Source organism: Carettochelys insculpta, chromosome 7 (assembly GCF_033958435.1).
Source record: "Carettochelys insculpta isolate YL-2023 chromosome 7, ASM3395843v1, whole genome shotgun sequence".
Lineage (NCBI taxonomy): Eukaryota > Metazoa > Chordata > Testudines > Carettochelyidae > Carettochelys > Carettochelys insculpta.
Window position 1 is genome coordinate 20,528,733 of NC_134143.1, and position 120,672 is coordinate 20,649,404.

General features: G+C 42.1%; 1 protein-coding gene across 1 annotated transcript; it reads left to right on the top strand.

Moving 5' to 3' along the window:
- The first annotated feature begins 51,163 nt into the window (after nt 1–51,163).
- On the top strand, nt 51,164–110,616 carry CDHR1 (cadherin related family member 1). The gene is made up of 17 exons (XM_074999742.1): nt 51,164–51,287; nt 52,024–52,119; nt 60,111–60,256; nt 62,454–62,504; nt 64,963–65,052; nt 65,698–65,784; nt 71,788–71,904; nt 74,745–74,888; nt 76,648–76,726; nt 79,109–79,209; nt 81,398–81,601; nt 84,787–84,939; nt 87,897–88,061; nt 91,693–91,760; nt 96,035–96,263; nt 97,429–97,683; nt 110,065–110,616. Exons 1-17 carry the CDS (start codon nt 51,227–51,229, stop codon nt 110,614–110,616), a joined length of 2,598 nt encoding a protein of 865 aa, XP_074855843.1. The 5' UTR covers nt 51,164–51,226.
- The last annotated feature ends 10,056 nt before the right edge of the window (nt 110,617–120,672 follow it).

The following is a 120,672-nucleotide window of genomic DNA, read 5'->3' on the forward strand; positions in this document are numbered from 1 at the left end:
CACCCACACCCTCAAGGCCTGCGCCTACAAGCATGGCTAATCCATGGCTCAGCTCCCTAGAAAGCACATGTACGGAGGGAGTACAAGAAGTCCTGGAGAGTAGCCGAAGGACCTCCACCAGGAAGACCTACAAGCAGAAATGGACTCGATTCACGGCATGGTGTTCTGCCAAGCAGCTAGCTCCCCTTGACGTTCCTATACCTGTAATACTAGAATACTTATTGGACCTCAAGAGGGACAGGCTTTCCCTATCCTCGCTAAAGGTCCACCTCGCCGCTATATCTGCTTTTTGGCATGAAGAGGAGGGGCCCATGGTATTTGCCCATCCTATTGTTACCGGGTTCCTGAAGGGGCTGGTAAACCTGTACCCCCCTCAGAAACCGCTTCCACCATCGTGGAACTTGGACCTGGTGCTCAGCGTGCTAATGGGCCCACCATTTGAACCCTTAGCCATGGTTCCCCTACGTCTCCTTACGATAAAAACAACCTTCCTCCTTGCAATTACATCAGCTCGCAGGGTGAGTGAGCTCGCAGCAGTTATAGCAACGCCGCCCTGCACAGTATTCTCAAAGGAGGCGGTAACTTTACAGCTGCACCCAGCCTTTGTTCCGAAAGTTTCTTCAGAGTTCCACCTTAACGAACCCATAGTTTTACCCTCATTTTACCCGAAGCCTCACAGCTCCAGCAAGGAGGCACGCCTACATCTCCTGGATGTGAGGAGGGCGTTGGCCTTCTACATAGACAGAACTAAGTCCTTCCAGAAAACGGACAGACTTCTAGTCTCTCTCGCTCCCAGGTCAAAAGGAGAGGGTCTCTCTTGACAGAGAATCTCGAAGCACATTGTGTCCTGTATAAAAATGTGCTACGAACTTCGAAAGACTCCTTTGCTGGCCCCGCCTAGGGCTCACTCCACCAGGGCAGTGGCGGCATCAACAGCCTTTTTCAAGGGCATCGCGTTAAAAGACATCTGTAGAGCGGCGACCTGGTCATCCTATGACACCTTCGCCAAGCATTATGCCCTACATCGGGTATTCCAAGAGGATACCCGCCTCTTGACAGTGGTCCTTTCGGGGGCAAGCTGCACATAAACCGTTTACCCACCTCCTTACTTGGGTTACTGCTGGGTAGTCACCTATTGTGGAGCACCCATGGGGACACTCGATGAAGAAAGAGAAGTTACTCACCGTAGTAACGATGGTTCTTCGAGATGTGTCCCCATGGGTGCTCCACCACCCGCCCATCCTCCCCGCTTCGGATCTCTGTTTAGTGTTTTTCAGGAGCATCCGAGGCGGTTGGTCAAGGAACTGGCGGGGACCGGATCGCACACGTGGCCGGGGACACGCAAGGGAGCGGTGTGTGCCGGCGCATGCGTGATCCAGGAGAAACTGCTGGAAAGTTTCCGATCTGCGGTGCCGGGCAAGCCCGACACCTATTGTGGGGCACCCACGGGGACACATCTCGAAGAACCGTCGTTACTACGGTGAGTAACTTCTCTTTCTGCAACCAGGGAAGCAGCAGGAGCACCTGGAGTTCCTCTTGAAAGGTATGTCCTGGAGTTGAGGGGGCAGTTGGAGAGGGTTAAGTCGGGCGGTGGGTTGGGGCTGTGGGAAGGGGTTAGGGTGGTAAGCCTGGAGGTGGGTTGGGGCTTTGGGAGGGGGTTTAGCCTGGGGTGGGTTAGGGCTGAAGTAGGGTTGAGAGGTGGAGTTGAGCTGGAGCTGCATGCAAGGGGCAGTTGAGCTGGCACGGGGGTAGGGGGGGCAGGTTAAACTAGAGCCATGTGCGAAGGGGGTTGGAACCAGGGTGGGGGAGGTTGAACCGAAGCTGTGAGCGGGGGTGGTGAACCAGGCCATGGGCAGTTTGGACCCAGGCTGCGGGTGGTGAGCTGGAGCTGTGCAGGGCAGGGGAGTTGAATCAGGGCTGGAGGGAGCAGGATTTTGAGTTGCGCTTAACTCACATTAATGCAAGTTAAGCACAACTCGAAATCGTGCATTTCGAGGGTTTACTGTTCCTGGCTTCTAAAGGATAGCAGTGAACATACTTGTGCTTATATCACACAATCCCAGTCCAAAAATGTTTTTGGAAGGTACAGTAGAAAAAAAAGTTCAATAAAAAAGCTAATTTCATGCTTAATGCCATATCAGAATGCTGAAAAACATTTAAAGGAAGCACAAGCAAAACTTGATGGTTTCGTCAGCTGGCACCCAATGCTTAAAGGAAAACCTATTACTCTTCTTAGTCAAAAGAAGTAAATAGTTCTTGGGATCCAATTTGCATGGGACTCTCATCAAAAATAAATACAAAACCTGAGTCTTCTGTGAAAGACAGGATAAGTGTCTTGGTAACCCTCTGGTAGTTTAGGCAGTTACAAGCTTGTTCTTCCGATGCTTAGGCCTTATGTTAAGTGAAGAAAATGCATGCAGCCTAAATGTGAAAACATTGCCTGTCCTCTTTTATTAACCATGGTTACATAGACACCAGTCGTCCTTTACTCTCCATCACAGTCTGAGAAATCTAGTATTGTTTGCCTTTTTCTTCAATAAATTGGTAAGAGACTGCAGAAGCTTCTTGGAATTAATTTAAGATGTCTAAGGGACGGGTCTACACTAGACCTTCAAGTCGAGCCTAGATACACAATTCCAGCAACAGCACTTGTGTAGCTGGAATTGACATATCTATGACTTATCTGATATGTTAATTCCAGCTACACAAGTGCTGTTGCTGGAATTGTGTATCTAGGCTTGACTTGAAGGTCTAGTGTAGACCTGTCCCTTAGACATCTTAAATTAATTCCAAGAAGATTCTGCAGTCTCTTACCAATTTATTGAGGAAAAAGGCAAACAATACTAACTAAGGGAGGTTGATGGGAGAAACTCTCCCATCAACCTCCCTTATTTGCCAGAATGAGGAGTACAGGGGTCAACTGTCGACCTGATAGTTTGATTTTTGCTCATCCCCACTAGGCCATGAAATTGAACCCTGGAAGATCCACCCTGACCGGGCTGATCTCCTGGTAAGTTTAGATGTACCCTTAGAATTACACAGTCAAGCCCTGTGGTCAGAGCCTAAACTCCAGAGCCTGTATTTGATGCAGGGTCAGAGTCAGAGTTTGAATCAAATGACAGCCAAGGGTCTAGACAGAATTGGGGTCAACAGACAAGCCTTAGGTTGTGGCTAGATTGTCAGGAGTGAGGGAGGGCAGGATCAGGACTTATTTAAGATCATGGGGGCAGTCTGGGCATTTGAACAATCAGCAAGGAGTTGCTGCTGCTGAGCTTACAAATTGGCCTGCTGGCCTTGGCCAATCAGGCCAAGTGGTCTGTTAAGCAGCCTAGTTAGCTCATTCAGGTTTCAAGAGTCTTGAACAGACACAGCTGTAGGCCCTTACTTCTGACACGTGGCTTTGTGACACATCCTGCCATAGAATAATTTGGGCCACTGCTTGCTGTTTATCTGAAGTGAAATTACCTATTCCCGGAAATATTATATCTAATAACTAGAGAATGAGACATACTGGCATTCTGCCAGTTTGGCGGGAATTGGATTTTCCCATTTGTCTCACTTCATAAGCTGCTTCTCTCACAGGGCTAGCCCACTGAAGAGAGAGCACCATGCAGGTATCATCCTGCAGCTCTCTGAAGCAGTGTGTAATCATCACATAAATCACTTCTGAAAAAAGTCGGAGGAATTTGGAAAGCGATGGACTGATGACTTGAGGCAAGGTTAGTGTGGGAAACTTCTCACCCACCTACAGCTGGCAGCATCTCTCAGTCCTGACAGTGCATCACAGGTACTGATCCTATGTAGGACCCTGAAATGGCCACTGATCCCATGTTGCCTGGCAGTTTGGGTAACATGCTGTAGTGCATTAATTTTTGCAAATATCCAGAATTTGAACCTAACCCCGAAGAGATAGGAGTCTAATGCTGTCACAGCTCCTATTTTTTATTTAAAATTTCAGATTTTCTTTCTGCATAAAGAGAGTTAATAGTCAGACTGCTCTTGTCCTTTGCTATTGTTGTTTTGTTATTTGTTTTCAGGTAATAGCACTTAGGAGCCCTGGGCATGAGCCAGGACCCCACTTTGCTAGCCACTGTACTAACTCAGAACAGATGACCATTGCCCTAAGAGAGAGTGCATTAGGGAAGGAGCAAAGCGTTGGATGAGTCAGATATAGAGTTTAAAACTGGAAAGAACCATCAGCTCACCTAATCTATATCATAGGTTACCAGCACTACGGGGCAGCAGCACAACAAAATTAGACCAAAGCAATACAGCTTATAGCCAACTAACCTATTCTGTGCCATAAAGAAAGAATAGGGACCAAGCTGCACCAATGCCCCGAGGCTCCTGTGAGGGCAGGAAATTGATTTAGTTACAGAGATCTAGGTAATCCTTGTGAGTGACTAATGGCCTAAACTGCACCGTTATGCTAAAAAACAATCTGGATCTGCTAGTTTGACCTTCCTTCCAGACCCCACTTGAGATACTCACTTAGACCCCCACAGCCCACCACCTGAGAGAGAATTCTGATTACTACCTCAGAATGTTGACACTCCCCCACCCCAGTGTTGTATCACTGAGATTTCTGGGAAAGGAGGCAAAACCCACAAGTTTTGCAGGTCAGTTATTCATTGGCTTTGTTCATAAGAAAGATATTTTAATATAGGTGGAAATTTCTGAAAGATATTCATTTAGGGAAATTCCACTATGGCATCTATTGGGGGCACAGGTGAGGATCATAGCCTTGCATAAATCTGTCCTCCCAAACAGAATAATACGGGGATTTTTCTTCCCTATTTCGAGGCCATGGTGTAATTCCCTTTGTTATTCCTCTGTTGCTGAAATTTTACTTATCCGTACATCTGTTTCATTAAATTCTCACTTGCTCTTACAAGTTCTTCAAATATTATAGTTGAGCAATACCACTTTAACAAGCACCTTGTTGTTCATTATTTGAAACCTTCCCAGAATATAGCTTTTGTATTTTACAAAGAGCAGGGAGCTGGACCATTCAGTGGAACTGATAATGAAATACAGACCCTTCTTGGTCAGTCAGTAGTGATCAAAAGTTGAGTTCATTTGATGGGCCATTTCAATTGTCTTTTGGGACAAGAATGGTGATCTCAATCTAATTCTCAGAGTTGTTCCCCCTAATTTTTCTTTTTCCATTCAAAAGTAGAATGCGTGCACCACCAATACAAACACATGCTGCCCACTCTGAGTGGCTGTGGACACTCTGCTAATGAATTGAATCTCTCCTGGATGGGTGCCCAAGCACTCAGCTTACAGGGAACACTGGTTCTCAGTGAACAGGTAACCAGATCGCACAATCTATCACCTTAACCACAATGAATTGGCACTCTGGTTAGCAGCCTCAGCAGAGGGGACAATATATCAATGCTCTGTGGATTGTGAACTGGAATTTCTCCTGGTTTCACAGCCAGGACTGTGTTGGCAAGACAACCTGAGAGGTACCTGCTTCTATTGTATATGATTTTGTGGGAGACCAGAAGACTTCAGGTTTCAGGACAGTCTGTCACCCTTCATCAGTTCTATATTCACACGCAAGGGAGATTTCAGTTTCTAAGTCCATTATGTAGCGTTTCTCTATATGATAGTTACATATGCTGTTCACAAGCTCAAGTTTTTTTCTAGCAGTAGATTCCTTTTAGACATCAAATCCCCAATGGCTACTATGATCATGGTTAGCAAAATTCATAACTTTCAAGAAGCAAGCACTGTCACATCGCTTCTTTGAAACATGCTCAAGCATTTAAAATAACGTGAATTACTTTTACCTGGTGTCTTGATCATTGAAAAGGAACGGCCTCATAAAGCACATTGCTAAATTGCTCAGTCACAGAAAAATGGCTTTTCAGTTTGAGTTTAGCTCTTCTGTTCATTCTAACAAAGGAAAAATACTGGGGCAAAAGAATTGTTCAGTACATTAATGCAGCTGCTTGTGACAATGAGATTTGTTTGTTAACAAAGGTATAGTGATTCATATTATAACTGGAACTAAAAACATCAGACAAGGTAGCAGCTCCAGTCCCGGAAACCTTAATGATCACCCTTCCACATCCATGCTCTCAGAATACCTATAGTGAGAGGTTCTGGGCTTTTTTTGTTTTATTTTTTTAATTAAAGAATATGTTCAGACCTCTGTTTACGTCACTTTTTTTTTCAGCTCCAAAAGATGGGTGTGTAGATGTAATCAGCTAGCAGCATTCACTGCTCTTAGAGTAAATGGTTACTTACTTTCCCATCATAAGTACTCATGGAAGGTGTATTGTGTCACACCACAAGAAGACAGCAGTGACAATTAACATTTGTGCAGAAGACCTTAGTGTTACAATAAACTGCCTGAAATCTTTTGTGTAACAAAATGGCTACGTCTACACGTGCAGCCAACATCGAAATAGCTTATTTCGATGTTGCGACATCGAAATAGTCTATTTCGATGAATAACGTCTACACGTCCTCCAGGGCCGGCAACGTCGATGTTCAACTTCGACGTTGCTCAGCCCAACATCGAAATAGGCGCAGCGAGGGAACGTCTACACGTCAAAGTAGCACACATCGAAATAGGGATGCCAGGCACAGCTGCAGACAGGGTCACAGGGCGGACTCAACAGCAAGCCGCTCCCTTAAAGGGCCCCTCCCAGACACAGTTGCACTAAACAACACAAGATACATAGAGCTGACAACTGGTTGCAGACCCTGTGCCTGCAGCATAGATCCCCAGCTGCCGCAGAAGCAGCCAGAAGCCCTGGGCTAAGGGCTGCTGCCCACGGTGACCATAGAGCCCCGCAGGGGCTGGAGAGAGAGCATCTCTCAACCCCCCAGCTGATGGTCGCCATGGAGGACCCAGCAATTTCGACGTTGCGGGACGCGGATCGTCTACACGGTCCCTACTTCGACGTTGAACGTCGAAGTAGGGCGCTATTCCTATCTCCTCATGAGGTTAGCGACTTCGACGTCTCGCCGCCTAACGTCGAAGTTGGTGCCGCTACTTCGAAGTAGCGTGCACGTGTAGACGCAGCTAATATATCATTGACTAGAGAAGAGTGTTATGCCATTGGGACTGGATGTTGGAGGATCATCAGTGCAAATCCAAGTCTATGTTAGTAATGAAAGTTGTGACCATGTAATAGCTCTCTTGTGAGTTGTAGGACATGAACTTGTCATCTCAGTCCTATGCCAGACTTGTTTCCACAACAATGAAATACAACTGCTGCTAATGAGCACCCACTTTTATAATTTCTGCAGAAATAAGGTTAAGGTCTTGTTGCATAGCAAAACAATATTTGTCTTTTCGGTGTAAAAGGTCTTCCTTCCTTCATGAGTAAACTGCACTGTAGAGAAGTTAGTTACCTGTACCATTCAGGTTCCATAGATAAAGATGTCATTCCTCTAGTTGACTCTTAGGTGAGTTCTACTCTGACATTTTCAATGCCTTGAGGATAGTGTGCTGTTCTCTGTTGAAAAGGTCTCGAATAAGGAACTGATTTAATTACAGCGTAAATGTATGCCAAGACTCTAATGAGCCTTGGCACATATACTGTAATGTGACATTCCCTTAGTTGGAAAGGTAGGGCATTTTTAACACATTCGTGATTATATGTAATTAAAAATCACATCTATAGCACTATACTCCTATATGAAGTTTACACTGGATGTGCTTCCTGTCCTGAAGGTATAAGATAAGGCAAGGCATGCCCAATCTTATCAGAAAGAGAGGAGATGGGAAATTGCAGGAGGTGAGTAGAAGCATTCTTGGAACAAGGGAGTTGAAAGAAGGGAGTAAACTGGAATGGGGAGGAACACTTGGCAGATGAGAATAAGGAGAAATAGTAAAGAGACAGAGAGCTGATACCTGTGGAAAGAGACGAGGGAAGCAGCAAAGTAAGCTGATTAGGGAAAAGAGATGGAAATTGGAGCAAAAAGTGACTTACTTGACTCCCGTGTACTTAGAGTGGAATATAAGTCAGCTACAAGTCTCCTCCACTTCACTCTGTCTTGTGACAAAAGTTATAGCTGACTGCAGGAGTACCCCAGTTGTTTTCCTTCAGTACAGGTATTAAAAATGCATAAAGCCTTGTAAGTGTGGATGAAGAGCTTTAATTCGATGCACACATAGTCAAGATGGCTAAATGGGATTTCACAACCTGGACAGATATTGGAAAGATATTTTACACAGTGCTCTTTGGAATAGATAGGAGTGGTAGAAATGAAACTGGAGATTTATACTAGTCTCAGCATGTACTCAAGGCCTAAGTAAGGGTTTAGCAGTGGAACAATGAGAAAATGTCAAAAAGAGTGGTATAAAATGGCAAAAAGGTAACACAGCACACTGAGAGATGGGGCATGGAGAGAGGAGAACAGAGTGGCTACATTTATACTAGAGAGTTTTATCAACAAAACCCATGACCCATCTACACATAAAATGTGTTTTGTCAACAAACTCAGCATTTCTGCCAAAAGCATTCTGCCTCTCTGCGATAAGAACAATGCCTTTGTTGACAGTTTCTGTGGACAATAAAGCCACACAGGTGCTCCGGGGGCCCTCTAGACAGGGCGTCCAGTTCACCAGGCAGCCCTGTTTGCTGAGTTTCCAGTTGGCTGTTCTGTCCAGAGCGGCCAGGTAGTCTGGCTGTTCTCTGTCAACAGAGCAGATTGCACTTTCAATCTGGTTTTGTGTGTGGATGTGATCTGTCAACAAAAGCTTTGCTGAAGATCTCTTCTGACAGTAACTTCTGTCAGCAGCTCACTGTAGTGCAGACATAGCCAGTGTGTACCCACCTGATGGGAAGAATGCTGAAATTGTCAGATAAGGAAAGAATCTCTCTCTCTCTCAAGCTAAACTAAACTCGATTCCAGGACCAGAGCTGACTGGAGAAGTGTCCCCATTCCCTATGACAAATTTTCATTTTCAATGAAAAATTGAAAAAGGAAACTGAACAGTTTCAATTTAAAACTAAAAATATCCATTTAAATACCACCATGCTGCTTCAATAGGTTGTAGTTTAGGTGCATCATGCCCCATTCTCGTCTTTGGGCCAAACTTTCTAGTTAAACTATACTTTCCAATATCCTTTCTGGTCTCCTCTTTTTCTGAACCTTCTAAACAGTGCATCATGGGAGACATAGTCTGGCTGGGGAATCTGGACCATAGAGGAGAATGAGGAAATAGGGTACTCAAACTATAATTCCAAAAAGGCAATGCAGCACCATTTCAGAATTTACATTTTTTTAGTCAAAATCTGAAAAAATATATAAGCTTTTCAATTTTGGGGTGTTTGATTTCTTTTCAATGAAAAGTCAGCATTTCTTCTGAAAGCAAATGTTTTCATGATAAATTTCATTTAGCTGAAAGCCCAATTTTCAGTGGATAAACACTTTCAACAGAAATGTTTCATCCATCCTGAGATAGGATGTGGTCGAGAGAAAGAGGACCACCACAAAGGCTGGCTGTAGAGTAATGGATACAAGAAAACCTTCTATAGGAGTGTCAGAGAAAACTGTGGAAGCACATGGGGGTGCAAAGAGTAAAAGAATATAAAGAGTGGAGGAAAGGACCACAAATTGAATTCTGAAGAACACACACAGGTAGGGAACGACTAAGGCTTAGGAGAGGGTACAGGAGTAGCCAGTTATGAAAAGCAAAAGCAAGAGAGCGAAGTAGCCACAGAAACCAATACAAAGATGTAGGGTGCGAGAAGAGTTTGTAACGGTCTCATGAGAGCAGATCGACCCCTCTGTGAATCCTCAGGAGAATCTAAACAGACCAGTCTGTGCAAGGTGAAAGCTGCAAACTGCCATGGGAACAGCTGCAGAACAAGCCGCGCTTGCCAGGATTTCAAGGCTACGCTGGCAGTAGGCCACCAGAGATAGTGATAAGAAATGCATAGGCAATTTTAGGCAATCTTATGTTAAAGAGCTCAGCTTTATCAGCTAGTGTTAGGAGGCCTGTTACTGAGCCTCTCCCCGAGCGAAGCTCCGACGTGTCAGGTTTTTCCCCACTGGTGACTGCGGCGTCTCCGGGGCTCCCGTCGTGGGTGTCACGCGCTTTCATTAAACCAAATATAGCACTCGCCTTCTGGGTGCAGCCTCGTCTCTGGGGAACCCGAGCCTGGTTGGCTACAAAAGATGAGGAGAGTAATCAACTATATCAAAGGCTACAGACAGGTCATGAAAAATTAAGGTCTTTGGTGTCCTTGTAAGAACTTTTTCATTGGACTGCTGAGGGCAGAACCCAGATTGCCAATTTTGAACAAATTGGAGAAGCTGAAGTAAAGTAACTGATATTAATAACATGCACTAGCATTGTGGGTGGGGGAGATGCAATGGTTGTTAGGCAAGTGAGATCAAGGTTTACTTTGGTTTCTATCCACCCCAAGATGAGGTGTACAGGAAGCCTGAGGAAAAACAGTCAGAAGGGAGAAAACAGTAAAAAGTCCCCAGTCAAGTTGGAAAGCAACCAACATATGGGAGTTGTCATTTCCCAACTCTCTCAGGGCATGAGGAGGTGGAGGATGAGCAGGAGGATTCTTGACTACTGCCTTTCCTCTGTTGCACCAGACAACAGGGCTGAGTTGGTGCAAAGCAGGAAAGATCAGAAGCACAATAATTCCCTGGAGCAAAGGAGCAAATGACTCCAAGTAACAGCTTGCTTCTTGCCTTGTTCAACACTGATTGTGAAATTACAGTCTAATTCTTCTGTGTTTAAGCAAACTTACTCATTTTAATGTGTCACTCAACCTCACCTGTCATCTTACCATGCTGTGATAGATCTTCTCTTTAAAACAGGCGTGTCCAACCTACGGCCCGTGGGCCGCATGCGGCCCTGGACAGCTAGTAATGTGGCCTCACAAGATTGTAAACTTTTAACATTATTAAGTGATTTACATACATTAACTATATTATATATTTTGTACACGGCCCAAGACTATCTTCACTCAATGCGGCCCAGGCAAGCCAAAAGGTTGGACACCCATGCTTTAAAACATCTTACAAAAAAGGTGTTTCTTCCTTTTAGGAATAAAAGTTGGGAGCTGCCAGCAGTCTGTTAAAAGGAACCACAGTTCTAGAATAGTTTAATGTAATCATTTAATTAAACTCAGATGTCTGAGAGTGCCCATTGGTTTGCTTTTGGAACTAATTTGTTGGTAATTATCAAGCACTTAAATGGCTTTATTTCTTTTATTTGAATCTGTCATTTAAATGCCAGTCTTGTTTAACCGTTTTTGCTCTATATGTAGAAAGAGTCTAGAAGATCGCATTAAAGCCTCAAAAGAACATGGGCAGGTTATATGGTGTATATGCATTATGAGTTTTTCTCTGTACTGCACCTTTACATTTTGAAGGTGTCTGGGCAAAAGTAGCAGATGTCACGCATCAGCACCTCACTTTTTGTGGCTTGAACTCTGGTGGTCATATGATTTTTGTTCCTCCTTGTTTTATGGTTTTTCCTAAGTAATTCAGACTGGAAATATGGTCACTGTGTGTAAGGAAAAATCTAAAAGGACTAAAGCTTAGTCTCTCTTTTGCTGGTGTAAATCAGAAGTTTCAGTCAATGCAATGACAACACATTTATTTGGTTTTCAAAAAGACTTAATTTGAATTCCTCCCTGCACCATGGGCCTTTTTCATTCTCAAATTTCTAATTCCTACAAACCAAACAAGGTGAATTTTCTTTTGTCTACCTATCTAGAGAAACAAATCGTGCCAGTTATGTAATCTGAAAATAACATGAGTAGTTCTGTTATGCCAAGCACAGTCAAATTATAAATATAATTTCAGCAAAAAAAGGTGCGCAGGGAGGAGAGGAGTCAGCTTTCCATTTCAAGACACCTAATCTTGTCAGTAAGCACTTCAATGCAGTGGGCCATTCTGTTAAAGACCTGAGAATATGTGTCCTACAACAAAGAGACTTTAACAGCAGATTACAAAGAGAGACATGTGAAATGGAGTCCATGCTCAAATTCAATACATTAACACTTGGTCTCAGTGAGATAGCAGTCATCTCGCTCTCTTAGACAAAGAGTTAATGGTCACAAAGCAGACACAAAAACACCCAGATCTGGAAAATCCAAATCTGAAGAAGTGGGTCTGTCCCACAAAAGCTCATTACCTGATAAATTATATTGTTATTCTTTAAAGTGCTACAGGACTGCTTTTTTGCTTTGTGAAGATACAGACTAATATGGCTACCTCTCTGTGACTATGGCTACCCCTCTGAGACTCTGTGACTGCCTGAGTTGGGGGGAAAGGCGGGAAGGAGAATAATGCCTCAAAGATGTACTTTTCACTCCAAAGGCAGAGGAGGCATCGCTCATCAACACCTGAATTTGGGAGGAGGAACATACTCTAAATAAGAATAAGCTTTACCATTATTCTCTCTTTCACTGCCCCTAAGCTCTCTCCAAGCCAGTTCCCTCATACCACCTTTTCTTTCTCCTTTTTGAGACCTTGTGGCTTTAACATTCAGTCAGTCTTGAACTTTTCGTTAACGCCCTGTTAGCCGATGGTCAGGTAAGATACCACCTATGCCCTTATTTTCATAGAATCATAGAACACTAGGACTGGAAGGGACCTCGAGAGGCCATCAAGTCCAGCCCCCTGCCCCAATGGCAGGACCAAGTACTATCTAAACCATCCCTGATAGACATCTATCTAACCTGTTCTTAAATATCTCCAGCGATGGAGATTCCACAACCTCCCTTAGCAATTTATTCCACCGTTTGACCGCCCTGACATTTAGGAACTTTTTCCTAATGTCCAACCTAAACCTCCCTTGCTGCAGTTTAAGCCCATTGCCTCTTGTTCTATCCTCAGAGGCCAAGAAGAACAAGTTTTCTCCTTCCTCCTTATGACTCCCTTTTAGATACCTGAAAACCGCTATCATGTCTCCCCTCAATCTTCTCTTTTCCAAACTAAACAAGCCCGATTCTTTCAACATTTTTTCATAGGTCACATTCTCTAGACCTTTAATCATTCTTTTTGCTCTTTTCTGGACCCTCTGTAATTTCTCCACATCTTTTTTGAACTGGACATTATACTCCAGCTGAGGCCTAACCAGTGCAGAGTAGAGCGGAAGAATGACTTCTCATGTCCTGTTCACAACACACCTGTTAATGCATCCCAGAATCATGTTTGCTTTTTTTGCAACAGCATCACACTGTTGGCTCATATTTAGCTTGTGGTCCACTATAATCCCTAGATCCCTTTCTGCTGTAGTCGTTCCTAGACACTCTCTCCCCATTCTGTATGTGTGAAACTGATTGTTCCTTCCCAAGTGGAGCACTTTGCATTTGTCCTTATTAAACTTCAGCCTGTTTACCTCAGACCATTTCTCCAATTTATCCAGATCATTTTGAATTATGACCCTATCCTCCAAAGCAGTTGCAACCCCTCCCAACTTGCTATCATCTGCAAACTTAATAAGCGTACTTTCTATGCCAATATCTCAATCATTGATGAAGACATTGAACAGAACCGGTCCCAACACAGACCCCTGCGGAACCCCACTTGTTATACTTTTCCAGCAGGATTGAGAACCATTAAGAACTACTCTCTGGGTATGGTTATCCAGCCAGTTGTGCACCCAGCTTATAGTAGCCTCATCTAAATTGTATTTGCCTAGTATTTTGATAAGAATATCATGAGAGACCATATCAAATGCTTTACTAAAGTTTAGGTGTACCACATCTACCACTTCTCCCCGATCCACAAGGCTCATTATCCTATCAAAGAAAGCTATCAGTTTAGTTTTACAAGATTTATTCTTTACAAACCCATGCTGGCTGTTTCCTATTACCTTACCACCTTCCAAGTGCTTGCAGATGACTTATTTAATTACCTGCTCCATTATCTTTCCTGGCACTGAAGTTAAGCTGACTGGCCTGTAGTTTCCTGGGTTATTCTTATTCCCCTTTTTATAGATGGGCACTATATTTGCCCTTTTCCAGTCTTCTGGAATCTCTCCTGTCTCCCATGATTTTCCAAAGATGATAGATAAAGGCTCAGATACCTCTTCTATCAGCTCCTTGAGTATTCTAGGGTGCATTTCATCAGGCCCTGGTAACTTGCAGACATCTAATTTTCCTAAGTGATTTTTAACTTGTTCTTTTTTTATTTCAACTTCCAACCCTACCCCTTTCCCACTAGCATTCACTATGTTGGGCATTCCTTCATCAGACTTCTCAGTGAAGACCGAAACAAAGAAGTCATTAAGCATCTCTGCCATTTCCAAGTTCCCTGTTACTGTTTGTCCCTCCTCACTGAGCAATGGCCCTAACCTGTCCCTGGTCTTCCTCTTGTTTCTAATATATTTATAAAAAACCTTCTTGTTTCCCTTTATGCCTGTAGCTAGTTTGAGCTCATTTTGTGCCTTAGCCTTTCTAATCTTTCTCCTGCATTCTTGTGTTGTTTGCCTATATTCATCCTTTGTAATTTTTCCTTGTTTCCATTTTCAATACAATTCCTTTTTTATTTTGAGATCATGCAAGATCTCCTGGTTAAGCCAAGGCGGTCTTTTTCCATATTTTCTATCTTTCCTACACAGCGGGTTAGCTTGTTTTTGGGCCCTTAACAATGTCCCTTTGAAAAACTGCCAACTCTCCTCAGCTGTTTTTCCCCTCAGTTTTGCTTCCCATGGAACCTTACCTACCAGCTCTCTGACTTTACCAAAATCTGCCCTCCTGAAATCCATTATCTCTCTTTTGCTGTTTTCTGTTCTACCCTTCCTTAGGATTGTGAACTCTATGATTTCATGATCACTTTCACCCAAGCTGCCTTCCACCTTCAAGTTCTCTTCCAATTCCTCCCTATTTGTTAAAATCAAATCTAAAACAGCTTCCCCCCGGTAGCTTTTTCAACCTTTTGGAATAAAAAATTGTCTCCAATACAATCCAAGAACTTAATGGATAGTCTGTGTCCCACTGTATTAGTTTCCCACCATATATCTGGATAGTTGAAGCCCCCATCACTACCAAATCTGGGGCCCTGCTTGACTTTGTTAGTTGCTTAAAAAAAGCCTCATCCACCTCTTCCACCTGGCTAGGTGGCCTGTAGTAGACGCCTAGCAGGACAGCACCCTTGTTTTTTACCCCTCTTAGTCTAACCCAGAGACTCTCAACAAGTCCATCTCCTACATCCATCTCCACCTCAGTCCAAGTGTGTACATTTTTAGTATATAAGACAACACCTCCTCCCTTCTTTCCTTGTCTGTCTTTCCTAAGCAGGCTGTACCCTTCAATACCAACATTCCAATCATGTGTATTATCCCACCAAGTTTCTGCGATGCCAACGATGTCATAGTTATATTTATTTATAAGTACTTCCAGTTCTTCCTGCTTATTACCCATACTTCTTGCATATGTATATAGGCATATAAGATATTGATTTGATCTTGCCTCCCTGTTTTGCCCTGACCCTCTTTTTACTCTGACATTGTTGCCCATGCTGCCTCCCATTTCTGACCCATCACCCAGGTTTCCATGTTCTCCACTTACCTGTGGGCTTTGCTCCCCTGCCCCCCGCTGAACCTAGTTTAAAGCCCTCCTCACTAGGTTAGCCAGTCTGTGTCCAAATACGGTCTTTCCCCTCCTCAAAAGGTGAACACCATCTCTGCCCAGCAGTCCTTCCTGGAATAGCATCCCGTGGTCAAGGAAGCCAAAGCCTTCCTGGCGACACCATCTTCGAAGCCAAGCATTCACCTCTAGCATGCACCTGTCTCTGCCTGGGCCCCTACCACTGACAGGCAGGATTGAAGAGAATACCACCTGCACCCCAAACTCCTTCACCCGTGTCCCCAGAGCCCTGAAGTCACTCTTGACCTGTTCAGCATCATACCTTCATCCGAGTCTTTAACTGCTAGGACAGACAGCCCCTTCGCAGCGGGCAGCCCGGGCAGGCTGACGGATGCCCCAAGGTCCTAACACCTGAGTCTTTAACTGCCAGGACAAGAAAGTCCCTTCACAGCAGGCAGCCAGGGGTGGCTGATGGGTGCCCCAGAGAGTCTGTCCTATGGAGGTGGAAAGACTCAGCGCAAAGCTCTCAGTGCTCTCTTACCAATGACCAGGCTAATTGCAGCTGAAAAGCAGCTGGGTTCTTTGTTTTGTGTTCGGCTTGCACAGTAACAGGGAGAGTCAGGTTACAGCTTAACCAGTTATTGATTGACTGAGGAGACTTAACTCTTATGGTTACAAGATTAGAAGATATATATACTTTGTTGCAAACTTACAAGATTTATACTTTGTTACAAAGATTACAAGGTTTACACTTTGTTCTTTAGTTGTCAATAGCTAGCATGTAACAATTCATAGATCTATTATTGAATGTGCACAAAGAAAATAAAAGAAAAGCAATACACTTCACACATCTTATTCTCACCCCTGCCTTACCAACTTGGCATGGCCAGCATTTCACTCAATCCCTTGGGAAGAAGCAATAAATAATGAGGACCTCGGGAGGCAACAACCCTCCTGACCAGCAGGTAGAGGTAATTGGAGCTCAATTAGAGGGGCTGCCGGACACTTACTTTATACCCATTGGGTCACGTACGCTTCTTCCTTATCTAAAAGGGTGCCAATTGAATTAACTCGTCTCAAGACACTGGTTCTCACAGGGCTGGTTCACACCTGTGGGGTGGAGATAATTTTAGGGCATTCTTTCTTTATGGGCCGGAGATTTTTCCTCTGTCTGGGACATTTGTGTAGGCGAATCAACTGATGGTACTTAACCAAGGGCAGTCCGAGGCCTGACTGTTTATTAGCCCATTGTCTTTTGCTCCACAGCTTCAAGACTGTGGCTGAAATAAGCACATCTGCGCTCTCAGGCATTCCAGGGTTGAACTGTTTCTTTTAACCCTTTGGTGCTCTGCAGCACCCAGGAGAGACAAGATGGAATAGAGAAAGGGGGGTGGGTTTGTCTGGCTACAAGCCCATCAATACAGGAGCTAAATTCTCTCTAAATTGAATTGTTTCTAGCTAATTTTCTTGCCAGCCTTTTCCTTGTGGTCTTTAGGATACACAATGATATTTAAATGTTGCTCCTCTTCTGAGACCTCCTTGCCATGAGCATATTTTCTATTTCCCTGTCTATCAAAGGCATCCTGAAAGTATCCATTACTGCTAATATTACTCCAGCTTCCGAGACTTATTTCCCACAGCCTGGAAATCGCAAATCTACCAGTATTTTGCAAAATCCACATTTATACAAAATCTTGGCCTGTAATTTTCACAAGAGATAGTGAAAAGGGGAGAGAAGAGGTTCAATTAGATAAATACCACATATTTCTTGCTTCATTAAATATCTGCTTAAGGACATCATCTCAACTTGATTTGATAGACTGCAACAGAGAAATACATCTCTCCGCCGTGTACTTAATTTTGTCACCATTTAAATAAATACCTAAACTTTGGCTAATCTCAGAAGAAATAGAATCAAACACGCAGTGAATTCCCCAGTCTTAATGACCTTTATATTGTTGACATTTTTTTCCAGGAGAAAAATGCTAAGAACAAACTTGGCTATTGTCTTGGTCTCTCTTCAATATTTTGGCTTATTCATTTTTTGAGACATCTTCATATATGCGCTTAGCTTTGGATTTTGACAAATTGCTCCATTGTAACTACAGTAGAGTCACTTGGTTCACACACACACCACCTCTAGAAAAACAACCAGATGTCCTGTGGCACCTTATAAACTAACAGATTTTTGGAGCATGTGGGCAAAGGTCCACTTTGTCAGATGCATGCTCTTCGTCTCATGCATCTGATGAAGTGGGTCTTTGCCCATGAAAGCTTATGCTCCAGTAAATCTGCTAGTCTATAAAGGGTCACAGGACTTGTCGTTGTTTTTGCAGATACAGACAAACGCAGCTACCCCACTGATACTTAGTTTTGTTTTAATTTGACCTGCTGTGAGCTAATGGCAGGAGACGCATACTGAGCTTGATTTTAACATAGTTGGTCTGTCAGCAATCTCCCTGCTCTCTCATCATGATCGTAATGCCTTTGATGAAGATGAACTAGCACAGATCTTGCCTAATCAATATTGCAAATCTCACTTTGAATCCCAGAAGGAATTAAAATATTTTGAAAATTTGTTTTTTGAATCCGATGGGCCTTAATTTTCTTCTTTGTTTTATTTTCCTTCTTGTCCCTTTAATGCTGAGGCTACAGCTACACAACAACAGAAAGAAACATTCTTGGAAGAAGGAAATTAAAAGAAGGGCATAAACTGGAACAGGAGATACGGGTTGACTTAAGCTACACAACTCCAGTTACATGAATAACACAGCTGGAGTCAAGGTACATTAATATGAGTTACTGAGGGAGCAATATCATGGGTGGGTTGACAGGAGAAACTCTTCCATTATCTTCCCAGAGTGATCTGCAGTCAATTGGTGAGTCTTCACCAGTGGTTTTCAACCAGTGTGCTGCAAGAACTGCTCAAGTGTGCTGTGAAATGTCATCGATTTCCCCATGCCTCGGCTCTTTACAGAGCCACTGCAAGAGGAAATGCCCAATCCCACGGGAGCCCATTCACACCAGGAGGCAGCTGAAATGCTGCTTGCCAGCCTGAATGGGCTGGCAGGGAGCCCATTTCCACACCTCCAATGGCAGGGGAGAGGGAGGGAAGACAGGAAGCTGCTTAAGATGTGATACCATTTAAATGCAGTGTCTTGGCTCCAATGGGCTGACAGGAAGGGAGCCTGCTTTCTGGAGCCACCTCCCCACCCCATAAGTAATCAAACATTTCAGTAGTTACTTGATTACTCACCATGCCATTTGATCTTTGTTTAACGTGCATGCTCTACTATGTTGCAAACCTCTCTAAGACCATAACCACAGTAAATATAAGTAAATGTGACCTTTATAAGCAATCAACTCAACTGAAAAAAGTGGGTGTGCCATAGAATTTTTTGTCTCATTGAAGGGTGTCATGTTACTGAAAAAGTTGGGAACCACTGCACTAGATTTGTTTGACTCGACTTCCAATGGATCAATCTCAGGACATTGATCTGGGCTGTAGTATAGATATATCCTGACAGGATATATCAATAAGAAACATTCCCCATAATATTCATGGCAATGTCACTTACCCAATTTTGCTGTCTAGAAAATTCAAATAATTCAGCTCTTTTACTCAGGTTCAGAAAAATATCCCTACTGAGGGAATCAGTTATCGTTAAGCAAATGCTTTCCTGAACTGTGCCCTGAATTACTGTGCTGCAAAAATGTGGACGCTCAACTGAAGTAGTTTGCTGATCAAAAGTGAATCTGAACAAACAAGCATGCACACACAAATCAGTTTGAAACTTAATTTCTTCATTTTTTTCTTGCTGAAATGGAAAAAACAAAATAATTTTGTTCAGGTCAAACAAAGTGTTTTCAATGTCTATACAAATCAAAATTTCGTTTTGAATTGACATTTCATCTAGACAATGTTAATTCAAAACATAATATTGAAATAGTTCATTCTGACATCTTTGAAACAAGTCATGTGAAAAGTTCTGAAATGTTTGTTTTCATTTTTTCCACTGAAACTATTTTCTTAAATTAACTCACTTACTAATACATTGTGTCCCCCTAAAAAAACCATATTTTTAATGAATTTACTATTTGACAAAAAAAATCACAAAACAACTCTAATCATGGCAGTGCTGTCACTCCATTCTGATGCTGATATAAACCTTCATTTTAGGCACATCAGTAAGGTAGAGTGTTTCCTTTTCTTTATAGATTATGTATTCAAAGTGTAGTACCCAGAGGCACTGAGACAGCCCTGGGAACTACAAAAGCATGAAAGAAAATGGCTATTTCTGAGTCACTATAGGGGCTCGTCTGCATACTTGGCTTAATCTAATTCTTGACCTTCCTCCCACCACCCCTCCACTATCTGATTTGCTCACCTTGATCATTTTTTTCTGATTTGTCCTCCTTGATTACTGTTTTTGGTTCTCTGTGCCTTAAATATTGAGTCTGTTTTGGTATGGCTATGGTCTGAAGAAGTGGGTCTGTACCACAAAAGCTCACCTAATAAATTATTTTGCTAGTCTTTAAAGTGCTACTTGACTGCTTTTTTTTTTGACAGTATATAGACTAGCACCGCTCCTTCTCTGTTACTATTTCCAATCCAGAGTAGCTCCTGCAGTACCCCTGTTGTCTTAAACATAATAGCAATTGCTTTTTGTCACTTATAATGCACTTTAAAGAAAACACAAACACAGCTGTTTGACTGATGGGATTAGTAGGTTGGTTTTTGGTTTGGGTTTGTCCTTTGAAAAGGAGTGAGGGCCTAAGAGAAGAATCTCAGAACTGAGAATTGCAAAGTATGAAAGTAAAAGATCTGTGAAGCCACAGCCTTAAGTTTGTTGCACCATGAGCCAGTGACCTAAGTAGTATAGGTGTGAACTTATGATTGTTGAAATCACTAGCTTCCAAAGGGAGTGGAGCAGAATTTATATGTATACCCTTGTGCTATCAGTGGACAGCCTGAGAATGTAACACTGTTAGCTGCATCAAGCCCCCGCTGTCTGGTGCTTCTTTCTCTGCATCATCTGAACTGCAGAAAACCTTACATTGTGAGAGGCTTTAGCAGTAATGTAAACTAAAGAGTCTGAGGCAGGATGAACCAATAGAGATTTGGCTGTCTAATTTCTCCCATTGTTGAAGTGTGCGTATTTGTAAAGCACTTTGTAAATAACATTGCTCTTGCAGCAAGTGCTGCTACCTTTTTTATTTTTGTTGGTGGTAATGGCAGGTCCAGCCAATATCACTGTCAACCAATATAATCCTCAGATTTTCTGGATATCTCAAGGTATGCTAATCAGCTTGCTTGAATATTCATTTAACTTGCAAGCTCTAAAATGCATATTGGGAGGTAGTCAAATTTGAAGCTGAACCCCTTAAATACTGGACATAGGCTAAGTCCAGAATCTGTATTCCAAACCCTTTGAATTTCAATATGTGTGTAGAGACAGGCTGCATGGGTTGGAAATGTCCACTCAAGTTTCAACTGCAAGGAGATCCAAATCTTGAAGGAGTCTGGCTGTGGCACACTAGCCCCACTCCTTTCAGAAGGAGCATGATAATGAGGGATTTTGGCAGATGCTAATGAGCTGTTTCCATGAATATGCAGTGCCTCATTAGTATAATGGTGGCCACATACACTTTGAAAGTGTGGCTTTCAGAATGCATGCCACCCATGTAGCTGGGGGCCTTTCAAAAGGACTCTGTGATTGCAAAAGCCCTTCTTCCCAAAATCAAATGGGAAGAACGGGCTTTTGAACTCAGGGGGTCCCTTTGAAAGGCCCCCAGCTAAACGGGCAGCGTGCATTTTGAAAGTGGCAATTTCGAAGCATGCGCGGCCACCACTATGCTAATGAAGCACTGCATATTCATGGCACCACCTCATTAGCGTCTGCTGAAATCCCTCATTACCATACCCCTTCTGAAATGAGGGTGGTGTGTGGCCACAGCCTCTGTGTTCTCCTTCAAATTTAGTGCAGTTGAAATGCCATGAGAAGATCTGATCTCATGAAATTTCTACCATTTGTAGGACAAAATTTTCAAGGATAATATTTGAGATTTTCCTTCCGTCGGACCCAAACCCACTCCCCTGATCTCACAGCTCATCCCTACTTAAAACTAGAAAAGACATTCTCAGTACATACCTTCTGGACATTGTCGTATATTGAGTTTGATGAACATCTTTATCTCACCCGTACTGTCTTGAGTTAACACTACAGACAATAATTTTGATGGAAATACCAAGATTTTTTTTGGATTTTTTTTAAGATCTTCCAACACCGATCACCTCTGTATACCACTCACCTGTAGCTCACCAGATAATTCTCCAAGCTTATGTAACAGTAAAACTGACATAATACCAATAACACGGGTCAAAAGCTGCAATCTTCTATGAACACTGAGTGCTTTGGTGTCCAAAATCCCAGTGTTATAGAGAGGCCCAATCTCTAATGCAAATCAGTCTTTTTGGCACCCAGGCATTTCTTAACTTGAGAAAAGCTGGTTCTTTCCATTGCCTGAAGGGAAAGACAAAGGCCAAATCTCCACCCATTGTGAACACAGCACTTTTTCCTTTAGCATACCATATAAAAGCAACAGCTTCTACCAGCAAGCAAAGAGAATTGCTTCAGTCTCACGTCAAAGAAACGACCTGACTAGCTGGGAGAATGAAGCTCTTCGCACTCTTCAGTTTGCTGTTTCTCTTGATCCTGTGCCTCAGTGTTTCTTCTACAGAAGGTACAGTAATCTCCTCACCATGCCTGTGACTCCCTTATTTTTTTCCTAGCCTTTCATTTTTGCATTTTAAAGTACATATATGGTTTTTTTAGGCTGATTTTCATGATCTGTAGAACTAGCAACACTTAGTATTTTGAAATGAGCAATTAACTTTGAGAAGTTAGACCTGATGAATGTGAGCTTGTACAGATGCTTTCCATTTGTTTTATACTGTTACCTCTACACTGCAGAGCCACCTGTCCTGCTCTCTGTTACACTGTGTAGTATGATAGTTGAAACCCTTCATCAGGTAGGTAAGCCGTTGTATTTCCCAAAGAACACCTACTTGGCAATACTTTTAATGTGATTGCTATAATAATTATATATTTTCTGATTTGTGCACACCACTATGTGAACTAGAGGGGGCTGGCAGTGGCACTCTCATCCCAATGATTGTTGAGGTCACAGAACGACTCTGGTCCACTATCACTTCATTGCAAGAGCAACTGTTATAACCAGCTCCAGTCCTAGACCAGTGATGGGGGGGATTTCTTAACACATTGGGGTGTAGAAGTGGTTTTTTGCTTCTGGAGCATCATCTATCTCAGACCCTCTTTCTTATCCTCCAGCCCTCAGAGTCACTTCCCATCCTTCACGTTCACCTACTTTTCTTCTTCTGACTGTCAGCAGTGCATTTAAATGAAGCCTACTGTATAAAAACAAATCTTACTGTGTAAGAGCTCAATGGGATCCATTCAGAACTAATGAGCAAGGAAAAGCCAAGGTTTAAATGGCTAGTTCTTCTCAAAGTGATTCTCGTAGTGTTTATGGGCACATGCACAATCATTTTTTCTTTCATCTACTAGCACAGCAGTAAAAACATTGCAAATCTATCATTTCTCTGTCTAAAGCAGATTGGAATTGTGATAGGTCCTGCTGAGAGGGCAGGGGACTGTACTCGATAACCTCTGAAGGGCCCTTCCAATTCTATGAGATAGGTGTATCTCCATATATTCACTCATTTGAACTGATTGACTGCATTGACTGCCAGCATCTGACTTTTCAGAGCAAGAGAAAATCTTGGTGATGTACTTAGCCAATTGTATCAACTAGCAATGATACATAAGCAGCAAGCGCCATTCCTGTTTCCTGCTGATAATCAAGTTCTCTATTGAAATTTAGCTTTGATGATCATTTTTACTATGAGGACTGCTTTGTAGTAAAGCACCAGCTCTCTTTGCACAAAGATTTTCTATAAATGAAATCTCAATATCTGTAGATTACATTCAGATATACACACTTGGATACAGAGCACTGAACGTTTGGTAATGTTGTTTTTCATCCTTAGGTCAGGACAGAAAAAAATGCTGTAATGGAATGCACAGAAAGAGTCCAAGAACACCGGCAGGTAATTATATCTACTTCTGTAGTATTCTACAGAAATTTTGGATCCACCACACTATCACCATGCATAGTTAACCTTCCTTTATTACATTGTATAGTCCTTTATCAAGCTTTGGCTTTTTTTCCCTATTTCCCACCGAACTGGACTCTTGAGCGTGGGCACAGGTTTTAAAAAGTGTTACGTGTCGGGGGAAAAACAATATATAGGTGTGTGTGTGTGAGTGATATGAGAGGTAAATATACCAATTTGCACATCACAAGAGTTAGAAATAATACTACACTAGGCCACGAAGTAAAATAGAGAGGTTTAATTCACTCCTGTTCTAATGTGTAATTACCACCTATTGGTTCATGCAGTGCAAAAGGTTAATTTGAAGGCAGGTGTAATTTCCTTCTGATGTTGAGCTTTCTTATAAATAAGAAAAAGAGATCTCAGAATGGCAAATAGGTCTTTCTGTAGTTTGCATGGTTCTTCTCTTACCCTTTGTGCAGGTCCCACTTAGGTGTCCACTGCATTCTCAGTGCATATTTTATTGTAGATTAAATAAATCACATCTCTGTAAATCAATAACACTTTTATTTGTTTCTGCGCCACCTGCAGCTCCTCCTGCACATCTAGTTCACAAATGTACAACTTGGACTTAGCAGGGAAGTCTAAGAATTGTGTGGGCTGGAGTAGCCTCACATGCAGAGGGAACGGAACCATTTCTAACAAGACACATTTTCTGCTGTGACACACTGAAAAAGAAGGGTCACAGTTTCATCTTTTTTAGATCACATGTTATGGGGAAGTAGGAAAGGAACGTATTTCTGCAGAAGCAAGACATGGACATATTCACAATTTAAGCTGTGTTGATCAATAAGACACACAGACCAAAATTTTCAAAAGTGAAAAATGCTGGCCACTCACCCACTGAGAATCCAGACCCTCTGAGGTGTCTCCAATTGTGCACCCAGAATCACTAGCTATTTTTAAAAACTTGACCATAGTTCTGGGGTGTTTTTGTGGGAATGACTGTTATTGTTAGAGGCTACATCTACGTTTGGAGCTGGGGATGGGATGCTCAGCTTGAGCACAAGTAAACAAGAGCCAGCATGCTAAAAATAATAAAGAGGCCATGGTAGCAGCTGTGGGGTGTTCAAATGGTGGGTAACCCTTGCTGCCACTCACCACTGCCATGCTGCTGTATACTAGGTCAAGGAGAGCTTGCCTAGTTATGACTCATCAAGCAGGGAATCGCACCCCCTATAGACATAGTCACCATCAAGATCCTGATGGGAATACTCACATATACAGTCTGAACCTCTCTTGTCCAGCACCCTCGGGACATGCCCAGTGCCAAATGAGAGAATTTGCCGGACTACAGGAGGTCAATATTGTCTAGCACTTTACCAACATTTCAACTTCTTAGTGGACTCTAAGAAGACATCTGGGGTAAATTATAGCTAAATAACAGCACGGAACACTGAGAGCCAGGACTGGTGGCTGTAAACAAACTTCACGGAACCACAGGAAATTTGGCCACAGCCATCCTAAGTGGTAGTCTGTCTAACTAAAATCATGCCAGATTATAGATGTTGCCAGACAAGAGAGATCCGGATTAGATAGTTTCAACCTGTACAATTAAGAATTTGTTTTATATGCATTCTCTTTTGTTTCAAATTTCCTGATGCATGTCCATTCCTGCCAGTCAGCTCACTTGCTGGGATGTTCCCAAAAGGTGAACACACAAAGCGTGTAGGGATGTGTTTTTCCAATCCAAGTTAACCAAACTTTTGTCAGCTAGTGAAATATTTCCAAAAGAAGAAATACATTTCCGAAGCTGCTTTTCAAAACACCAGTCTCCATTGCACAGTTAATGAATGGTTGATCTTGCTGGTGAGAATGGTGATGGTTGACCTTGCTGGTAAGAATGTTCAGTGCTTACCTTTCTGCATATCAGTGGTCTTGTTTACATGAGTGAAGTGCATGCATAGGTCTTTGTCATCAGTCCTTGCACTTCCTAGAAATTTTGCAGAATAAAGCTTTTAATTTTAAAATGTACCTTTTGACTAATTTTGTTAAATTAACCTGTTGTTAAGGTTAATTTGTTTGTTTAGGATTAACCTTACATTAAAGCTTTTGTTAATGTTTAACTTTGGTTAAATTAACTCTATAGTACCTGGAATACAATAATTTGATTTGTCTTAATTTTTGTTCTGGGCTGATCTTTCAGTTCTGGCATCACCAATTTATTACTTTGGTGGCATCTTATTTTATATTAATTTTTTTCTTCAAATATTTTTACTCTTGTTTGTATTTAAATGTGTTAGCTGAAAGTCTTCCCATGTAGTATTGTTCTGGAGATTTGCTGTAACCTGTGAATGTGACTGATACTTTCTAATGGGAGGCTTATATTACCTAGGGCTTGTCTACACTACCACTTTCCTTTGAAGGAAGGATGGTAATTAAGGTGTTGGGAGTTTAGTAATGCAGTGCTGCCATGTTTAGGTAACACTTCATTAAACAGCTCCCCCGCCCCACCCGCAGCAACTCCAAAGTTTTAAACTTCGAAGTACTGGCATGCATCTAGCCGCAGCTCACCCGGGGCAACTTTGAAGTCCCCTTACTCCTCAAATGGTGAAAGACTTTGCATTCTATTATCCATCCCCTAAAATATCCAGTCCATCTTCTTTTGGCTTCTAGTGTTTACAGAGTAATGGGATATTATCAGATGATTGATGGTCTTAATACTAGGCTGTCAGGGCCTAATCCAAAGCCCATTCAAGTCCACTGTAGACTTTCAACCAATTTCAGGAGACTGTGAAACAGACTCTAGTGTTGAATAAAGCAGATTGATATCCAAAGACTGAATATTTTGGGAAAAACCAAAGGCTCCAGTTCATTTGGTTGCTAAAAGTGTATTCATTCCTGCATGCTTGTAATTAAACATAGCCTTCTTTCTCTCTCTTCTTTCTATCAATGTTTTACAGATGCGGCTGGCCGAATCAAGAGACTACACTGCAGACCATGTAATTCCCCAAGAAAAAGCATCAGGCCTCCTTTTAATACAGGACCATTTTCTCTGAGTTAAAGTGAACAGCCTCAGCAGATCTTCAAAGGCCTGTGGGCCCTAGCCATCTGGCTGACTCCACATTTCATAATGCTTTAGTTTGGTGCCCTCTATGGGGAATCATCCTTTCAGCACACAGATCAGGAGAGCATATGCTTTTCAATCACTAATGTTCATCTATTCATAGCCCTCTCTCCTCTCCTATAATGTTAAAACTCTCCAACCAGGGTCATTCTGTGAAGTTGGCTCTCACTGGACTTTACGTTTCCCACAGTTACACATCAGATTATTAGACTTCTCTGAAAAGGTGGAAGCATGATCAAATTTGGCTAGAAATCCTTCCACACCACCTCTCCTTGTGACATAATTCTGGCACCCAAATATGTGCTAGCTGGGGAGGGCCTTTAGTTTTTCCTTCTAGTCATTCATTTTTGTTATTGTTTTGTAATTTGCTGAATTAATCTGTGTATGGGTAAATATTATATATATATCTTGGACCATAAACTGTTTGGAGTAAGAAGGGTTACTTTCTTTCTAAATAATCACCATGTAAATGTATGGCTCTGAAGAAAAGATTTTTCTGGGATATTGGTTCTGAACTTAATTTAAACCTTTTTTTTCATATCTATGTAACAGCCAGGATTCTCTGGGAAAAATCAGTCCTTTAAAGTAATTTATTTGAATCTGTGTGCCATTTGGAACAGATGAACATCATAGATACTTCCACAATAACTGATCCCAGTTGATAGGAAGAAGGGGAAGAAAAAGAGTTGGAAACTGGGTAACAATGACTCAAATTCTCAAATACATTAATAATAGCAGAAAAAACATTTTTCCCACTGAAGGGCTGACTCCACAAATTCTTACACATTTGAGTTACTTTATTTATATCTGTTGTCAAACTGATGACAGTAGGACTATTTGCATGACTTAAATGACTTGACTAATTAAATTACCTCAGTTCAACATAGCGGTGAACACTTTCAGCATCAGGCTTTAATCCCAAAAGGACAAAATAAGATATATTTACTGACTGGTAGCATGCAATTAGAATCTGCACATGACTTAAATTATAAGTTACAAGCACCTTCCCATCCTTTTCTCTTCAACTATGTATGTTTGGCATTACCTAGACCTAAAATATTTTACTTACTGCATTTAAAATAGGCCAAAACATATTATATAAAACTAGCTTATACGATGAATGAATTGGGTTAGATACATCTAAGGAGAACAACCCCATACCCTATAAGTTTCAATAAATATATTATTGAATCATTCCTCTGTTTGCTTGAGTAAGTGTTGGACTCTCAGCTCCTGTGATGCATGGAGTGAGCCCTGGGATAGTTCAATAACTGAAAACATGCAGGAGGGTAGTAACAGCAGTAAAATTAGAAAGGAAACACCAAGACACAGACAGGCATCTTATCTGAAAAGAAGAAAGAAGGGATCTGACTTCTTTCAAAAGTCGTTATTTCAAAAGAATAAAATGGTATACAATTATGTTTCTCGTCTACCTGAAGGAATGAAACAAGCTATTATGCAACCTCTGGTCCTCATCTTAATTGTACTCTGCTATACTTAGTCCACAGAGGATGAGAATCTGTTACACCAGTTTGGGCCACTAGCTCAAGTTATGGAGACTCATCATGGTAGCTTTGGTGGTGTCTAGTTAAATCCAAGATGCTGGCTAAGATGGTGTCATTTGAAACTATGTATGCTGAATTAACAATATTGTAAATGGACATTTCTTCTCAATTGCTATGTGCACTCGTCAGATTAAAAGAATAAAATCCAGTCCCTTCTCCCTTAGTCCACCAAAGAATAAGCAAGTTATGGTTCATATAAAAGTAGAAGCAATGAGTAGGTTAGTGAAATACATGCCTACTGCTTTTTGGTGTCCATAAAAGGCCCCTTACGTACAGAAGAATCAAGAGGTCAGCTGGGACCTAGGTTATCCCATTCCACATAACACCAACTATACAAGATCAAACTGTGTCCCAATCAATCCATTAATCCTCCAGCCAATCAAAACAAAGTTTAAGACTCCCTGCTCTCTGTGAGGGAAGGCCTCTGGAAGGAGATGCTATTCTGTGGCAAGCCCCTGAATGTTTCCTTTGCAGGGTGTGGGAGAGCAATGAGAAATCACTGGTTGCTTTCAAACTTTGAGTGCAAAGTAACTTTGATTTTAAAAGACCTTGGCAGCCATCCAGAGAGGACTGGTGCCAGGAAATCTAGAGTCCATCTAGGAATAGACAGGTACCAGACACTAAGCCCATCACAGACTTGATCCAGTTCACCAATGTACAGATACAGAACAAGACTGCTGCCCTCCTCACATCGGACTAAGAGCCTGACCCAGAAGCTAGAGACATCCATAGAGCAATTCCCATTAACTTCTCTGGACATTGGCTCCAGCCCTAAGTATTCTCTCTGATTCCCTCTCATGCATCATTCTCACACAGCACATTAGTCATCCCACTGAAAGGCACAGTCTGGGGATTTTGAATGGGTGAACTCTTCAGAAAACTCATCAAATCATAGACTCATAGGATCCAAGACAACGTTTAGTCCAGTCCCCCATGCTCATGGCAGGGCCAAGTACCAGCCAGACCAAATTTGGCAGAGGCAAAGGGGCCCTGTGTACCTCCCAAGTGCTACCAGAGTCAAGGAGCTACCTTGAGCTGCCCTCCAGGCTATGCTGGACAGTGCTGAAGCCACAGCAAAAGCTGCGGTTACAGGGGTGCCCAGGAGAACGTGTTCCTAGCTCCAGGTCTCTGGTCTCCTGTATGAGGTCCAACAGACCAGTCAGGACCACCCATATGAGACTATGACTCTGTCCACTGAGCAGAGAGACAAAAGACTACATAGCCTGAAAGGCTCCACCTCCAAATCCGTGGTCCTGAACACTTCTGCAAAACAATGGAAGCATTTTAGGCCACAACCTCCCCCAGGGTTTTACCAGCACAGCTGACAGGTCAGTTCCTGGAGGAGGAATAGGAATGGCAGGAAAGGACCACACCCATAGTCAGGCCAGAGCTCTGGCCAATCCAAGCCACTTCCAAGCCCAAAAAGGTCTTTTGAAGGTGTGATCGAAGATGGCACATCAGAGCAAGAACTAGATCCATTCCACTTTACCTTTTTGTCTTGCTGTGACATTGTCTGACTGAAATATTAGACATCTGAGGAAAATGTGATGCAAAGACAGAAAGTGTTAACCAGCTCATAGCTGACCTCTAAAGATCTGTCAGGAAAATGTGTAAATGATAGTTCGGCTCTTACATTAGGTTAGAATGGAACTTTGAAAAGCAAACTTGGATTGTTAGAGTATTAGAATGGCATTGTTTGCTCAGGTCTTGTGATGTGAACAAACCATCCTTGTCTGCTACTGTAACTTTGATTCAAGATCAAAAGTGTCAGGATTTTTATCCCTTGGGCATTATCGTCCCCGTGGGCCAGGGGAAACAAGCCTTTGGCCATTAAACATCAATGCAGGTGCAGGTAGAATCTAAAGATACATAGGCTGCCATTTGGCAGCCCCCTGCAACGGTCACTCTGTGTCAGTTGGTTTCCCCGGTAAGGTGAACTCATGAATAATTCATGATCATGGGTTTGAATTCTGGGCTCCTGATTGGGCACAGGCGGGCAGTTTCTGGAAACTTCCCGGCCCGGAGGACCTGTTTGAGAACAGGTGCTCAGAACTTTCATATGATAATTACCTCATGAATCATGCATGAACTCTGTCTATATAAGTCAGGCTGGTCCTGGCATTCAGGGCCCTTGGGTACTGCAGGCAAGGATTCTGCAGACCCTACGCGGGAAAGTGTGGCCAATGGGCGTCCGCTGATCCCGAGGCCAGGCGCAAAGCTGAAGAAGAGCTGAATCACAGCCGCGCTTGCGGCCATCTCCAACTGGAACCCGCGCCGCCCTGCGGCCTGAAGCAGCGTCATCGCGCCAGCGCGCCCCACCGCTCGCTAGCTCACGCTTGCATCTAGGAGCGGCAAGCAGACCCTTCGGCCAGGCCGCCAGGTGGCAAACTAGCCCCCCACTTCGGTGGGGGGTACTGAGTACCCGGCGGCGCAACCAGGGGTCTGCCAACACCACCATCGTTGCTCCAGCCTTAACATCGCCCACGCCTGACACATCACCACTGGATTGGACTCACACACCGGACCGGACCTCAACTTACCTAATTGCTACTACTACCGGACAAGACACGTAAACTTACCTAGCCATACACACACTTCTTAATACATATCCACCTGGGGCATCGGGACCCCCAGTGGGGGAGTAGGGGTCGCACCCCTACTGTGGGCTTCCCCGGCGGGGGAGGTACAGTACCCAAGGGCTTGACCCTCAGGGCTGGGCCTATAAGCCCAGGTTGGGTTCTTACATTTATATAAGCACACATAGAAAGCACATTTAATTAATAATCTTTATTGTTAACATTGTTGTATATTTAAAGAATACTTAGTATTACTAGTAATGGATAATATTGTTAGTAATAGATAAGTAAATGGGAAGGTTCAACCTCCCTTAACCTTGTTCCTTTAATACTCCTTTCCAAATTACTGCAGGTGTAGGCAAAGCCTCCCGTCTCCGCTTACCTGTTGTGACTCAGGAAAGAGCACATTGCCTCCTGAGATCACATATGCAGTTGGGCCACAAATGGAGTAACAGGAGGCCTCCCAAAAAGAGGAACAGCCTTGACTGGCTCCAGGGTCCAACCATTAGGGGCAGGTTAGCACCCTGCCCCCGGTAAGGAGTGAAGCTAGCAACTTCACTCCACCCTTTTAATAGGAAGCGGAAGGGATTTGCATACCCTTACCTATTCCCACTTACCTGCATTAACTGACCTCTCCTACATTGATTTTTACCTTCCAGTTAAATAAAGTTCAGTCCATTTAGCAGAAGACAACAAGGAAACAATGTTTACTGTAAGTTCATAAGTTAGTTGCCTAAGGGTTGATACATTTTAAATTCGTTGATGTTCCTCAAATAAAAATTTCAGTTACTTTGTTCTAACTTTAGCCCTTGTCTTGGTCTCGTTGTCTCTGCCAGCCACTTCTTTCCAGGAGGCCTTAGCGGGGACCAGAGCATACTGGGGTGGTGCTCTCCTGTCTTGGGGTTGCAGTAGGGTTCTGGTTCGGGTCCTGGGATCTGTACATAGGAGGTTCAAGCACCTCCTTGTTCAGGGACTCATTTAAATATCTAAATACCTGTCCGTCAAGAGAGTCCCGTCAAAAAGGAAATAATGTATGAAGAAACTTGACAGAAATAGTATTAATATATACATAAATATATATAATATATATATAACATCTTTGATAAACTATATATTAACTGTCTAATGGATAATTTACTTTATGCTAATTGCCATAAGGTCAGGGAGACAAATGGTTATACCAAAAGCATATTGTTCTCCCTAACAAAGAGGCTGCTGCATTGTGACATTGACTTAGCAATTGGACTGAGCTGAAAGTACAAAGCTTAAGAGCACTGTATAGGTGAACCTAAGGAACTGAACTCATGTCTATGTGTCTACTGATCTTTTAACCAATACACTTTCTTTTTTCTTAATTTTAGTTTAGTTAATAAGAACTGACTATAAGAGTTGGTAAGAGCTAAGAAATATATTGACCTGGGTGCACAGTTGACCCTTTGGGATTAAAAGAATTATTTCTTTTGTATGACAGATAAGTTTTTCAGTAATTGTCATCATATTTGACCTCGGTAGCTGGATGGAGGCCTCTCACTGGGTACTCTCAAGGGCCTGCATTCTTTGGACATCTGAGTAACCAGTGAGGTAGTACAGAAGTTGTTTTATGCAGGCTTGCTGAATATAAATAGTGGAATATTCACTAGCTTTCGGAGTTTATTCACCCCACTCTGTTTGCAGTTCACCCTACCTGAGTGATCTCAGCTATCTCCCACAGGGATCACAGTTATATCAGCCTATCCTCCTTCTACCGTGCATGGTCTGTATCACTTCAGACTTCTGGGTGCTATACACAGTAGAGAGGGGCACACCATCCAATTCTGTGCCCTCCTGTCCTTCCACCCCACTTTCCTGTCCCTCTTCTGGGACTCCTCTCATAAGCAACTCTATATGGGAGGTGCACTTGCTTCTCTTGCTAGGGGAAGTGGAAAAGGTTCCCAAGAAGCAGACGGATAAGAGTGTCTATTCCCTGTATTTCCTAATACAGAAGGTCAAAGAGGGATCAGGTCCTTCCTGCACCTACAGGAGCTCAATGGATTCATAAAGAAACTCAAGTGTCACATGGTCTCCCTGGCCTCCATCATCCCTTCAGTGCATCCAGGAAACTAGTATGCCGCCCTCCACTTGAGAGACGCTTATGTTCTCATAGCAATAATTCCATCCCCTCCTACTCATCTGCCAGAGTAGCAGGCAATGAGGAACTGAGGAGGTAGTGGGTAGCAGGCCTCTGTATTTGAACACAATGGTGATGCAATTCCAGGGGGTGTCCAGACCAATGCGACAGATGCTGTTATGGGAAAAATCTGACTACCACATGTGTGCCTGCACACACTTGATTGGAATGGACAGAAACAACACATCTCAAATAATAACAGTTATGAGAAGGAGAGTAACCTTTTTCTTCTCCAATCTTCCCTCAGAGGTCATGTTTTCTGGACCTTTAATCATTTTTGTTTCTCTCCTCTGGATTTTCATATTTTTATTTTGTATGTGTGCAATTGAGTGTTCCTTCCAAAGAGCAGTACTTTGCATTTGTCCTTAATGAATTTCATCCTATTTACTTCAGACTGTTTCTCCTGTTTGTCCAAGTAATTTTGAATTTTAATCCTATCCTAGAAAGCATGTGCATCCCTTCCCAGCTTGGTATTTTCCGTGCACTCTGTAAGTGTACCCTCTATGCCATTTTCTAAATAATTGATAAATATATTGACCAGAACCAGTCCCTATGGGGCTCCACTCTGGTATGTCTGTGCAGTTTAACGGTGAACAACTGATAATTATTCTTGGAAGGATTTTCTGACCGATTATGAAAGCACCTTATAGTAGTAGTTCCACTTAGGTTGTATTTTCCTTGTTTGAGAGAACGTCATCAGAGATTGCAACAAAAACCTTACTAAAGTCATGCTATACCACACCCTCTACTTCGCCCTCATCCACAAAGTTTGTTACCCTGTCACAGAAAGTTATTAGTTTGATCTGACACAATTTGTTCTGACAAATCTATCCAGTTACTTATCAACTGACTATATTTTAGGGGTTTGCAAACTAAGTGTTTATTTGTTCCATTGTCTTTCCAGATACTGAAATTAAGCTGATGGGTCTGTAATTCCTCAGGTTATCCTTACTTCCTGAGAAATAAACATCTGAGAAGTTTGCCTATCAGGTAGTATTTTTCCCCCCATTTCACACCTCCTAGGGCAAAAAACCTTAACCAATAAGCTCTTTTCCCCACCAAATCAGTTAGCTGTACCGGTCAGTTGTCTCATCACTGCTACTTCATTTGCAGAACTCTGAAATATAAGTTCTTCTCTTTCTAGTGCCTATCGGGAAAAGCAAGGGTTCCCCATGGAACTAACCCACCATGCTTTGACTTCTTCTAACTGGTCTCCCATTATGTGTTTTTTTTCCACTCCAAAGTCACTTGTGCCCTGATTCAAAGCCTTTAATTAATTTTGTAATATTTAATATTGAGCTGATTGTGTCCTGCCTGGCTGATAACCTATACAGTACTGCTTAAACATCAACAAGGGGTCCTGCCTTGTCAAGTGATGAAGGTTGTGATCAAGCAGCTATTGACAATGCATGCAGAAATCCCTTAGGTATAAATTCTGTTCTCTTCAGTGTGTAAAGCAGGAGGGAAAGCATTCTCTCAGTTTCCTGGAAAAGCAGAAAGATGTATTTGGGAATAAGGTGGATGTTTGAGCTCTTGAGTCATACCCCAGCCTTCAGTATTTGTTTTTGTTTCACATGCATTTCCTGTAAATGTCTTCAGATGAAGGCAGTAGATTAATGTTTTGTTTTCTATTTGAATCACCTTATGTAGGGGAATGGTTAAGGAATGAGATTTGCTGTGGGATAATCATCTTACACTCATAACACCATCTGTCCAGCCTGCACAAGTGTAAACCAAGAAATTGGGTCACTGAATGCCACTGGGAGCAGTCAAACTGAGCACACACTTACCTTGTGGTATGCAGTGCTGTTGTTGATCCCAAGATATTAGAGTGACAAGATGGGTGAAGTACAGTAATATCTTTTATTGGATCAACTTCTGATCGCAAGAACGAAAACTTTCCCATCATGACACACAAACTGAAATTCTGGAATTGCAACATATTGGTTCCAATTTATATAGATGAGCCAAAAACACTAGCAAAAGCACTCATGACTGTGCTTAACTTTAAATTTTCATGTACCCCCATTGACCCCTTTTTTAAATCAGCTCTCTTGGACTTCAGTGAGGGCAGAGGAAAGCCAGAGCTGAGCATTTTTGAAACTCCTGTCCTGAACCTTTAAAAAAGGAGATCAGCTAGATTCTTGCATGATACTGATACGCTCTGTTTGGATTTAGCCCCCTCTACCTAACACAACTTCTTTCTCACTGGGCCCTTCCCCAATCTCTTTACCCTGACAAAAATGTTCTAAGAGACGACTTGATCACAGTTTTAAAGGACTAACTTGAACAAAAATTTAGTTATGGACTTTTCAGTCTGGTATACTAAGATGTGACAAGAGGCAATGCAGAAAGTTAAAGCTAGACAAATTCTGAATAAAAATAATGCCCATGATCATGGTTATTAGCCATCAGTATTATAGAGAAGGTCTACTAAAAGAGATGCAGTGGTTAAACAGTAATTATTACAGAGACGTCCTGAGGCATGTGTTGGACAGATCAGACTAGTTGATCACAAAGGTCCTTTTTAGCTATTAAACTATTTCCAGCCTTCTCTCTGTCTCTTTTTTCTTAACACTTTTGGTGCAAGAAATTTTGTCTGTTCAGCTCCTGTCCTCTGGAACAGCCCAGGGCCTCATTGTCTCTGCATCTATTCTCAGATCCCATTTGACCGCTTTCCTATACCTTTATATTTCCTTCCCTGTACTATTTATAATTTAATTTAACTTTATAATTTTATTTATTCTGTAAAGTATTTTTGGATGTAGTTTGTAGGAAAGACACAACAAAAATAATATCATCTTGTAGTTTACCGTCCATTATCTTTGCACAAGGGATATTTTCAGTTCCAGGGCAGAAATACATTTACTTAAATGTGAACTATAGTATTAATAATTAATCTGCAGTCTAGATACACCAAAGTGTCAGAGTTTATGTGTGATACTGAGAGAATATTATTTCTGCCCATTAAACAGGAATTCAATTTACACTGAAATTGCCTTTGGATTTGCTGTGTAATCATCATATGGTCTGAAACCTACAGTTATTCCAAGGAAAGGACATTCTGCAACAAACTATAAATACTGTATAACCTGGTTATTGGAATATTTGCTGTCTGGCTGAATTGATTTACTTTAATAGAAGGCTGTTGGAAAAACAAACAGGAAATGAAATAATCAGTGGAGATCAGACTCTGAGATAAGATAGACCTGTCTAGGGCATTAGATAAAACAGACCTGTTCATAGCCCTTCTGTTGTCTTAAAACCCTTTCCACTCGTGTTGTTTTGTTCCTACTGTTAAGATTAAATAACACTTTGGTTTAAGAAAGTTGCCTGGTCATTCTATATGACACTAGGGCTACGTCTACACGTGCACCCAACTTCGAAATAGCTTATTTCGATGTTGCGACATCGAAATAAGCTATTTCGATGAATAACGTCTACACGTCCTCCAGGGCTGGCAACGTCGATGTTCAACTTCGACGTTGCTCAGCCCAACATCGAAATAGGCACAGCGAGGGAACGTCTACACGGCAAAGTAGCACACATCGAAATAAGGGAGCCAGGCACAGCTGCAGACAGGGTCACGGGGCGGACTCAACAGCAAGTCGCTCCCTTAAAGGGCCCCTCCCAGACACACTTTCATTAAACAGTGCAAGATACACAGAGCCAACAACTAGTTTCAGACCCTGTATATGCAGCACGGACCCCCAGCTGCAGCAGCAGCAGCCAGAAGCCCTGGGCTAAGGGCTGCTGCCCACGGTGACCACAGAGCCCCGCAAGGGCTGGAGAGAGAGTATCTCTCAACCCCCCAGCTGATGGCCGCCATGGAGGACCCCGCTATTTCGATGTTGCGGGACGCGGATCGTCTACACGTCCCTACTTCGATGTTGAACGTCGAAGTAGGGCGCTATTCCCATCCGCTCATGGGGTTAGCGACTTCGACGTCTCGCCGCCTAACGTCGATTTCAACTTCGAAATAGCGCCCAACACGTGTAGACGTGACGGACGCTATTTCGAAGTTACTGCCGCTACTTCGAAGTAGCGTGCACGTGTAGACGCAGCCTAGATGTCTTAAGAAAAGAACTACAGGTGAAAAATCTAACTGCACCTGTTGAGTTAGCACAATCAATACACAGAGCGCTGTAGCCCAAGTCCAGATCTAAGAGTGGAAGGATTGAATGCGTCCTCCCTGAGAAAGGTGAAGGCATAAAGCCTGAGCAATGAACTCAAAGAAAGCAGAGAGGGGTCAGACATACAGCTAGCTTTGTAATCAGGACACCAGGTACCTACCATGGGTAAAATTCAACCAGCCAGCCAGGAGAAAGGCTGTTTTCCATTTAAATCTGACTTAAGATCTGATAAGAGGTGCTTAGGTCTCAGTTCAGTCCTCTGCACAAGAGTTTCTTTCATCCCATGTCCCAGCATTGGCTCACTGCTGCCTCCAACTTGCAATGCATTACTGACTTAGTTCTATGTGGAAATGAGGAAATTATGTTAATGAATGCGTTCTTTCCAGGTGTGCTAACTGGCCATCACTAGAGCAGAGAACTATGTTCTGACCATGGAGCAGAGAAAATTGAGAAAATTGTCCACATTATGATTCAGAAGTCAGTAGAATTATTGATGATAATTCCAGCATTTCATTCTCTCCCTTTGACAGGCCTGTTGATTTTCTAATCCTCATTAGCTGTTGTAACTGCTGTTCACTGAATTAGATGTTGATTTATTGGTTGATTAATTGGATAGCAACATTGCATTTCTTCAGGCCCATAATAATAAACTATATATATATGCAGGCAGAACAATAAAAGAGAGCAATTCTTGCTGGAATTGCCTTGGACCTGCTGTTAGATGGAGTAAATTAAACAAAGCCATAGGACATTCCATTGCACTACATCCATCACTGGCCATGGTGTCTAATGAACATGCCTTAAACAAATACACAAGGGATTCTAGAAGCTATCGATTGTTTTCCAATCCCTGTTATATCAAAATAAAATGGAGCTTCTCTGTCACTGGTATTTGTCTGGAAAAATAACACGGCTACTGAAAATGTAAGTGTGTTTTACAGGAGCCCCTAACATTATCTCTTCTGCAGCAAGGTGTCCTTTATTGAGTTCAAGTGGCAAATATTATCTTTTCCTGTGAGAACAGAAACTACCAGTGAGACACCATAAGCCACCCAGCTAGAACAATGTAATCAAGTAGCACCAGAGATGTAGCCATATTAGTCTGTACTCCAACAAAACAAAACAGCAGAAATGTAGCACTTTAAAGACTAACAAAATGATTTCTTCAGTGATGAGCTTTTGTGGGACAGACCCACATCAAAAGATCAATCTCATTTCCAGTACACACTGACATTTACAAGTACAGAGGACCAAAAAGAAATCGCAATAAAATTTGACAAATCAAATATATAGAGCTGAAGGAGCCAGGGATGAGAGGCAGCAGGATGTTGATTGTCCTGCCTGAGTTAATTACAAGCATCAAGGGAGGGAAGCAGTCCTTGTAATGCATGAGATAATTGATGTCTCTGTTCATAACATGTCCTACTGTGTCGAATTTGAATATGAATTCCAACTCACAAATTTCTCTCTCTAACCTGTTGTTAAACTCTTTTTCTTCCAGGATACAAATTCTCAGGTCTTTAACAGAATGGCTCACTCCATTGAAGTGTTCACTGACTGGCTTATGTGTATAGAGTTTCCTGATGTCTTTTCTGTGTCCATTTATTCTTTGGTGAAGGTTTTGCCCAGTCTGTCCAACGTACATAGTGGCAGGGCATTGTTGGCATATAATGTATATATATAATGTTGCTGGAAGTGCATGAAAATGTGTCTTTGATTTTGTAACTAACATGGTTAGGTCCAGTCATGGTATTCCCAGACTAAATATGTGGACAAAGTTGGCAGTGGGGATAGTTGCAGGGAAAAGTTCCAGGGTTATTATTGTTGTGGTTAGCTTGTGATTGCTGGCGAGACTCTTTCTTGGGTTAGGAGGTTGTCTATAGGAAAGGACAGGCCTGTCACATAGGGCCTTCTGCAGTGTAGCATCATGATCCAGAATAGGTTGTATGTTTTAAATGGTGCATTGTAGGGGTTTGAGTTGGGGACTATATGTGATGACAAGTGGTGTTCTGTTATTGATCTTCTGGGGCCTGTCTCGGAGTAGTTGGTTTCTGGGTATTTGTCTGGCCCTGTCACTTCGGTTTTTCACTTCTCCGGGTGGGTAATTAAGTTTTATGAATGCTTGGTAGAGATCTTTAACAGCAACGAAGGGTCCTGTGGCACCTTATAGACTAACAGAAAAGTTCTGAGCATGAGCTTTCGTGAGCACAGACTGACTTCATCAGATGCTGGTCTTGGAAATCTGCAGGGCCAGGTATAAATAAGCCAGAGCAACGGTGGGGATAACAAGGTTAGCTCAGTCAGCAAGGGTGAGGCTTACTACCAGCAGTTGATCTGGAGGTGTGAACACCAAGGGAGGGGAAGCTGCTTCTGTATTTAGCCAGCCATTCGCAGTCTTTGTTTAAGCCAGAGCTGAGGGCATCGAATTTGCAGATGAATTGTAGCTCAGAAATTTCTCTTGGGAGTCTGGTCCTGAAATTTCTTTGCTGTAGGATAGCTACTTTTAAGTCTGCTACTGTGTGGCCTGGGAGATTGAAGTGCTCTCCTATGGGTCCTCCAATCTCCTTCAATCTCCCAGGCCACATAGTAGCGGACTTAAAAGTAGCTATCCTACAGCAAAGAAATTTCAGGACCAGACTCCTAAGAGAAATTTCTGAGCTACAATTCATCTGCAAATTCGATGCCCTCAGCTCTGGCTTAAACAAAGACTGCGAATGGCTGGCTAAATACAGAAGCAGCTTCCCCTCCCTTGGTATCCACTCCTCCAGATCAACTGCTGGTAGTAAGCCTCACCCTTGCTGACTGAGCTAACCTTGTTATCCCCACCCTTACTCTGGCTTATTTATACCTGGCCCTGCAGATTTCCAAGACCAGCATCTGAAGAAGTGAGTCTGTGCTCACGAAAGCTCATGCTCAAAACTTTTCTTAGTCTATAAGGTGCCACAGGACCCTTCATTGCTGTTACAGATCCAGACTAACATGGCTACCCCTCCGATACTTGGTAGAGATCTTGTAGTTTTCGGTCTCTGTCAGTAGGCTCAGAGCAGATGTGATTGTATGTAAGGGCTTGACTATAAACAGTGGATTGTGTGGTGTGAGCTGGATGGAGGCTGGAGGCATGTAGGTAAGTGTAGCAGTCCGTGGGTTTCTGGTAGAGAGTGCTGTCGACGTGACCATCAGTGATTTGTACTGTGGTATCCAGGAGTGAAGCAAGTCTTTCCTCTCCTCCCCTAACACACACATTGCCCAGAGTGAATGATTATACAGAAACAACATGGTGTAGGCCGGTGCTCTGAGATTTTTATTGCTGCCAGGTTAGCACAATTCATAAGGGTGGAAATTTAACCCCTATGTACCTGACTTGGCATACCTAGAAAATCACCTCACAAGTATTTTGAAAAAGTGCTTTTTGCTCCTTCCATGAAAATCATTTTAGAAATTTGACATCTGTTTTTCTTAAACATTTACCTTTTTTTTTAGTTTCCCTCAATTTTGTTCTCCATTTGAAGCTCATCAATTTCTTTGGAAATAGAAAAGTCCTGCGTCACCTTATACACTAACAGATTTATTGAAGCATAAGCTTTCATGAGCAAAGACCCACTTTGCCAGAAAAAGCTTATGCTCTAATAAATATGTGAGTCTAGAAGGTGCCATGGGATTTCTTGTTTTTTTGAGGATACACATCAACACCGCTGCCCCTCTGATATTTGGAAATAGAGACATCACTGTTCTGATTTCCTCCACAAAATCTATAGATAAGTACTGTATTATCTGTGCAAAATGGTTAGTGAAATACCAGCAAACTTATATGGTCGGAAAACATTTGATTTTCAATCACTCTGCTTTATTTACCAGGTTCTCTACATAGATTTGTTGGTTTCTGACGTAGCACAGTGAGTATTTGCATACAGTGGCTATGTCTAGATTGCCAAAAACCGTCAGCAAAAGATATGCAAATTATATAACATAGTTGCATATCTTTTACCAACAGCTCTGCCTGGAGAGGCTTTTCCAACATCTGGCCCATCCTCACAGTGCCAAATATCAGAAAAACTCCCTCTGTCAAGACATCCCTTCTTCCTCATGAAACAAGGTGTACAGGGATACTGACAGAATGCTCCCAAACAGCAGATCTCTGCCAACAGGTCTGCAGTCTGAACGTGCACACTGTTGACAAAACTACTGTTGACAGAAGTTTTGTCAGCAGAAGCCTGCAGTGAAAACATAACTAGTGTGTCCTGAGATAATGCTATATCAGCAGTCCAGTATAACTGCATGACGAAGGCTCCCAAAGCAGGAAAATATGATGCATTTCTGGATTATGATCCAGTTGAAATATGTCATAAGGTTCGAGGAGTTAGGAGAAGAAACCTCAGCCATTTTACAACCTGAAGTATTGTCTGTAGGTTGTTATGCTGTACTTCAGCCAGATACTGAGTATATTAAGTCATAAAGTAGATATTCACTTCTACAAGCTCTGGCGGTAAGCTTTTAAGATGTATTTAATTTTAAGTGTTTTACTGGCAGCAGTTTTACCAAGGTTAATTGAAGTAAGACCTCTCATGTTATGTGCTTCCTTTCTTTGCCCTTTCATCTTAGTCTAACTGAGTGCAAATAAGCAATTTTACTGCCAGGTGGCAATTAAATTGTCTTCCTTGGTTAAAATCTCTTCTTGCCAGATTTGGTATAGCTACTCTGTGGGGTGGGAGGAGAGCAGCTGTGGTGTTTGTTTATTTGTATTGCCTGCAGTATGTAATTCATAATGAAATAGGTGCAGGGCATCATGCAATAGGTGCCGGAGCTCAAGCATTTTTATTTTATTTTAAACATTCATAACTTATACAGCAAGCCGAAGAACTTCCAAACCTAGAAGAGCTGGACCTCAGCCTGGCAAGACCTGACACAAATTAAGTAGTGATTGACCTTATTCTGGTTAGTCACTGTTAAATAGAGTAAACTCTGTTTTATCTGGTATTTGATCAGCTGGACCACTGACGGACTTTACTCCTGAGTAAAGGGACTTCAAAGTTGCCCAGGCACTTTGAAGTACCGGCAGGTTAGCTGCAGCTGCGCATGAGCCGGCACATCCAAGTTTAACACGTTGGAGTTGCCGTGGGGGGAGAATTAGCTTAATGAAGTGCTGCATATACAGCACAGCAATTCATAATGATCTCCCGACACCTTGCTTACCATGCTCCCTTCGAAGTAAGGAGCTAGTGTAGAAAAGCCCTGTGTGTCTTAGGCTCCCATACCCTTCTATGGGCCAGACAAATCTCCCATAATGCATCAGTTTTGTTTTGAGGGGGAGAGTCATAATAGTTCCTGGCCATGATGCATCATGGGAGATGGAATCAGGCAAGAGAGACTGACCCATATAAGAGAATGGAAGTTTGAGGTTCCCCGCTCACCAAATGTAACTTCTATGAAGCAAAGTGGTATCATTTTCAATGGAAATATTTTAGCTTTCAGCTGAAAACAAAACACTTCTCACTTTTCAGGCTTTTCCTTTTTTCAACAAAATAATGAAATTATACACAGGCAGATACTCTTCACCAAAATCTTTGTTTAGTTTAAAACCCATTTTTTTCCATCAGAAACATTTTTGATGGAAAAGTTTTGATCAGCCCCAAGAGAGAGGGTGGCTATATAAACACGCTTGCTCAAGCAATTCAGTGACTTGGAAGAGGCATTAGTTAATGCTGCCCTTCTGGTTTCCGTCTGCTGTGTCTATATATCCATGCTTGCCCCCAAAGCTCCTGAATAGGGAAGACATAAACTGCGCCTTGTCAAGCAGCAACACAAGAGGAATTGGCCCTGCTGTATTTATCTTAGGCTGAATGAAAACAACCATCAAATTATAAAATCTTTAACTCTGAAGGATTTCTCTTTGTTTATAATGTTGCAAGAATGTCACTCTTGGTGAAATGTGTACAGGTATTGCATAGGATTTTTGCCATGCAAATAAGATACTTTTTTAAAGAGCACCTAAATTGGCTTTGGTCTTGTTTTAGAGCAAAAACCTCAACATTTGGAAGCTCTTTTTGGTCCATGGATGAATTTTTGCATGTTTCTAGAGAGGAACAGGAAATAATCATTTTGCAAAATGTGGAAATGCAAAACTTAGCCGATGCAAAATCATCCACAATTAAATAGTGAAAAATGTTCATCCAAAGCATTCTTAGAAAAAGTTCTGAATTTTGTACCACCCTCATTTTACTCTATTGTCTTGAATCTTGGGACAGGTTGACATTGCTCTGTCTCAGTTACCAAACTCTCACACTAGATACTGGTTGGTTTTTTGAACTAGTATTTTTTAAGCTACACAAAAACCAAGCAGTCTGGTAGCATCTTAAAAATCAGCAATTTTATTTTTTTAGGTCATGAGCTTCTCTGGGCAATACCCACTACATCAGATTTGGCACAGAAATAAGAATCCAGGGTTTATATAAAAGGGGGTGGGAGGAAGGAAGTAGGAGGAGGAGAAGAAAATAAAAAGGGGTGGGGAAGCCACTTGTCAGTAATGGGACCCGTGGAAGAAGTAAATTAAGTTAAGTGAGATGGGTGCTATTCCTGTGAATATCAAAGGCAGGGAAATTGCTCTTGTAATGAGTAAGCTAATTGAGATCTCTATTAAGGCCCAGGTTAAATGTGTCAAACTTGAAGATGAATTCCAACTCAGATGTCCCCCTCTGTAATCTTGTGATAAGATCTTGTTTGTAGGACAATAGTAACTTTAAGATCCATTATTGAATGTCCAGGGAAATTAAAGTGTTCCCGTATCGGTTTATGTGTATTCTAGTTCCTGATGTCTGATTTATGTCCATTCATCCTTTGGCACAGAGACTGTCCAGTTTGTGCTACAGGACTGCTTGTTTTTTGTGAAGTTACAGACTTACTCAGCTACCCCTCTGAGACTACTTTTTATTCTGTTTTCATGGATTGTGCTTTTACTGGGTATCAATCCTACGTATGTGAAATGAGCTCAGCTCAAATTCAGACCAATATCATCTAGCAACATAGCCTGCAGGCACTGAAGTGAAATTTGTCACACTTAAGCTGTGTCTACATGTGCACGCTACTTCGAAGTAGCGGCACTAACTTCGAAATAGCGCCCGTCGCGGCTACACGCGTCGGGCGCTATTTCGAAGTTAACTTCGACGTTAGGCGGCGAGACGTCGAAGTCACTAACCTCATGAGGGGATCGGAATAGTGCCCTACTTCGACGTTCAACATCGAAGTAGGGACTGTGTAGACGATCCGCGTCCCGCAACGTCGAAATTGCTGGGTCCTCCATGGCGACCATCAGCTGGGGGGTTGAGAGATGCTCTCTCTCCAGCCCCTGCGGGGCTCTATGGTCACCGTGGGCAGCAGCCCTTAGCCCAGGGCTTCTGGCTGCTTCTGCGGCAGCTGGGGATCCATGCTGCAGGCACAGGGTCTGCAACCAGTTGTCAGCTCTGTGGATCTTGTGTTGTTTAGTGCAACTGTGTCTGGGAGGGGCCCTTTAAGGGAGCGGCTTGTTGTTGAGTCCGCCCTGTGACCCTGTCTGCAGCTGTGCCTGGCACCCTTATTTCGATGTGTGCTACTTTGGCGTGTAGACGTACCCTCGCAGCGCCTATTTCGATGTGGTGCCGCGCAACGTCGAAGTTGAACATCGACGTTGCCAGCCCTGGAGGACGTGTAGACGCTATTCATCGAAATAGCCTATTTCGATGTTGGCTTCACGTGTAGATGTAGCCTTACTGTGCTGCGCCTTAGCACCTCCCTCTGCAGGTGTGATATGTGGAGAACAGCGTGAACAACTCGCACTGTTCTTTCAGAGATGCAGTACATGTACATTTGCAGCTACACCAAGCTGAGCCATATTGGACTGATTTCTGCCTTGTGCTTCATGGACGTGGGAGGCACATCATGCCCCATTTTCCCTGTCCCCAACTCTCCCCTCCCCCACATATCTAATATGACCTGGTGGCCTCACAGGGAGAAAAGGTAAGATTCCATCCCCCCTCCCTCACAACTCCTAGCATCAGGTCTCCTGATTGTGTTGCTCACATATGTAGAATTGCTCCTGCGATATTTGCTTGGCCATTGAAACGTCTCCCCTTCACATGGTCCAGACAGAACAGGCAGGGAGTAGCATCAATCATCCTTCAGATTTTTAAATATAATACATGGCACAGTTACCTGCTGAATTCACTTTAACACAGACTTGTACACATACACATATGCAGAGTGATGAATGGGTACAATTTTCCTGTGGAAGTTTTCACCGGGAAATAATGTGTCATGTGGATCCAGTTCAGAAAGAGAAGGAGTATATAGAAGGTGGTGTGCCAAGCTATTTATTTTGAATGATTTCATATGAATACAAATCTTTCCCTTCATGTAAAGACACAGAGGTTAGAGCAGGTATGGATCTACACCTCACTCAAGAGAAGGCTGCAGAAGGCTGAAAGCCACATCTAGTTCACATGGGCCATGTCTGCACTAGCAAGCTCTTTTGGAAAATCAGGCCCTTTTTCAAAAGAACATGCAGAGCGTCCATGCACAAAATTGCTCTTTTGACCCGAAATCGAAAGAACGCGGCTCTTGTTCCAGAAGCCATCTTCCAATCTTGGCTCAAGAAGAATGTCTCCTGTCAAAAGCTGCTTTCAAAAAATATCATGTGTAGATGTTCCCCATGCCCTCTTTCCGAAAAAGCCAGATTTTTCGATCCCTGACCCATTCTTTCAAAAGTGTGGGCACTGTGTGGATGCTCTCTATCGAAAGAGCAGATTGATCTTTCAATCCGTTTTTTGTGTGTGCATGTGCTCTTTCAAAAAAAGTTTTTTCAGAACAGACCTTCCAGAAGAACTTTTTTATGAAAGATCTCTGTAGCGTAGACGTAGCCATGAAGAAAAGCTGAAAGACAATAGCCTCAGCTTGCTTTTTTGTGCATTAGTCTCTCTTCAAAATATACATGTTAATTTAGTGCATGTAAAAGGGACCAGAATGCCTAGACAGGCACAGCATGGGCAGGATTCTCCGTAACATCTATGAGCACATCTATGAGCACTCCGTAACATCTATGAGCACTCCGTAACAATTTGAGCACTTGTTCATTGCCAGCTGAACTCTAATTAATTACCCTTCTGGAAAAAGGCCATTGTCCAAAAGAGCATCCCTGTACTCCATATTGGGAACTGCTGTTGCAGAGATATTCTTGGGTGTGTAAATGTACCTCTCTCGACAAAAAGAGTTTTCATTTCTGTTTGGTATACTCCGCTGGGCAGAGGCTTCATAGAGGTTTTCATTCAATTGCAGGAGTGCTGAGTGCAACTGTGACCAATGTTACATGCTGTTTCCTCTGCTTCATTTGCTTATGTGTTCCAGGGTACTAGCCATGACTATGTTTGCAGAGAGCCTGGAATGGGATGTGCTCATGCAGCAATGGTAGCTGAAATAAAGTAGGTATTAGAATGACTGGATAACTACTGAGAAAGCGGAAAGTCTGCAAAAACATTTGACTTTTGTTTTGTTTTGTTTTCATCAAAATTTCAACATATTCCAAATTGTCAAACAGTTTTGGCTTATGTACATAGGTAGGTATACACACAAAAATGAGAGTGGCTAGGATTTCTAAAGGAGTCTAAGAGGGTTGGGGCACACCTCCATTAAAATTCACTGGGCATTCGGTGCAATGCTGCTTTGAAAACCCCATCCCTAGAGACCAAGGGCTTGATCCTGTTCTCTAGAAATCAGTGTTCATGCTCCCATTGACATCAATGGGGCAGAATCACTCACTAGCATCAGTAAAACTTTGGGCCACTCTTGCTGGTAAAGCACCCTGCTGTAGTGTCCTTCTCTTGAGGTCCTTCCCTCACACCTTAAAGGCCACAGTGGGCCTCAGTGGGTGAAGAACTTCAGACGTGACCTGTTAGGAAAGAGGAGAGCTGGTTAAAGGACAGAAGTATGAATGGTGAGAACTATCCATCTAATTAGTTCCCTGCTCTGTGGATAGTGCTGAAAAGCAAGACAACTGAAGTGAACAAATCAAGATCCTGACCCTACACACATGAGCAGTCCTATAGGTTCTATTGAGGACTGTGTTTCCACCTGTGCTGGCACCATCACATTTTCTTTTGAGTTAAATATAACTCAGTTTTCTTAAGCAATGGCAGGCTGGTGTTTTCCTCTTGGAAATAAAGTCACGAGCATTTTGTATATGTTGCTATCTTATCATGGTCACTTAAATATTGTTATCATTGTTAACAAGATAATTACTATCAGTGGTACAAGTGGACAGCACCCTCCATTTACATAGAATCTTTGCTAATAATACTCCACTAACTGTGATGTACTTTTTACTGTACTGAGGTTTTTACTTTTGGGGGCACTCTATGACAAAACCTTAAAAAATCTGCACCAAAATTTAAAAATTCTGCATATTATATTATATTATATTATATTATATTACATTATATTATATTATATTATATATTAGTCTGCAAAATTCTGTCTATTTTATTTTTCAAAATAATGGGATGTAATCTTGATGGTTTCAATTATTTTGGTAATTTACTTAAACTATAATATAATGAATGGTGAATGGGAGTGGTAAGCACTAGAGAAAATCCCTAGGCCCCTTTCATAATAGTCATGTTGCCAGGTGTGACCCTTTAGTTTGAGTTATTAAGCAAAAATTATATGCAGCCATATGTTTAGTGTTACATCGTAGGCAACTGAACAGCAAGTGAGGGATGGGGAATCTAATGCAAAATTTTTATTGGTTACTGGCTCTCTCAAGATAGAACAGTAGCAAACAGTTCATGGAGCACATTTTAATACAGACATATTTTAATCCAAAAATTTGGTTTAGTTCCAATCACTAAAGCAGTATGGCCCTCTACACCATTTATCATTTTAAAGGAGCATTAAAAGAGATATAGATATAGACATAGACATAGATATAGATGTAGATAGTAGGCTCTAATTAGTGGTGTGCCTGTATTGTGGAAAATGCGTAAAATAAAGTATATTGGGCCATTATCTCTTCCACATCTATAGTCAGAGAGCGTGAAAACCTGGTGAATTCAACCAGGAAGAGGAGAGGCTGCATCTTCAGCACTATCTTCTTCTCTCTCTTCCCTGCCTTGCAGAATACCCTGGTGGATGCACTTCTGTGATCACGCTCCATGAGCAGAGAGGGAACCGTTGTTCAAGAATTGGTCCTCGTGGGAAATCAGAAAGTAAAGTAATGTGGCATCTCTTTGCATTTACTTCCACCTGTTCCTCTCTGCATCCTGAAACACCTGCTGAGGGCAACAAGTTTCAGAGGGACAGCTTTTCATGAGCTCTTGGAAATGGGCCACATCCACTCTGCAAAAATCCATGTGTTTGGGGACCAAATCTCCTGCATGAGTGGGATAGGAGCACTATGTACCCTCCACCCTCAGAACAGCAAAGCAGAAACTCACAGCTTGATCCTATGGCAGTCTTTTGAGTGATGTAATTGGGCTTTGGACCAGGTAGCCACTTGCAGAATTCCCTGTTTCTTCTGCAGGAGGTACACACCTGGGGAGCAATTTAACTCTTTGTTCATTAAAGCAAGCATGAAAGTTCATATCTCAGGTGACTAGCTGGGCTGAACCTATGCTATTCATGTTTCAAAAACAATTCATGTGCTTTTCACTCACTCAAGGGGTCACATCCTGCACTCCTTATGCAAAAAGGAGCCTGGCCAAGTAAGTAGTCATGTTTGGCCTGCGTAAGGCAGCTGGAAAGAACAGAAAGTTTGTTCCACTGACTTAATTAATAAAATGAACAAAATGATTACAAAGGTGCTGGCAAATGAAGTACATTCATTGGGGCCCAGTCTGTAGCCGGTATCTGGTTGAGTCCTCCAGGGCACAGACAGCAAAGTGAAAATTTTTCTCACCAAGGCTCAGTCCTATTCTCATCAGCAATAGCTTCAGTCCAGCAAAGCACCTAAACGCAGAAGTAATCCTGGGTAAGTTAAGCTTGTGCTTAAGTGTTATGCTTTGGATCCAGATCTAACTACGTGTTTCAGAGGCAGCCACATTTAGGAAAAAAGAGAGAATTTCATTCTCCATGGTCAGTTGGTAGTCTCTGCCATCACTGAGAGCTGCTAGCAAGAGAGCCTAGATAGTAGAGTTGTGATAACCGGAATGATGAGGGAACTACCTGTCCACTGGAAATAGGATTGATCTCACCAACACTATTACTTCCAATTCGCATTCAGTCTCAAAGCACTTACATATTTCACGTCTGCCAGAAGAAAAAGTATCCCTGATTATACATGAGTAGCAAAGTGATCTATTAAAAGAAATCTAGGACAAAAGCAGTATCTACACTCACTGGAAATGTCGTCACAATTTTAGGTGTGCCAATTGCGTATCTAAAATTGATTTTGTAGCCGTCAACTTTGGTCCCTGTCATCACTACAGAATGTTGAGGGGAGTGCTCTTCCCATCAACATTCCTTAATCCTTACAGCTCGCAAGGAGTTCTGGGGTCAACATTGACCCCAGCATGAGCCATTTCAAGCATGCGCAAAATGCTGCCCCGGAAGATCAGCCCTAAGTGTTCAGTCTTCCACAGACAGTATAGACCTGGCCAAAGAATAACAATTGTGTTAATTTCTTGAAAAATTCTGAGGTGATTTTTTTGTGTGTTCTGTAAATTCAAAAACATAGTTAAAATACTTTAGCTCTTTCTTAAAGAGAGAGAATTCTGCATTATGCTGACAACTAGAACACGGCATAAACTTCTCCCTGTAGGAATTATTATAATTTGCCAAGTTCCTCTGATGTTTTGTTTATATGGACTTTGCAGGATGGGTTCTCTTCCCCATAAATTTACTGATATATATATGAAAAAAAAATATATATATACCAAGAAGTCTTGTGGCACCTTATAGACTAACATATTTTGGAGCATAAGCTTTTGTGGGCAAAGACCCACTTCATCAGATTTTATCAAAAACAAGCATCTGATGAAGCAGGTCTTTCCCACGAAAGCTTATGCTCCAAAATATGTGTTAGTCTATAAGATGCCACAAGACTTCTTGTTGTTCTCGAAGCTACAGACTAACATGGCTACCTCTCTGGTATAAATATAGATGACATTTTTTCTCTTTTTTCTCCTGAAGAAATTATATATATATAAATGAAGTACACACACACACACACACACACACACACACACACACACATATGAAGTACACTTTTAACTGTATGGAACAGAAAAGAAAGATGAAAAAAAATCTATTTCAGTAATATTTTCCTAGGTGTATTTTTTAAAAAGTGTCAGGATGCCAGTTATAAATTATATATCAGCTATAAAAGATATATCAAATACTTAACTGAAATCCAGATGTTTAAAAAACAAATCTTTAACCATTGCTGGCTTTTCTCTGTGATATTTTGTATTGTCATGTATGAGATGGCCTCTTTTCAAGTACTGATATTAAGGCATTGCTGCTTACTTTTCTAATGCATGTCTTCTGAGTTCCTAGTCCCTTGTTTCTTAAAGAAGCTAAAATTTAAAGTAGATAAAACCTCTCTTAGTTCTGAAAAACAGAGGAGTAAGTTAGAGAATAAGATGTACTCTTTAAAAAATTCAACTTTACCTGCCTTCTGGCTTCTATATTCAGGAAGCAGAGGGTGGTTCATTGGGCAAGCTAAGTACAGTACAAATAACAGCCCCTGTGAGTGTGATGTTGATTCCTCCCAATCTTGTATCAGAAATGAGTCCCACAGCTCCGTGCAAAGTAATTAGCCTAAGTGCATGCTAGGAAGGAGTATCTTTAAATTCCTCAGAAATTAAGACGTGTCATCCGCTTAACATCTTAACATCTGTTACTGCCTCTTGCACATTTCACCACCCCACAGGTCTGAAGGAGACTTTGGCAATCCCTTCAGACAAAAAGCAAGCAACCAAACATTTCAAAACTCCTTTGAAACAGAAGAAATTAGCCTTTCCCTCAGTGGGATGAAGCATGTAAGACGTTTCACCCCATCTTTATTTCTCAGTTTGGTGCACATCTGTCTGGGTAAGTACAGCTTTCGTTTTAGTTACTAAACAAATAGGAGGACATGGCATATCCTGTAGTAATCCTTATTGAAGGGATAATGTAGTCCTGAAATTGTGCCCTGAGAGACTGATCACTGTGCAAATGCTGCCTCCCCCGTTTGCATTTTGCAATTTTGTTTCAAATGGGCTATTTTAATTCTTTAACTGTGAGTGATTAGAATGACAAACTAATTTGCTTTCTTTTTCTTTTTAACTTTGTTGTCGGGCAGCAAGTAAGTAACTATTTAATTATGGCTTATTGCTGGTTCAGTAGGCGTAATTTCACATGTGATTGGAATATTGTGTAGGTTATTGCTTAGCCGTTGGCCAGGTATCAGATTTAACACACTCAGAGTGCATGGGAACTGTATGTGTAAATTGTGAATGGCTGTGAAGGTTACTTTGCAATAAGCAGTATCTGAATGTTGAAAGCTCTTTAGACATATCCTATGTAGTTCTTCTTTCTAGACTCTTATTCTTTAAATGCTGCTATGAATTATTTATCTGAACTACTGCTACAAGACCATACAGAAGCAATTTAACATATATATTTAAAAGGTAAAAAGTTCATTAGTGTAACTGGGTATGATACAAAGTCATATTATTCCCCAAAGGGCTTGTCATTCTTTACGTAGAGAGAGCAGCAGGGTAGGACATCTAAGTCACTGCAATTTATGAAATGCTTTTCTTTGGGTTCTGCTTTGTTTTAATTGCAGTTCAGGCAAATTATGCTCCCTACTTCTTTGATAATGGAGCTGGCAGCACAAATGGGAACATGGCTCTTCTCAGCCTTTCGGAAGATACACCTGTTGGTCAGTATCATTGTACACCTGTTTAAATGAATTCTAAAATTACTGTCACTTGTTGCCTGGATCATTAAGAAGGTGTGGGAAAGCACACAATTTATTTTGTTGTGCTGTTTATTAGTACACACCCAAAATGTTCTGGTATCTTTGCCTTTGATGCATTAAAAGCTTTCTTGCTTGCTTGCTTGCTTTCTTTCTTTCTTTCAAATGGTTTGTTTGACTGCAAACTGCATTTTGAAAATATTTTTTCTCTCCCACACTATTGGTCACCAGCACTTGAGTGTTATGAGGTCATAAATGATTTGTAATATTAAGAGACACACTTGACTGCCCAGGCAGATGTTTATGGGAAGAGAATAGAGTTTCTGATAAGTATTACTGACAGCTTGTATTCCTCACAGGGCAACCCACAGCACAACTGTACACTGAAATGAAAATAAGAGAGAGAACACACAGGAGGTTTTCCTTCAGATAATTGTTACCCTTTTACGTTTGAAGTTGAAATGGTTGGATATTTTTTGTCACAATGTATTTTGTGACTAAAAGTCTTTTTAGACTAAATGGGAAAAAAACTCCAGTTTTATTGGAAAATTGTAAAGGTTTCATTTCCCAACTGGTTCTAGATTACAGGTTTTATGGGGAAAAAAATACCATCACAAGGCACTCAAATGTAGCCCCGAGGCTGTGTTTTGTATTTGCTCCTGACTGGCTGCACTTACTAGCCTTTGGGTGAGTCCCTTAAAAGTTCCTATCTGTTCTGGTTGACATTAAAGGGAGGGAGATTTTTTAAGACTTCTTAGCATTTGGCCTCATTCTGCTCTCACTGTCATCAATGCAGAGAACATTGTGCTTTGAAAATCCTACCCTAAAATTCCTTTGGTATTTTCTGTAAGAGGAAGTGTTTGTCATGGTGGGTTTAGGAAAAATATCCTCAACACACTCTTGCTTGGAGTACTCTGTACTGATGGCTTCTTCTCCAGACACACCTGTACTTCAGTGGTGCTGAGCACCTAACCAGAAGAAAAAGGTGGTGGTCCTACTGTGATGGAAAAACCCCTTCCATCGCTCTAGGCCAGCATAGCTAATGTGCTGTAGCCATAGTGTAGACGTGTTTGAGTCTTCTTGGTCCCTTGCTGGACTCTTTAACATGGAGGATCAGAGTTTCTTCTTCAACTGTTGCCACCAACAGGATAGTGGCAACAACAACCAGCAAAAGGGACAATGGATGATAACCCCTTTGAATGTGTCATTTAACACTGAATGTTAAGGATTTATATTCCAATGGAATTAGTGCAGTCAGAGCCTACTCAGGGTAAAGCTGCAGCACCAGTGGGAATTTGCACTCCAGCAATTGAAGGTCAGCACCCATCAACCCACCTAAGCAACCTCCCAGTGCCATCAGGAAAGTTGTGATTTGTACTAGTGGATCCTAGCACTGACACGCAGGTTAATTGCAGCTTGTCTTGTCTACATGTGGGATATGTTCTGGGGAAGCAGCTTCAGTACCTGCCCATTGACTACTGCAATTGGGGCAAATTCCCAACACAGACCAAGTCGGTAAAAGGACTGAAAAGTCATTAGTGTACAGTGATGCAAATATCAGTCTCATGTCATTTCCGTCTGGGTGAAAGTCACCCTGATGCTAAGGATTCACTCACACATACGTCACTTAAGCCCCCAGAAGGGGCTCCTGGCTGTTAGGATCTTGGGAGTAAGTTGGGGTTGGGGGGATTCACTTCAACATCAGGCAGTCTCAAAGTCCCAGCTAGAACTGCCTCTCTGGTATGGAATGGAGCTAGCTAGGCTCAGAACATTAAGAGGCTGAGCGGCTCTTGTGACAGAAGGCATGGGCTTGCTTTCCAGAATCCACAAATGGTGGCCTTGCCATCCAAGTGATTCTCCAAGACTATTTGGTTTCAGATTTCCTTTACTTCCATGTCTGAGTTGGCCTGGAAGTAGTACTAAACTACCATTTTTTGGCAGAACTTTGATGTGTTCCTTTCCAGTCTTGCTTGGAACCTAGATGTGCCCTGATGAAAAAATAAGAAAATGAAATCATAGTAAAAGAAGTTTACTAACAGAAGTATTCAATGCATTCCTCTCAGCTACTAATTTTACAGATAGTCTAGATGTGTAAAGGATTGAAAAAAAGCTCCGAGTAATTTCAATGGTTCATAGTCAACAGGCAGGAAATAGCTAATGGAGTCCCACGGATATCTGTCCTAAGACTAGTGCTATTCAATATTTCCATTATTGACTTGAACATTGGAGTAGAGAGTAGGCTTAAAAAGTTTGTGAATGACACCAAGCTGGGAGGGGCTGCAAGCACTATGGCGGATAGCGTTAGAATTCAAACAACCTTGGCAAATCAGAAATTGGTCTGAAATCAGTAAGATGAAATTCAATAAAAACAAGGTCAAAGTACTTCACTTAGGAAACATCAATTGCACAACTACAAAATGAGGAATAACAGAGGAGACATTAGTAGTGCAGAGAAATATCTGGGGTGATAGTGGATCTTGGACTGAATGAGCCAACCGTGCTATGCAATTGAGAAAAGGGCAAATGGCATTCTGGGATGCTTTTAATGCAATCATATATAAGGTACGGAAGATAATTGCTCCCCTTTGGCACTTGTGAGTCCTGAGGTGAGTAATGTGTCCAGTTCTGGGCACCACAACTTAAGAAAGAATTGAACAAATTGGAGAAACTGGAGGAGAGCTATAAAAAAGGTAAAAGGTTTAGAAAATCTGGCTTAAGAGGAAAGGTTGAAAAAAATGATAGTTGGGACTCATGTAGTTTAGAGAAAGTCAGGCTGAAGGGGCACCTAATAAATCTTCAAATATGCAAGAGATTGTAAGAAAGAGGACAGGAATGAATTGTTTTCCAGATCCAACAAAGATTCAACAACAGACAAGAAATAATTGGCTTAGTTTTCAGTAAAGGAGATTTAGGCTGGATATTAGTGATTTTTAAGCTATATTGGTACTATAAACACCTGAACAAGTTACCTAGGGAAGTTGTGGACAATGCTTTACGTATAATTGGTCCTGATGCTGAACAGGGGGCTGAACTAGAAGAACTCTGGACTTCATTTGCAGCCCTACATTTCTATGATTTTATTGTTCTAAGGCTCCCGCCAGTGAAGGATCCATGTGGGGCAGCTGCTTCTGTGGTATTGTACTGTTTATTGAGCTCTGTCTGTGTGCTGGCTGCTGTATTATGCAAAGAGGATGCAAGATTCCTGTCCTCATGCAGATTGTAGTTGATAGGACAGATTATGGCTGTACCAGTTAGTCTTATATTTTCCCCTGTCCCTATATGAATAATACTCTATTTACTTCTGTTTATGAGGGAAGGGGACCATTTGCTTGCACCCACGGATAACATCTCGGTTGGATTTCTAATTTACTTCGCTTTCAGGCAGTGAAGTCAGCATGCCAATAGAGATTTTTAATTGGCATTAACACTGTGGTGGGAAGTGTTCCCAGGGTGTTAATGATATGGAGAGCTTGTGCCTTCAGCTATAACTCAGCTGAGACTGCACTGGAAGAGAAATTGCAAACAAACAATTACATTTCAATAGCACATTACTTTTTAGTCACATAACCAGGCATATCCTTTCTACCCAAGAAATGAGTTCAGAAAACAGTAGGGCATAAATATCAATGAACCCCATTGTTCCCTATTTGAAGACCTCACCAACAGCAAATTTAAATTGAATGTCAGTTTTTCATTTTGCTTTCTGCAGTAGAAATTTCCTGCTGCCTTAATAAGAATGTCCCTACAAGCTGCACCAGGTAAAATGTTTTGATTACCCTAAGAGCTTGCAACATGACTATTACTTAGGTTTGCAAAGAACATGCCAGATTGTATAGCTAATATTTGATGCACACAAGTGTTCTCATAAAGGATGAAAACTGTGCACAGGGATCCTTACTGTGTTTCTAGTCACTCACGTTCCATCCTGCAGATAGCTCAGTTGGAAGAAGTGGGCGCACACAAGTTTAAGTTGAAATACACTCTCACAGTATTTCATAAAATTCTTCTTCAGGTAGCCCTTAGGCTGCATTGGCTACCGGATAGTTTTGTGTTTCTCAGGAGTGATATTATTGTTGTTGTTATTTACTTGTGCTGGAATAGTTCTTGGGAGTCCTGATGGTGGAACTGGATCTCCCCCTTGTGTTAGGTGCTGTACAAAGACAACAAAAAACACCAAATGAATCATTTTTAGTCTTTAAAGTGCTACATTTCTTCTGTTTTGCCTTCCTGAAAGAATAATTACTACCTGAGACTGGGAGCCCAGACTCTAGGTTGCCACTGGCTTGCTGTGGGATTGGGCCTCTTTGACTCAGTTTCCCCGTCTGTACAGAGGGTGTACAATTAGTCTGCTGTATGGTGGTATTGTTGGACTTAAACGAAGTTATTTGTTTTCCATAGACAAAAGGTATCATGTACTGCAAATTTTCAAGTGCTATTTTTATCCCAAATATTCATGGCAACTAAAACTCTCAGTATAGCTTTTTAAACAGATAACACAGTTGGAACAGTTGGAACAGACAGACAAACATATGAGAAACCCACAGCAAGATGTGTCAGAAAGGCAGAAGAAATCAGCTAGAAGGCAAAAACAGTTACACATTCACAGAGGGAGTAGACAGGACAGAGCTACAGAAGGTTGGAGAGTGAGAAATATAAAAGTGGGGCAATTAAGAAGTGAAAAGTTATAGTGAAAAAAAGAAAGAGTGAGAAAAAGATTTCATTGACAATAAAGTCAGTGGAGTTAATCCAGCTATATGCCTGTATGGCCTTGTCTACACTAGCCCCAAACTTCGAAATGGCTATGCAAATGGCCATTTCGAAGTTTACTAATGAAGCGCTGAAATGCATATTCAGCGCTTCATTAGCATGCGGGCATCCACGGCACTTCGAAATTGACGCGGCTCGCCGCCACACGGCTCGTCCCAATGGGGCCCCTTTTGGAAAGACCCCGCCTACTTTGAAGTTCCCTTATTCCTGTGAGCAGATGGGAATAAGGGGACTTCGAACTAGGGGGGGGTCCTTTCAAAAAGGAGCCCCGTCTGGACGAGCTGCGCAGCGGCAAGCCACATCAATTTTGAAGTGCCGCGGCCGCCCGCATGCTAACGAAGCGCTGAATATGTATTTCAGCGCTTCTTTAGTAAACTTCGAAATGGCCATTTGCGTGGCCATTTCGAAGTTTGGGGCTAATGTAGACAAGGCCTATATGTGAAAGCAGAATCTGGCCCAAAATGTTTTTAACATCAAAACAAAGATTCTCAAAAAGAGAGACATTAAAAGTCAGTGGGAGCTGCTGGGTGTTCATGACTTTTTCAGAATCAGTTCCCTTATGCAGAAAACTATGTCAGGACGTAGATACCACACCATAAAACAACCCCCCACCCTTTTATTTTTAATAGAAAAATCTCAAAACAAGGTTTGTTTTTCTTTTTTTCTCCTTTTTATTTTATTTTTCATGGATAAGTCCCAGTGAGTCTTACCCACAAAAGTTCATGACCTAATAAATAAATTACCTAAATAAATCTCACTACCTAATAAACAAATTTGTTAGTCTTTAAGGTGCTGCATGACTGCTTGCTGTTTGTGCCACTAAAGGCTAACATGGCTGCCCGTCTGAGTCTACCATTTGGTTTGCAATTTTGTGCACCCATTTTCCAAACCCTCTGTATTCATCAGGGATGGAGTAAGCTGGATCCTGGCAGCGTGTAGTACTTTCATTCCCCTTGTCCGCTGTTATTTTTTGCAAAATTTAAAATTTTACTTTAAGAATTCACCACCTTTTTAGTACTTCCAGTAGTAGAGACCAACATGGGAATAAGACCTATTGCAGTGCAGTATGGCTGCGTCTTCAATAGCCTCCCCAAAATAATCCCTCTGTCCTTGTGGACAGCCAGATATGGCAAGTTCCAGGCCTTCGGATGCCTTGTTACTTGATATTCTACAGCGTTTTAGTGCTCCATGATGTTATGCTTGAGATATGTTTATTTTTCATGTCTGAAGAGTGAGCAAGTGATCTTTGAGAAGCTTATAGTACAAAACCAAAGAAATACAAAGGAACATCCATGGTGCATAGTTGCTACTGACAGCACCACAACACTTGAGGAATCTGCAACAGCATTGTCCATCACTCTTGCCAAAATAATGATATGTGCTTTAGTGCAGACATCAAAAAGATATTGAACCACAGAATGACCTTAAGCTACTTTGTAACTTAGAGTGACAAGCTTGCAAAACTCAGTGCTCCTGAATAATTTGAGTGAGGAACCAGGGAAAACTTGGTGTTTTCATCTGACAAAGCACACTAGTCTTGTATGAATCCTTAAACCAAGAGCCCACCTCTGCCATATTTATTTCTAGGAAAGGACAGTTCATGTCTCTGTGTGTTGGGGGTCGTTCATGCTGCAGCTAACAGAGCCAGCAACAAAAAACTTCCTTCTAAACACCTTGCCACACAACTTCTTCAGCAATGATGATTTCCTCAGTAGACAGAGCTATGACTTCTTGTGGGCTGTTTGCTGTATAAGCAAACCACACTACTCACGATGTCAGTAGTTACTCGGCTACAATATTTTGTGTGCAGTAGAACATTTGCCACAATGTAAAAACTAAGTTTCCACAAGCACAGTTGTGTGTACTGAGCCCTCAAATTTCCAGGGAGAGAAGTTCTAAGCATAATTTTCAGAGTTGTTTGGGAATTTTATGTGTGATTCTTACTAGAGGCAGTGATCGTTCTAGTAGTTAAAGCATTGGACTGGGCATCAGGACTCCTGATTTCTACTTCTGACTATGACATTAACTCATCATATGATCTTGGGCAATTCACATAACTTGTTTGTGCCTCAGTTTACCCACCTGGAAAATTGTGATAACACCAACTATGAGACCCAGATAACTGGCCTTTCAAAAGTACTTTGCAATCCTTGGACGAAGGGTGCTATAGAAATGTAAAGTAAAATAAGAGACTTTCACTGATGTTGCTCAATAATTATCAGACAATGTCTTGAAAATGTAGGTAGTACAGTCCCTCAAAGCATGTCCCTTTCAATGAAAGGACTCAATTCATCACAAAAGTCTGGCACCATCTTCACACATATTTTAAAATAGAAACAACAGTCTGTCTGTAATCCTATCTTGTAGGAAAATTATATTGGTTGGCTATTTGCTTGTGTATGAATGAATGGGTGGGTGCATTGTGTGAAGAATTTAAATGAAGGAAAAGCTAAGTGGAAGAGAGGAGGTTGGAATTTATGTAGTTCTGAGACTGGGTAAGACTGGTCAGTCTGATATTGTTGCCAGGGGTGACTTCCTTAGTCCAGGCCCAGATCATGTGGAAGTTGTCTTCCCTTGTGATTAACAGTTCCACTCTTCCAATAGAACGTAGCCATCCTCTGGGGGCGGGCTGCACTCTTCCTGTCAGTGGTGGATGGAAGAGGGCATTTTAATGATCCTGTGGTTGGCTGGACATCCAATAGCACTGAGAAGGCAAAAGACCCCAAAGATGTAGGCCTATTAAACACTCTGAGGCCAGATGCCCTCAGTGGTGGAGAACATTATAAAGAATACGAATTATTGAGAGCTCTTCTTCCTGCCAGCATCACCCCAGGCTTGCCTGGACTAAGGGTTAGCCAGATGGTCTCCATCCAAATTAACATTAGGATTGAATTTTGTGGTATTCTGCAGTGCCAGGCTCTGAAAGGGGAGGACCTCACAGATTATCTGAGCTAACCCATAGACATAAAATGTGAGTCATAACTATTGAACCCTATGATCTGGTGTTCACTTTCTTCTGATCTTTCACTCTAACTTTATGAATACAATCCCATAAACTGAAGCTGGTTCACAATCCTTGACTAACCATAAAAAGGGGCAAAATGCATAAGAAACAGTTTATTGAAAACACATGTTGATCACAGTTACCATTGGGAAGTCTTGTGAAATAACTAAATCTATTTTGTCAGGCACACATGTGTACACTCTGAATGGAACCGACCCAGAAGGAGATCCTGTGACCTATGGAATGACCTATGAAGCTGGGTCAAGAAGTTACTTTGCCATTGATACAAACTTTGGAAATGTCACCTTGGTTGAGGAGTTGGATAGAGAGGTAAAGCCCAGTAAAATGGCTCCCATCTGTATTTCTATAATAGATTCAAGTTCTTAGTTTGATCAGTAGTTTAAGAGATAATGTCAGTTCATACCCTAGTCTGAATGGTAGATTATCTGTAACTTTAAGTCTTTCAGTCATGATATGAAGACTTAAGTAGCTCAGTCAGGGTGCATCTACATTAGGAACTAACTTCGAAGTTAGCTTCAAAGTTAGGAGCTACTTTGAAGTAGCCTGCAGCGAGTTTACACACCTTTTCCCTTACTTTAAAGTTAACTTTAAAGTAAGGGAGCCCAACTTTGAAGTCCTTACTCCATTCCTGGGAATGGAGTAGTGGCCTACTTTGAAGTAGGGTGTGGGTAGATGCTCAACTTTGAAGTCTGTTACTTTGAAGTTGTACTTCAAAGTAAGCAACTTTGAAGTAATTTTTGTCGTGTAGACACGGCCTCAGAGATTATGGGTCTTTTACAGAAAAGGGTAGGTGAGGCTGTGTGGCCTGTAGTGTGCAGGAGGTCAGACTACATGATCATGATGGTCCCTCCTGAACATGAAGTCTGAGTCAACTGGACCTTCAAATTATGTAAACTTATTGTACAGTATAATTCTATCCATGTTTATATCATCCAGTTCACGACTGCCAATGGGAGGACAAAAGGGCCAGCTGAGCCAGGCCCCAGCAATTTAAAAGGGCCTGAAGCTCCCAACTGCCAACTTTGGTCCCTAGAAGGTGCATGGACTAGAAAGGAAGGGGCAGGACTGGAGCTAGCCTCCCCCAGCCAGCCCCTCAGCAGCACAGGGGCCACAGAGTTTATGCTGCCTGAGATTTAAAGGGTGCAGGTTTCCAGCCTTTTAAATCTAAGATTACATGCACTCAGAGGCCCCAGCAGTGCTGAAGGTCTGGCTGTGGAAGGCTAGCTCCAGTCCTCCCCTTCCTCCCTAGGCTCTGCCCCTTCCATGGGCTCAGAGCCAACTCCCTCTAGAGCCTGGCAAAATCTCTCATCAGCCCTGTATTTGTTATCCCCTTTTTCATTTCATATATAACGCTGCTTCTACTGAAGAATCTTGCAGTACCCAACCACTAAATTCCTGCCAAATTGAAAATTCATTATTTATTCCTACTCTGTTTTCTGTCCATTTCCAGATGAAGTTTTCTCTAATTCTGCCGAATGAAGAATTCTCTAATCATAGGAGATGGAATTTGAATTCTCCTGGACAGGCCCACCAATTGGTGGCGGGGGTGTGCATGGAGGAAGTTGTCAAGTAGCAGCGGTGGTGGCTGGAGCTCCAGGCCGCTTTAAAATGCCATGACTCTGAGGGAGAACTGCCCTAAGCCCCCTGAGCTGGGCCCCTTTCCAACCATGCCCCCTGGCCTGCAGTAGCTGTTGGCCCCACTGCTCCCAGATGTAGGATGAGTTGGGTTCACTGTAGTTGATTTTCTGGGGCTGACCAATTAGGGTACCTGAAGATGAATATTGCTCTGCATATATGCTCTTTCCCACATATGCACAAGAATTACATATTGGACCCTGAAGTAAATACCAGGCTGCTGCTGTTGAATTTCTTTAAATATTTTTGGGGAGTTAAATATGAAAAACAGAAATTAAAAACCACTAAATGGTGTAAGACACATGTACCCAGTTAAATGAAGGCACTTTCTATCAGCTCGGGGTGGTCTCACCAAACCCAACATATTGGGCTAACTTGTTCCAAGATCAGATGCCCTAAGCTTCTGATATTACCTGTTTGGGTACAAATCCTTGTCAGGTGAGGCTGCCCAATACTTATTAAATACCTTAAACTACTGTATACCGAGTGAGCAGAAGTGCCACATGATACCTTTTTAGGTAGTATTTTCTTGACAAATGCTAAGCTTGACTTTCAGTAGCTCACACACAGAAATTGCTGTATCAGATCACATTGTCCATCTAGTTCAGCATCCTGTTTGCCACACTGGACATCACTGAATGCCTCAGAAGGAAGTGGAAGAAACCCCACAAAATGCCCACCCACCCAAACCATAAAAGAGATCAGCTTATGCCCTAAAACCTGATTTTTGATCTCCTTTCCCATACTCTTTTTTATTAGTGTTAACTGTTAAAAGTCTGGATGTTCTTGTGATCCATTCAACACACAAACCCTCCTTGAATAATATTGCTAAATATTGACCTCTGTTTAAATTAATTGTCTTTGTTTGCAGAAGGAAGATGAGATTGAAGTTATAGTCAGTATTTCAGATGGCATGAGTACAGTGAGTATCCACATACGCCAAACTTATCCACTCTGCATTAGCCACCATTCAGAGAGTATCTTGGTATGTAAGAAAACATAGTCTGATGAGGGTCCTGTGCAACTCTTACCAGGGATGATGAAATCACAATAACTCAGACCTAAATCCAATTTCTTGCAATCAGTCAAACTAATTTTGGATTATGTGGTCCAAAGCAAAGATCTCTCTGAAAAAAGACTGTAAAACCATAGTGCCTTTTCATACCAGGTATCACCTTATGCCACTGGTTCTTAACCTTTACTGCAGCCAGCACTCCTTTGGTTCTCAAAATATGTTCTCGCACCCCTTTGTCAAAAGTCAAATATGTTCTCACACGCTTTATCAAAAATCAAAAATGCAGATGGAGGGCCTACACACTTTTACATGCATATTAAATATATGTAAAATAGTTTTATGTTATTACTCACCACGAATAATAGTACAAGAGGCACACAAAAATATGCAGGTACTACCCAGAGATGTTGCAGAGTTTTGCTGTGGAAGTAAACTGTAACTGACACATTAATAGTTAGGGGCTAACTGAATTCAAACAAAGCCACTGGTCTACCACATCATCATCTGTGCATGTGTCAAGAAATACCCCACAATGTGGCAGTACCCTGTGTTTTGTAGCAAGATAATGTCACTACAATTAGCTTAAAAACTTGAAAATAACTTTTTGTTTCTATATTACAGTAATTGTTAAAAAATGTAGAATGTTAATAAATACATAGGTTTGATGAAACAAAGTAGTTGTACTTATGTGCCTGTGCTTAATTTTTGTTTTTGAAGATTTACCTTCTAAAAAAATCTGTCATGTCTTTCTTGCACCCCCAGGAAGGGCGGGGGTGCATGCACCCCAGGTTAAGACTTTAGTTTGAGATCACAATAGAGCTCAAGCTGAAAGAAGTGTTGGGCCTGATCAACTTTAGGAGACCTCTGTTGAAAAATTCAGTGTTACAGGAATTAGTGTTGGAGAGTCAGTAGCTGGTGTTACTCCCTCTGAGTCACCACTGGACTAGCATGGTATGGCATTGCACTAAGCAACTCTGTGGTGCTTGGAGAGTGGCTTTTGTTTGTTCTGTTTTGTCGTTGGTTTGTTGTTGTTGAAGCACTGATCATTTCTAGTTGCAAGGGACCTAGTGTCATTTTCACAAGTGTAGTTGAAGTGTCTGCACCAGTGTCATAATCTAGATCCACTGTGAGACCCATGCATTTCACGGTTGTTTTAAAGATAGGAAGGATGGCTCTCTGATTATGGCAGAAGACTGGTGAACAGAAAACTTGGGTTTTATTTTTGAATGTGCCATGAAACTATCCCTAGGAACTTGGGCAAATCATGTAGGCTCAGATCCCCTGAGGTATTTTGGTGCCTAACTCCCATTGATGTGGGCCTTACTCTGTGTGTTTCCATTTTCTCCTCCGTGAAACCGGGATAGTAATACTCTGTAGTGCTTCCTTACTCAGAGGAGGGTGACAAGAATAAATGTTTAGAAGAGTCATAGCTAATGACTAGCACTGCCCTAGAACTCACCTTTCATTAGAGGATCTGGATGATGTATACATCTTCACTTCACAAAAAATGCTGCAGTTTTTGCTGGGAATTGATATTAGCTGCCACATTCCGTCCCAGAAAGGGCTCAACTGTGTTGGATGGCAGAGCTTTCTCTCAAGGTACAAATGGGATCAGAATTTCAAAGTTATCTGTGTGCATTTGCACACACCCTCTAAATGCACACTAGGCTTTCCATTGCCTTTTTTTGAACAATTCTTTAAGAAGCCTGTGATGAGCTCTCTTTCCGTTTTCCTGCTGAATGGGTCAGACACTACTTTTGAAGTAGCCAGCAGAGAGTCTACATGCATTTTCCCTTGCTTCAAAGTTAACTCCAAAGTAGGGAGCCCAACTTCGAAGTCCTTGCTCTATTCCTGGGAATGGAGTAGTACGCTACTTTGAAGCTTAACTTCAAAGTAGGGTGTGTGTAGACACTCAACTTCGAAGTTGCTTACTTCAAAGTTGAACTTCAAAGTAAGCAACTTTGAAGTTATTTTTGTAGTGTAGATAAAGCCAGTGATGGTAGCTTGAAGATATTCCATAACAAAGCAAAAACAATGAGAAGTCCTGTGGCACCTTATAGGCTAACAGAGATATTGGAGCATAAGCTTTCAATGGCAAAGACCCACTTCATCAGATGCATCTGAAGAAGTGGGTCTTTGCCCATGAAAGCTTATGCTCCAATACATCTATCAGTCTATGAGATGCCACAGGACTTCTTGTTGTTTTTGCAGATACAGACTAACACAGCTACCCCTCTGATGTATAATAAAGCTGTTTTCCACTGCTATTGAACTCCTTAGCCAATCAGGATCAGAGTATGCAAGTAAACAAGTGTACAGTGTGATGTAGTTTATTTCACTGACTGTTCATCATGTTCCACTCCAGGTTGCTGAAAAAGTCCGAATACTTGTAACAGATGCCAACGATGAGAGTCCAGAGTTTATCAACACACCTTACATAGTCCAAGTCCCAGAGGTGGGTTGGGTTTGTTTTGCATACTAGAAGTACTATAACCCAGTGTTTTTTCTGTAACATCCCATCACTAACGTGTCTAAATCGGGGTTTGGCTGAAGTTCTTGGTTAGGTTTAGAGTATTAGCACAATTAGTGAAGAAGTCGCACTGTAGTGTTCACCACTGTTTGAATGCACGTGGTCCCCCATGGGAAAGCTATGATGCTTATTTGCGCAATATTTTCCACAGGAAGCCTGCTTTTGCTCCCACTGAAGTCAGTGGGGATTTTACCACTGATTTCAGTGGGAAAAGAAGCAGCATCATAGGAGAGGAAAATTTCTCTGTCTCCTTGACCCCCAAATAGGCATTTCTCTCTTCCTATTTCTTCCCCAGTCTTTCTCTTTCACTCCATAGTTGCCCTCCCTCCCACCCATGTTTGTTTCCATTCACTCTCCAACATATTCTGTGTTACATCCTCTCCTTTTTAATTATTGTAATCCCTTTTTCTTCTGCCTTGGGCATTCCTGCTTTTCACCTTTCGTTGATTTCTCCTTCCTTTGCTGCTTTCCAGCCCTTTTTCTCTCATTCCTCGTTTCGTGCCTTCCTCTTCTGTTACCTTACATTATTTTGCCTGTCCCCTTGATTGTGTTACCTGTTTTGATTTACAGAACACTCCATCAGGGAGCAGTATCTTTAAGATCGAGGCAGTGGACAAAGACACAGGTTCCGGGGGAAGTGTCACCTACTTCTTGCAGGTATGAGCATTACATGTACATTTAAAAGAAGTCTCTCTCATTTATTCCTGTTCAAACCACAGGAGTGATAAGAACAAGGCCATGGGGCTTGTTAGAAGTATCCCCATAACAGTAGGAGAGATCCCAGAGAGTGCATGAGACAAATAGGTTTAAGTTAATACGCACCTCCGAGAAAAACGCAAGGGCTGGTTGAATGTGGAGTGGGAACTGTTAGCATTCAGCTTCAGTTCAGGATTTAGTCACCTTCAGTCCTGCTTCTGCCTTCTCTGATCCCCTCAGCTGCTTTGACTCACACATGGTTTCTGCATTGCTTCAGTTATAACACTCCTGTGTCTCATCCCCATCTCTCCTGGTAGGGCATGTAGCAGTACAGTTAGTTCATTAGGGGAATGATTTTTTTCTTGTTTTTTGCTAAAGAAATTCTACAGGTAAAACCCTTAGTGTAAATGTAGTTAGATCTGCCTTAGACCAATGTAGACTATTTTCCCTCCTGCATGGGAATAAGATATACAGGTTGAACTTCTTTAGTCCAGCAGTTTTGGGACCTGACTGGTGGCAGATGAGAGAATTTGCTGGACCATGGGAAGTCAATATTGTCTAGCAGCATTACCAACACTTTCACTGCTTACTGGGCTCTTAAAGGACATTTAGGGGTAAATTAGAGCCAAATAACAGCACAGAACACTGAGAGGCAGGACTGGTGGCTATAAATAAACTTCATGAAACCATGGGAAATTTGGCCACACACATGTTAACTGGTCATCCAGCTAACTAAAATCATGCCAAATTATAGATGTTGTTGGTCAAGAGAGATCCGTGTTAGAGAGATTCAACCTGTACTAGTATAAATACATGTGCACCAATATACCTGCATGCACAGTCAGGAGGATGTACTGCTTTAACCATGCTAGGGTACCTAGAGCAGTACAACTGTGTATGAAAGTCAGACGTTAGTGTGGGAGGAGGAAAAAACACTGCTGGATTATCTGGTGGATCAGAAAACCTCTGTCTGGACTCCTGTTATGTAAGTGATAGTGACCATGAAATGCTCAGGGTAATTAGGGAGGCTATCAAAATAAAAAAAAAAACAATAAAAATGGGGGATTTCAACTATCCCCATATAGACTGGGTAAATGTCAACTCAGGATGAGAAGCTGACACTTTCAATGACTGCTTCTTGGAGCAGCTAGTCTTAGAACCCAGAAGAGGAGAGGAGATTCTTGATTTAGCCCTAAGTGGAACACAGGATCTGGTCCCAGAGGTGAATATTTTTGGACCTCCTGGTAATAGTAGCCATAGTATAATAAATTTTAACATTCCTGTGTCTGGGAAAATACTACAGCAGCCCAAGACTGTACTCTTTAATTTCAGAAAGGGAGATTACACAAAAATGAGGAAGTTAGTTAAACAGAAATTAAAGGTACAGTACCTAATCCCCGCAAGCTGCATGGAAACTTTTTAAAGGCACCATAATAGACGCTCAACTTAAATGTTTACCCCAATTTAGGAAACATAGTAAGAGAAACAGAAAAGTGCCAAAGTGGTTAAAAAATAAAGTAAAAGAGGCAGTGAGAGATAAAAAGGTATCCTGTAAAAAATGGAAGTTAAATCCTAGTGAGGAAAATAAAAAAGAACATAAACTTTGCCAAGTGAAGCGTAAAAAATATAATTAGGAAGGTCAGAAAAGAATTTGAAGAACAGCTAGCCAGAGAGTCAAAAAGTAATAGCAAAAAAAAATTAAGTACATCAGAAGCAGGAAGCCTGCTAAACAACCAGTAGGACCACAGGATGATCAAGATCCTAAAGGAGCACTCAAGGATGATAAGGCCATTGCAGAGAAACTAGATGATTTCTTTGCATCAGTCTTCACAGCTGAGGATGTGAGGGACATTCCCAAACCTGAGCAATTCTTTTTAGGTAACAAATCTGATGAACTGTCTCAAACTGAGGCGTCATTAGAAGAGGTTTAGGAACAAATTGATAAGCTAAATAGTAATAAGTCACCAGGACCAGATGGTATTCACCCAAGAGATCTGAAGGAGCTCAAAAGTGAAATTGCAGAACTAACTGTAGTTTGTAATATGTCATTTAAATCAGCTTATGTTCCAGATGACTGGAGGATAGCTAAGGTGATGCCAATCTTAAAAAAGGGCTCCAAAGGTGATCCTGGCAACTACAGGCCAGTCAGCCTGACTTCAGTACCAGGCAAACTGGTTGAAACTCTAGTAAAGAATAGAATTGTCAGACACAATGAACATAATTTGTTGGGGGAGAGTCAACACGGTTTTTGTAAATGGAAGTTGTGCTTTGCCAATCTATTAGAATTTTTTGAAAGGGGGATCCTGTGGATATAGTGTACTTAGATTTTCAGAAAGCCTTTAACAAGGTCCCTCACCAAAGGCTTTTAAGCAAAGTTAACTGTCATGGAGACAGAGAGGGGAGGTCCTCTCTTGGATTGGTAACTGGTTAAAAGATCAGAAACAAAAGGTAGAAATAAATGGTCAGTTTTCAGAATGGAGAGAGGTAAATAGCGGTGTCCCCCAGGGGTCTGTACTGGGACCAGTCCTATTCAACATATTTATAAATGATCTGGAAAAAGGATTAAACAGTGGGTTGGCAAAATTTGCAGATGACACAAAACTACTCGAAATAGTTCAGTCCCAAAGCAGATTGTGAAGAGCTACAAAAGAATCTTAATAAATTGAGTGACTGGGCAACAAAATGGCAGATGAAATTCATGTAGTGTTTTAAGGTTCTGACAGAACATCTGGCTCCTACCACATTACTGAAATTCTCATGTTTCCTGCTTCCTTTTCTTTTCCTCACTTATTCTCTTTCTTGTTTATCTGGAGACTAGGCAAGTACCTGCAATTACTTTTCATGATCTCAGTTAGAAGTACAAATTCACTGCTTTGACTGAACAAATAACAAACACTTAGTAGGTATGTTTAATGGGTTTTCCACCTTCCCTAGACAGGACAATCCTGTAAAACACAGGTGGCTACAACCTGAGTAGCTCTTGCTAACAGCGGCTGCATTTGATTCTCCCCAGTAAGAGGCAGTGGTATACATAGACTAGCTCATTCATTTACAACATTTATTCAAACACAAGCAAGTGCGAGAATCAACGTGTATTGAGAAAATGCAAATATTTGTGTCGGATTAAAGCTAATCCTCATAACTTGAGATAACTGAAAGAAGAGAGTGACACCCTAAACCGAATACTGTAAGCCGCCAAAAAAGATACACAAAAACCCCACTCTGATCTTACCCTGAAAGGAATCTAACTCTCATTTTTAATTCAATCCCACTTACAAATCCAGTCAGCAGTTCTGACAAGTCCCTTTGATCAAGTCTCTGTGTGAAAATCTATTTCTCATAGAAATTGAATGTCTTGCTTTTTTCACAATTGTCTTTCGCTGTTTGCCACTCAATTCTACTTTCAAGATGCTAGTGACCCTCATTTTCTTTATCAAGAGACAAAGCTGGCAGATAATATGTTGCCTTAGTAAGTCACTGAAAAGGCATGTTATTTACAGAGCATTGGTATACCATGACTATTTTCACAGGCTGTGCTTTTGTCTGACAGCACTTTTCTATTTGTCTTAAACCCCTATTAGGAGTTGCTCATTAACTCCTAACATTTTCACCTTTGTGGCAGAAATTGTCTAGATTTGAACTCTGCCCAAAAACATGCTTTTTAAAGTGTAAAGAAAAATTGGTTCATTCATTTTTTCGTCTGAGGGCACTGAACAAATGTATTTTCCCATTATAAAAGCATGATTGCAAACTTTGTGTGAACACTGCCATATGCAGCCCAGTTAAAACACTGTAGCAAATTGAAATATGGCACAAACATTGGCTTACCACAAAGACAAGCCTTTGAATGCCCTGCTGAAATTTGCTTTTGATATGATCAAGTTACAGTCCCTTGAAAATCTCATAGATCACATACAGAATTCATTTTCCACAGAGTTTTTCACTGAACTCACAAAATATGCAGCCAAAAAAGCTGTGGCATACATGTACATATGACTTATATATCCACCTAGAAATGAGAGCTCCCAAGGATCATGTAACAGAGCTGTATGCTCACTCACATGTGGGTTTCTTACCTTTAGAATGATAGAACATTCCAATCATGGTGTCTACTCAAATAAGTCAACATTTTCAGAAACAAACAGTGAATTTTAGTGCTTCAATGTCTGGTACCCAGGAGACACTTTAGAAAACTTTTACAATATGAAAATCAGGCCCCTTTAAAATACTTCAGCTTCAGCATTCAAAATTCAGCCTTTACGTCTGAATACTCTTGTCCAGTGTTCCATTGAAAGCAAGTAGAACTCTGAAGCCCCAAAGAGGGACACAACTTTTTTTTTTCGGATGTGGGAGGGTTCATCTTTTTTTCCTAAAATAAAAAATAAACCACTAACTAATTCCATTTAATAAGCTATGTTATCAGAGTATTATGGGTACATGGCTGAGCATCAAAGGCCTGGAAAAGTCTGTTATTCTTCATTATTCTGAACAATGAGAAAATTCATAAACTGTTCTTGAACACAATGCTACTTCTGCACTACAGAGTTTTGTCAATGAAACTAATGGAGCACCGGCACTACAAATGCATTCTGTCGAGAGTAAATCAACAGAACTCGGCACCTTTGTCAACGGCCTTCTGCCACTCCCCCACAAGACAGAATACCTTTCGTGACAGCATATGTCAACAAAAAAACTGTGTGGATGGTCTGGAGGGGTGGGGGAGGGGCTTTGTCAATAGACAGGGCTTCTGGGTCACCGGACAGCCCTGTCTGCCATGCTTCCAGTCAACCGTTCTGTTGAGAGAGTGACCGGGCAGTCCAGCTGCTCTCTGTCAACAGAGCAGATTGCCTTTTCAATCCGTTTTGCTGTCTGTCTGCAATCTGTTAATAGAAGTTTGGTCAGAAGGTATCTTCCGACAGTAACCTCTGTCGACATATGGCTGTAGTATAGACATAGCCAAAGAGATCAGAATAATTCATGTGAAATTAATCCGATGAATTATTCATTACATATTATTTACCCGCTTCTCTTTATTAGTCTGGTCCCATGTTTCCCAAAGTATGGTACATGTGCCACCAGTGGCACTTGAAAGGATTTCAAGGGGTATGCGGCTGAAAATAGATGACTGAAAATGAGAAGTTAAGCACTGGGATGGCACTGGGAGAGGGCGTACGCCAATAAGACCAAAGCCCCAAAAGGGTATGAGAATGTTTTATGGTTGAGAAACACTGGTCTAGTCTATGTAAGCATTTCTCAGACTGGTGGTCTGTAGACTTACCAGGACCTGTGGAGGGGTCTGCAGGCCCTGCTGGTGAACTCCCTCTCCCTCCACCCAGTGCCTCTGGGGGCCTGCAGCCTATACCTAAGGCTGGCTCACTTGAAGTAGCCACCAGGCCCTATGATCCATGTGTGCAGTCATGGAGGCACCACACACTGGCCCTGCCCAAGTGCTGGGTTTGCAGTTCTCATTGGCTGGGAACTGCAACCAATGGGAGCTGCAGAGGCAGAGCCTGCAGGCTTAAGAGAAGCATGCATCTACTCATGCACCTGGGAACCAAAAGAGACTGGTGGCCACCTCTTCAAAGCCACAGTAAGCACTGCTGGCACCCCAAACTCCCTCCTGCACCCCAAACTCCTTGTCCCTGGCTCCACGCCAGAGCCTATACCCCCCCAGAAGGAGCCCTCACCCCTTCCTACACCCCAAAACCCTTCTCCAGCCCTGTGAAAGAGAGGGGGAGATCGAGCGCCAGAGGGTGGAGGGGCAATGGAGCAAGTTAAGGTCAGCTTCAGTGAAGGGCAGGGCAAAGGGTCCCCCAAAATTTTAAATGAAAATGAGGATGCTTGGGTTGCAAAAGTTTGAGAAGGGCATGTCTGTGTCTTTAGTAAGTAAAATGAAAGGTAGTCCCAACACCAATCTTGTGTCTATACCTGTAATCTTTCACCACTTCTCCTTTTTTCTTCTAGAACATCCATACTAATAAGTTTACCATAGACCGACACAGCGGTGTTCTTCGCATCAAAACAGGGATCACGCTAGACTATGAAAAATCAAGAACTCATTTTGTCACCGTGGTAGCAAAGGTACCTAGCTCTTTCCTGAAAGGAGAGGCAAGCAAAGCAGGGCTCTAACTGTGGAAAGCCATGTGCGAGGATTGTCCGAAGAAGAATTAGGCCCAGAGGACTATGCCTTCAAAGCTACCCTCATTCTGACTAGTGCCGTAGTCGGCAGTGCATGTGCTGTAGTAGGCAGCCCACCACTAGGAAGGCCTGAAGCACTGTCAAGGAGACAGAGTTGTCAGCACATAAAGCAGAGTAATTAAGTGCCGTACTGGTGACATTTGTGTGCGTCATTGCTCTTTGTCAGTGCAGCAGGTGGAGCATAGTCACACCACAGAACAGGTGACGCATCTCGTCTCCAAAAACAGTATATTTTCTTCCCTCTCTTACTGACTGACTAATGAAGCAGAGTTATTCACATCCTTCAAAGGCAGCCACGTATTCTACTCCTCTCCCTCCGACTATAAATCCTATGGAGCCCATGCTTGTGGCACTGCAGTAGACTCATAACCAACCATAAAACTATTGATTCTGAGCTGCAGAGACTTGCAGAAATATATAGGACTCGTAAATCTGGGCAGACGTATTTGGGCTGGTGCTATGAGGTGACACTACTTCTGCTAAGCCACAAAGAACATTCTTGAGGACCAATTAAGTGCTCTTGTGTTTTGTGAGAAAACCTCAGCCTGGGCATCTTCTAATTTTGCGGGGGGGAGGGCAGACTTGAGCCACAGAGGAATTAGTGGCAAAATATGGACCAGATTCATTGTTTTCATCATGATGCTGCATGGTTGTGGGGGTATGGACATAGCCCTGCATAAAAGTTCTTTCTTCTTGTTACCAGGAGGATGCAAGACAATTCCCTGTTTTAATTACCAGCATAATTATGAAGAGCTTAAAATTCTGCCACATACCGAGTCATCTCTCTAATTGGCTCTGTCACGTCAGGCACAAAAGCAGAGTTGATCACCCTGTGCCCACTTAATTCCTGGCTTTATGTGCTTCCTCAGCTTTGACTGTATTACAAGAGTCCCTGGAATGGGGTGGGGGCCCTTTTTTCTATCAGGGGCCATTGACACACAGAAAAATATCAGTTGTGGGACATACACAGCCCTGCTGGGGGGTGGGTGGAACAGAGGCTCACGGCTTCCTGCTGCAGTGAGATGAGGTGAGCTGGCAAGGGGGCTCAGAGTGGAGTCAGAAAGGAGCAGCTCTGGGTGTGGCAGGAGGCTTCAGTTTGGGGCAGGGATGAATGAGGGATGGAGGACTCCAGATGCAATGAGGCCGGGGATGAGAGGTTAGAGATTCAGGAGAGGCTCAGGAGCAGGGGCCCAGGGGTTTGGTGTATGGAAGTGGCCTCAGGGCTGGGGCACAGGGTTGGGATGCAGGGTCTGAACAGGAATTAGGGTGTGGGAGGGCGTTCAGAGCTAGGGCAGGAGATTAGAGTGTGGACGGGAGATGAGGTCGTTGGGTAAGTTAGGGTGTTCTGAGCTAGGGCAGGGGCTTTGTGGTTTTTGTCAGGTTCTGAGCCGGGTGTCTGTCAGCAGCGCAGTGAAGCTAAGGCAGACTCCCTGTCTTCCTTGACTCTGTGTTGTTCCCTGAGGTGGCTGCCATGTCTGGCTTTCATGCTGAGGGGCCAGGCGGCTCTGCACCCCACAGATGCCTCCCCTGCGACTCCCATTGGCCATGGTTCCTAGCTAATGGGAGCTGCAGAGCTAGAGAAGTAGGGCAACACACAAGCATTCTTGATCTCCCCTGAACCTAGGGGGCCACAAAGACATGCCAAAATTTCTGACTTATGGATATTTACCATAAGCCAGAAGAAATTAAGGAGCAGGCCAAAGGTTCCCCACGTGGGAGACGGATCACATGCACAATTTAATCTTCCCCTGGCAATGCATTTCCTGGAGCAGTGTCTTTTGTTATGCTCTACATTTAGCATGAAAAGTTATAGATGTTCCTCCAGATTGGCCTCCTCTTCTCACTCAGCCATTTCCTGTAAAGACAGATTTTGTTTTTCCTGGGTGGCATTGATGAATAGTTACTGAAACAGAAGATATCCCAAGTTATGTCATGTGCCAGCACAATGCCTTTTTATGTTAAAAATGACTCCAGACAGACTCAGGGCTGTCTGCTTAATCAAAGAGGAAGCCAGAGAAAATGAAAATAGAGGGACTAGGACAGAACAGTGTTTACTGTTTTCAATAAGTGATTAGCTTTAAGTCTATCTGTTATTGAGGCATTGGTCATTTTCCTGCTAAGGTTAGAATAAATGTTTCCCAAAATTCTTCTTATGACTATTCTGGCCCTGTGAGTGTCGGAGGATATGCATTAGTCTTGGGAATGCACATAGGGGCTATGTCTACACTAGCCAGAAACTTCAAAAAGGCCATGCAAATGGCCATTTCGAAGTTTACTAATGAAGCACTGAAATACATATTCAGTGCCTCGTTAGCATGTGGGCGGCCGCAGCACTTCGAAATTGATGCAGCTCATCCAGATGGGGCTCCTTTTCGAAAGGACCCCAGCTACTTCGAAGACCCCTTATTCCTATGAGCAAATGGGAATAAGGGGACTTCGAAGTAGCCTGGGTCCTTCCAAAAAGGAGCCCCGTCTCGACGAGCCGCACAGCAGCAAGCCACATCAATTTTGAAGTGCTGCAGCTGCCCGCATGCTAATGAGGCGCTGAATATGCATTTCAGTGCTTCATTAGGAAACTTCAAAATGGCCATTTGCATGGCCATTTCGAAGTTTTTGGCTAGTGTAGACACGGCCAGGAAGGGTAATCAGGAGTGTGTGTTTGTTGGCGGATAAATCTACAAGCCCATTTCATCATAATGACTGGACAATGCATTCTGTTATAGGATGGTGGTGGGAAGCTCAGGGGAGACAACAAGGTGTTTTCAGCAACAACCACAGTCACTATCAATGTGGAAGATGTTCAGGACACCCCTCCTCTCTTTATTGGGACTCCCTACTATGGCTATGTCTATGAGGACACACTGGCAGTAAGTATCACTTTTACCTCTAGGAGAACCAGAAGCTATGGAAAAACTTCCCAGCATGACAAACCTTTGGGGCCGGGTGTCACCCAAAACAGAGTCATTAAGTAAATATAATGTTTGCATGAGAAGAAGACAGAAGAAATAGAGCTGACTTCTTCTGCTTAAAATCAGAGGTGAATCAAAAATCTTAAATCTGAGTTCTCCCAAATTTTTGGCTGGCCAGGGAATTTTGGTCCACACCTGAATGTTGTAAGTGATTTCAGTCTTTTTAATGAGTCATGAGCCTAGTTAAAATCTAGAAACTGTGCTTTAGAAATTTTCATTCACGTGTGTAGCGTGTGCCCATCTCTGGTTCTTTCTCACCTGGCTCTGTCCTGGCTCTGTCTATTCCCTCAGAAGTAAAAAAATTTCATGCTTAAAACAATTGTCTGGATTTGGTGAAATGTGTTCAGCTTTACCATGAAATGCTCACATAGGTTCATCAGCCTCTCCACAGGGGAGCAGAACAGCGTTTGCTTTAGTTCTGTAGCTGTTCATACAAGCCTGTGCAAGAAAAAGCAAAAGTGCTGGTGGAAAAAGGACAAGTCAGCCCCGAGTTTTGACGATAGAATGAATTAACCGGCATTACACTTTGCAACAACAGTTCAACCCATATGTCAGAAAGGTTGCTTCTGCCTTTCCTGTGGATCCTGCCTGTGTGGCTTGACTTACTTGCCTTAAACCCTTGTACTCCAGGTGAAGCATAGGTCATCTACAAGTCTCTTCCACATCACTCTGTCTTGAGACAAAACTTCTAGCTGACTCCAGGAGTACCCCAGTGTTGTCCTTCAGTCTCAGTAGGTCTCCACATGGTCTGACGTCTTCATCTTGTGCGTTTTCCTTGTGGGTTCCATGTGTGCTGACACTAAGATGATTGGCATAGTATTGGTCCAGAATGCTGGAATGGGAATGGCCCCACTGTCAAAGAATGGCACATATGGCACTGAGTCTAATCATTATCATCCTCACAAGGAATACCTGAACGGGCCTTCGCAGCAAGAGCTAGATACTGCCAATTCCTGAGCAAAGCAGTCCCTTGTTCCAACTAATAATTACAAGGTCTCCTAAGCCTCCTTCAGTCAATCTTTGGACTAAGTTGCTTTTGGTCAGCCAGAAAACGTTCCATCTTAGTAACGAGCAGCCCCAGGCAAAACCTTTACTGTCCTGGGATAGTCCCACCTTTCATTCACCCCAATTAAATTAGGTGGATGTTGCCCATTTGGACTACCACTTGATTCACACATGAGCTGTCCTATCAGCACTCAGCATTTCATGCCAAGAGAGTTTACCTGACAGCAGTATCAACTCCCAGTTCAGAAGGGGAAAGTGTGTACAAGTAATGATGGTCTCAAAATGGCCTGGAACAATCAATCCGCCTGCTGCAGTACATGCATGGGCAGGTGGAAGTTTTACTAGTTGAAGAGCAGAGGCAAAACAGCCCCAGATACCATGATAGAGGGAGTTGCACCTCAGAATCTAATCCTGAGCCCACTCAAGGCCTGGACATCAGCCAGTCAAATAGCCTGATAAGAAGTCAAGGTGTGATTTATTTTCTGGCAGGAATCTGGGCTCCTGCTGGCCTTCTTGTGGAGCCACAAAAAGAGCACCTATCACCTGGTTATTGGTTGAGGAACTAGCTGAGGTGGATTTTATTAATATTCACTAGCAATCTCACTGCTCTTTGCTCTCACTACATAAAGTGTAATTCCTCATTTCTCCCTAGGGCTCTGAGGTACTAACAGTCATTGCTCTTGACGGGGACCGAGGAAAGCCTAACAATATTAATTACTGTCTCCTGAATGGTGAGTAGACATAGCTGGCATGAACTCCTATGGGATATCAAAGCTAGACATAGTATTAAATTAGAATGTAGCATGCTAGGGTCTAGTAAAGCTAAAGATAGCTCTCATGAAACAGGGTCAGATGCTGGAAATTATTCCTGGATCTTGTCTAGCTGAGAGCAGCCCAGAGATTATTCACTATGTTTTAGTGTTTGCTTCATGGCGCTGCACTCCTCATCTTGGAATCGTTAATTTTGCTCATGTTGTTTGTTAAGTCCCAATAGTGTGCTGAACTAAACTAGACATCAAGGAAAACATGAGCCCTTCACTGAGGGGCTTCCCCGTCTAAACTGGTAGTCAGCAGGCCACACTGGGAGACCCCTGCAAACTCAAGACCAGCAGCTTTTATTCACATTTCCGTGTACATTGTACTGAGTAGGAAGTGTGGGAACAGAAAGGAAAGAAGGAAACCAGTCATAGTTCTGGAGTGTGAGGAAGTAGGGGATAGTCTGACAAATTATAGCTCTGGAGGTGGGGTGTAGATACAGGAGAAAGAACAGGGATTAAAAGGAGCAGGGAGAAAAATTGTTCTCCTTGGCCTCTGAGGATAGGACAAGGAGCAATGGGCTTAAACTGCAGCAAGGGAGGTTTAGGTTGGACATTAGGAAATGTTTCCTGTCATGTGGTTAAAAAGTAGAATAAATTGCCTAGGAAGGTTGCGGAATCTCCATCACTGAAGATATTTAAAAGCAGATTAGATAGATGTCTATCAGGGATGGTCTAGGCTGTGCTTGGTCCTGCTGTGAGGGCAGGGGACTGGACTCAATGGCCTCTTGAGGCCCCTTCCAGTTCTAATGTTGTGTGATTCTGCGATTCTATGATTGACTTACTTCCCCTCAGCCCCATGCAAACGCTGGCCTCCATTTACAGAAGCCACTGTTATACACCGTGAGTTTGTTGCTTTCAAAATGCAAAGAAACCATAAAATACAATTTTTGACTGTTTATAAGGAGTAATTATTCTTACAATTTGTGTTTAAACTCACCTTTTTGTTTTAAAAAGGAAACCCTGAGCTTCAAAACATGCTGTCTTACAGAATACCAACACACACGCTGAGTTACCAGTTTCCTTATAGTATGCAGGCAATATCGTGATGTATTGTTGCTTGAAACAACTATTGGCTTCAGCTTCCTTTAAATCAAGATTTACTTTTCAGGCTTATGAATCTTAGCAATTTACTGCCACATAGGCCAGTATCATTTACTATGGTGTCTAATGAACTTTAATGAAGTTGCAGGTATTGCAGATATTAGCAAAACAAGGAATTATTGGACAGGTTAAAAATTAGCACTAATGTCAAGTTAGAGAGAGAGCAGAATGACTGGACTCTCACATAATCAGCCTTTATTTCTCAAGAGTACAACGCTTCCAGGTTTGAGTTTGTCTTTTTGGTTTAATTTCTTTGAACAGGTACGCAAGCTCATGGGCTCTCCATAAAACCCAGCTTGTGGCCAGATTCCCATACACATTGCAAGCGCGAGGAGAGAAATATCCAGCAAAAGTCTCTCTTTCAGACTAATGAAGTATTTGTTAGTCATGCTGGTCTCCTGACCCTTCCTTTCACTTTCTCCATGCAGCAGGCTGCCTTTATCAGAGGAGGTGGGGCAAAGGTGTGAGCAGCAACCCCCAAGTAATTCCTCTTCTGCTTTGCTCTGCAAATTAGCCAGGTCAGAAAGGGACAATAGGGCAAACAATGCAACTGATGCTCTGCCCAGACACATAGTATAGTGAGAGTGTTGAAATCCAAATCTGTCTCTGAGCCTCAGTGCGTTCAGGTCAGAATTTGACCCTACATCCACAGAAGGTTCTTAAGAGTATCATCTTTTAGGGGGTTGAGATTTTAGTGCCCAGACAGAGGCCCCAGATAAGTATGCTGCAGAAAGAAAGACTGTTCTCTGGTTCGACTGTCAGATTTCTCACCTGAGCTATTTCATCATAGTGTACATAATTGCATTAGTGATTGTATTTAGAAGCTTTCTGCCAATTTTGCTTACAATGTAACTGTTTCTATGAGTTATGACCCTTTTGTATGATTTTATTTTTGCCCAGTAATATTTAAAGATCATTAAAACTACACCACTTCAAGCATCTACATCCACCACAGTGATGACCACCAGTTATATGCCTAAAATTTGTTTCAGCTGATGGCTATCTCTCAGTATTCCAACTGGGTTCAGGCTGGTAGTTTACTGCTCCTTGCAGAGGCTGTGCTATGTGCCTTGCCTCACAGTCCCTTGTCACCTAGTGGCCAGATAGGAACTACAACTAACTCAACTCTTCTTTTTCAGGAAACTGGGAAATATGAAAAGCATAACTCAAATGTTTCTCTCTCCCTTGTGATAGGAAGTGAAGGATCTTTTGAAATAAACACCACAAGTGGAGCTATTTCTGTTATAAAGAACCCAAGTAAATTAAAGAAAGAAGTGTACGAACTAAAAATTCAGGTATGCACCATAGTTTCCCTGTGCTGTTGATGTCAATCTTTATGAAATATAGGTGACATAAACAAAACTTGAAGTGCCATATGTTGTATTTTTATAGTTAAGGGTTATATCATCACCCCATGTAAATCAGCATATTTTCCCTTTGTTTTCCCAGATATTCAAAGTGCTCCCAATTTTCTCTTGGAATAAAATCTAATAGTCACATATTAATTTTCAACTCTACAGTCTTAATTCCCTTATGTGATAACTCTCTTTTTCAATTTTTTTTTCCTCTATATGGAAATTAATTAATTATTAAATCCATATCTGCTGAAGTAGATTACAGTACTATTAAATCTGTAATCATTGAGAGGGTTAGGGCAAATTATTTTGAATAGTGGATCATAGATTTTAAATCCCTGTCCAAATAGTAGATCATAGATATTAAATCCATGTACACTTGATTGGGTCTCTAACACAAAAGGATGAGACACATGTCCAAGGTTACAAGTGGAAAGAGAACAGAATTTCAAAGAGACGGAATATGACAGGCTGCCTAAATGTACACAGGATTAAAATGATCATAATTTTAATGGCATAGAACCACACCATTAGCCGCTTTATCAATTTTTCCTCACACTAATGTGCATTGAAAGCAACAGGAATTTTCCTGAATGAGAATTAGATTGAGGCTTTAGAAGGGCCTTGTGACTTAGCTCTAAAATAAATAAATGTTATTTTATATTAAAAACAATAATTAAGGGCCAGATTCTTAGCTAATACAAATTGACGGGATGCTACTGACTTCAAGCTGAGAATCTGGCTCTGGGCATGACAGAGATTTAAGATATAAAATTCTGTAGACCAATCATGTTCAAATCATGCTGTACCATTAAAATCAATTGATGTGTGACATTTTTGTACAAGAAGAACAAAGGTTGAAATATTGGATGATAAATGATGTTGGTTTTAACACTGACTCAAATGGGTATACATCTCCACTTAAGGGAAGATTAACATGCTGGCAGTCGATCTTCTGGGGTTTAATTTAGACATGCTAGTGAGGACATGCTAAATTGAACTGTTCACCCTGGTGCTCCTGGCACTCATGAGGAGTAAGGGAAGTGGACAGGAAAGTTTCTCCCATTGACCTCCCACTGTGTGGATGTTGGCAAAAATCAATTTTAGATAAGTCAGCTCCAGCTATGCAATTCTCGTAGCTAGATTTGAATATACGAAATCAATTTTTCCTCCTAGGATAGACCTGACCTGGGATTAATATAGCCAGTTAGGGCTTGATTGCTTAGTTACTGGTAACCAGTTTGTTACACAAAGTAGCAACCGGAGTTTTTTCTGCAGTGAAAGAAACATCAGAGGCACATTCAATAAGAGAGTAGTCAATGAGAGACCTCAGGAGGTCTGGTAGTTCAAATCAGTTCAGTTTTATTTTGTATCCAACCTATCCACAGCTCCTGGGATCAGCAAAGCTGGTCTATAAATCTGAGAACCATCTCTTCAGAAAGAAATTTCTGGTACTTTATTTTCTTGTATGTCCCCAAATATCTCAAAGCACAGTTCTTCTCACATTGCTTCAGCACTCATTCCCTTAGGCAGAGCCAAGAAGAGCATAGATAGCTGAAAATAACCTGGAGGAAAAGGCCAAACTTTTCTGGAACTCAAAGCATTTCAAATTCATATTAATATTGCATCTCCATTTGGGGCAAGAGTTCAGATAATCTCTTGTTTTATGTAAATTCGATTATTCATCCCTACAGAGCAGTTTTCATTCCAGGACAGAAGTGGATTGCTGGTCTCTTTCCTGTAGATTTGGCCTCCTGGCCAATGCAGGAGCACTCATTTTGTTAAGCTTTAGATGGCCATTTTTAGCTTACTTTATTCTAGTTTGTAGAGCTCTAGAGTGAAATCCTAACCTCTCTGAACTCAGTGAAGTCTGACTTCAGTAGAGCCAAGATTCTACCCCTAAACTTCCTACCAAGGTTATGCTGCCTTCTAAAATGGATTTAAAGATATAGACAAATGTAAGGCCATCAGCCATACTCAACTCATGTATAAAAATCCCCCTTAATATCAGTGTGATTCATTCACACAGATTAAAGCCCTCTGTGACCCCGAGAGAAGAAATGCTTTAAGTAAACTGATACTTCTCCAGAAAGAAAGCCCTACAGTTTGTTTCCTTTACCCTTCACAGGCATCAGAAATAAGTCCAGATGGTGATGTGACAGCATATGCTTTTGCCACTGTGACTATAAGGGTCGTCGACCTCAACAATCACCCACCAACTTTCTATGGAGAAAATGGGCCCCAGAACCGATTTGAACTGACGATGTATGAGCACCCACCTGAGGGTGAGATCTTGAGGGGCCTGAAAATTACAGTCAATGATTCAGATCAGGTGAGTTTGTGAAGAGTAGCTATCTCATCTGGCTGTCTGAGGGTTTTCTGCAGCACTTGTCACAGTAACATCTGGGCACTTAAATTTTGGAGACGAGCAAGGACAGGTTATTAATATTATAATAAGATTGCCCATTAACAGAATTGTGCTTGCTCAACTGTACGATGTATTGGTCTGAAGTTCTAACCTAGCTCAGACATTTCCCTCTAGGCCCTAAGACATTTTGTTTACTATTTACAATCTCAAACTAGTTTCACCTCTAGGATAACTCTATTGAGTTCAGTGGCGTTACACATGATGTACAATGACAAAAGATGAACATCAGACCCTTCACCTCTCTCACTTAGTTTATGCATATGTAAAATCAGAATAATATATTTAACTTAGTATTTTGCAACTTTGAAAGCCTTTGCAAACAGTAGTTTTATCACTGCTGTCTCCTACAGCCTTATGGAGACAATACAGGCCTTGCCCATTCCATTGTTTCTGGCAATAAAACCTCCAACTTGTCATTCTTCTGGCCCTTACTCTGTAACATGAGTCTGCAGTGCATGCTTTGATAAAGCTCATACCCCAAGCAGAGTGGCCTCTAGCCAGAGAGGCAAGAACAGAAGATTCCTTGAAGCCCACTTGGGACCTCACCCTGTAGATCTAACAGAACTTGGAAGCAGTTAGGTTCTATGGCAGTAGTTGTGATAGCAAACCCTAAGGTAACTACTGTACCATTGGCCTCCATCTGAATTAGCCTGTGGTTCCAGAGTACCACCATCCCAGAACTGTGTTCTGTTGACAACAATGCTCTTACATCACTACTTGGTATTGAGCCGTTACTATTGTACTACTATCGAAACCAATGGTTCCCCTTATTGCTCTGCATCAAGCAGCTAAATGCTCCCTTATGTATTAGTTCCCAATCAGTCATGCCATTTTCACTGCTTCTGCAGCAGCACAAGGAAGCAAACTGAAAAACTGCTGGGCTGTTTTGTTTTTTTTTCTCTTCACTTAGAGTATGAAAAAGTCATATTGGTTACAACCAGCCAATAAAATATGCAGAAAGTATTTGTAACTATACAGAGCACATTTCTGAGAATGTAATAATTGTGCAGTAGGAGACACAATGTTGCGGTTTCCCTTTCTTTTAAAGGCCTAAAGCCAATTTATTCTCCCTTTGCAAACCAGACTCATTCAAGGCAAATTGTAAATGACATTTCTGACTTCACATTCAAGGCCTCGGCTATCTTTCCTTATAGGTGGAAAAGGTCAGTGCTGGTGTGGGTTGGTTCTGAAGATACAGCTTCTAATTTCTGCGATGCCTGAGGCAGGACTGCCAACGGAGTGTGGCTGGGAGGAGCAAAGGGGACAATTGTACCCAGGCCCCTTTGTATTGTTGTGGTGCTCAACCTGGGTGGGGTGAGACAGACCCATGGTCCAGGCAGCACTGAGGGCCAAAAGTCCTCGGCCACTCCCCTTCTGCCCATGGCCCCTCCCCTTTCCAGGGCACAAAGCTGGCCCCTCTCTCCCCTTGCCCTGTGGCCTGTGGCACAGATGTATGGTTGGCCTGAAGATCACACAGCACAAGCCCATCTGCTTTACACACCAGGCCTCTTCTCACTACAAAGACAGCAGCCATGTTTCCATTGGTTTCCCTGTGCTCTGCAGTTGTAGAGCTGGCCTCATGGAACACTGGTTGCTCTTCACAGAGGTGAGTTGTGCTAAATTTCTTGACAGAAAATCACTCTGGTTTGAAGGGAAACATATATTGTACACAGCAGCAGTCTCAGTACCCCACCTCCTGCCCAAATCTGTGGAGTCCCATGCATAGGATCTTTGCCTGGCTGGAAAGATATCTTTCCACATGGCTAATACTCTTCCTCATTCCATGCACATCAGTCACACCCAGCCAGTATTTGTAGGTAGTACTTCACTCTTCACTGCAAACAAAGAAGCACCCATTGACAATGCTCTAGTTGAGAGAGTTCGGATTCCAGTGCAGCACAAACCATCAATATTCAGTTTTGCTACAGGGATTAACAATGGCTCTTTCTTCTGCTGAGATAGGCAAGTGTTGAAGCAATGACTGCCCAGGCTGCGTCCCATGGGTGTACAGCAGCCACAGGAGGGCTAGGCTGTGTGCTTCTAGAAGGACTGCATCTAATGGGCAGTACATCCGGGAGGGACATCATAGTATCAGCCAATCAATGATCATGGCTGATGATGACATATGGGAATCACAGCTGTAGACAGATTGGGACCCACTGGTCATGAAGTATGTTTATACATTCCTTCAGTTCATTGACAGATCACATTCAGCTCATCTTCCCCCATCCTCTCTAGGAACTTACAAATGGCTCTCAGATTCATGGCTGAAATGGCTATCTGCATGGTCCTCCCCTTTTTGCCCTTTCCCTGCCATGTTCAGAGAATTGTTCTGTTCTACATGAGCTGAATTCTATAAACAGAATGCCCTAGGATGGTGACCTTTACATTGTCCAGTGATTTCACTTGTTTTCCACAGTTCCACAACTCCTTTATCTCCAGCTACCTGTGGTGCTGCTGGTGAGAGGGAGCTCCCTAAATCAGAAACCAAGAGGCAAAGCTGTGCGGCACATAAAAAAGCTTCATTGCTCTATGTGCCCATACCTACAGTACCGACTAAACTCACTAAGTCCTGTCCAGTAATGCATCAATCGTGCTGCAAAGCACAAGATTGATTCTCTGGAGACCCTTGGCTTCTTTGGTTGTTATAGAATCCCTGTCAGGAAGCTGGAAGGGATAAACTTGGCTGGAATCCCCTATCTGTATGCTCCCGGTTTACTGGAATACAACCGGCTTAGGGGACCCAAGCCTTGAAGCAAAATAAAAGCTTCTTCTTCATGTAATTGCCCACCTAGCCAGGCCTTCTGCAGTGGTTTTTCCATTGTAGTTGGAGGAATAATTAATCCATTTTTAGAAAGTTAAGTGTGTCCTGTGACCAGAGCTGCAGAGATTACTTTAGTAAGCCTCTTAGCATTTTCTTACCCAGGCGATGGGGAACAGAAGGTTCTAAGCAGTCAGCCAAACATTCTAATTATACACATACTGAATAAAAACAGAGCCTGTACAATAGAAAATGCAGCCCTGCTGTTAAAAGCAAGCAATGCCACTTTGTACTGCTTTTTATTTCATCTCTGCACTTTGTTCCCAAGGGGGCCAATGCTAGATTCAACCTCCGGCTAGTTGGACCCGGTGGCATCTTCCGAGTTGTTCCTCAAACCGTCCTGAATGAGGCTCAAGTTACCATAATAGTGGAAAACTCTGCTGCCATAGATTATGAGATGTTCCAGTTGCTAACTTTTAAGGTATGATGCATTCCTTGCCCTCTCCAGTCCAAAGATTCATATACCTGATGGGTTTTACTGACTTTTGGTTTCATCTGAGGCTGTCTGACTGAATGTTAGTGACGTTATAGCCCCATCAATGATGCTCACCAAGCCAAATTCTTCCCTCATGTAATTGACTCAGTGGAGATTAATGTTTGTAACTGAGGACTATGGGCTACTTTTGGTCCAATGACTGCAAGGAGCTCTATATATTACATTTGTTTAGAAATTCCATTTTGCAATATCTACCAAGCATTATAGACTGCATCCCTCAGGATGACTATTTCACTTACTATGTTAGTAAGCTCACTAGATGCAATTCTGGCCCCACGGATTTTAATGAATCCAGGATTTCACCCACTCATTTGTAGGCCATATGGTTCACGGTCTTGCTTTACGGTATGATATTGCTAGCAATGGCAGATGACCTCAGCTAATGGGTGATTAGTTTTCCACTGTAGTTCATTGCCTTCAACACCTTGTTAATTGTGAAATATTTACCCAAGTTATAGTTTGGTCCTAATGGCTCTGCCTGTTTTGGATACAAAGAGGCAGTTTCTGTAATGATTAGAGGGTGAAGTAGGATTCCAATTTCCTGGGTTCTATGCCCAGCCTTGCCAAGGATTTGCCATGTGATCTCAGTAAGTCACTTCACTGCTGTATCTCAGTTCCACCTTTTGCTATGTTTATAAAGCACCCAGGTGCTCTATAGATTCAAGGTGCTATAGAATTACAACATATTATTACTGTATTCAGATGGCAGCTTCATGACAGAAAATGATGCATTGCCCAAATCAGTCATAAATAGTACAGATTTACTTATGGCAAGTCACTAAAAGACCATTAATGAAATTACAAGCAACCAGCTCAAGAATACAAAGAGAATTTGGATGAATACTACTGCAATGGGCACCAAAAATAGTAAGTGAGGAGGACTTTTTTTATTATGATTTTGTTGGGATACAGTGATTTTCACATGTGCGTAAAGATGAACTGGGCAGATTTTGCTAAAAATGCAAAGCCTGTTTCTAAATTCCCCACTGGGAAAGCAGGGCAGTGGGGAAATCAGATATCCCGGTCTGAAATATGGTAATAATTTTTTTAAAACACCTCACTGGCTGTTTTATTTACATGACAAGTTCAAGCCATGTGCTCTGTTTGCATACACATGTACACACACATGCCAGAGTAAGTTCTTTCACTTAGCATTTTGGACACTATTTGGGAGGGTTTCTACTCATTTCTATCCCAAGAAGTTCGACAAAAGTGTTATATTTTCCCTAATCAGTGATCAGCTTCTTCCTTGCTGGTTAGACATCCATGAAACATTAGTCTGCCCACAGTGTATATAGCAGCCTGCCAGACCCGTTCTCCAGAATGTAGGTTGAAAAGCACAACACCTAGGGAAGTGACCCAGAGCTATTTGACCAAAAGATGTTCTGAGGAATTGGCCAAGACAATGGCAAGCTTATGCACCCCGGTTATCACAATGATTCACCCACCCTCTTGAGCTTTTGCCAGAGTCCCCAGTTCTCCTGGATGTCCAGTTAACAGCAGAGTGGCCAGAGATGTCTTCTGTTTTCAACTGACTCCTCTAGGCCCAGAGCCTATGGAGATATACATATCTCATTAAACTGGAAGAGATCTTGAGAGGTCATCGACTCCAGTTTCCTGCACTCACAGAAGGACCTATCACCATTCCAGACAGATTTATTTAATCTATTTGCCTGAGATTTCCTAAATGGCTTTCTCAGGGATTTAACTCACAACCTTGGGTTTAGCTGGCCCATACTCAACCACTGATGTGTCCCTTCCCACTCTGGTAACACATGTATGTGTCACTTCCAAATTGAACTGTTACAACTTAAACTTACGATGGGACAATCAGGAAGACCATTTAGCAGCTCAGTCAGGTGCAGCGTTCAATTTGCTTGCCTTTTCAGAGGCGCAAAACGATAACCTATCATACCGATTAATGTTCTATCCACTCTGGTGCTATAGTTCATTGCAACATGGAATTCAGGGTGCTGGTCACTGTGTAATAAAGTCTTAATTGTTCAGGCCCTGCAGTTACAGAAGTTGTCTCTTCCTCTAAGCTTCACCATGACACCTGCACTCAGAAGGTAGGATTCAGGTAGAGTGAAGCTTAAGGGAATTTGAGCTGGGAGATCTCATTAGTGGAACCTCTGGAATTCAATCCTGATTTAAATCTATGAGTCCCAGCCTGGCTGTATGTCAAGGTATAAAATGCATTTCTTGTTCTAGGCTTCTCAGTGACACCAGGTTCTGCCGACCCCTGATATATTATCTGGTATCTGCTGTCTCCCATCCTGAGCTCATATAAAGAAGTTGTGTCATCTTCTGCAAACAGCTGCAGAACACTGAGTATAACTGTGCAGCAAATAATCCGTGAAATTTAGCCTCTATATCTGCAAAATGTTCCCCAGCAGATCATGCTTCCATCAGTTTTATTCATCATTCAAGCTAATTCAATGCATTGGAAGCACATAAAATCTGCATCAGTTCTCTGCAGATGTTTGATTTTCAATATTCATTCTCTGAGCTATGCTGATAACTGTGATTGGTCACACAAGCACTTCCACTGTACATAATGACACAAGCAGATTTAAAATTTGGTTTCTGCACATTCTTTCGGTGACAAATTTGAAATCCTCCTCCAACAAAAATATGAATGGATTGTTCAGATGATTGTGGCAAGCAAACACAAAGTGGACAGGGACATTTATTTTAAGGGATTTTTTTAATTTAAAATTTGAGTTTCAGCTTGCATGACTTGCAAATTATGCAAAGCATATTTTCCTTCTTGTGGTGTGGGTTTCTGTTCTAGCTGGGGTAAAATGCTTCTAGGCATCATGAAAGATACCTCCCAAATACGTGCAATAATGATAGTAGAATTCACTATTTTATCATCTTAGCTTCTTGCCATAGAGGTGAACACTCCTGAGAAGTTCAGCTCCACGGCGGATATAGTGATACGTCTGTTGGACACCAATGACAACGTCCCAAAGTTCTCATCAGACTATTACATCGCCAGGATTCCAGAGAATTCCCCAGGAGGATCCAATGTAGTGGCTGTAACAGTAAGCTTTATTCAGTCTTCCAGAGATGTATCTGAACTAACTAGCTGTCTGTGGAGACTGCCATAGCATGTCAATGCCTCCATCTTTGTGATTTTTTTTCCTTGTAAGCACTATTCTGCTCCCACATTGAAAGCAATGGTACTTTTGTCACTGAACTGGTGGGAGTCAGTCCTATCTTTGCTGGTTGCTCATCTGCTGATTCATCTTGAAACCACTGAGTAAATGAAAACCTGCTCCTGTAATCTCATAATTAAGTATATTTGGACTAAAAAACAATATGGACTCAGAGATACCACCATAGCCAGTGGAGCAGGTACATTAAGCTCCAGCACATGGATTACCTTCTATTTAGCACACAGTGCCAAGCATGGTAGCCATTATTTCAGCAAAGCCTTCCTAATCCATGTGTCTGAAGGGCCATTTCAAAATTTCTGGTGTTTTTTAAGTCACAAAAAGGTCTCTCCTTTAACAAAATCAATCATTATCCAATTAGAAAACTCAAAACTCAATCATAGCTGAGTGAGTTTGGTACCATCGCATTGCATTTGACTGAGGGTGAACACAAAGAATGAAAAATGGCTGCTGGTAAATTTCTAATCCCATCTTGCCTAGCTTGCAAAGGTGTTATAATTGCAACATGCACAACTATGCTTTCATGTATTGAGAAATGGGAAGAAATAGTTATATATTTACCAGTATCTCACACTACCAGAAGATGAAAAGAAAATGTGAAAGAGACCCTGTTAACACTGGAGAAACATTTCCAGCCCAAAAGAAATGTTATGCATATGTTTAATACAACCACTAGGGTAAGAGCTAAAACCCACAAATCAGGATGTCACACAAAGCTGAGAAAGGTGCTCTAACTGGGGGCCAAGGGAAGAGGCTAATGGGACACCTGCCCCAGGGCCCAGCATTTCAAAGGGGCCTGGACCTGTGGCTGTCCCACTGCTGAAGTAGTAGCAGTGGTGGACAGAGCTCTGGGCCCCTTTGAAATGCTGCAGAGTGCTGTGCCGCCACTCGAGGCACAATGGGGAGAGGCCAGGCTGACTACCCTAAGCTCTGCCCCTTCTGCCTGGGGACAGGGAGCTGGTTCCCCCCTCCCACCTTGCCCCCAGGCCTGCTAAAGAAGCCCAAATTAATCCTATTGTGCACTGTAGAGGCACTGAACATGCTACTGAAAATACTAACTGCAGACCCTAGTGTTAAAAACACTAAACCCTATATAGGAAAAGTATCAAAACAAGAAAGAAGAAGCTCAGTGTAGGACACTGCTGCAAAGGCAGCATAGCATATCTTATGTCTACACAGAAGCCTTATTTCGAAATAAGGTATTCTGTCTTAACAGCACCTATTTCGAAATAGGCACTGTTCCTTGTAGAATGAGCTTTACCAGTTTCGAAATAAGCCAATCACTATGGCCGTGGCTATACTAGCACCCGCCTTTCAAAAGGGGGATGCTAATGAGCCAGTTCGGCAGATGCTAACGAAGCGCTGCCATGCGTATGCAGTGCCTCAGTAGCAGGATGGCCACCACACGCATTTCAAAAGTGCCACTTTCGAAACACACAGCGCAGGTGTAGACAGGGGCCCTTTGAAAGGACCCCCCGGATTTCGAAAGCCCCTTCTTCCCATTTTGTTTTGGGAAGAAGGGGCTTTGGAAATCCGGGGGGGGTCCTTTAGAAAAGCCCCCATCTACACCCACGGTGTGTGTTTCGAAAGTGGCACTTTTGAAATGCGTGTGGTGGCCATTCTGCTACTGAGGTGCTGCATATGCATGGCAGAGCTTCGTTAGCATCCGCCGAACTGGCTCATTAGCATCCCCACTTTCGAAAGGGGGGTGCTAGTGTAGCCACAGCCTATCTCAAAATTATTTTGAAATAGTGGTTGTGTTTGTGTAGACACTAGGGCTACGTCTACACTAGCCAGAAACTTCGAAATGGCCATGCAAATGACCATTTCGAAGTTTACTAATGAAGCGCTGAAATACATATTCAGTGCCTCATCAGCATGCGGGCGGCCATGGCACTTCGAAATTGATGAGGCTCATCCAGATGGGGCTCCTTTTCGAAGGGACCCCACCTACTTCGAAGTCCCCTTATTCCTATGAGCAGATGGGAATAAGGGGGCTTCGAAGTAGCAGGGATCCTTTCAAAAAGAAGCCCCGTCTGGATGAGCCGAGCAGCAGCGAGCCGTGTCAATTTCAAAGTGCCGTGGCTGCCCACATGCTAATGAGGCACTGAATATGTATTTCAGCACTTCATTAGTCAACTTCGAAATGGTCATTTGCATGGCCATTTCGAAGTTTCTGGCTAGTGTAGACATGGCCTAGGATAGTTATCTCAAAATAGCTTTGCTGTGTAGACCTACCCATGAAAAATATCATGTAGCCTTAATATAGAAGTCAATGTGGAAGGAGAAAAATGTTCTGTACTAGAGGGGTCTGCAGAAAATGTTAAAAAAATATTTTGCAAAAACAGTGAAATGATTTGATGATTCAGATCAAAGGCAAAGATCATGTAGGCACCAGCTTAGTGTCTGGTCCAGATTCATAGACATGTGCAGCAAGTTGAGACACTGTAGGTTGCTGTTATAGTAGGAAATGTAGATATGAAAGATGTGTTAGAGAACATTGGACATCTCAGGGAGAAGTATAGCATGTAAAAAGTATTTCAGTACAAAGAACCCAGAGTGATGAGACCTAAGAAATTGACAAGGATCCGTGGTAATTATCAGGAACTTGATGCAAATCATCACTCCCCCTACACAGCTACAGATGAGTTACACTGGACTTCCATGAGTTTAGAAATCAAAGACATTCTTAAAGATTGCAAAACCAGCAATAAATTTTTAAATGAGCAAGTTGAAGGAACCTGTTACACATTCATCTGGATACCTGCCTACATCAAGCATCTTTACATTTAGAAGAAGATGGGCAGATACCCTCATATAATAAACAAATTCTTGTAGGAAGCAAATAAAACAGAAATAGCTCCTATAATCGGTGAGTCATCTGCTTCTCTCAAACCTAAGCCAAAGAAGAAACTAATAAAAGTACAGAAAAAAGTGCAACATCTGTAGAGATATGTGCAACACAGCCTGGAACCACATGTGTGAGAATAATCAAAATGCCAGACAGACTGAAAAATTGTTATTTACAAATTGCCAACTAAATATACCACAGCACAGACATATTTTTTTTTAAAAAGTCTGTGTTTTAGAGAGAGAATGCGCTTGTATTTTAGCAGATATCTAAAAAAGCTTATGAATTAGTTTGTTTGGTCAGTGCACTAACGCATCACTTACTCATGAAAGAAAGGATGTTACAAGTGTCAAATTCATAAGAATGGAGCCAGTTAGTATGTATTATAGACTACAGGGTTTATGTTGGAGTGGAGTACTTTAGCAGGGGGTTGCATGCAAAAAATGTTGCTACATCACTCAATGCAATATGATGTTGTAGGAGTTCGCAAACTTCCAAATCTTCATGAAAATTCCATAAATGTACTGACAAAACATTTTAATAGGGTGAAAAATCTATTTGGCTTTTACCTTGCTGTTGTGAGGCACAACAGGAAAATACACTTTACTACCAGCTAATAAATCAGACTCTTTTGATTCTTTTCTTAAGGCTACAGACCCAGATTCAGGGCTTTGGGGAGAAGTCAAATACTCCATATATGGAACGGGAGCAGATCTGTAAGTTAAAAAAAAAAAACCCAAAGTTAACCACAGTGCATTGAAATGAGAAATCATTACTGACAATATATGAAGATAAGGACAACTGTTGGCATCTCAGACTAATTCATGTTGAGATTATTTTGGGGGGGGAGGTCATTTACCCTGTATCTTTCATAAGCTGTTTCTGTTAAAATATTTTCTCTGCGAAAAACAGGCAAGTACTTGTGTGTGTTTGTGGTGTTTTGCCCACCAAAGAAACATAGGCAGCTACTATGAGAATGCCCAGAATCTGTTCAAACTATCATCTCAAAAACTGCTTTTCACAGGAGGAAGAGATGCTTATGCTGGTTATTGTGAAAGCCCAGTACGCAACACCCGCCCACACCTCCATTTAGCTGCAAAATAGTGCCAGTTCAACACTTAACTTGATGTGCAGAAAAGACTAAAAAGTAATGGGAAGCTATTCTACCAATTCCCACAATGTTTTTGAAGTCTGACGCTGACAGTGCTTCAGGCAGTCATGGCTGGTACCACTGGAGAACTGTTGCCTCCCTCTAACCTAGTAGCTGCAGGACAGGGAGGAAGGCAACAGTATGGTCACCAGGTTTCTAATAGATGCCTACCTCCTTCTTCCTGTTGTAGGACAGATGAAAATGAGCACCAGTTTGATCAGCACTCCAACCACAGTTATTGCACATGCAATAATTGGCTGGGGCTCTTCACCTTCGCAGATATGACTGGCCGTCTCTCACAGTGGTGCTAACACTTCGCCCTTATGACTTAAAAGGTTGGAAAAAAGAACTTGCAAATGCATGTGATGTCCAGGCTCCCATCCCCCTCTCCTGCAAAAATTTAATTTTTTTTGATGAATTCCCCCTCTGGTTTTATGGTTCTGTTCCGAATTTGAGTAGGATACTAATTATGACAGTCAAAATCCAGAATTTCAGGGGGTTATTGGGAAACAGCCAAACAAGAAACACTGATGCAGGAGCTTCTAAGTCATGGCTTATTCTGAGCTTCTCGCTAAATCCTGAAGCAAGCTGTTAATTGGGTAGAAGTAGGCAAACAAAGGTCATCCAAAGGTTTCAGACCTAATAAGTTTAAAATGTAACAGCTGGTGCCAAAAAGCCTCTGAAGGCTTGAAAAAGAGATGGTGTACGTGCAAATTTATTCTGATTTTCACACTCCTAACACTAAAATAGAATTTAAACAGGGAAATGAGGTTGTTGGTTGGAGGTGGGGGAGTTTCCTGACCATGGAACTTTTCTAGTTAAGTCAAACTGGAAACTCAGGTATCTGAGTTCAGTTTCCAGCTCTTATACAGACCTCCAGTGTGAGCTGGTGCACATCACTTCGGCCTGGGCTACATGCCAGTTCCAGTGTAACTGGGCTACATACAGTTCCAGTGTCCTTCTTTCAGGTAGGGCTGTGATGTTTCTGCCCGAAACGGTTAAAATGGTACAGTTTCTAGCACAGATGCAGTTGTACAGCTATAAAGGTGCAGTATATTGGAAAAGCTTATCCCCTGTCCCAACATGAACCGCAATATCAGCATGTGGAGGGATCGACTCCCCACTGGCACCTCCTCACAGCAGAGTGTGGCAGAGCAGCACTCTGCCCACTGGGGCCTCCTACCAAAGGTTGCACTGCCTGGGTGGTGGCCTACCTCTTCCTGTGCCTTGGCCCTCACTTCAAAGTCTCTCCCCGTCCAGGATTGGTGAACAAAAAAGAAAGGGAAATAATGCAAATAAAGTGAGTTAGTTAGGCCTAGAGGGGAGTGCATCCACTGTGGATCAAGATCTGGCCTTCCCTTCCTGGAAGGAGAGTGCAACAGGCAATGGGTGTCTGGGAAGCTCGTGGCTCAGTCAGCCCCTTCCTCAGGAGGTCAGGGTTGAAGATTTATTCTTTTCCCTGGTCTGCCAACAAACGAGCTATTCTGCTCCATTCTCAAATGTCCTCCTCCAACCTTGAAGATGTGGCTGAGTAGGGCTGGTTGAGCCCAGATCAGCTCCTTAACCCCTGGTTGCCCAGTTTGGGCTTATCACTATCACACAATATAACTCTGCCTTACAGCAATAGAAGTGAGCTCTCACCAGGGTGCTAAAATACTCCACCTCTATTGGCAGAATTAAAGTGGTACGATTTTTGTGTGTCAACAAGGCCTTAATCTCTCTGTGCCTCAGTTCTCCATCTGTGAAATGGGACCAATAAAACTGCCTTTTATAGTTTTTGTCATTTTAGATTGTTAGCGCTTCAGCGCAGGGACCGTTTCTTTCTGTGGAGTTGCACAGCACTCAGCACTGCAAGCTCTTTTTCTTTATTGAAGCTTGCAGGTATTGAACACAAACAGCTCATCATCATAGATAAAAACAATGCCAGTTTTACAGTAATTGTATATTGAGCTCAAAATTGATGCAAAAATACTTTATTCTATTTCTTATTAATTACAGGAAATGTAAAACCTTTCATTATTACACAATCCTCTTTTTGGGCTTAAAATGACAGAATCCATTGAAAAGACAGGATATAGGCATCTTTAAGCAAAATTCAGTCTTTTTTCTGTCACTCTTGCCTAGCACTGAACTCACCCTGGATAATTGGAATGCCTGCAACCTCCCAATACCAGTGTATGAAACAGTGATCATTTTTGGTGGGCACGTCACTTTTTAGAGGTCGTAGGGGAACCATGTAACTTACGCATTCTGAGACACCAACTAAGAGACAAATATTGCATGCAACACACTTTTCTCTGTTATTCAGCTTGTGTCAATCAAACTTATTTTATTCCAGACATGATCTAAAACATTGTACTTATACACTGAATAAACATGACCCTCTCTGATGTTTTTTGCTCAAAGAGATCACCTTTGGGAAAAAGCCATCACACTGAGCACTTCATGAGCACAAAAGCTTCTAAGAAATGCAACCAAAAGAGCTAACACAGAAAGAATAAAAGAACACCGCATAATAATAATTCCCCGCTTTTTGAAACAAAAAAGGACAAACAAAAATATGTAGAGATCGTGACTTGGGATCTGTCAGGTTTTTAGGTCTGTTCTCAGAAAAGGAGAGACCTTGTAGAAGGTTCCCAGCTGCATACATTCCAGCTTTATACCGCGACCCACATATTTAACATTCATTAGTCCAGAACTGAACTGTACTGTACAATGGACTCAGTTCTCAGCTAGAACGAGTATATGCTCAGCGCAGCTGAGAAGACAGGGTGGGGAGGGGAGGAAAGCTGTTTCTAGCCCATGTTTCCACTAGCCCAGTCCTGGCCTGAAGCATCCAGTATAACTTAGAGTAGTTGCCAAAGACCTGCTGAACAGTCAGCTACTTCATCTTCTCTGTACCTGATGTGAGGCCACCCCACAACAAAGCCCTGCCCACCCCAGATGCATCTTGCTGCATTGTGAGGCAGGGAAATGAATGGCTATGCCTGCTTTACGCCACACAGCGTGTCCCAGTGTCAGAAGAAAACCTCAACGGCTTCTTTAGTGGGGGGGGGGGGGCTGTGTTTGTCCATTGACTGCTGAGCTTTGATATAAACCTTGTGACCCCGCTGAGCATAAGCAGAACCAACAAGACAAGATGAAAATTAACTTGAGCTGTCCTCCATTCTGGGTACCAATATCTTACCCAGCAGTTCAATATTGAGGCCCAGTAGTTTCCAACCAGTGAGCTGCGACACACTGGTGTGCTGTGAGAACTGTCCACGTGTGCCATGAAATTTCATCAATTTCCCCTCTCCACAGCTCTTTGCTGAACCATTGCAGAGGGAAATCGATGACCCCATACCCACTGAGGCTCAAGCAACAAGGTTGCCTGAGTCCCAGCTGGTGCAGAGTTCATCAATTTTCCCTCACAGTGGCTCTGGCTGGGGCAGAAGGAAGGATGGGTGGAAGCCTGTTAGATCTGGGATGCAGTTTAAATGTCACATACTTGCTCCTACAGGCTGGCAGTGAGAGTAGCCTGATCTCTGGAGGTGCCTTGTCCCCCATACCATGAGTATTCTCTGAAGTTACTTGATTATGCAACGTCCCATTTGATCCTTGTTTAGCTTGTTGTATCTACTACTATGTTGCAAACCTCTCTAGTGAGACTGTAACCATAGTAAATGTGACATTTATGAGCAATCAATTCAGCTGCAAAAAGTGGGTGTGCGGTGGAATTGTCTGTCTCTTTGAAGTGCACTGTGTTACTGAAAAGGTTGGGAGCCACTGTTCTAGACTAGGACATGAGCACCCATGTTGTGACACACAGAATGTTTCTTCTTCATGCATCTCCTTCAGATTTCTCATCCACCCATCAACAGGAATTATTTACACCCAGCCATGGGCCACATTAGACGCTGAAGTCACTGCCAAGTACAACTTCTATGTGAAGGCAGAAGACACAGAAGGGAAGTACAGCTTGGCTGAGGTGTTTATCACTGTACTAGATGTCAATGACCATTCTCCAGAGTTCAACGAGAACATCCAGGAAAAAACAATGATCATTGGATCACCTGTGAAAATAGAGGTGAGGAAAGAAATGAAGTATGAGGCTACGGTGGACTCAGAGTTAGTACGACACTGAGTGCTTTGAACATTGTACCCCTAAGTGTGCACACAAGGGATGAGGGTGAACAAGCCAAATTTGTTTCCCTCTACAGGTTAAACCTCTCTAATCCAGAACCTTCTCATCCATTAACATCTGTAATCCAGCATGATTTTAGTTAACTGGGTGACCACTTATCATGGATATGGCTATGTTTTCCATGGTACCATGAAGTTTGTCTACAGCCACCAGTGTTTGTTCTCGATGTTCTGTTTTGTTATTTAGCTGTAATTTACCCCTCCATGTCTTCTAAGATCCCAGTAACCAGTGAAAGTGTTGGTAATATTGCTAGACATTATTAACCTCCCATGGTCCAGAAAGTTCTCTTGTCTGGCACCAGCCAGGTCCTGAGGATTAGAAAGGTTCAACCTATAGTATGTTTTTGCCTTTTGGGTGTGGCAGTGTAGAACACAGGTATAAAACATACATTGATAGTGTTTTATGTACTGTTCAAAGGGGAAATGCAAAAGAAACGTAACTCTGGAAAAAATGACAAACCCGAGTTTAAACTAGCAGTTTGCACATAGTGTGCGATAGAGTGCTAGATTTAAAATAAGTCTATCACCATCACCAGTGGCAAGGAGTGAGTAAATGTTCATGGGGATTGAAACCAGGCTACTGCTCAAAACAGAAGTCAAATCCATTGGGAAGTCTGTTTGAAAATATTTGCATCTCTTTGTGTTGTTACATTGGTTCTGTAAGGTGAATCGGTATTGGTTTCCAGCAGTGTATGTAATGCTCTGATGTGTAGTATGAAAAGAAAAGCAGATGTCATGCACAGCTAAATGGCAATCTACCTAAAATATACATTAGCAAACCTGCATTATCAAGTCTAAAGACAAGACTAGCAAAAGTGCCTGAGCATGTTGTATTTGGATTTTCTTTCTTATATACTTTAATCTCAAATAAAAAAAATGTCCAGACAGAAAGGACTGACACTTTTGTCATCAAAGGTCATACGGTGGTATCTCAGTAATCTCAAAGCAGAAGCTTTGACTATCCCTAAAGTGCCCAGGAACCCTTACATTCTCCCTTCACTCAAATTCATCAGCAATACATGTCTCTTTTCAACCTTTCTCCTCGACAGGCTATAGATCAAGATGCTGAAGAACCCAACAACATTGTAGACTATTCTATTATGCAAGCAGATCCAGCCAATGTATTTGATATAGACCAAAGCACTGGAGAAATAAAGCTGAAGTCTTATATCAGATCCCTGGATATCATTCACAACATCACCAAGAATAAAGACTGTATATGGTCGGTGGTAGTCCAAGCCAAAGACCGAGGCTCCCCTTCATTTAGCACAACGGCAGTGCTGAAAATTGATATCACAGAAGAGGTAAGCAAATAATTTTTTTTAAAAAGACCACCCTTGGGAGAGGCTTGGGTGAAACCAAACAGGAGTTTCCACTCACACTATTTCTATAGAAAACAAAAAAAACAGGCCAGTAGCACTTCAAAAACTAACAAAATAATTTTTTAGGTGATGAGATTTTGTGGGACAGACTCACTTCTTCAGATCATAGCCATCCCATGAAAGCTCATCACCTAATAAATTATTCTGTTAGTCTTTGAAGTGCTACTGGACTGCTTTTTTGTTTTCATAGAATATAGACTAGCACGGCTTTCTCTCTGTTATTATTTCTATAGAGCACTGTTTAAGATTTCAATGGATGATACAGCAAAAAAGTAAAATGGCGGCCATCAGAGTCTTCCCAACAGATTTTTGTAGCTCTGCAGTTTGAGGCCTTTCCAGAGCACTGAGGCCCAACCAAGTTTTATGGTATCAGAGTCCTTAGAAAATCATTTTTGGAGGAGAGGGGAAGAATATAAGAACAAAAGACTAGCCATACTGAGTCAGGCCAAAGGTCCATCTAGCCAAGAATCCTATTTTCCAACACAGGCCAAAGCCATGCTCCCCAGAGGGAATGAACAGAACAGGTAATCAAGTGGGATCCATCTCCTGTTGCCCATTCACAGCTTACATGGAGATATACATACATATCTCATAGAGCTGGAAGGGACCTCAGGAGGTCATCAAGTCCAGTCCCCTGCCCTTTCAGCTGGCCCAAGCACCATCCCTGACAGATTTTTTTTTTTAATCTATTTGCTCTAGACCCTAAATGGCCTCCTCAAAGACTGAGCTTGCAACCCCAGGTTTACAAGATCAATGCTCAAACTGTGCTTCTGGCAAATGGAGGCTAGGGACACCAGCTCTGCCAATCCTGGCTCAAACCATTGATGGAGCTGTTCTCTGTGAACATATCTAGTTATTCATTGGCCCTGATATAGTCCTGACCTTCACAACATCCTCTGGCAAGGAGTTCCACAGGTTGATTTCTGCATTTTGTGAAAAAATACTTCTTTTTTTTGTTCTTGTTTTATACCTGCTGCCTATTAATTTAATGTGGTGAGCCCTAGTTCTTGTGTTATGAGGAGTAAATAACATCTTTTTGCCTTCTCAATGCCAGTCATGATTGTATAGACCTCCATCATATCCCCCTTAATCTTCTCTTTTCTAACCTGAAAAGTCCGAGTTTTATTCATCTCTCCTCACATGAAAGCTGTTTCATACGCTTCATCATTTTTGTTGAATTTTTCTGAATCATTTCCAATTCCAATACATCTTTTTTGAAATAGGGCATTTGTATGCAGCATTCAAGATGTGGGCATACCACAGATTTATATAGAGGCTGTAGAGATAAATGGTGCACTCATATCTTGAATAGTGTGGGGCTCTTGGTGGGGGGGGCAGGAGGGAGCCAGAATCTGGCTGAAAGATTAGTTCCTTTCATCTGGTGTCAGATTTATTTAAGGATTTATTCGCCCCTGAGATCGAGCTTCAGTCTGACTACTACATTTCTAAGATGTCAATCAAGAGAGACGACAGGGAATTGGAACAAAAATCATACTACTGCTCTGGAGAGCAGGGGATCAGAATTGGGGTTGTGAGGGCAATCAGATCAAAGACTAACTGTAATCCATTTCTCTCCCTTGGGATGCCAGCATGGCCCGCTGAGTGTAGTAACCTCCATAATATCACTGGGCCTGTCTACACTATCACCTTCCTTCAAAGGAAGGATGGTAATTAAGGTGTTGGGAGTTTACTACTGAAGTGCTACCATGCATAGGCAGTGCTTCATTAAGCAAATTCCCCCCTGCGGCAACTTCAAAGTTTTAAACTTCTAAGTATTGGTTCGCATCTAGCCACGGCTCACCGCCAGTACTTTGAAGTGCCGGGGCAACTTCGAAGTCCCCTTACTCCTCAAAATTTTGGGTAGAAATAAAGGAATTTCGAAGTTGGTGGGGTCCTTTCGAAAAGGAGCCCCTTATGGACGAGCTGCACGGTGGCAAGCCACGGCAATTTTAAAGTGCCGCAGCCAGCGGCATGCTAATGAGGTGCTGAATATGTATTTCAGCGCCTCATTAGTAATCTTCAAAATGTTCATTTGCGTGGCTATTTTGAAGATTTGGGCTAGTGTAGATGGAGCCTGAGGGTCAGAAAGCCTAGTGTATAGCCAGCTGTGTATTTGGTACCAGGCTTTTATACCATTTACTACCATGCAACCAGGGCTCAGAATTCATTCTTGCAGTAAACAAGTGACTACTGTAACAGGGTCAGGCCAGCAGACCCTGTCAGGAAGGGTGAAAGACATCTCAGGATGCAGCTTGAGCTAGGGGAGGAGGGGAAACAGCAGTTTTAAGCAGGCCAGTGAAAGCAACACAGAGGGACTGCAATTAAATAATGAGAGCCAGCTGATCTCACAGCTGGAATGCTGAGGGCTTTTAGAAGCTGTCCCAGCTAGGGAAGGAGCGAGGAGAGTGAGAAGGTGGATGAAGTAGGGGAGCAATGGAAAGTGAGATAAGGAGAGACAAGACATTAAGAAGACCAGGGAGTGTTTGCAAAAGTCAGGCGGGAAGAGTGCCTAGGATCCCCTCCCCTGGTGAGACTGAAAGTCCTGGCTGTGGCAGCAGGGAGGAGACTGACCAACATCAACAGAGGGGTTAGAGCTTAAACCCTCCACCCAGAGGTAGATGTGTGGAACCCTGGCAAGACACAGGGGCACCTTGCCACGTTACTTAAAAGACTGAGCAAATACCAATGTTGCACACACTAATGCCTTTTTGAATGCACAAGTGCAAATTTTAGAACTTGCACTCAAACCCTGTCAGTATAACCAGGGCACTCAGGTCTGAAAATTTGTTCCTCACTCTAAAGTTGTGAGGTTTGAATGGGTTTGCACTTAAAACACAGGAGCTATTGACTGCCTGGCATGCAATGCATCTAACCACATCGTAGCTTTCTTTTGACAGAGGCCCATAATTTGCAGACAAATAGAAATTTTCTTCATTCCTCTTAGCTAAATTAGGTCATTTCTTTGCAATTTTTTACTAGATTTTTCTGAGGTTGAAAGCTTTTACAATTAATGAAAAGTGCCTTTTAATAAATAAATCAAAAATGCATTCTTGCACCAGCCATATGTTAGCAAATGTATTGAGTTTACTATAATTTGTTATAATCTGCATCTAAAAATATAACAGACCAGAAATACTCATTTGAAGGACTCTTAAAAACAGTGAGACACCAAATTTGTCAATCTGAGGCATAGCTGTGTGGATTTACTATGAGTGAAATATTTTCCTGATTTAAAAAATAATTCAGCATCAACAGCATTCTTAAAGGTAATCAGGCCCCTGCAGCAAAATAACCCTTGGAAGAACCAGAAGATGTTACTGATGGGAAGTTGAATGGAGAAAAAAGATAAATGATCCAATCAAACTGTATTGTTCCACAAAGTGAAATGCAAAAGTAAAGTAAGGTACACGTAAAAATAAATTACATTTATGTGTTTTAATAATCCTCAGTATGGTTGGTAACCAAAACAAAAAGACTCTCAAATATATTATGCTTTTGTTGCCAGGGTCCCTTCAATCCGAGCCATTTATAGATTAAGGCACATTCCAAGCCTGATTTTCATTTGCACAAAACCCAGGTTTACACTGTAGTGCAATCTTAAAGAGACTATCAGGCCGGTGAAAATAGATTTTGATGCAAAAGAGCCTTTTTCTGTCTGGACTGAACCTACAAGGCATAAATGCAAATCTCTTCATATTAACTGTGCCTGGCTGTCTCTTTGTTTGGCTTAAAATGCAGCCAAAGTTCACCCAAGTAAAGTGCATCTACATCTGACATGCATCTGACTAAATGGATCTTTGCCCAGGAAAGCTTATGCTCAAAAAGTCTGTTAGTCTATAAGGTGCTCTGTAATCTGTTAGTCTATAAGGACTTCTCATTGTTATGGTGGATACAGACTAACACAGCTACCTCTAAGATACAAGGTAAAGTGGTGCTCCCTGTGTTCCCACTGATTGTTATCCATCTTCTGATAGATAAAAGGCTTCAGCAGGGAAAACTCAGTCGTCTTTAAATATGACGTCAGATTCCTCTCTGAGTGACACTGGTGTCAATCTAGAATAAGTTGACTGATGCTGAGACTTCATAACACTACCACTTCTAGAAGAATCTGGTCCCACATAACAGACATTTGACTGCTTCTGAGTTGCGGGGTATTTCCACAGTAAACGGGAAAAGTGGTTAACCCCTGAGGCAAACTGCAGTGCCTGTGACAGCTTATTGTTGGTGGTAATTTGTGCCTTAACCAGAACAATGCATTCAGCTTCCATTTTTAATACTAGATGACATGGAGTTTAATTCTGAGCCACCCCAGTACTTCTGAGAACATTTCCAGATCTTCTAGGATAAAATAATCGGTCACTCATGCTTTCGCAGAATTTCCCCTGGCCGCCATAGAGTGTAGTTGGTCTCAGCTACTGTATGTTAGTCCAGCGAGCCAGAGTTGCTGAGTGAGAAGCATCACAGAAATCTGGGCCTTGACAGGAGTCGGCGTACCAAACCTGTGAGCTCACAGGGGCCTGTTACTTTCCATCAGCACAAAAAGCTCAACAAGAACAGCAATATTAAAAGAGAAGGGAGTGAGTGCGGTTCTCCCTTTCTGAGTATGGAGGAGCTGAACGATGCCATGTTCCCTTTCCTGTTCCCTCTCTTGAACTTGGGGTGATCAGCTCTCCAAGACCTCCCACTCTTCTCTCTGGCTACTGGCTGGTGGAAGGAGATGTCCTCGGATGAGTTGCTGGAGAGAGAGTGGCAGGAGAAGCTTTTGTTCTGTTGGTTATCTAAAGGTCCCAAGACTTCCTGTCAGCAGGTGAAGCAGCTTTGGCTCCTAACAAGAGAATGTGTCCATTTAAGAGTACCCTGCCTGCCTTTTGCCTCCAACGGGGCATATCTGTCACTCAGGAAGTTTCACCTCCTCTCCCGAGATGCAGAGGGAGATGAAGAGAACACTTGCCACTTCCAGTTCCCCTGCCATTTCAGTAGAAACAGGAGACCTGCCACCAACTTTTTCTGATCTGGGCTAAAAATATCCCTGTAAGTGTCCTCCCCACTCCTAGAGTTCCCTAGTGAGGAATGCTGGTGAGGTGAGAAAGGGGAGATCAAGGCCTGTTCCCCAGGGCATTTCTACATTCTGTTCATGCATTTTCAGCCTGCTCTGGGACGAGGATGCCTTTCAGACACATATATTTCTTTCCCTCGTTCTCTTTCACATCCCATGGCCAATCAAATAGTTAACACACTGCCACTTCGTGTACCATGATGACATAGTCTCCAGAAAAGAGGAGACTTCCTCCTATTTTTCTACATTAATGACTCCCTGCTAGCAACTTGCTCATGTTGTGTATCCACTGCTCAGTCCAGCCCCAGATAGAATGACTGTCAGTGTTCCGTCCCTCAGGCACTACATATATGGCCTGTATGGGGTGGAATATAGTGCACTAATTAGCTCACTTGAATTGTAGCATGCTCTACAGAAAAGTCCTTGCACAGTGGTTGATCAGTTCTCTCCTCACTTGCAGTTTTTCATTAGTGATTGGAGTATTTTTTGCAGAAAATACTCTCAGATCCAACCTGTGGAAGAAACTCAGTTTCCAAATACAAAAATCAATTTCTTGATGAACACCTCAGTAAATCAGTATCAGGTGTCTGTCCTGTTAATCCTTTGAAGGGTCCATCTGGGTTGTGTCTCTTTTCCCTGAGGCCATATTTAACAAAGTCCATGCAGCTTCTTACACAATAAAATCCTAACCATGTGGAGGGAGCAGTCTTTGTTAGGATCATGCACCAGACAATAGGATTATGTCTACACAGCAAAGTAATTCTGCAACAACAGGCATTATGTATTTCAAAATGACTTTGCGAGCATCTACACTACGCATACACTATTCTGAAATAAATTCAAAATAGTGGGCATGGTACTTCGCATTTCATGAACCTCATTACAGGAGGAATAACACCTATTTTGAAATAGCTATTTCAAAATAGACACTGTTAAAACATGGAATATAGCACTACTTCAAAATAATCCATAATGATGTCCAACAGCACTACTTCAAAATAGGCACCATGTGTACAGACATTCTGTTTCAAAATAGCTGAATGCTATTTTGCAATACATTCTTAGCTGCATCTACATGGCCTCTCCTTTTCGGAAGGGGCATGCAAATGCAGCTGATCGAAAATGCAAATGAGACATGGATTTAGATCTCTCATGCCTCATTTGCATATTCCCATGTGATCTGGCTTCCAGAAGAGCTATTTCCAGAAACCAAAGCAGCCGTGTGGATGTGGTTCCTTCTAAACAAAACCCCTCTTTCTAAAGCAGCCTTCTTCCTGAAAAAATTAGGAAGAAGGGTGCTTTCAAAAGTGGGGTTTCGAAATGAGCTGTTTCAGAATAGCTATTCTGCAATGGTTTATTTCAAAATAATGTTGCTGTGCAGAGATAGCACTAGGTGAATGAACATTTGCGCTCTCTTCTGTGCCTGTACCATCTCTGTTGGTTAGAGCACCGTACACTGGGATTTTTTTTTAACTATTCGCTGTTGGCTGCAGAGGTTTTCTAACAGCATAACTAGAGGGTTTTCACAGTGTTAATCACTCTGAGTAATTAAACAGACATTTTTCTGATTAACATTTACCATTGCAATTGGCACATGGCTGTGCCCTTCATGATAGATGCCTTGAGGGTAAGTGTGTCAGCATAGCACATTAAAAGACCTTTTACTCTTGGAATAAGACAGCAATAAAAAGAAATCCAGAAGCTCTCTAATGTAACTGAGTCTGGTTTCATGGAAATTGTTATTGATCAGTGCCCAATGCTTTTCCTTATCTCATATTCTTGCTCAACAGAATAAGAAACATATGGCAAAGAAGCCACTTTTTTCTCTCATATGTCCAGCTTAAAATTTGTGCTCTATGGCCAATATTTTCAAAAGTGAATGACTAAAGCTAGGCATCTGAGTTTTTAGTTTTATTGTTCTGCATGGTCACACACAGAACCCCATTGACTTCACTGGGACACTGCAAGGTTATGGTGTTATCAGGACGCAGCTCTTTGCAGAAATGTGCTTAAATCCTAAAATCAGTGTTTTGGGGCGCTCAGCAACTTGGGCATTTGTTTAGACTTCTGAAATGTAGGTGATGATGATGGAACAAATATATAATGGGTAATATGCATGAATACAGGAGAGAAGCATATACACTAGGCATAAGAGACAAGACAAGGTATAGGAAGGGAGAAATTAAAAATGGAAACACTTTTATGTAGGAAGTTCAGAGAGATTTTTTTTAAACCAGGATGAGAGGGGAAAGAGAGAACCTGCCACAATAATTTATATAATGTTTATAAATAGGTATTTATAGTGTTAGTACAGGAAGGCCTTGCCATTCTGCAGAGATTACATTGCAGAGAAAGCTGCAAATGATGAAAACCATGAATACCAATAGACTAGGGTGGGGGAGGTGTTTTTCAACACAGAAACAAAAAGTCTGCAAAGAACATTTTATTGCCTGCTGTTTTACAGTTAATGTGCACGTTTAACTTAAAAGGAGTAAAATAACTGCCAAACTGGAACACATTGATAATACAGTCAACCTCACCTTTAACCTCAATCACGTGAAACAGTTCTTGGAACTTTCTGCCTGGAAATTTTATTGTTCCTGTGGAAGGGGAAGGTTATCGGGGGTGAGTTCTCAAGCAAATATGGTAATGGGAAGCTGTTTAGTCTAACTCTGGCTGTGGCCACACTTGGTCAAAACTTCAAAATGGCCATGCTAATGGCCAAATTGAAGACTACTAATGAGGCGCTCAATATTCAATTCAGCGCCTCATTAGCATTCACATGCTGCTGGACGCAGCACTTCGAAAGCGCCGTTTTCAAACGTGCACAGCTCGGTGCGGCTCCATGGGAGCCCTTTTCAAAAGGACCGCGCACATTTCGAAATCCCCTTATTCCTGTCAGCTGAGACATGTGGGGTCCTTTTGAGAAGGTCCCCTATGTAGCTGTGCCGAGCTGCGGCCAGCAGCATGCATATGCTAATGAGGCGCTGAATATTCAATTCAGCATCTCATTAGTATTCTTCAATTTGGCCATTAGCATGACCATTTTGAAGTTTTGACCAAGTGTGGCCACAGCCTTTAAGTCCTTTAAAATTTCCCAGCATATCTACTGAGGCCATAGTGTGACCATTTGCCATCTTATCCACTAATTTGACTTTCTGGCTTAATGTCATCACCTTTTTTCTCTGATTAACCTCTAGTCCACTGTTTGCATCATTCACTTTTCTTTTTGGTGGCATAATTAAGTCTGAGTCTTCCTTTAGCGGCCTTTACGTGGTTGTGAGAAAGCTCTGAGGAAGCATGAGTACATTGAATCATGTGCTTGGGAGGGTGCTGCAGGGCACAGTGCAGCACAGCGGGGGGCAATGCCATGCGGAGAACTGTAAAGAAGTGAAACCACAAGCCAGGAATTGGTGAATGGTGAGGCCTTCCTATATTTACTTAGAAGTTCTGAAAACCAGTTTCCACAAACGTAAGGCAAGGCCAGCAACAAATGGCTACCAAGTGATATGACAGAATTTCTCTCACCTAGACTGACCTTACCTTCAGGCAAGGTTGTCCTCTGAAAATAGCTTAAAAGGGAATGGTTATTAGAAGGTGACATGAAGCGAGATTGCTTTTGAGCAACCCATTTGTTGTGAAGCACATCATCTTTTATTTCATTGTGCTTTATAACATATCTTAGGCAGCTTTACCCAACACTCTTTACTGCACAGAGAATGTACCCCATTGCCTGCGGCGACCAGCAAAGGAATTGCATTGAATCTCTGTGAAGACTTTTCCAAAGAGATATTTTCACCAGGGTGAGCAAGACTGGATATGTAGTGTTCCCATTATTAAAACTGAGATGGGTCTGAACTAGAATCCAAGATGTGAACACCCAAAAATTTTGAGTAAATTGGTTCCAGATGTAAATTTTGTTGCTTGGGTTCATCTCTATATTAGGCAGATACTGTGCATTTAAATCCTCATCCATGAAAAACTGCTATCCCTGAGTCACTTACCTATACATGAAAGCTTGATGAATTACGTATCAGATAAACCCTGCTAAATAGAGCATGACCTGAAATGAGTCTTATTAATTATGTATGTTTGTCAAAAACCAATTCCGTAGCATGACAGAGAAGGTTGCATAGTGTAGGAACAAACAGACAAAATTCAGATCCTGAAGAAGTTGCTATTGCTTCTTCCGTTGTGTGTTAATTACATCAAATGGGGTTCACGCCATGAGTCCTCTCCCCCAAAGAGCTCTGTTCAGGCCCATGTCCTCTGGTACTGGTCATACTAACATGTACTTGTTTTTGAGTTCCCACCATTTCTTCTTGGACCAGCCTCTGTCTTTTTCCTTCAGTTTTAATTTGTTGGATCCTGTAATATGGAAAATAGAACATTTGATACAAATTTATTGTAGGAAAATATTTTCCCTCTGAAAAGGATTTTTCGTTTCACATCCTATAAAAAGGCTGCAGTTTGGGAAGTTATATTAAGAATGAATCCTGTCAGCATTCCACTAGATACAGCAAAAAGTGATCAAACTACCTTCTCTTCACCAGCTACCAGAGTATGTCGTCTTTCTGTATAGTATAGTATTAATCTTTGGTTAAATAATTCTACATAAGTCTTTGGTTAAATAATTCCACAGTTTCAAATCATTAGTCAAGTCAAATACATAACAAGTAATATAATAAAATTCAGAAATTTTGAACCGTCTCCTCTGTCACTGAGTTTGGCCTATTCAGAGCATTTATGTTTATAATTGCTTCCTTTAAGCCAAAACTACATCATTGCTTTAATCCAATTCAGCCTATATTGAAAATAGTTTCTTTACCATGTACGTTATATTCTTCATAATTTGTGTGATTTAAATTACATGAAAGTAGAGGGATTTTTCAGATGTTCATACTGCAAGTATTATGCCTTTTGCCTCTCTCATGTAGAGCATATTCATTTTCTCAATGTCAGCACAGTTACAGGGACACATGCATGAAACAAGTAAAAATATGCAGAACTGGGATTCTCAGGCAGACAAGACAGCATAAGTGTAACTGTTGGGGTTTCAACTACTGACATAATCAGTTGTGGGTGTATGATTTGCATATACACTCTGGTCCCATTTGTGTAATCAACATAAAGGCCAAGGGTAGGAGTGGTGCGGAGTTACATGACCCTAGGGAGAATGTCAAGAAGCATTTAGGCTCTGGAGTTTGACCATTTTGGCCTCAGGAGTGTGTAACTCAGACTGAATTACTGAACATGAAATAGCCCCAAGTTTTTATAGTTGTTATACTGGAAATGAAATGAAATGAATTGTCCAATGAAAACTGATCAACTTTGTAAATCACACATAGGAGCTTCTTTGTTATTTCTCCAGATACTAATATTGAACGATATTAAAGTGTTGTATTTTGAGATCTTTAAGTCAGCTTGGACACATGAAATATATTCATACACAGAACTTAAATAATGCTAGTCCAGGCAGCTTCTGCAGTGTTTTCACAAGCCTAAATTGTTCTGCATGTTTACATAGCCCAGCCTTCTCACTTTTAAGTAGGCTGAAAGCTAGTCCTTAACAAGCCTTTCACGCACATCAAAGGAGTTAAAACATCAATTTTAGCAGGAAAAGATTCTTTGATGTCTACTGCTGTGATTTTCACAGTTACAGTGAGAAAACTAGCCAGTGAGGAACTGTGAATAATTATAGGGCTGATGAAACTTTACAAAAGTTTCGGGATTGCTAGGAGATTGCTTTGCCCCACTCATTCACCACTCCTGGTCATTTTAAAGGGATTTCATTTTGTCTTTGTCCTGATGTGATGCTTTCTAGCTTGTGTAGAATGATATCAAGGAGCGCCTCTATGTTTTTGTTCCATGTGTTTGTGTATGATGCATAAGTCTAGAGGCAACTCAGATACTTATTCCAAAGAGCAGTGCTCTATGTTAATCTTGGGAGGGTGCTCAGTACCCCTCCCCGCCCCCCGCCATGCTGCTGCAAGTGTTGGTCAGGGGCTGGGCATTAATCGAATCATTCAAACCACCCATTGCAAGATGCTTCCCCATAAATGTGACAATATGAGAGAGAACTTGAACAGTGGTGCAGTTAAGAAATAATCTGTCTGCTCTGTTTGTGTGGGTAAGAATCATTAGCCCCAGTTCTCATGTGGAGCTTGTGAGTGATGGTCAAAATGTAGAATTAGTTCACACAGTTAAAAATTTTTATTTTGGCTTGTATGTAGGAAAAGAATTTATGTCAAACATGGTTCCTAAGCATCATGTATCTCCAGAGTACCACGACAGTATTTATAACACAATGCCTTTTTTTTTTAATATAATGGTGTGCAGGTTGATAAGTTTTCTTATTTTTGACATTTCCAGATCAAGTCCAGGGTAAAATCCTATATTTTAGGCCTCAAGAAGCGTCCATGGACAATATTTGGAATTTGCATGAGTGGCGTCCTTTCTACCATTTCTGTAACAATGGTGATCTCCACCATCACATACTGGAAAAGTGTGAAAAGATCCAGACTTCATCCACAGGGCAAAATCCGAAAAATTATACGGGGACCTCCAAAGTGCTCCGTGTGCTAAGCTGCAATATGAACTGTTTAGTCATTTGTCCTTAATATGCCATATATAAAATACATTAGCTCTTACTTAGTTTTTAAAAACAAAAATCTTGTTCTGCTCAGGTCCATTTTCTCAAACAGGTTTGTTATGTCTGTAAAAGAGTACTAGAAAACAGAATGTACAACAGATTTGCTGGAGACTTATTGTGTAAATCTCAATAAAAAATGCAGTTGTCTCAAACTGTTTTTAACACCATACACAGTAAACTGCATCAAGTGCAAATCTTCTCAAAAGTTTGTCCCACTTGTACATTTCTATTGGGATTCAAGAAAATTACTCCTTCTTTGAAATTAATTCTAAAATACAGCACAACAGTTCAGTTGCATATTCCAGAGCTACTTCTTCTATTGAATACTCCACTATCATACAGGATTGATACTAATCAATATTGTTTAAGATTCAGTGTTTGACAATTATAGTACAATACTATAGGGATTTCTTTTTACCCAGTTTGGTATTAAATTTAAATGCAACATTTATCAAAATGGTTAATTTTTTTTTTAACAAAAAGAAAACTTCTGTAGGTCAACCCTCATTGTTACATATTTTGGACAAATGAACTAATAGCATCTCTGTCTTGTCCCATAGAGTGAGTCACATGTTCTCTTTGTACTCTTTTACAGACTCTTCACAAAGGGCCTATGGCCGCCTTTTTGATGCAAACTAAAGATAATCCCATGAAAGCCTTAGGACTGCTAGCTGGTATCATGGGTATAATGGTGGTGATCACAATCATGATCTCTACTGCCATGTTCTGGCGCAATAAGAGATCCAACAAAATCATGCCGGTGAGACGAATCATAAAAAAGAGGCAGATTCATCAGCCCAGGACGGTCAGAATGGAATGGCTGAAATTCAAGCGGCCCAGCAACCCTGCTGTGAAGTTTACCATTGAGGATGACACACACAGTCTGCAAAATGAAAACAGCAACAATAACGTCCAGGTGCCCTCTCTGCTGCCTACTGCCCCAGCCCTGCCTCCTCCCCCAGTTCTAGCACCCCAGATAAGCACTATTGAGTGGAGAGTACCCACAGTGTCAGGCAACCTAAGCCCCACATTTATGAACAACCAGGGGAAGAAAAAGGGCCTCAGCAGCACGCACCATGCCCTGGTGTCAGAGCTCAAACAGAAGTTTGAAAAGCGGAACACAGCCAGTAAGAACCCTCATATCTAGTGTAGCTGCAGCAGCCAGGCCTGGAGATCATGTAGTCATGCGGTGTACAGGTAGAGACGCATGGTGTGATTGACCTTTTTTGCACAAATATTATATGCTAATAGATTTTGCAACGGAATTTTTTCACATATAATTTTGGTGCCAGTTGCTAGACTTTTACTCAGATCATTTATAAAAGCTAGTTTCCTACCTGCATGGTATGATCAAGGTGCTAAGTGTTCTGATGTAGGCTATGATTCTCCAGAGAAGCCAGTGATTTGGGGACTATCCAACTTGAGACTCTTTTGAGAGACAGTATTTTCAGAGGAGCTATACACCCACAATTCCATTTCATGTCAATCCTTCTCAGTGCCACAAGACAGCCCACACGGTGCCTAAAACTGAGCTCTTAAAATCCCACCACAGTTGAAAATGTCAGCTTCTTGTCAAAACAACAGTAGAAGGTTATTTTCTAAAGTAGACACACTGTTATTCTCGAAGGGTATGTCTACACAGCAGCAGTATTTCAACATAAGCTATTCCAGAAGAACTGTTCCAGAATAGTTTATTTCCAAATAATGCTGTTACACACTAAATGCATTTCGAAATAGCATCCACACAATACAGCCTGTTTTGAAATGGAGCCATTGGATGCACTATGGATTATTTTGAAATAGGCTCTATTCCCTGTCTTAGCAGCCCCTATTTTGAAATAGGTGCTATTTCTCTTGGAATGAGGTCTACCTATTTCAAAATAAGCCGACCACTATTTTGAAATTATTTCAAAATAGCGGTTGCATTGTGTGGATGCTAGCAAGGCTATTTCAAAATAATGACTGTTATTTCAAAATAACTTTGCAGTGTAGACCTATCCTGTGTAAATAAATTATAAATCGATACTTACACTGTTAGGTGTATTCCACCTTTTGCAACAGCTTGTGAAGCAATGTGCTTAGGACTTAAGTAGCCTTGATCCCAGATATGAACAGATGGGCTTTGAGAAGTTTTTTGTTTTCATTCAGCTTACACTAGATTTTGCCAGAGCAGCTCTGACATGATGTTTTCCTCCATTTCCAACCTAAGCATTCCTGCCAAATTAAAAAAGGAAAGGCCCACTCATTCCTTCCAAAAACAGTTGGTAATAGGTCCAAATCTGGAAACTGCTCAGCTATCAGAGGTGGGGCTAGTACTAATTCAGTGCTTCTTCCTCCAGGTGGGGCACCCAACAGTGGTAGAGAATAGAGGCGAAGCAATTGGTGACTAAAGCGGCAAGACTGAAATGTAAAACCTGAGCCAAAAAAATTGATGTGCAAAGTAAAAGCAACCTCCTGGATGCTGGGTCCCTCCATCAGCACCATATCTTTAAAACAAAACAAAATGAATCCCTCCTTAGTGCTTGGGAAAATGTTCCTTTAATATAGCATGTTGATGTAGCATATTTCATCATCTGTCCAGGATTGCTGCAGGGGGCTGTCAGATGTCATAAACCTTCCACTTTGGCCCAAAACATTATGGTCCTGATTAGGCTGAAGTTAAAAAGCTCTGTCTCATTTGCATCTGAAGCACTTATTTTCAGCTGCGGTTTATAGCATGGCAACAAAGGAATCTAACCTAAGATTTCCCGTTTTCATTAGTATTTTGAAATAAAAGCTCTTTACTTGTTTCTGAATGGGTGAAATAAACAAATTAACAACACAGAAGGGAGCAATAAAGAAGTTTTTCTGTATTCCTGAAATGCACACTGACTTCCTGTCTGGCTGCATACTACCAATCCCGCAAAGCAGTGGTAACTGACATTTAACTAGCTTGTTAAGACAGGTTAATAGCATCTTTGCATCACAGGTTTGTTCAGAAGCATCTGGCCAGAACTACTGCACCTTGGCTTCCAGCTCCAGAGATGATGCCAAACGTGATACTTTAAAAACTTTGCACTCCTCTCCACAGTCATTATGTGGGCTGTTGTGAGGTTTGTGTCGTAGTGTGAGCACACTTTAATACAGTGTCTTGTTACATTGGCCCCAGAAATATTACAGGAGCCTCTTACAGTCATTAAAGCATGCAGAGCTATGCCGTGAAAATCAGTATGGGTGCCATTGCTAAGCCAGAAAAAGGTAGAGTATCTGAATAACCATTGCTATGATTTTGTTAGCTTATATTGCATCTGCTGCTGACCTACCTAGCTGCAAGGTCCATGGATTCCTGCCTTAACGCTTGTATCCCTACACCGTCATATAGCCCTCCCCTCTACATCTCTCACCCCCACATCAAGTTTTCTCTATCAAGGACAGTTAGATGTGCCAGCTTCCCTAGGACATTGTCTGTGTCTGAAACAACTCAACAGGTTGTATCTTAGAGAACTGCAGTTTGCTATACATTTTCTCCGGGCTGCCCACAAGTTTCCCACAGCATCAGATTCAAACAGCATCACAGGCAGCCTGCATCAGAGCTTCCATTAGTCCCTAAAAGGCTTGGTATGTGTTCCTTAAACAAGAGCCTCAAATCATGAGAAAAAAAATCTTGGCACACTATCATGCTGATTCTTGGCAGCAAGACCAGGAATTCCACGTGAATGTGTAATCTTCAGCAGGATAGTTCTATCACTCCTGCTTGTTTCTAGGCCCTGTTTAAAGCAACTTCTTTCTTTTCAGCAGCACAATGAGGCCTGTCCTGCTGAAATTCAGATCTTCATAAAATAGCCATTTGAGATCCTTCCATTATGGTTGTAATGGTTAGGTGCAAGCAGTTACAATGAGCCTCAGCTTCTCTTTCAAAGTATTCCCTTTGAGTTTATCAGTCTACATGCTGGAAAAGGCAAATGCTCCGTCAAATGCTTTGGCTGAAGCTCACAGCAGTAGGGCTGGGTCTACAGCATCCCCTACCTTTCGAAAGGGGCATGTTAATGAACAGGTTCAAAAGATGCTAATGAGGCACTTCAATGAATATGCAGCACCTCATTAGCATAATGGCAGCTGCAGCAATTCCAAAGTGTGGCTCTTCGAATCACACACCACCCGTAGAGATGGGACCTTCCGAAAGGGCCCCCCCAGTTTTCGAAAACCCCTTCTTCCTATCTGGTGATCGGAAGAAGGGCTTTCAAAAACTGCAGGGGGGGGGCCCTTTCAGAAGGTCCCGTCTCCACAGGTGATGTGTGATTTGAAAAGCCACACTTTCAAATCGCTGGGGCTGCCATTATGCTAATGACGTGCTGCATATTCATTGAAGCACCTCATTAGCATCTTTTGAACCCACTCAGTAACATGCCTCTTTCAAAAGAAAGGGGCTCATGTAGACACAGGGTAGAGGTTTAAGATAACCAGAGAAAGCAGGGGTACAGAATATTCTTCTGAAATGTTCTTGAACCAATTCCTTTGGAAATACATTAGCACTCTTGGCTGTGCTTCCTACCCATTCACACCAATAAGACACCAGTAGATTCAACAGAAGAGTACCTGGTTTAGCCTGGCAGGTGGAGAAGCAGTCCCAGCCATCATATGAAGGCTCCAAACTATTACAAATGCCGCTAATTTCTGAATAAATTTCTCATAAAGAGGAAAGGAGGGAATTTCAAGTAGCAAGTTGAGGCAAGTGACATTTCCAGAGGGCTAACGTTAAATATGGACTATACTGTGAGACATAGCCCCATGATGTACATGATGCACTGTGTTTGAACCTTAGGCCTGAACCTCCATTCTATCACATCCCTAGAGCACCATTGACCTAAAACTGATGTAAGAGGCTGGAGATTCATAGCCTGTACAGCAACAGAAGGTAGGATTTCTGCCTAAAGCAATTGTTTAGCCACCAGGATACTAAATACTGGAGCTAATTCTTTTTTGAAATCTCACATTCAAGGATGTGGGGAGATAATTCATTGTGATCTAGAGATGAGGATTACAAAGTACAGAGTGGTACCAAATGTGGATTTTTTATGCAAAACAATTAAGCATTTTTGGTGAAGTTGAACAATGCAAAGAAGGGTTGAGTGGAGAAAAATGTGACTTTGAAACACTTAAGTGGAGTTTAATAGTGCTTTTGCTATTCCTCAGTAGGCAGATATATAGAACTGGAGTGTGTTTCAAAAGAAACAAAATAGGGGCTTGTAACAGTGGTTATGATTGATTCATAGCCCAAAACACAGCAGGCAAAATTCTCTGCTGGCCTCACTCCTCTGAAGTCAGGTGGCAAGCCAAGTTGGGATTCTTTTTCTATGCAGCTCTGGTTGCTATTGTTGCTGCTCATGGCAACTTTCCCCTGGTCCTGTCATTTTCTCATCGTTATTTGGGATAACACATAATGGAATATTTTGGTGCTCATTCTTTGGGTGTCTGGGTATACTTGAAGGACCAGCTCATCATTGTGTAACTCAACCTGAGTTAAGGGGAGCAAGGCCAGCTTACATTAGCTGAGGCTCTGGCCCCTGCATTCTGGCCAGTTGCAACATCAACACGTCCACAAACACCCTTCTTCAAATTTGCCCTAAGGTTCAGCTTCCTTAGGGTGCCATTTACAAAACAACAGTGAGCTGCGTTTGCACAACTCAACTCTAGCATCCAGGCCTGACCCCTAGGTGTGGTCAGGTAACATCACAACTGCACCAGGAGGAACAGTCAGTGCTGTACATAAATGACAGTGCTGACTTGAGGTAATCATCTGTACATTTTATTTGCTGTATTTCTGAATCTGTTTATGCAACATTTCATTATGGACTGAAAGCTTATAACTATTGTCTGCACCCCAGTCTTCTTGCTGCTGTATTTCTGCCAGTATTCATTGTTTATGCTAATATATTGAAGACCCATAAGGACCATTTACTTAAATAGAATTATAAGATTATAGTATTAAAGATACATTTAAGAGGACAAAGATGTTTTATCATACATTGCGAGTCTTTTTTCCAAATGAATACAAGTGTTTTTACCAATTGCACTGTATTCCAGATGTTTTTATTAATAAAATCCACAAAAAGTTCCCAATGCTTATGTTATCAGTGTTGTGTATTTCTCTTGGCAGTGCATCTTTTCTATTTTGTGTTGCTTTTAGCTTAAGTTTTAGAATGCTATTAACAAAGGCAACATCATGGTTGTGGGCTGTGTATTAGCAAGTGAGACAATTTTTCTTTGTTGACAAAAATGAGGTTGGGGTAGGAAAGTGTTAATTCTGCAAAGTCATTCATAGGAAAATGATTCTATTCTGCCTCCTTTCAACCACAAATGTTGCAGATTAAGCTCCATGTTGTAGAATCTTTTCAGCTGGTGATATATTGTAGGAGGGCAAAGGGCTTTGAAAAGCTGCTGATTTCTAAAAGTTGGAGCTGGCAGCTAGAAAAAAACAGCTCAATACAGAAACTGAGCAAATTTAATACAGAAATGAAATGACTGCTGTCATGTAATTATATCTGGGACCCCACTGCCCACAGATCTAGGCAGTGGCCAAAGTTCTCCTGGCCCCTTGAAGATGGAACCTATTTTTAACTAGCAGAGATAAAGGACTTGATCTGCTTAAGGAAGGGACCAATAATCACATTTGCCCATGTTCATATGTAGCTTAATCATTGTAAGTGAAACCATACTGGCAGGTCCATTTGTATTTCAGATCCTCATGAAGCTGTGAAAACACACGGAGTTGGGAGTTCTGGCTGAATAAGGACATGTTCCCTGCATGGGAAGAAAGGAGAACAGTTTGTTCAGGCCCAAAATTCAATCAGTAGGCCTGCTCAAAAAGAAACCCTGGCAGCTTCAGTTAGCACTGTTGACTAGGCCACTAAAAGCCTGCCTGGCTGCTGTGGATCAGGCAGGCTCTGTGACTTTCCCAGGAAGTGGTAGCATGTCCATGCAGAGCCTAGGTGGGTGGACAGATGCGGGGGGGAGCTCTGTATGTTGTGCCCCTACCCCAAATACTCACAAGCACTGCCCCAAGTGCTGCCTCCACAGCACCCTGAATGCCATGGCCAATAGGCACCATGGAGCCGGTTCTCAGAGCTGCACCTGTAAGAATGAGCAGTGCACAGAGACTCCTGCCTACCCGTTCCTGCAGGTAGCTCAGAACTTCACTTCTGAATTTGGTCCGCAGGAGTGGAACTTATGGCACTTGCAAATGAGCCGAGTACCCTAAATTAGAATTGGACATGCTCAGCTCGGCGTCCAGGTGTGGTTGTTCGACCCATGTTTAATTTCAACACATTAAGGGTAAGATTTTAGCCTTTTGGCACAGCCTCAAGAGTAACTAACAGGCATCCTTCCGAGCGCACAGTCCTGGCCTGCTTAGGGAGGAAGTGGTATGTGCATGGCATGTGGTAACAGAGATCATAGCAGTCTGGGCCAGCAGTGTAGGCCAAGTCACAAGCTAACCTTTATGGACCAATGCATCATTACATAGTATGAGAGTGTGAGCTCAAGCAGGACAGACTCATCCTTAGCACATTCCACTATATTGATTATTAGCCAATGTTTCATGTAAACTCGTCAGCTTGTCTCTGTCCTTCAGAGGGAGGCACACTCGTTTGCATTAATCTGCAATAAATCCCCTTTTGAAGGTGTGGTTTGTTCTATGCATCGTTCAGCCATTTTGGCCATTTCTACACAGGCCACTTACTTTGAAAGTGGCATGGTAATACACGGCCTGAAATATGCTAATGAGGCATGGATGCAAATTCCCTGTGCCTCATTAGCATAATGTCACATGATTTGGAGTCTGGAAGATTCTAGTGCTGTTTTATGACATCCAGTTCAGGGGATAAATGAAAAATCCCACACAACAATAATTCAGTCACCTCAGATACAGGGGCTTCAGGCCAACAGCAGGCTCAATAGGCCTTCATCTTGCATGTGTTCACACCCCCTTTAAGGGACCCCAGGTCCTCCTACTGTGAAGTTCACTCTATTCACCAACCGCAATCCATCTCCTCATATTCCTTTGTTTGTTTACATGGCCCACTTCTTCTATCGGTCCATCTTTGGCCCTTTCCCACAGCCCCTTCTGGGTCCATTACCTCTTCCCTGGGCCCATGGAAGAGAGCCTGCTACCTCTAGCTACAACACATGTGGGTCTACTATATGAAATCCTTCCTACAGGTTACTCTGGATCTCCTGCAGGAACCTTGCTCCCTGCAAATCTCTTCAGCCACCAAGCCAAGTTGGCTCGTTCCAAACACTCAGCATTCATTTTGCCTGAAGAAGACATTGCGATGGTGGAGCCAGGGCTGATCCCACCCTCTTTAGTGACCCAAGCCCACCCCTTGACATGCCGTCGCTCACATCATCGCCATTGCAGTAAACAGGTTCTGCATGATGTATAGGATCGTTTTGTGAGATCATGTAATATGACCTTATTTAATCACTGCCCATACAGGTTTCTTTGCAAATATGGCAAGTACGTTAAAACAGCCCAAAAATGCATAAGGATGTAAAGTTCATTAATGAATAAAATTCTGACTATTCTGAAAATCAATTATTTTATTTTAAAACCATATTTTATAACTAAAAATTGCCACATCGACACAACCCCCTAAAACAAACTGAAAAGTAAGAGTTGATGATAGTTTACTGCACAGTTATAATTAAATACATGTACAATAAATTGTAGAATTAATCAGCATTAGTGAAGAAAATATAGCCCCATATAAAAGATCTATGAAAGCATTGTTTACTTCTTTCTGTTAAAGTGTTACCTTAAAACCTAGGAGACAACAGCGTGAATCTCAGCCAGACTTATTACAAATCCACCTAAAGCTTCATTTTCAGCTCTACTGTGTTTACTGAGGACTACCACAGCAATCCATTTGCATTTGTACCAAATAGCCATGTGCCTTGGCAATGTTTTAAAGCAGGAGGGGAAGAAAAAGCATCTTTCAGCTATAACTATGCTATTAGACATTATGCACTTGCTTTTTTACACTGCTTTTTTTCTTACAGTTAAAGGAAAAACTTCAGTGTGCAAATGTAAGGACATTGGAGTGTAAGCACTTTGGAGAAGGGGCCAGCTCTTTGCTCTGGGTTCATTCAGTACCTAGCCCAATGGATCACCTGCTGTATATCTGGGGCTCTGATGTGCTACCACAACACATGTAAAGTAAATTAATACAGGGACAGGAGGTTTTTATTCTCCTAGGTGCTGTGCAAGGCTGACAATCATACAGGTGGGCATTATGGATCATCATAATTGGTAAGTTAAATGATTTCCCCCTCTTCAAATCATACTTTGCTTCAAAGATTCTGCAGCAAATACAGAGCTGCTTCAGCAGAAACAGCTACTGCTCTGCTAGACGTGCCAAGATCCAGCTAACGCCTCTCATTTGTGGGGTGCCTGAATACCTTCCAGTAAGTGCAGAAAACACAATTGTGAAATGTGGTTAATAACTCCCAGCCAGAACAAGTCCATTGAAGAGGTGCACAGATGAAATACCGTTTATCCATTCAGCATAAAGGTGTGTGCTGCCTTACACAGGCTGACGAGCGCAAACAGGTCTTAATAGAAACAAAAAAAAAATTGCTTCTTTGGGAGCCACACATGATGTCATGAGGATTTTACCAGAATGTCCTTCTGGATTTAAAATTTAGTTTGTGCAGGTGTAGCTAGCTATGTCTATGCGCCCAAAAGGGATGCGGGGGAAGAGACCTGGAGAAAACTGCAGCTATTATGCAGAGGCAAATTAAGGTTTCATAGACTGTTTCCACATGCATCTGATGAAGTGGGTCTTTGCCCACAAAAGCTTATGCTCCAAAATATCTGTTGGTCTATAAGGTGCCATAGGACTTCTTGTTGTTTTTGTGGATACAGCCAAACACTGCTACCCCTCTGATATTATGTCTACACAGCAGCGTTATTTTGAAACAAGCTATTCCAAAAGAGCTTGTCTGGAATAGCTTGTTTTGAAATAATTCTGATACAGGTCTTATTTCAAAATAGAGCATCCAGACACAACAGAACCGCTTTCGAAACAGAGCCCTTGGACACACTCTGCCTTATTTTGAAAGCGCTCCGATTTGCTGTCTACCCAGACCCTATTTCGAAACAGGCGCTATTCCCTGTGGAATGAGGTTTGCCTATTTTGAAATAGTGGCTGTGTCTTTTGAAATAATTGTGAGTGTAGAAAAACCCCTAAGGCCCTGAGCCAGAGTGACAGAGGGGCCCCTTCCCACCCCTTCCTACTGCTGCTTGCCCCCATTCCACCCTTTTAACTGCTGTCCTGTCCATGGCCCTACCCCATCTGCCCAGTCCCCCACAACAGTCCTCTGCATTTTGCCCCCCCCCACACTACAGCCCCACACCAGTTTGCTGCTTTTGGCCCTCCCTCAACTATGGCCCCAAAACTAGAGAAGCTCCATCCCTTTCACCCCTGCCATGGCCACAGAGCTACTGCAGACAGTGAAAGCTTACCCAGCCCTGAGGCCACATCAGGGAGGTAATGTTCCTGCAGTCCCAGGGCCACTGCTGAGGTCCAGGCACTGGGGCTTCCTCTAGCCACCCCACATCCACAGTGCTCCTGCCAGGGAGTGGGATTGGGGCATGTGTGCTTTCCCTGCCCCACCCTTATTTCCCAGTGTTCTTGCCAAAGATGGGGTGAGGGAAAGGGGGCACCCATTTTTCTATGGTTCCCCCCCACAGTTGGCCAAGTCCCTGGTCATGGATTGCGTCAGGCCACTAGCTAGTCTGCCACTGGTTTTAGCAAACTGAACTGTTGAATAATTGTTATATTTAAAAACTCAATTATTTGTTTGTTTCATCCTTAATAGAGCTGGCCAATGTTTTTCTTCATCAAAGCTGTTTCTCAGTAGCTTTTTGAAGGTGCAAAAATAAGAAATTTCAGAGGAAAGAAACTTTTAAAAAATTTCTATGTAAAACAATGGGCATTTTTGAACCAGCTATAAACAATCTTAATGAAAAGTATCACTCCTTTGAGGTACAGGTTCTTAGCTAGTACCTCTGTTATGCAGTTCTTAATGGCCGTGTCTACACTAGCCCCAAACTTCAAAATGGCCATGCAAATGGCCATTTCGAAGTTTACTACTGAAGCGCTGAAATACATATTCAGCGCTTCATTGGCATGCGGGCGGCCGCGACACTTCGAAATTGACGCGC

Bases quoted from the DNA above. Each gene is read 5' to 3' on its own strand.
- CDHR1 (XM_074999742.1), top strand. From the start codon at position 51,227: ATGAAGCATGTAAGACGTTTCACCCCATCTTTATTTCTCAGTTTGGTG. The intron at 74,889-76,647 runs GTAAGTATCACT...ATTTCTCCCTAG, and splicing joins TCTATGAGGACACACTGGCA to GGCTCTGAGGTACTAACAGT. The intron at 88,062-91,692 runs GTAAGCTTTATT...TCTTTTCTTAAG, and splicing joins CCAATGTAGTGGCTGTAACA to GCTACAGACCCAGATTCAGG.